At 45.8% G+C, this 144,179-nt stretch overlaps 1 protein-coding gene across 3 annotated transcripts; it reads right to left on the bottom strand.

Moving 5' to 3' along the window:
- Positions 1 to 39,090: 39,090 nt before the first annotated feature.
- Positions 39,091 to 103,467, bottom strand: LOC114808649 (mothers against decapentaplegic homolog 5-like). Of its 3 annotated transcripts, none has more exons than XM_029056429.2 (7): positions 103,207 to 103,467; positions 64,949 to 65,547; positions 62,934 to 63,185; positions 54,248 to 54,367; positions 49,219 to 49,440; positions 44,508 to 44,764; positions 39,091 to 42,625 (listed from the first exon to the last, which is right to left on the bottom strand). In XM_029056429.2, the coding sequence occupies exons 2-7, from the start codon at positions 65,349 to 65,351 to the stop codon at positions 42,482 to 42,484; spliced, it is 1,398 nt and encodes a 465-aa protein (XP_028912262.1). In that variant the 5' UTR covers positions 65,352 to 65,547; positions 103,207 to 103,467; the 3' UTR covers positions 39,091 to 42,481. The 3 variants fall into 3 exon arrangements, with proteins under 3 accessions (XP_028912262.1, XP_028912263.1, XP_028912261.1); XM_029056430.2 differs by lacking the exon at positions 103,207 to 103,467 and adding an exon at positions 102,288 to 102,575 and having other exon boundaries at positions 49,225 to 49,440; XM_029056428.2 differs by lacking the exon at positions 103,207 to 103,467 and adding an exon at positions 102,288 to 102,572.
- Positions 103,468 to 144,179: the final 40,712 nt, after the last annotated feature.

Raw genomic sequence — 144,179 nt, 5'->3', positions numbered from 1 at the left:
AAGTTAAGGAAGGGAGGAGGGCAGGGGCGATGGTTTTAAGAAGGTGAGAGGAAATGGGGTCCGAGGAGCAGGTGGAGGGGGTGGCACTTGCGAGGAGGGAGGAGATCTCCTCTGAGGATACTGCAGGGAAGGATGGGAAAGTAGGGGAGGGGGTCGGTGGGGGGGAGGGGAGAGGCGGAGGGGTGACTTTGGGGAGCTCAGACCTGATCGTGTTGATTTTCATGAGGAAATAGGTGGCCAGATCATTGGTGGTGAGAGATGGGGTAGGGGGAGGAACAGGGGGCCTAAGGAGAGAGTTAAAGGTCCGGAACAATCGGCGGGGGTGACGGGCATGGGTGTCGATGAGGGAGGAGAAGACGCTTTGCCTGGCGGAGGAGAGGGCAGAGTTTTGCCTGGCAGCGGAGAGGGCAAAATTAAGGCAGGAAAGGATAAATGTAAAGTGAACAAGTTTGGTTTGGTGCTTAGACTTTCGCCAGCAGTGTTCAGCAGCTTGAACATGAAAGCGAAGGAGGCAGACAGAGGCAGACATCCAGGGCTGCAGGTTAGTGGAGCGAGAGTGATGGAGGGAAAAGGGAGCGAGCAAGTTGAGAAGAGAGGGTGGAGATGAGAGCAGTAATCTGGTCATCAGGAGTGGGTAGAGAGGGTAGGGAGCAAGGTGGGGAGATATCCTCTGAAGATACTGTTGGGAAGGATGGGAAAGTGACGTAGGGGGTCGAAAGTTGGGATGTGAAAGGGAAGGGGTGACCTTAGGGAGCTCAGACCTGATGGTTTTAATTTTCCTAATGAAGTAGATGGCCAGATCACTGGGGGTGAGGGAGGGAGGAGGCAGAGGAACAGGGCCTGAGGAAGTTAGATATCCAGAACTACTAACAGGGGTGATGGGCATGAGAGTCAATAAAGGAAGAAAAATAGTTTTGCCTGGAGAGGAGAAGGCAGAGTTAGGGAAGAAAAGGATAAACTGAAAGTGAACAAGGTTGACCTAAATGACTTTTGTCAGCAGGGTTCAGCAGCTTGAGCATAAGAGTGAAGGAGGGGGACAGTGGCCAGTTATCCTGGCCTGTGGGTTAATGGTGCGAGAGTGAATGAGTGAGTTGAGTTGAGTAGATAGGGTGGAGTTGAGAGCATCAATGTGATCATCAAGAATGGGTAAAGTGGAAAGGGAGGCAAAGTGGGTGTGATGCAGTAAGATAGATGGATGGGGTCAAGAAAGTGGAAGTCTCTGTGGAGGAGTAATACAAATTTACACATACCTACAACTGCTTCTTGGAGACTTCAATATCCACAAAAGTGCTCCTGATGACCATTCCACTGCCAACCTTCTATAAGCTCTCATCCTCATTGATCTGCTCCACCCCATCTCACCTACTCATCAACTTGGACAGATACTTGATCTAGCCACTTCACAATCTCTACCCTCACCAACTCTAAAATTTGTCCACAACTTCCTCACTTATCTTCTCTTACATACCTCCTCCTCATAAATCTGTAATGTTCCCCCAGAGTCCTCCTATTTTTTGCCCCCATTCGATTTTCTAAACTCATCCTCCATACCCAAATTACCTTCCTTTGACAACCAAAATGATGCTTTCAAGACCATCCTCTTTACTGAACTCAACTCACTCCCCATCCCTCTGTCAATCTTGTATCACAAACCCACAGCTATAATAATAAATATTTTTAAATTTATATTAATACATTAATAGACTCACTGTGGGCAGAAAATATACTCTCCTGAGAGTTTGGCTCTACAGAGTAGTCTCTCAGTAGTCTTGTCTGTACACGGTAGTCGCTCAGTGAAACAGTTAAATGAATGAATGCATCAGCCAGTCAAGGAATCACATTTGCTGAGAGTTGCAGAGTATGCAGAGCGCTGTACTGAGTACTTGGGAGAATTAAATAAAAACAGAATTATTGCTCGCGCCATTTGCCATTCAGCTCAAAGGGAGTAGAGGTTGGGTTAGTGTTGAGGGTTTCACTAAACCTGGAAATTGCTGTTCTACCCTGAGGTTTGATGCTGACACAAACCATGCCATATGACGCAGAAAGGGAGTCGGAAGGACCTGGGTTCTATTCCCAGTTCCACCACTTGCTTGCTGTGTGACCTTCAGCAATCATTTCACTTCTGTGTGACTCAGTTACCTCATCTGTAAAATGGGAGTTAAGATCATGAGCCCCATGTGGGACATGGACTGTGTCCAACTTGATGATCTTGTATCTACCCCAGTGCTTAGAACAGTGTCTGGCATATAGTAAGTGCTTAACAAAAGCCATTTAAAAAGGAAAAAGTTATACAGAGCTCTTTACTGAGCTCTTCCATTGTGGCAGAGCATTGTCTTATACTGAACACTTGGAAAAACAATCAAAAAATGAGAATTAGAAATTGTATATGGCTCTCAGAGAGTTCACAGTCCAAGATAAATAATTTAAAAGGGGGAAAAGTATTAAAATGATAGAAATGTAAGGATGAAATTGCAAAGAGAACAGGTGAAATTGCATGGGAGAACAGGGGGCGAAATGCTGTTAGAGAGATTAAGGAGCAAACTTCTTATTACTCTTCCAGGCAGGGTCAGAGTCCAGTAGCCACAATCATTCCCAGATCCAGCATGGTGGGGCTGATGTTTGGGGCAGGGAGGCATCTCTCTTAGGCAACAATGCTCAGCACACATACACCCAAATACCTGTTCTCCTTACGTCTGAAATTATTTGGGTTGGGGAGTAAGGCTAATGTATTATTTTGTACCTACTCCAATGCTTAACAGAGTGCTTAGTTCTTAATAAATGCCATTATAGCTATTGTTATATGTTAAAAATGGCTGAAATACCTTTTTTTAAAAAAATTGTTTATGCTTATTATGGCACTATACTAAGTACTAGGGTAAATACAAGCAAAGTCCCAATATGGAGCTCATAGTCTTAATTCCCACTGTACAGATGATGGAACTGAGACATAGAAAAGTTAAATGACTTGCCTAAGATCACACAGCAGACAGTTGGATGAGGCAGGATTAGCACCCACATCTCTGATGCCCAGGTCCATATTCTTTCCATTAGGTCATGAGTAGCTATCTTTCCAAAGTATAGCTTTAAGTTTATATTGTGTTTTAACACAAAAAGTTGATCTCTGTTTACATAGTTTTTTTCTTGATAACCTTGTTTCTTGTAAGGGCGTATGGCCACAGCCAATCACCTTTCTCCACATTCACCTTCCAGCCTAGGGTCAGTTTCTATTTACTATTTTATATTCTATATTATAGTTTCTATTTACTATTACCCTGTCAGCCCTTGTAATTCCAGGTGGAAGAGCAAGTGAATTCTTTGCCTTTTTCATGACTGACTGAAGACATCAGACCAAACTGGAAAAACATGGAACAAAAAACTTAAAATGTGGTTTCAAAACAAAAAACTTAAAAAAGCATAAACTGGTCATAAATATGGTGCCAAATATAACAGTTCTTTACAATATGTTTTGTGTCATTTGCAAAAATAGTTGGGTTTTGCCCAACCCTGAAGTGTTTCTCCAGGGAAGCCCCTAACCTCCCCTTTGCTGTAGATTCTTTGTGAGCCCATCTTATGAATGTATGAACAGACATATGAAACTCAGCGTCACCACTGAGTAGTGGAACTTGGGGTGGAGCTGCAGGGGAGGGAGGTTCAGCATTGAAGGCCGAAAAACAACTGGAAATGTGGCAAGTGATGATTTGGAGAAGACCCCAGACTCTTGGCGAGAGAGATGTATGAATGGCTCCCTTCACTGGGAGAAACGGTAAGCCCTTATGTCTGGTTCTGCAGAGAAGAGGGAACAGGTAGGACTGGAGGTTGGTATAGGGGTTTGCATTGTGGGAAAGTTTTGAATGTGAACACTGGTATCAGTCAAGCAGCAGAGTGTAGTGGACAGAACACAGGCGTGGGAGTCAGAAGGTAATGGCTTCTATTTCTGACTCCTCCACGTGTCTGCTTGACCTCGAGCAAGTCACCACTTTTCTGTGTCTCAGTTACCTCATCTGTAAAATGGGGGTTGAGACTGTATGCTCCAAATTAGGCAGGACCTTTCCAACTTGATTTTCTTGAATCCATCCCAGCACTCAGTACAGTGCTTAGCACAAAGTAAAAGCTTAACAAATACTATTATTATTATTTTCAGAAAAGATGGCTGGATAATGTGGATGGCAAAAACCACAGTGTCTACCAAGACACCTTACTCCAAGATCATGGCACAGTGTCAACCCTCAGCTGTGTCACTTCAGCCACAGAGGGGTCTTAGGCATAAGAATGGACACTGCGCTGCACCCTTGCCCACCTACATATTTGACACTTTTCAGGCCCCAACAGGAACACCACTGAAAGTTCAGTCTTTGTTTTCCCACTTCTCAAGAACCTCCAGTGGGTCCTCCTCCACATCCAACAGAAACTACTTACCATCAGCTTTAAACCATTCAGTCATCATGCCCCTTCTTACCTTACCTTACGTACTACAACCCAGCCCACACACTTAGCTCCCCTAATGCCAACCTACTCACTGATCCTTGTTTGCTTTTATCTCATCACCAACTTTTGTGCAAATCCTGCCTCTGGCATGGAATGGCCTCCCCAACCTTCAAAGCCTTTGAAGGTACATCTCCTCCAAGAGAGGTTCCCTAATTTCCTCTTTTCCCACTCCCTTTGCATTGCCCTGACTTGGTGTATTTATTCATTAGCTCCACCAACTTCCCAAACCACTTATGTTTGTTAATTTGTTTAATTATTTATATTTATAATATATAAACATAAAATGTAAATAATATATTTATAATAATTTATTTATATTAATGTCTACCTCCCCATCTAAATTGTAAACTCACTTTGGGCTGGGAATATGTATGTTACATTTTTGTATTGTAAACTCCCAATCGCTCTTTAGTCGTTAAGTGCTCAATAAGTACAATTGAGTCATTAATTGATTGATTACTACCCCACCCACAATGCCCTGCACTCTATCCTGACTGTGGAGTCAGGACTGTGGATTAACTTGCATTTAATGTCCCAATTTGCCCTCACTTCCTGAACCTCTATCACTCCGGTACTCATACTGGGAATGGAGTAATGGGGAGAGGAAGGAATTATCTAGTATGTTCCTTCAACTCTAGCCAAATCATCAGAAATATTTTACTGAGATTGTGGACTCTTGTTTTGATATGGTCTCAAAGTTAGATGGACAGCAAACATATCAGAGTCATATCAGAGTCATTCTATTTGACAACTAATTATTTGACAACTAATTTGACAACTGGTTTTATAATATTAGTTCCATTCTGGGTTGGTTAGTTTTCAGGAGGATATCTTCCTTTCCTTAAATTGCATATTACTCAGGTGATGTCCTCTGGAACTGTAGATATGTCTCTGTTTCTCTCTGACTTAGTCCTCTCTGTCCTCTTCCGAACTTTGCCAACACTGTGGATGGCAAACATTTAGAACAGTTCTATGCACACAGTAAGCACTCAATAATTACAAATGAATGAATGAATTAAGCACATCAATCCTTCCCATCTCTTTAGCCTGTAACCATCAGCCTGTTACAGGTGTCAGCCTGACTCCTCTCTCCCATTCACCCCACATATCCAATCTGTCACCAAACCCTGCTGGTCTAACCTTCATAACATCACCATGGTCTTACTCTTTCCTCTCCATCCAAACCGCTATCACATTAGTACACTCACTCATCCTATCTTAACTTGATTACTCCCAACCTCCTGTCTCTCTCCACTTCAGTCCATACTTCATTCTGCTGCCTGGATTATCTTTCTACAGAAACATTCTAGGTATGTCATCCCCCTCCTCAAAAATCTACAGTTGTTGCCTATCAACCTCCATATCAAACAAAAACTCCTCACTCTTGGCTTCAAAGTTCTTCATCCCCTTGTCCCGTCTTACCTCACTTCCCTTTCTCCTTCTCCTTCCCAGCCTCCACATTTTTCTCCTCTGGGGCTAACTGTCTCACAGTGCCTTGATCTCGCCTGTTTTGCTGTCTACACCTGGCCCACAACCTATCTCTGGCCTGAAATGCCCTACCTCCTCAAATCCATGAAATAATCCTCCTTCCCCCTTCTTAGACTTAAGTCTCACGTCCTATAAAAGGCCTTCCAAACTAAACCTCCCTTTTCCTCGCTTTCCCCACCCTTCTGCATTGCCCTTTGCAGAATAGCCCTTTGCAGAATTGCCCTTTGCCTTTACCTCTTCCTGCCCTACAGCACTTGTGTATATATATACATATCTACAATTTTATTTATATATGTTGATGCCTGTTTACTTGTTTTGTTGTCTGTCTCCCCGCTTCTTGTGGACGGGAATTGTCTCTACTGCTGAATTGTACTTTCCAAATGCTTAGTACAGTGTTCTTCACACAGTGAGCCCTCAATAAATATGGATAAATGAATGAATGAATAAGAAAGAAAGAAAGAAAGAAAGAAAGGAAGAAAGAAAGAAAGGAAGAAAGGAAGAAAGGAAGGAAGAAAGGAAGAAAGGAAGAAAGGAAGAAAGGAAGAAAGGAAGAAGGAAGAAAGGAAGAAAGGAAGAAAGGAAGAAAGGAAGAAGGAAGAAAGAAAGAAAGAAAGAAAGAAAGAAAGAAAGAAAGAAAGAAAGAAGAAAGAAAGAGAAAGAAGGAAGGAAGGAAGGAAGGAAGGAAGGAAGGAAGGAAGGAAGGAAGGAAGGAAGGAAGGAAGGAAGGAAGGAAGAAAGGAAGGAAGGAAGAAAGAAAGAAAGAAAGAAAGAAAGAAAGAAAGAAAGAAAGAAAGAAAGAAAGAAAGAAAGAAAGAAAGAAGAAGAAAGAAAGAAAGGAAGAAAGAAAGAAAGAAAGAAAGAAAGAGAAAGGCAGAAGTTATGAAGCTACAATTGCAAGACAGAGATTGGAAGAGAAAGACACCACCTTAGCCCACTTGAACCAAGAGGCATTTTCATCACCGTGGGAATTTTGTTGGTTTTAAGGTTTGTTGCTCTTATTTTTCAAAATGGGAGTTTCTCCTGAAAAAGGGTATCTGAGTCATAGAGATGTTTGGCCTCAATTATGTTTGACTCAGACTCTCCCTTTATCAAGTAGTTGAGGACTGGATATGGAAACTTATACAGGAGGTATTACTAGAAATCATTCCTGTATAATAAATGGAATGTTAAATTTGGGAAAGTACAAAATAGTTGTAATAATAATAATAATTTAGTTTTTATTAAATGCTTACTATCTGCCATGAATTGTTCTTAGCACTGGGATAGATACAAGGTAGTCAGATTGTCCCACATGGGGCTCGCATTCACTCCCTTGGTTTCAACTACCATCTCTATGCAGATGACACACAAATCTACATCTCCGCCCCTGTTCTCTCCCCTTCCCTTCAGTCTTGTATCTCTTCCTGCCCCCAGGTCGTCTCCACCTGGATGTCTGCCCACCACCTAAAATTCAACATGTCCAAAACTAAGCTCTTTATCTTCCCTCCCAAGCTCTGTCCTCTTCCTGTCTTCCCTATCACGGTGGATGGTACGACCATACTTCCCGTCTCTCAAGCCCGCAACCTTGGTGTCATTCTTGACTCAGCTCTCTCATTCGTCTCACACATCCAATCCGTCACCAAGGCCTGCTGGTATCGCCTTTATAATATCGCCAAGATCCGCCCTTTTCTCTCCATCTATACGGCTATCTTACTGGTACAGGTTTTCATAATATCCTGCCTGCATTGTTGTGTCAGCCTTCTCTCTGATCTTCATTCCTCCTGTCTCTCCCCACTCCAGTCTATTTTTCATTCCGCTGCCCGGATCATCTTCCTGCAAAAACGCTCTAGGCATGCCATTCCTCTCCTTAAACCTCCAGTGGTTGCCTATCAACTTCCACACGAAACAAAAACTTCTCACTCTAGGCTTCAAGGCTCTACATCACCTTGCCCCCTCCTACTTCTCCTCCCTTCTCTCTTTCTACTGCTCAACCCACATGGTCTGCTTTTCTGCCCCTCACCTCCTCACCGTCCCTCGTTCTCACCTATCCCGCTGTCGACCTGTGTCCCACGTCCTCCTGCTGTCCTGAAATGCCCTCCCTCCTCACCTCCACCAAACTAACTCTTTTCCCCTCTTCAAAGCCCTAATGAGAGCTCACCTCCTCCATGAGGCCTTCCCAGACTGAGCTTCCCCTTTACTCTCTGCTCCCTCTGCTGCCTTTGTTCCTCCCTTTCACCTCCCCGCAGCTAAACCGCCTTTCCCCCCTTTACCTCTGTTCTTCCCCCTCTCCCTTCCCCTCCCCTCAGCACTGTGCTCATGTGCTCATTTGTCATCTTTATTACCCTATTTATTTTGTTAATGAGGTGTACATCCCCTTGTTTCTAATTATTGCTATTGTTTTTGTCTGTCTCCCCTGATTAGACTGTAAGCCTGTCAGTGGGCAGGGATTGTCTCTGTTACCGCATTGTACATTCCAAGCGCTTAGTACAGTGCTCTGCACATAGTAAACACTCAATAAATACTATTGAATGAATGAATGAATAATCCCCATTTTACAGATGAGGGAACTGAGGCACAGAGAAATTAAGTGACTTGCCCAAAGTCATACAACTGGCAAGTGGCAGAGCCAGGATTAGAGAATACATGACTTCTGACTTCCAAGCCTGTGCTGTTTCCACTAAGCCACACTGCTTCTCTGTTAGGTGATTCCTAGTTATCAGTTAAGAAGGAACTTTGTAAATTGATGCAGTGACTATCCATCTAGTCTGAAAGGAAGGTTTTCAAGCCCATTTGGGAACTTTGAACATATGTATTAACTGTATTATGTGTTCTAAAGCCCAGAATTCTGCAGTTAGCACTCTGTAAATACCTTTGTTTAATTTATGGATTAACTGCCTTAAACTATGTTTTTGGAAAACTGGTTACTGATGTAGGAGAGAGTCTTTTCTGTATCTTCCAGACTTTGAATGGATGATTGAGATTCAGACAGTAGATTCAATGAGTCTTTTCAGAATGTTTAGGTAAAACAGAAAGAATTTTAAGAGAGCAGCAGTTACTCATTGTATGGGCAATCAATCAGTCGTATTATTGAGCACTTACTAAGTGCAGGGCACTGTTTTTAGTGCTTGGGAGAACACAGTGCAACAGAATATTTGGATTAACTGCAGTTATCCTAATGAATTTCTCTTGCATCCTTGTAGTAGTAATATTATAGAGTAAAATTCTTAACCACATTGTGTTTGTGTCTCCATCTCACACATATAGGGGGCTCCACACACAGTTTGCATAACACTTTGATTTGTGACCTAAGGCACAAAGGCCTTAAGCAGCTCAGCAGACAGTTAAATAGACCCAGGACAGGAAACTATTGAAAAGATGTGCAGGAAGGTAACAGGCTGGTAAACTTGGGGAAGCCCAGTAGGCTTGACAACCAAATGGTATATAAGACCTTAGAAAAATCTTGAGCTGTGGCTCTGGCTTGAGTCCAGCAGCTGATGCCAGGCTACCTGAAACACTGTGAGCAGGAGGTCCACTTGACAACTAGGAGTTCCCTCAAGCCAGAAGAAGTCTGCTATGGTATTCCTGTTTTATGTCTACGTATTTTCTCCTAATTATGTGTATTTGGTTTAACTGCAGTTATCCTAATGAATCCCTCTTGTAACCTTGTAGTAGTAATATTATAGAGACAAATACTTAACCATACTCTCTTTGTGTCTCCATCTCATACATATAGTACTTCAGAATCCAAGTAACCTAGGTCTTGTGACCCTTATTTAAAGACAGATGTCTACTGAGAATCTTCTGTGTGCAGAGCTCTGTAAATAAGCATTTGGGAGGGCCCAGTAGAGGTAAAAGGAACCATCCCTGTCATCAAGGAACTTACACTCTAAAGGGAAATACTGACAGATATAAATCATTCACAAAGATTTGGAGGAGAAAATAGCAGCTCCAAAACTACTGATAGGAGAATATGTCAGGATTACTACATAAATTATTAAAAGTAAGCTCTTGGAAGAGTATAAATGCTTTCAACATCCCCATCACCAAGTGATGAGTGTTTCACTGTACTGTCAAGATGATACCTAAGCTGATGAAAATGTCCTCTGTTTTTATCATGTTCAGGGAAGGTGAATCTCCATTCCAGAGGCTTTCTATAGGGTTTATTGGATGCTGATTGTATGCCACACAGTGTAGTAAACACCAAAATGTTATCAGTTTATCAGTACCATGTGGGACTCACAGTCTTCGGAGTGAATCCACTCTCTCTCAGCTTATATTCATGAGCCCTTGAAGATTTTCAGAAAGGATTGCTAGCAAAAGCAAATAAAAATGATCCTAACATCCTCTAATCCACATAATAATTTTCACGTTCTGAAGGGGAGCTGGTCTTCAAGACAGACCTGCTACACCTCCCTGGTCTTGTGAACCTAGCCCAGGGGAACAGCAAAACCTATCTTCTGAATCCCAGTGGCTCCTAACCCGGGATCCATTGCCTCCATTTGTGGAGCCTCCTCCAGCTTCCTCCATGTATCAACCCTGTGTTCAACTATGAGTGTCCTAAATAATTACTCCAATCTCAAAAGTGGGAGAAGCAAGAAAAGGAGCATGACTTCATGGCAAGAGCATAGGCTTAGGAGTCAGAGGCTGTGGGCTCTAATCCTGGCTCTGCCACTTATCTGCTGCGTGATTTGGTGTGAGTCACTTAACTTTTCTGTGCCAAAATTACCTCATCTGTAAAATGAGTATTAAGTTTGTGAGCTCCATGTGGGACAACTTGACTACCTTGTATCTTCCACAGCACTTATAACAGTGCTTGGCACATAGCATTTAACAAATACCATCATTATTATTACTATTATTATTAAAACATGTGTGGAATCAGGATGCAGCCTGCAGGACAGAAAATCTACATTTCCCTCCAATCCAACCAAACAGTCTTCCATTTTAAATGTCTCAAGAGTGCACTGAGTAAAAGTTTTCTTCCTCGTCATCACTGACCTCACAGAAAAGTGTTTTCATCCACTTTAACTGCTTCTGCACAACACACTTCCCTTTTTTATCCAGTCTCCTGCAGGCTTTCTCAGCTGCATAGTGCCGTACCAGCCTGACTACAATGGCAGCAAAGCTCTTTTGGCTGCAGAACCAAATTGTCATGCTAATAATAATTATACTATTATTACTAGTAAGAATAATTGTGGTATTTGTAAAGCACTTACTATGTGCCCAAAATAGTACTAAGCATTGTTTAGAATCAAGATAATCAGGCCCCAATTACATAGGAGAGAGAATAGAATCTCTAACTTCAGCTGAGGTAACTGAGTCACTGAAAAATTAAGTGATTTGCCCAGAGTCATACAGTGTACCCACTGTAATTGGGAACCTGCTCCTGCACACCCTCCAATCTGGCTGCCATCCCCTTCACTCAAGTGAAACTGCTCTCTCAAAGGTCACTAAAAATCTCCTTCTTGCCAAATCCAACGGCTCTTATCCCACCCTAAAACTTCTTGACCACTCAGCTGCCTTTGACACTGTGGACCATCCCCTTCTCCCCGTCTCCTCGCTACATTATCCAACCTTGGCTTGTCTAACACTGTCCTCTCCTGGTTCTCTTATCTCTCTGGCTGTTCATTCGCAGTCTCCTTCATGGGCTTCTCTTCTCCCTCTCATCCCCTAAATGTAGGGGGGGAACCCTAAAGGTTCAATTCTCAGTCCACTTCTATTTTCCAATGACACTCATTCCCTTGGAGAACTCACTCATTCCCACAGCCTCAACTACCACGTCTATGAAGATGAAACCCAATTCTATATCTCCTCCCCAATCTCTCCGTTTCTCCAGGCTCACTTCTTCCCTGCCTTCAAGATGATTCTACATGAATGTCCTCTCATCACCTCTTATTATTCTATTTATTTTATTAATGATGTGTATGTATCTATAATTCTATTTGTCAGTTTTGTTGCCATTGATGCCTGCCTACTTGTTTTGTTGTCTTTCTCTCTCTTCTAGATTATGAGCCCATTGTTGGCTCTATCTTTTGGCTCTATCTCTATCTGTTGCTGAACTGCATTTTCAAGTACTTAGCACAGTGTTCTGTACACAGTAAATGCTCAATAAATGCAACTGAACTCTGACCTGGATGCTTAGAGAAACCCTGAGTTGAATCAGGTGGTTCCCAAGTGTTCTCCACTCTTACCAAGGTCCCTTATGCCCACCCACCACATACTTCCCTGCAGTGACCCCTACAGTCCTTTTACAGGGAATGCCTAGCTTGACTCTGGCAACCTCTGGACAAGTGTCGTTAATTGGAAAAGTCTGAAGAATCCAACGAGTCTGTGCTTTGCAGTGGATTATGATACAAACCACCAAAAGATGCCAAGATTTATCCAAATCGACTAGTATTCCAGGAGAAGACATAGTTTTAAATAAAACAGTAGTGAAAATTACTAATTATGGTATTTGCTAAGTGCTTACTGTGGTTGAAGCACTGTCCTAAACCCTGAAGTATTATTATTATTATTATTAAATGCCTTCAAGTCATTTCCAATTCATAGCGACTCCATGAATCTACTTTCTCCAAACGTTTCTAACGGTTCTTCCATTATCTTTGTTATGGTTTCTATCCATCTCTGCTGGTCTGTCTCCTTCATTTTCCCCATACTTTTCTTAGCATTAGTGTCTTCTCCAGAGAATTAGTTCTCCTGAATATGTGTTCAAAATATGCTAATGATGATAATAATCATATTTGTTAAACGCTTATTATGTGCCAAGCACCACTGTAAATGATACAAGGTATTCAGGTTGTCCCACATGGTGTTCACAATCTTAATTTCTATTTTGCAGATGAAATAACTGAGGCACTTAACTTCTCTGTGCCTCAGTTATTTCATCTGCAAAATAGAGATTAAGATTGTGAACACCATGTCACACAGCTGATAAGTGGTGGAGGTGGGATTAGAACCCATGACCTCTGACTCCCAAACCCATGCTCTTTCCACAGAGCCAACCTTGTTTCTTAATCTAAGTCGAGTCATATGGCCTTCCAAATACCACTTTGGTTTATTTTGATCCCAAATCCATTTGTCTCTTTTTCAGACAGTCACTGATACTCACGAAAGCCCACTCCAACACAACATTTCAAAAGGATCAATGTTCTATCCTTTGTTTTACTGTCCAGCTTTTGGATCCATACTTTGTCACTGGGAACACCATAGGATTGACAATTTGTATTTTTATGGCAATAGTAATATCAGCTTTTTTCATAACTGTTTCCTGGCTCAATTTTTCCTAACATGAATCTTTGGCGTATTTCACGACTACTAGTTCTTTTATTACTGATTAGCAATCCCAGGAGAGAAAATTTGTAAACTACTTCAATCTTCTGTCCATCCATTACAAATATGTTAAAACTTCAGCCTGAAATAGATGCAAGTTAATCATGAAGGACTCAATCCCTCTCCCACATGAGGCTCCCAGTCTAAGTAGGAGGGAGAACAGGTATAACATCCCCATTTTACGGTGGAGGAAAATTGGCACAGAAATTAAGCAACTTGTCCAGGGATTCACAGCAGTCACATGAGGGAGTAGAATCCATCTCATCTCTTTCTGGGATGTTTTATTTAGATGGATCATTTTAATTAGAGAAATCTTGTTACTTAGTGGATAGAGCACAGGCCTGTGAGTCAGAAGGACCTGGATTCTAATTCTGGCTCTGCCATTTGCCATGTGATCTTGGCCAAATCATTTCATTTCTCTGGATCTCAGTTACCTCACCTGTAAAACTGGGATTAAAACTGTGGGTCATAAGTGGGTCAGGGACTGTGTTCAACACAATTTACTTATATCTAGTACCTCAGTGCTTAGAACAGTGCCTGGCACATTGTACACACTTAAAAAGTACCACAATATTAATAATAATAACTCCTATTAATTTTAAAAATAATGATCTTGGGGGATATAGTGCAGGAGAAGAAGGGTTAAAAGGAGGAGGAAGTGGAAAGGACCCTATTCTGTAGAGATCAGGTTGAAGAGGACTAGTCCCTGCTGTGACATGGGGGAGACTCAAAATGGAGGTCAAAACCCAACCCCATTGGCCTTACTGACTGTACTACAGCTGGTATGCTCTCCATCACCCTTTTCTTCTCCTACTCTCCTCCTACTTTGCAAGAGTAGCCTCCCTCAGCATTTCAGAGCTGGCCAGTCCCCTCTCTCTCATTTGGTCTAACTTGGGTCTAGCTGAGGCTGCTCAGAGGAGAGATCTCAATGTCCTTGGTCAGGTCTTTGTCCTGAGCTATGATCCACCTTGGTTTGAAGCCTCTTGGCGGAGAACTCTCAGTATCCTTGGGCAAATCTCTGTCCCAGGAGATCGTAAGTGGTTGGTGATCAGTGGGTGATTGTTGACACATTGTTATCTCCTTAGTGAGTGGCTTTCGTGGCTCATAGCCTGGGCTTCGGAGTCAGAGGTCATGAGTTTGACTCCCGGCTCTGCCACTTGTCAGCTGTGTGACTGTGGGCAAATCACTCCACTTCTCTGTGCCTCAGTTACCTCATCTGTAAAATGGAGATTCACTGTAAGCTTCACGTGGGACAACCCGATTACCCTGTTTCTACCCCAGCGCTTAGAACAGTGCTCTGCACTGGGACTCTCTCGGCCGCTGGCCGCTTGACTCTGAGTCTGATCGGGTAGGGTCAGCTCATCCCCCGACCCTGGTCATCGCCTGCTTATTAACACTATTGTATTGTGACTTACTGTATCATGTTGCGATATTAGCGATTTTGCTTGTTATTGTTTATTGTCGTCAGACTTTGAGTTTGATCAGGACGCCCCTTAATCGAGCCTACCCCCGACCCTGGTCATCGCCCGCTTATTAACATTACTATATTGCATCATACTGTATCATGTTGCTATATTAGCACTACTGTATTGTATCATACTGTGTCATGTTGCTATATTACCGATTTCGTTTGTTACTGTTTATTGTTGTCAGTGCTGCCACCCACCTCTCTGGCCTCGCCATATCCCTCCCCCCCCTTCCTATCCTCCCCTTCCCCTTCCCCTCTCTCGCTCAGCTCTTTCCCACTCTCTCCTCTGTCTCCTCCCCCCCCGCCCTAGAACCTCACTTTACCAGCGCTACCCCTCTTCCCCCTCCCCCTACTCTTCCCCCCACCAAACCCCCTCCTCACCCCCTCCCCCTTCTCTCTTCCCCACCCACGCCCCATCCCAGTCCTCTTGTCCTACCGCTACCCCTCATCCCCCCTCCCTGTCCAGGGCCCCGTCACCTCCTTCCCATCCAAACCCTCCCCTCCCCCCGCCCTCCCCCCCGTCCCTCCCCTGCACCCACAGCTACTTTCAAGTGTGGCCTCTGGAACCCCCGCTCTATTACAGGTAAGCTACCTTTCGTCCATGACTTTTTCCTCTCCCGCTCTCTCCTCCTCCTCGCCCTTTCGGAAACGTGGCTCTCTCCTGAAGACACGGTCTCCGTCACCGCTCTCTCCAGCGGAGGCCTCTCCTTCTCCCACTCCCCCAGACTCACCGGTAAGGGAGGAGGCGTCGGCTTCCTCCTCTCGCTCCGTTGCCGCTTCCGCATTATCCCTCCTCCCCCCTCCCTCTTCTTCCCCTCCTTCGAAGCCCATATCATTCGCCTCTACCATCCCCTCCAGATACTTGTCGCTGTCATCTACAGCCCTCCCGGTCCCACCTCTGACTTCTTCAACCACCTTGACCCCTTTCACACCTTCCTTCTCTCCTTCTCTCTGCCCACTCTGATCCTCGGAGACTTCAACGTCCATATGGATGTACCTGACAACTCCTCTGCCGCCCGCCCGCTATCCCTCCTCGACTCTGCCAAACCTCCTCCTCCACCATACCGCGCCCACTCACCGACTCGGTCACACCCTCGATCTCATCATCTTCTACCCCTGCACTATCTCCTCCCTCACCAACTCTGGAATCCCTCTCTCTGACCATAACCTTCTCACCTGCCTCATCTCTCACACTCCCTCCCCCTGCAAATCTTCACTACTGCCCCACAGAGACCTCCGCTCTCTCGATCCCATCCATCTTTCCAAAAGCATCTCTCCTCACCTTGCCACCCTGTCCTCACTTCCCATTCTCGAAGATCAGGTCTCCGCTCTCAACTCCACCCTGTCTACTCATCTCGACTCTCTGGCCCCTCTTTACCTCCGCCGCTCTCGCTCCACTAACCCACAGCCCTGGATCACTTCCTCTGTGCACCTCCTACGCTCCTATGCTCGAGCTGCTGAGCACTGCTGGCGAAAGTCCAAGCACCAAGCCGACCTCACACACTTCAAATTTATCCTTTCCTGCCTTAACTCTGCCCTCTTCTCCGCCAGGCAAAGCTTCTTCTCCTCCCTCATCGACACCCATGCCCGTCACCCCCGCCGATTGTTCCGGACCTTTAACTCTCTCCTTAGGCCCCCTGTTCCTTCCCCTCCCCCATCTCTCACCCCCAATGATCTGGCCACCTATTTCCTCATGAAAATCAACACAATCAGGTCTGAGCTCTCCAAAGTCACCCCTCCGCCTCTCCCCTCTCCCCCACCAACTCTCTCCCCTACTTTCCCATCCTTTCCTGCAGAGGAGATTTCCTCCCTCCTCGCAAGTGCCACCCTCCTCGCAAGTGCCACTCCCCCCACCTGCGCCTCAGACCCCATTCCCTCTCACCTTATTAAAACCATTGCCTCTGCCCTCCTCCCTTCCTTAACTTCTATTTTTAACCACTCAATCTCCAATGCCTCCTTCCCCGCTGCCTTCAAACATGCCCACGTCTCCCCCATCCTAAAAAAAACCGCTCTTGACCCCACTTCCCCCTCCAGTTATCGCCCTATCTCCCTACTACCATTCCTTTCCAAAATCCTAGAACGAGTCGTCTACAATCGCTGCTTAGAATTCCTTAACTCCCATTCTCTCCTGGACCCCCTCCAATCTGGCTTCCGTCCCCTCCTCTCTACCAAGACATCCTGGTTCCCCTGTGTCTACCCCAGCGCTTAGAATAGTGCTCGGCACATAGTAAGTGCTTCATAAATACCAACATTATTATTATTATTATTTTTACGAGATGTTCTTCCCCTTGACTTTATTTATTGCCATTGTTCTTGTCTGTCCGTCTCCCCCGATTAGACTGTAAGCCCATCAAATGGCAGGGACTGTCTCTATCTGTTGGCGACTTGTTCATTCCAAGCGCTTAGTTCAGTGCTCTGCACATAGTAAGCTCTCAATAAATACTATTGAATACTACCCTTCCTTTCCAAAATCCTAGAACAAGTCGTCTACAATCGATGCTTAGAATTCCTTAACTCCCATTCTCTCCCAGACCCCCTCCAATCTGGCTTCCGTCCCCTCCACTCTAATCTAAGGTCACCCATGACCTCCTTCTTGCCAAATCCAATGGCTCCTACTCCATTCTAATCCTCCTTGACCTCTCTGCTGCCTTTGACACTGTCGACCATCCCCTCCTCCTCCATACCTTATCTCACCTTGGCTTCACGGACTCTGTCCTCTCCTGGTTCTCCTCTTACCTCTCTGGACGGTCATTCTCGGTCGCCTTCGCTGGCACCTCCTCTCCCTCCCATCCTTTAACTGTTGGAATTCCTCAAGGGTCATTTCTTGGCCCTCTTCTGTTCTCCATTTACACTCATCCCTCGATGAACTCATTTGCTCTCATGGCTTTGACTACCATCTCTACGCAGATGACACGCAGATCTACATTTCCGCCCCTGTCCTCTCCCCCTCCCTTCAGGGTCGCATCTCCTCCTGCCTCCAGGACGTCTCCTCCTGGATGTCGGCCCGCCACCTAAAACTCAACATGAGCAAGACTGAGCTCCTCATCTTCCCTCCCAAGCCCGGTCCTCTCCCAGACTTCTCTATCATCGTGGATGGCACGACCATCCTTCCCGTCTCTCAGGCCCACAATCCCGGTGTCATCCTTGACTCGTCTCTCTCGTTCACCCCACACATCCTATCCGTTACCAAGACCTGCCGGTTTCACCTCTACAATATCTCCAAGATCCGCCCTTTCCTCTCCACCCAAACGGCTACCTTACTGCTACAGGCTCTCGTCATACTGTGTCAGCCTTCTCTCTGACCTCCCTTCCTCCTCTCTCGCCCCGCTCCAGTCTATTCTTCACTCCGCTGCCCGGCTCATCTTCCTGCAGAAACGATCTGGGCATGTCACTCCCCTTCTTAAACAACTCCAGTGGTTGCCTATCAACCTCCGTTCCAAACAAAAACTCCTCACTCTAGGCTTCAAGGCTCTCCATCACCTTGCCCCTTCCTACCTCTCCTCCCTTCTCTCTTTCTACCACCCACCCCGCACGCTCCGCTCCTCTGCCGCCCACCTCCTCACCGTCCCTCGGTCTCGCCTATCCTGCCGTCGGCCCCTGGGTCACGTCCTCCCGCGGTCCTGGAACGCCCTCCCTCCTCACCTCCGCCAAACTGATTCTCTTCCTCTCTTCAAAACCCTACTTAGAACACCTCCTCCAAGAGGCCTTCCCAGACTGAGCTCCTCTTCTCCTTCTACTCCCTCTGCCACCCCCCTTTACCTCTCCGCAGCTAAACCCTCTTTTTTCCCTTTTCCCTCTGCTCCTCCACCTCTCCCTTCCCATCCCCACAGCACTGAACTCGTCCGCTCAACTGTATATATTTCCATTACCCTATTTATTTTGTTAATGAATCTAACATCGCCTTGATTCTATTTAGTTGCCATTGTTTTTACGAGATGTTCTTCCCCTTGACTCTATTTATTGCCATTGTTCTTGTCTGTCCGTCTCTCCCGATTAGACTGTATACCCGTCACATGGCAGGGACTGTCTCTGTCTGTTGCCGGCTTGTTCATTCCAAGCGCTTAGTACAGTGCTTTGCACATAGTAAGTGCTCAATAAATACTACTGAATGAATGAATGAGCAAATACCAAAATTATTATTATTATTATTCTTTGATGAGGGTATGTGGTCCCAGGGTGCAGGGGGGTGGATGTAGTGTAGTGGGGAATTAGTGATTCCTTCCTTGTGCCATCCCAAACCTCGGTGCAAGGATGGAGGAAGGAGGGGATAAGGAGGCCTGTGTCTACTCCCTCAGTGCAATTCTAGGCTTCTGGTGCTCAGAGTGGGTTGATCCAGGGAACGATGACCCTCCCTTTTAATGTCAGGCACCTGTAGTGGGTGACTCTTCTCTCTGGCTTGATTTTAGGCCTCCAGTGTGAGGGGAGGGACCAGAGAATTGGCATTCCTTCCCTCCAGGGTGATTCTGAGCTTACCACAGAAGAGGGGTAATGGAGACTATCCCCTTGGCTCAGCCTTTGACCACGACTCGTTGAGAGGGCATTGGTGATGACTTGCACTTCTCTCTGGCAAGATTTTAGTCTGTCATATCCAACAAACCTCATTTTCCCCACCTCCAGAGCCTTATTAAAAATCACATCTTCTTCAAAAGACCTTCCTTGACTGAACCCTCATTTCCCCACTCCCTCTTCCTTCTAGGTATTTGGATTTCTACCTTTTATTCACTCCACTCTCAGCTCCCCAGCACTTTTATATAAGTTCATTATAATGTTTGTCTCTATTTTTAAAAGGCTTTTGGGCAGGAAACACATCTACCAATTAGTTAATTGTACTCTCCCAAGTGCTTACGTCAAGTGTTCTGCCGTAGTAAATGTTCAAAAAGTACAACTGATGTATGGTTGATGTTGCTATTCCAATGGATCAAGATCCTGGAACCTTCACAGGTTTGCTAATGGCAACCACCTAAGGAAGTGGTTCGCTATGGTACCTGCTAGGTTTGTGCCAGTGTGATTTGAGGTTTTTAGTTTTAGGCTCAAGACATGATATCTAGAAGCTGCACTGGGTGTTTTGGGGCCTTGATAAGCAAGTGACTCATCATGCAGTTTTTGGCTCTTCATTCTTATCTGCCATCCAGCTAAGGCCACATCTTCATGGGGAAAGCAGAGCAAATAATTGGAAACAATTAACTGGATCTTTCTAACTTCAGGACTTCTGTCTTTGCTTTTCAGGCAAACTGTTAGGAAGAGTCTTGGCCTGTGTCATCTAAGTGATTACATCAATTCTCTGAGTTGTTATGACCAAGGAGACCTGACCCTTTCCTAGAATGGCTGCCACACTGAACATTTATCAGGAACCCTGGGCAGAAACCCAGCCAATCAATTCAGATTGAGTTGAATCAATTCAGAGGTGCATTGAGGATTTCGACTCAACAGAATAAAAACCTTGAAAGGGAATGCTGCCCTAAGAATTATTCTTTTTACTGCAGAAAGCATCAATTAATGATAGTTAATTAGCAAACAGCATTCAACAAGTGTTTATTCTATGCTGTACACTGTGCTAAGTACATAGAAGAGCAAACAGCTACATTCAGGCCAATACCACCTCTTCTGCCCCTTTTACCTTCTACACTTTGCCTTTTAGTGATTCAGAAATAGGTTTGTTATAAATTTAAAAAGAGCATAGTAAGCAATTTAGGATAAAAATATGATATTTCACTTTTTGCATCGTTGCTTTTGTTTTACTGTATTCAACATCTATGGAAGCTTCAAAAGTGCCTCTTTTTCTTGGATATCCAGACGTTTATTTTCTCAAACAATAAAACAATATAAGCAATGTCTTCTTTACTTGGAAAAAGCTATTTATTCATTCTCAGTCTTCTGTTTGACCAGCATCACCAGGGAGTTTACCATGGCATGGTTTCAAAGTGTCTTTACCTGACCCAGAGAAACCCTGAAGAAAAGACATGTTTTCTTCCCAAGGCAATACAGGAACAGCATGAACCTGGCAAATGACACTGGAAGTGCAGATCTCCTTGACTGGCTGAGAAGTAACCTCAATTCTGCCCTTCATTTTCACCATCTGACAAGAGGGAGAATGTGCTTATCTTCATGAGCTGATTCCCGGGATTGGGGTTTGGGAAACAATTGTGTCTCCTCAGGTTTAGGGACGTGGTCTTGCATAATTTCCCGCTGCCTCTGACTTCCCAACTCATCTGAACAGGTACTTAGCTACAGTTTGTGAGTAGGTATGTACTCCTGCCCCATCAAATCCCGACTTGGCAGTGTCTCCAAGCCTCAGACTCATGTGAATACTCCTCAGAATCTCCCAAAGTGATTTGGGCAGCATCACTGCAGGATACTTGCTTGGAAGAGGTTCGATGTTTGAAATTATTTCTCCTTCCTAAGCCATCTAGGTCCCCATTTGAATGTGTCTGCTATATTGTTATGTTGTATTGCCCCAGGTGCTTAGTACAGAGCTCTGCCCACAGTAAGTATTAAATATATATGATTGATTGATTCAGAAGAAATAAAAGCAACTACTGCTACATCTCAAGATTAAAGACCCCTTAGTTTTAAACCTTGTGTCTTCCTTAAACTCAAGCCCTTTGTGCTAGGGCTTGTTGTTGAAAAGCTTGTTGTTTATTCAAGCTGAAACATGAAGAGTTTCTTCTCTTACGTTGAGAGAGATTTTTTTTAGCTCAGACCAAGGCCAATCTGGGGTGTTGGCAAGTCAAGAGGGTAGAGGAAAGTCCAGAGATAGGACTAGTTTTGCCTTGAATTTGGCTCAATCTGTATATCCCTGTCTAACCATAGTGGTAGCAGAATACAGGTTGTCAAGAGACAGGGGAGGAAAGTCGTAAAATGGCATGACTCCCCATTCCCCAAGAATCTCCAATGGTTGTCTATCCCCCTCCACATCAAACAGAAACTCCTTACCATAAGCATGTTACTGTAATGTATTCTCTCAAGCAGTTAGTATAGTAATAATCATAATAACATTTGTAAAGCACTTTCTATATGCCAAACACTATTCTAAGCACTAGGGTAATTACAGGATAATCAGGTTGTCCCACGAGGAGCTCACAGTTAAACCCTATTTTAAGATGGGGTAACTGAGGCACATAACAGTGCCCAAAGTCACACAGTTGGTAAGTGGAGGAGCTGGGATTAGAACCCACAACCTCTGACTCAAGCCTGGGCTCTTTCCAACGAAGCCACGCTTCTTCATACAGTAAAAAGTTAATAAATGTTACCCATTCATTCAATAGTATTTATTGAGTGCTTACTATGTGCAGAGCACTGTACTAAGCGCTTGAAATGTACAATTTGGCAACAGATAGAGACAGTCCCTGCCCACTGATGGGCTTACAATCTAATTGTCAATTAATTAATTGTTATAAAGCACTCAATCAACTTTCCCCCTCCTACCTCACCTCTATCATGGTCTACCCAGCACATTTCATTTCATTCATAGCACCAGTTTGCTCACTGTTCCCCAGTCTCATCTAGCTTACTGTCAAACCCTTTGCCAAATCCTCCCCCAGCCTAAAACTTCTGCTCCCTCCATTTACACTAGACCAGTGCTCTCCTCACCTACAAAAGCTTATTAAAATCTCATCTCTTCCAAGAGGCCTTCCTCAATTAAGCACTCTTTCTCCTTCTCCCTCTCCCTTCTATACCATTGGATCTGTGACCTCTAGGAATTTAATATTTTCCCCACCCTCAAATAGTTGTATATCTATTTTTAATATTATCTAACATAAACTATCTTATATATCATTTTGTGTCTCGCCCTCTATTTGTAGCCTGATTGGGGGTAGGGAATATGTTTGCCAACTCCCCCAAGTACTTAGTTCGATGGTCTGTACTTAGTAAAACTCAATAAATAGCACTGATTGATTGACTAATTGACTGATCTAGTTCAACCATGATGGCTTCTGACTGCTTCCTTCCTCAACACAGTGAGGCCTTTGTAGGGTGGGAAGGCCAGGTACTAGGGAATGGGTGTTTGTAATAAAACAGATCTAAACAGTGACTTTTCCTAGTTCAATACTCTGAGTAAAAGACTTCCCAGATCCCAGAGATGAAGGAGAAAGCAATCCTCTGTTAAGGACTGGCATGAGAAGCAGCGTGGCTCAGTGGAAAGAGCATGGGCTTTGGAGTCAGAGGTCATGAGTTCAAATCCCGGCTCGGCCATTTGTCAGCTGTGTGACTTTGGGCAAGTCACTTAACTTCTCGGTGCCTCCCTCATCTGTAAAATGGGGATTAAGACTGTGAGCCCCACGTGGGACAATCTGATTCCCTTGTGTCCACCCTAGCGCTTAGAACAGTGCTCGGCATATAGTAAGCGCTTAACAAATACCAACATTATTATCTATCTACACTGTAAACCCTTTGTATGCAGGAAACGTGTCTGATGTTATATTGTACTCTCCAAAATGCTTAGTACAGTGCTTTGTACACAGTAAGCACTCAATAAGTACAATTGAATGAATGAAAGAATCTCACTCCTTGTGAATGTGAGCAGAGGTATCCTGCTTCCCTGCCTCTTTCAGGGAAGAGAAGGTCTCTTGGAAGAGATGTGCTTCCAATAAGGCTTGAAGGTGATGAAATTGGTGTTCTGTCAGATATGAAAAGAGAGGATGTTCCAGAACAGCAGCAGCATAAGGATAAGGGGTCAGAGGTGAGATAGACAACATCAAAACAACCAGTAATCCTACATCTTTTCTTGCCTCTAGGCTCTCTCTCCACACTCCCAATTTCATATGTCCCAAACCAAACCTCTTTCCTCTGAAATATCTTCCCTCTAATTCTACTCCCATTATACCTACATCACAACCCTCTCTGGCCCAGAATCTTTCACATTCAATCTACTGTTCGTATGGTAATGTACTGCTTGAAAATCTTGACAGCTTTCCTTGTATAGCATTTCCTGGATCCATCCCTTACTCTGGACCCAAACCACTTGGTTGTATCACAGCTAGAGTATTTTTTCAGTGTCCTTATAGGTCTTCCTGCCTAGAGGCGTCTGATCCCTCCAAACCTGATTACCCAGGCCTGCCCAGACAAGCTTCCTGAAGTGCTGCTGGGCAGCCCACATCTCTTCATTCCTCCGTCCCTTCCCCTAGTTCCCCGTGTCCTGCATTAAGCAAAAACTTGCAATTGGCTTCATGGCTCTCCACTAACTTATTCCACCTATGCTACACCATTTCTCTTCACCCATTTCTCATCATTCCTCCCCAACTAGCTTCTAACTTCACCTTGCTTTTCACTCCCCTCTCTGTCCCCTCTCTCTTGCTATTCTCCCAGAATGGAACCTCTTTCCTCCCCAGGTCTGACAGATTGCAGTTCTCTTTTTATTCAGAGCTTTCCTGAATAAGTCTTCCATGAATAATTACTAGTTTTCCAATCCATACAAACCCATCAATTGTGTCTAATACTAACATAGTTTCTAAAATCCATCTTCAGTTTTCAGTACTGTTTATGCCACTGTACATTCAATTATTGAAGTAAATACTTTTAGCTTTGCCTCCCCAATTAATGTGTAAACTCCTTCTGGGCAGGGAAGGTGTCACATGCTTGTTTTTTGATACCCAATATTTGATACTCAATATTATTCAACCATGGCTTCACTCACACTGTTTTCTGGGGATCTCCTCCCTCTTATCTGAAGTCAGTCCTCACATCTACTATACTAAATATCTTCCCCTCTTCAAAGTCTTCCTGAGAGCTCACCTTCTCCAAGAGGCCTTCCCAGACTGAGCTCTCCCTTTTCCTTCTGTTCCCTATCCACCCTCTCCTCCACCCTTTTCCCTCTACTCCCCACCCCCCATCCTCCCCTTCCTCTCTCTCCTCTTCTAAGCACTGTGCTCATTTGTATATATTACTTAGTACTCTATTTATTTTGTTAATGAGGTGTACATTCCCTTGATTCTATTTATTCTGATAATGATATCTTGTTTTTGTTTCGTTTTGTTTTGCTCTTGTCATCTGTCTCCCCCAGTCAGACTGTGAGCCCATCATTGGTCAGGGATTGTCTCTATTGCCAAAGTACATTCCAAGGACTTAGTACAGTGCTCTGCACATAGTAAGCACTCATTAAATACAGTTGAATGAATGAATGAAAAAATAGGAAAGAGAACAGAACATTTTGCAGTTAAGGAAATTGAGGCACAGAAAATTTAAGTGATTTGTCCAAGATTACCCAGCAGGCAAGTAGCAAAGCTGCATTGAAAACCCAAGGTCTCCGGCTATGAGGCACATTCTTTATATCCACTAGGCCATGATGATTCCTTGTGGGCATGGGACATGTCCACCAAAATTGTTATATTATACTTCCCCAAGAGCTTAGTGAAGTACTGTTCGCCCAGTAAATATGATCAATTAATTCCTTGAGTGTGCTGTCCCCAGTAGAGCTGTTACTCTCACTGGACTGATTCTCTTTCCCTCTTCAAAACCTTACTTAAAAATCACCTCCTCCAAGAGGCATTCCCAGACTGAGCTCCTCTTCCCCCTCTACTCCCTCTGCCATCCCCCCTTTACCTCTCCGCAGCTAAACCCTCATTTTCCCCTTTTCCCTCTGCTCCTCCAGCTCTCCCTTCCCATCCCCACAGCACTGTACTCGTCCGCTCAACTGTATATATTTTCGTTACCCTATTTATTTTGTTAATGAATTGTACATCGCCTTGATTCTATTTAGTTGCCATTGTTTTTACGAGATGTTCTTCCTCTTGACGCTGTTTAGTGCCATTGTTCTCGTCTGTCCGTCTCTCCCGATTAGACTGTAAGCCCGTCAAACGGCAGGGACTGTCTCTATCTGTTGCCAACTTGTTCATCCCAAGCGCTTAGTACAGTGCTCTGCACATAGTAAGCGCTCAATAAATACTATTGAATGAATGAATGAATGGACCAAGGTTCATCCATTGTTCTGGATGAGAAACCCCAACACTGCCCAAGCTTTGCCTCCTGCTCAATCCAAATCCTGGTTTGATAATCTCCAAGCAGATGAGACTCAGTGAGTGAGGTTTATGGTGAATTACAATAATAGTAGCAACAACGATAACAGACAACAACAATAGTAATGATAGTAATAACTGTGGTAATGGTTAAGCACTTACTTCATGCCAAACACTCTTTTAAAAACTGGGGTTTCACAAACCTTTCATTCAACCCACCCATTCAATCTCTCACCAGGTCTTATTGATTCTTCCTTCATAACCTTCCTCTCTGTCTAAAATGCTAATCCAAGCACTTGTCATTATCCCCTATGTCTACCCCAGCGCTTAGAACAGTGCTCGGCACATAGTAAGCGCTTAACAAATACCAACATTATTATTATTATTATTACATTCACGGGGAGATAGACATCAATATAAATAAATAAAATTACAGATATGTGCAAAAGGGCTTTGGGGCTGGGAGAGGGGAAGAGTAAAGGAATAAATAAAATTACAACTATGTATATAAATGCTTTGGGGCTGGGAAGGGGGAAGATCGAAGGTAGCATTCAGGGCAATGCAGTTGGAGTGGGAGATGAGGAAATGTAAGGCTTAGTCTAGGAAGGATATGGGTCAAGGGCTGGTGGTGAGACAGGCAAGATTGCATTCCAGTGCAAAGGTGAGCACAAGAGGAGCGAAGTGTGCAGGCTGAATTGTAAATGGAAAGAAGTAAAGTGAGTTAGGGTTAGGGACAAGGGTGACGGAGCGCTTCAAAGTTAGTGGAGAGAGGTTTTGTTTGAAATGGAGTTGGATGGACAACCACTGGAGTTTTTTGAGGAGAGGTGACACATCCAAAACAGTTTTATAGAAAAATGATCTAGACATCAAAGTGCAATGTGGGTTGGAGTGGGGAGAGATCAAGGGGACTGATGCAGTAATCCATGAATATGAACATGGTAGCAATTTGGATGGGGAAGAAAATGCAGATTTTGGCAATCTTATGAAGGTGGGAAAGAAAGGATTAAATGATGGATTTGACATGGGAAGGATGGAGGTACAGTCTACAGTGATGGAAAAGTCAGCTGGAGGACAGGGTTTGGGTTGGAAGATAAGGAACTCTGTTTTGGAGCCTGACCGTATTAAATTGGTTTAAAATAATAGGTAACCAGGTCACTGGGTGGCAAGGGAAGGGGGAGGCAGGGGGCCTGAGGAGGGAGTTAAATGTCTTGAAACAATGGAGAGGGCAATAGACATGGGTATTAATAAAGGTAGAGAAATAGTGTTGCTGGGCAGAGGTGAGGGCAAAGTTAAAGCACGCAAGCATAAACTTAAAGTAGAGAAAGTTGCCCTGATATTTAGATTTCCCCCAGCAGTGCTCTGTTGCTCTGTCTCTCACCTATATCGGTCTTCAGATGCCCTTCTTGCTCATGGAAATAGGGCTATGTTGATGAATATGAAGCAGATCTCTTTTAGGAATGTAAATCAAGTCATTGCATATCAGTTGGGAAGTGTATTTCAAACTACCTCCTCCTTTGGACCACCTCAATACAGAATTGTAGAATAATTTGTGAAATTAATACTCTATTTTCTTAATGATTCTATATTTCTTTTTATCTTGATGATATTTATGCCAGACAACTTGTTTTGTTTTGTTCTGTTCTCTTTTGCTGTCTGTATCCCCCATTTAGTCTGTCAGCCCATTTTTGGACCGGAATTGTCTCTATCTGTTGTCAAATTATACTTTCCAGTGCTATATACATAGTAAGCACTCAGTCTGGCGTGGCAGGATATTTCTACCTATTTCTACCATCTACCACCTTACACAGACAAGACAACCAAGCATGTTTACCTCCTTTCTTCCTCTCTCTGCAGCTTTTTTCCCTGTTGACCACCATTACCACTATTAGAAAGAGCTATGAGGTCAAGTAGATAGGGCATGGGCCTGGAAGTCAGAAGACCTAGGTTCTAATCCTGGCTCTGCCACCTTGTTGTGTGACTGTGGGCAAGTTACTTCACTTTCTGGGTCTCAGTTCCCTCATCTTTAAAATGGGGACTGTGAGGCCTGTTTGGGACAAGGCCTGTGCTCAACCTAATTATCTTGAATCAAACCCAGTGTTTAAGAACTGTGCCTGGAACTCAGTAGGTGTTTAACTAATACCATAGTTACTATTACCACTATACTAGGACCTATCCAAGGGCCAATCCAAGACTAACCTGATCACCCAGTCTTGGGGGATTCACAAATTTTACTTGGGAGTAAAATACCTAAAGAGGAGATTTTCTAAAGCAAAGCCAAGAGGTCAAATAGTGACCGCAACTTGTGAAGAATGCCTGAGTTTCTGAGGGAGAATAAGAGATTGTGTCTCTTACCTGAATGCAGGTGATGCTGGCCATGGTCAACATCCGCTTAATGAGTAAGTAACATGCTTAGAGAAGCTTGACGATGAGTCACTTCTCTAGTCACATGTAACAAGGGATCAGAAGGGCAAGGGATCAGAAGGTCAGCCTGTTGACAGTGCTTATTTTAAGCTGAAAATGTTCCATGGGTTTTGAATACCAAGATAATCTTTTCCCAGGACTTTAGGGAAGTTTTATTAGTAATAATTTTCTGGCTTTCCTTTCACTGCTGCATTATTGCCAGAATTCCAATAGGAGGGGTGGAGAGGGATTGCTCATACCAAGGCTTGGCACTTCTGGATTTCAGTCACTGGAAAGACTATGGCTTTCCCACCTGGGGACTCTTGCTTTCAATCCTGCAGTATCGAGCTCCTGCAATTGCAACTGGGTGGCCCTGGAATATATGGCCTAGTGTGGCTTAACCATTTGGGACCTGGAAGTGTGAACCCAGAGGTTTAAATAACAATCCTACATGGTGGCCAACAAGGAATATATTTAGTTGACTGGGTGAAACAGTCATTTAGCTAAAATGCCTGAATATCCTTTTTTAACTGACAGGTGAGCTGCTTGTTTCTGTTCAAAATTGGAACTTTGCAATCTCAGCAGGTCTTAGCCAATTTTCTGGAAATTCTTCGACATCTACATCTGGATTACAGCTCAAGCCATAGTAGCTGGAGAGTAGAGTCACTCCAGTCTTGCTACAGCAGAACACACCAGCTCACCTCAAAAAAGATAAAAAGTCGGCTGTACAGAGAGGCAGACATTAATAATAACAATAATAATGTTGGTATTTGTTAAGCGCTTACTATGTGCAGAGCACTGTTCTAAGAGCTGGGGTAGGCAGAGAATCAGGTTGTCCCATGTGGGGCTCACAGTCTTCATCCCCATTTTACAGATGAGGTAACTGAGGCCCAGAGAATCAAGTGACTTGCCCACAGTCACACAGCTGACAAGAGGCTGAACTGGGATTCGAACTCATTACCAGTCTCACATTATGTTACATTACCAGTCTCACATGTTTACTTTCATAATAAAGGAGGTTTTTCTGGAGAGAGGTTGTCTCTTTGGCCGTTTGGTCTTCGGTCACTTTTTAGAAGAAAAGAATAACTTACCTTTGCACCAGTTGGGAGCCTGACGCCAAGGTATCTGCTAACCAGACCTACTGCACCAGGTGGAAGGGCTCTCCAGAGACTTTTACTGCTCTCAGCAACCCAGCTCCCAAGTTGGCACAGTTGGGCTCTGGATCTAGGAGGACATGCAGGCTTTTGGGGAGGGACGCCAGAGACTGCTCAATTTCATTCATTTCATTCATATTTACTGAGTGCTTACTATGCACAGAGCACTGTCCGGAGGGCTTGGAATATACAAGTAAGCAACAGAGACAATCCTTGCCCAACAACAGGCTCACAGTCTTTTCTTTCCTTGATCCAGTCTCAAACTCACGGTTTGCTTTCTGCTAAATCACTCTCGCACCATTTTATTGAATCGCAAGAAAACCTGGCATGATAGCTGTCTCTGCTGATCTTTTCCAAGATCTACAAAGTGGCAAATATTGCTTTCTCATCTAGGACGTGTCTGGGCATCTAAAGCAAATACCAAAACTCGTTTTCACTGGATGACTGCTACCAACAGACTCCGCTACCTTCCCATCAACTTCAGAAAGGGAAACCAAACAATAGTCTGAAGGAGAGTTTCTCTCAAATACAAGTGAAAACTGTGACAAATCTGAAAGACAGCAAGCTCTGTGAAGGTCAACATGTCCCTAATGATAATAATGTTGGTAATTGTTAAGCGCTTACTATGTGCCGAGCACTGTTCTAAGCGCTGGGGTAGACACAGGGGAATCAGGTTGTCCCACGTGGGTATCACAGTCTTAATTCCCATTTTACAGATGAGGGAACTGAGGCACCGATAAGTTAAGTGACTTTCCTTAAGTTAAGTGACATGTCCTCTGACTCCAAAGCCCCGGCCCTTTCCAGCGAGCCACGCTGCTTCTCCCTACTCCTCCCCAAGCACTCTCCCATCTAACATCTAACAGCACTTATATTTTAGATCATAATAATAATAATAATGTTGGTATTTGTTAAGCGCTTACTATGTGCCGAGCACTGTTCTAAGCGCTGGGGTAGACATAGGGGAATCAGGTTGTCCCACGTGGGGCTCACAGTCTTAATCCCCATTTTACAGATGAGGGAACTGAGGCCCAGAGAAGTTAAGTGACTTGCCCACAGTCACACAGCCGACAAGTGGCAGAGCTGGGATTCGAACTCATGAGCCCTGACTCATCTAGAGAGCACGACAGTGGCTCTAGGGTGGCTTCTTGGAGGCTTTTCTCAACAGGCCTTTCCTTCTGCCTCTACAGTATTAGTTACAGAGTTGCTCTTTTAGAAGGCCTCTCTGTCTCACAGTCTTAAGTAGGAGGGAGAACAGCTATTGAAAGCCCAAATTGCAGATGAGGAAGTTGAGGCACTGAGACGTTAAAGGGAGTTGCAAATGTCACAGAGCAGGCCGGTGATGGAGTTAGGATTTCTAATCCAGGTCTTCCAGTTCCCAGGTTGGGGCTCTTTCCATTAGGCCGTGCTGCTTCTCAAATGTTTGGGCATTTGAAAAAGGAAAACTCACTTTCTAAAACTCCACTGTCAATGTGACATCTAAAGCTTGGCCTGGTAGGGCTTTCGCCTTGTCTTTCTGGCTGGGTTTTCAGCAGTTCTGAGTCCTTTGTTTTAAAAGATTTCATTTGATGTGGTAGGGAGAGAAGTCAGCATGTTTTCTCCCTTGGTAATCACCAAGGGAAAGGAAGAAGAACGATAGACTTGTGGTTTAATTTCAGCTAACCATAAAGGAAACCACCTGAAACTAGTCTTAGATTGGTCTCCCCACTCCAGCCAACCTACAAAGTGAGAAGCAGCATGGTCTAGTGAATAAAGCACTAGGCCTTCAAGTCAGAAGACCTGGGTTCTAATCCTAGCCCTATCTCAGTCATTTTTTGAGCACTTATTCTGTGCCGAGCACCATACTAAGCACCTGGAGAATACAATACAATAAACCATAACTTCCTTGCCCAAAATCAGCTTTCAGTCTATAGAGGGGGACACAGAAAATAAGTGAATTAATTAAATGAATTACATGTTTAAATCATATATTATAAATTATTTAGAGGCAGGGAGACAGACATTAATATAAACAGCAAGCTCATTATGGGCAGGGGTTTGTATTTGCTGATTTGGTTGTACTGTACTCTCCCAAGCACTCAGTACAATGTTCTGCATAAAGTGTGCTCACTGTTAATAGCTTACTCACTTTCCAGGACCTTCCAATGAGTCTCTATCCTTCTGCCTGCTTCCCTGTCTCCAGGTCAGGCTAGGCTACACGAAAATAAATCAAGCCAGTCAGAGGGGTTTCTCTTTGCAAAGATCTACAGGGAAGATGATCCTTAACCTTCAGCTCCCTCTTAGCAATTTGTTCACACTTGGGGTTATTTGCGACATCTCACTGGAGATGGGAGAGGTGGGAATCGAGGGGTGGGCCCGGATGCCAAAGGGGCAAAAAAAAAGCTCTTTGAGAGACAGACCCTGCCAGATCCAGGTGATAGAGAGTAGTGAAGAAGCTGTGTGGATGAGTTGGAAAAATCACTAGCCTGGGTCTTAGAAGATTGGTTTTGGGAGTCCCAGCTTTGTTCCTAGCTTGCTGTGGTAACTTGAAAAAGTCGCTTAGCCTGTCTGGGCCTCAGTTTCTTCATCTGTAAAATGGGGATGATACCTATTACCCCCTTATGTGATGAATCCTATGTAGTCAGGTGCTGGGCTAGATTTGATTATTTTCTGTTTATATGCCTGACACATAGTGCTTAATATTATTCCAACCTGTCACAACCCATGTTTTCATTATGCATTTTGGGTGATGACTTTAAAAATGATTTTGGTATTAAACCAGCCCCTTGCTCTTTCCACTAGGCCAAGATAATTATAGAAATAGCAGATATCCTTCTGACAATCTGAATCTGTTTGGATGCAGCAGGACAGGGTCCTGGGAGAAATGGTTTCATGCCTGCATGTCCTGTTGCACAATGTGAATGCAACACCAATTTTCCTTGTGACGGATTGATTTTGTCTGAACACAACCCCCATGGAGGACTAGATATGCCATAATAGTGGTGCCTATTCATGCCTAAAATCTATGTGGGTCTGATTTATCCAAACTCTCCAATTAACCAGAATACAGATCGGCCTGAAACATGTGGGCTTTAAACTTGAATTACCTCAGTAGGCAGTCTCCCGAGGGCTTGCTTTGCTTCTCCACCTTTGGCATTTGCAGATTTTTGCAACCCACCTTGCAATAGCATGCAACATCGCAGATAGAATTGCATTCTCACAGGAGTTTATGTCATTCAGAGCACAAAGCTTTGGTGAGCTAATACAGAGGATCATGCGGCCAGGTCGAAGAGGAACGTAGGAAGAACGATACAGCACCTTCGGACAGCCTCTTCAGACTGGATGATAAGCGAGGAGACTCCGCTGTGCATTGTGACTGTCAGTTCCCAGTTCTTTTTCTGATTTCAGCACTCCCAAGTGTGGCTAATGTTGGCTTTTGTGATTTCTATGGCTGTGGGTGACCTGAGGCAGGATCAGAGTTTTGTAATAGCAGCGGCATCTGAAATGCAGGTGATTAGGGCCACCAACTGGAGGCCTGTGAGTTTGGAAGGGCCTATGTGATGGATTTCAAATGCTGGTAAACACTCTAAGCTGGTGAACCAAAATTGCATTTAGAGGCAAATCCAAACAGAGCAGGTCTCTAGAATGATAAAGAAGCGGACTCAGAAACCATTGGTTAAAGGCAGACCTTATCTAGGGAAGATGAAAATCTGTGGTGTTTTCTTTCTAGTCCCATGTTGGTCTAGTCCTGAGTATACCAGATGACTCCAAAACAGGGAAGGTGGTTTAGACTCTACTTGGGTCGGTAGAGATCTGTTGAACTCCCGACCTTTCGTCCTTTAAAATTCCGTATGAGTAGTCCACCAGCTGAAGATAAATGCGAATGAGTCTATTAACAGCTGAATGATCCTTCTGTGGAGAACTGGCTCTAGAAGTACGAAATGTGCGAATGGCCAAGATAAGAAGTAAAGTAACATGGGGAGTTGAAAATGGACCCTTGTCTCTGGCAGATACACAAGCACACACTCATATGCATTCTTTTTGTGATCGTGCGTCATATATGTCTGAATATAGCCACCCGTCTGTATACCCAGCTCGTCAGAAAAATCATGACTGTATATCTCTAGCATTGGTTAAAGAGGTGTATTTGCAGTGGAGATTTCTTTCAAGCCCTTGAATCTATCCTTTTTGGATCAAATATTTTCATTTTTATACCCCAGCCATTTTATAACAACTTAGCAATGGCTAATGACTGTAGAAGAGGAATTTTATTCCACCCAAACAACTTTTATAATTTCTAAGAGCAGCCAAGTAGCCTCTGTTATCTTATTAATGTCTGTCCCCCCTCTAGAATGTGAGCTCTTCTTTTACTGTGATATTATCCTCCTCCAAGAGTACAGTGCTTTGCACACAGTAAGAACTCAATAACTATAATAAATAAGTGAAGGAATGCGCAAATCAATGTTAACCCTGCTTCTTGAGTAAGATCAGTAACTGTTAATAGGAACAACACCATAGCACACATAGGAGAAATCATTCCTCATTGCATTGGGAGAGTAGTGGAGGAAGCCAGCAAGGGGAAGGGGAAGGCACCTCACTGAGCTACTAGAGATGGCAATGTAATCATATGCAGCATTGCATAATGACATCACTCATTACACTGGAGGTCCTCTGCACATCCATTATTCCTGGGTCAAAAGAAGGCCTCGATTGATGCTGTTTCATTCATTCATCAATTCAATTGTGTGAATGTTTACTATATGCAAAACATTGTACGAAGTGTTTGGGAAAGTAGAATATAACAATTAGACAACAATAAACACACAGTCTAGAATCTAGAGGGTGTAGATAGAGAGTAAAAGGGGACTCCAAACTCCGATTTCAGGGACTCTGATGGGGTTTGGGAGACAAAGGAGGAGCCCACAAAAGAGACAGAGAATGAGTGACAGAGAATAAGAGGAGAGATATCCAGGGGAGGAAAATGCAGGGAAGCTAAGCTTGGATTGTGTTTCCAGGAGAAGGAAGAGGAAGTATGGACGTGTAAAAGACAGATCAAGGAAGAGTTGGATGAAGTAGAGGTCATTAAGATTTGCAAGAAAGAGATCACTGGTGACCTTAGAGAGGGCAGTTTTTATGTAGTGAAGGGGAACAGAAACCAGACTGGAGAAACACAAGGATATATTTGGAGAAAAGGGAGTGAAGGCACACAATTCACTCTAGAATTTGAAGAGGAATGGTAGCAGGAAGATGGGGAGAAAACTAGAGAAAGTCAGGGGATCAAGGAAGGGGTTTCTTAGTATAGAGGATATGTGATCATGTTTGAAAGAAGTGGGAAAGTAGCCACTGAAGAGTGAGCAATTGAAGAGGGATATCAGCAAGGGAAGAAGGGAGATGGCAAGTATTCTGTTGAGTGTAATGTGCTGATACAACCTCTCAAAATATGCTGACTGGATTATTGTGTTAGTCTCCACTCTGATCTCCTTTCCTCCTGTCTCTCCCCACTACAGTCTATTCTTCATTCCGCTGCCCGGATCATCGTCCTCCAGAAACGCTCTGGGCATGTCATTCCCCTTCTTAAAAACTTCCAGTGATTGCTTATCAACAAAACAAAATCTCCTCACTCGGCTTCAAAGCCTTTCATCACTTTGCAACCTCTTACTTCACCTTCCTTCTATCTTTCCTGTGCCGCTCACCTCTTCACTGTTCCCTGTTCATGACTATCTGATGTCAACCCGCCCGCCAAGGCATTGCTGTTCTGGAATGCCCTCCCTTTTCATGTCAGCCAAACTAACTCTCTTCCCCTCTTCAAAGCACTACTGAGAGTTCACTTCCTCCAATAAATATGAATGAATGAATGAATGGATGGATGAATGGATGATGTTGGATTATGTTGGCGAGGCAAGTGGAAGGGGTAGATTTGGAGAGGAAATAGAGATCTCATCTTGAAATAGTACTGAGGAAGATGGGAAAATCAGAGACAAGAGGAGGGATGGATTGAAGATTTAAGTGAGAACACTAGTTATGATTTCAATTTTCTCAATAAAGTTTGTGTCTACGACATTGGTTATTGTATATATCTGTAATTTATTTGTTTATTAATATTCATGCATTCATTCAATAGTATTTATTGAGCACTTACTATGTGCAGAGCACTATACTCTGCAATGTATAGTATATATGTACTGAATGTACACCTCAGCAACTGATAGAAACAATTCCTGCCCAACGACGGGCTCAGAGGCTAAACAAGAGAGACAGACAGCAAAGCAAAACAGAACAGAAAACAACACCATCAAGATAAATAGAATCATGGAGATATGTAACTCATTAACAACATAAATAGGGTAATAATATATAGAGATAAGCACACTGCTGAGGGGAAGGGAAGAGGAGGCAGCTGGGGGGAAGAGGAGGGGAGGAGGAGCAGAGAGAAAAGGGAAACTCAGTCTGGGAAGGCCTCCTGGAGGAGATGAGCTCTCAGTAGAGTTTTAAAGAGGGGAAAAGAGTTAGTTTGGCAGACGTCAGGAGGGAGCGCATCCACGATAGTGGTAGGACGTGGGTCGGGATCGACGGTGGGATAGGCGCAAATGGGGGATGTTGAGGAGGTAAGAGGCCAAAGAGAGGAGTGTATGGAGTGGGCACTAGAAAGAGAGAAGGGAGGTGAGGTAGAAGGGGGCAAGGTGATGAAGAGCTTTGGAGCCAAGAGTGAGGAGTTTTTGTTTCATGCAAAGGTTGATAGGCAACCACTGGAGGTTTTTGAGGAGGGGAGTGACATGCCCAGAGTCTTTCTTTAGGAAGATGATCTGGGCAGTGGAATGAAAAACAGACTTGGGTGGGAAGAAGAGACTAAAACAACAATCTAGTGAGGATATTATGAAAGGTTGAACCACCAAGAGGAAAGGGAGGATCTTGTGATACTGTAAAGTGAGACCGGCAAGTGTTGGTGACTGATTAGATGTGTGGGGTGAATGAGAGAGCACTGTACCAAATTGCTCAGCTCATAGTTGAAGCCATGGCAACTGAAAAGTAGTTGCTTCTCTTGGTGTCTGCTTGGTGATTTTGATGTCTCCCTTGGCCAAGGACATTTAACTCAGAAGTTGTAATCTAGGTTGGACTTTTCATTCCTAGTATTTACACTTATTTGGAAGACCCGAAAGAGCAAGAAATAATAAGCAGGATAATGGCTGGGCTTATAGAGTACTATTATGAATTCTCTGAGAATTTGAGTTCAATCACTTAATGGTGGGGGTAACCTAAGAATTTTGTGATTGCCCAACATATTGCTTTCCCTTGGCTCTGGGGGATTCTAGTGGGACCCTAATAAATACCTTTCTCTGGGGTGGGACTTCTGACAACATAACTGCACATTGGGGGTGTAATTCTGAAACATGGTTGGTACTGAGTAAAAATAAATCACCACCGATTCTTCTGTGCTAATGTTGCTTTCTTTGCTTTCAGAAGTGAATTTGCAAGCTGGAGGGCAACTATTTTTTCTTCTTCCCACTTCCTACCAGACTTTCTGAAGCTGCGACTACATATAATGGCTGACAACTAACAATTTGTTCCAGAAATTGTCACCAACTCCAGATTCTCCCCACAAAGTTTCCTCACATACACCCCCTAACTTTCATGCACACAGCATTTATACCCCACAAGACGTGTTTATACATCCCTTAATGTGCTATCTTCAAAAAAGTCACAGAGCTTGGACAAAATGCACAATGGACAGGTTTGCAGAGGAAGTTGTCTAAAAAGCACAGAGCTCCTTTAAGTTGATTAAAGAGAGGAAATCTGGACAGGCCCAATAGAGAAATCTCCTGAAGGCAACGTTGAGACCTCACCAGGTGTGAATAGATCAAAAAACTCTCAAATAGAGTTTTCAGGCCACATGAGCATTATATGATGCTGTGCTGTGATCTGCTATGCTGTGCAAAGGGTCTTCTTGGTAGCGAGGGCACTAGTTGGGGTTTTGGGGATCCATTTTCAAGGGAATCAAAATGTGATTGATTCCAGAAACTAATCTCCTTATGGCCAAAGAAGATACACAGGCTTCTTAGAAGCATTAGAGAAGCAGCATGGCTCAGTGGAAGAAGCACGGGCTTGGGAGTCAGAGGTCATGGGTTCTAATCTCGGCTCTGACACCTGTCAGCTGTGTGTCTTTGGGCAAGTCACAACTTCTCAGTGCCTCAGTTACCTCATCTGTAAAACACTGTGAACCTCACATGAGATAACCTAATTACTCGGTATCTACCTCAGCACTTAGAACAGTGTTCAGCACATAGTAATCGCTTAACAAATACCAACATTATAATTATTATTTTATTTCAACTTGGGCACTTGATATGGTGCTGTTTCTCTGTTAGGAATTGCTTTTTAAAATTCTTCCATCAGTTTCCAAGATGAATTCCTGGAGCCCATCAGTGATTTGCTCTGTTACCTCAAAGAATATGTCATCACCTGAACCAACCTGGGTTCGTTACTTGCTTTTCCTTACAGCCCTTGCTTGAACAGTCTCCATTTGATCCACTTGGAGATGTCATGGATTACTAATTGCTCCTGTCTGGTTTCACTATGGGGCTTTGAAAACATATTTTCTTCCAGTGTGAGAGTGAGCTAAATCTCACCATTTTCCACAGAGATTTTAAGGTGAAACAACAGGTACAGTTTGTTGTCTTTAAAATCCAAGAAAAGTTGCTAAATTAAGTTTAGCAATTATTCAACATAAAAATTTAGGGGGTGGAGGTGGGGGGGGGAGAAGGGGTCGGGGAGAGGATTTGCCCAAAAACTAGAAAGAAGCTTTGCAGTTTCTAACCTCAGGGAGTTTTCCTCACTTATTCTGGAACCGTTACTGATATAAAAGCGTATCTGCATTGATTGGGGAGCAACGCTTTGAGCATCATATTTACACATTCAAATTGATAACTAAAACTCTGATATTTAGACAGGAAAGAACTGAGCATCAACTTCTGTCAAATAGTGGTATCATCTATCCTGAGAAGCAACTTGACAGCTTTGCTAATAACGGCCTCCTGCTGCATGATGACAGAACAAAAGGAGGGAGGGGCATGTGAGACCAGGCACATACACTCTCTCTCTCTCTTCCTCAGACCTTCCCTCTGGACAATAGCAACAGCAGCAGCAGCAGGACAAAAGAACTGCAGGGAGTGCCCTTTCTTTGCTGGCCCCACTGAACAGCTTAGTTCCTTCTGCTGCACTAAAGAAAGTGGGTGGCTGAGGGATCTGAGGTCAGATTGTCCCCCAGAGCCCTAGAAGTCCCTGAGGGCAGCATCAACTCCTGGGGCCCAGAGCAGGAGTCAGTCAGTCAGAAGTGCACATTAGCTCCTCTGTTTCCCAGGTGTGTCCAGTTGCCTGTCATGCCCTTCTGCCAGCTGTACACTACTGTACAGTGTAAAGGGGCCCACTTTCCTTAGTGGGCACATGTTTAATGCCAGCTGTCATTTCTTCATGCAGATTAAAGAAATAAATCCTTGTAGCTCCAACATCTCCCAGAATAATGAATGCTTATTAAGTCAATGCCACTCTTTAAAAATTAACACACTCCTGTAATGTATTGGCCTAAGACAGGCTGCAAATGGAAGACTCGGGGAGTGAATTACACTGAGGGTAAACAGCTTTAGGAACAGTGACACACCTATTTAAATAGAATAAATTTGTACTGAATGATTTAGAAATGAGGTCGGTCCCAGTTACTCTATTTTCTGTGTTCACATATGGATAAAATATCAAGGAACCAACTACTCATTTAAATCAATTTGATGCTTTTTAAAAAACAAAAAAAAACCAAAAGAAAGAATCGAAAAGAATGCCATTTATGTACAAAATCGACTGCCACACATTCTGCAAGGGAGACCAAAGGTTTATTGAAATATGGGTAGTAAAATGCAAAAATATTATAAGGTTACTGCTCTCATAAAACACAATACAGCAAAACCAAATACCTTTTACAAGGAACAAAAAGATAAACAAATGAAACTTGTTACTAGAACCATATTTCCTATAACGCAAACAAAAGCACAATGATCCTGATGCGATAGAAACATAAAGCAGGTTTATGGTGCAGCACAGAAGAGCATTTTTATTTTATGTTGATTGGTTGGTCTTTGTTGGTATCTGCATTTAAATAGTCTCCTTTGACGAAAAAGAAAAAAGCACAAACATGTACCAACACATACTCCCTGACTGCAACTGCATCAATTTAAATAAGAAATTTTAAATTTTTAAACATTTATTGGAGTTGAAAAAAATTAATCTGTCAAATCCTGGCTGTGGGACTGAAAATGATGTTAGTTTGTTTAAAGGCCTTTCAAATGGGAAGTTTTAATCACAATCAATATTTCACCCTTTCATGTCCTTCTTCAGCAAGTTTTCTTGTTTCTTAAATCAAAAGGCACTCACAGACAAATCCCTAAAAGAATGCTGACCATGGAAGAGAAGGTGCAAGCTCCCTGCACTTGTGAAAATCGGAAGGACTGTTTGATCAAAGAAAAAATTATATGGATTTGGAGAGGTTAAGCCCCCTTGTGAAATGTTTGGGACAGTACAAAGTGTTTGGCCCTAACGCAGCTTATTCAACTGATGGAATATCACCATCTTTATAAGAGGTTAAAACAAAATGAATGCCTGGGGATCATGTTGCTTTCCCAACATGTGTGGAGGAAGGCTTGTTACCTGTTGAAAGTTTCCTTATCCACTGATGAGACTCAATTAATGAAATAGAATGCCACCAAACAGGTAGAAAGTGGATAGCCAGGGCCAGCAGTGAAGAACTTTCCTCTCTGGTTTCACTACTGTGCAGGAGCCACCACTGGAGTTGGTCAGAATAGGAGTTAACCCCCCCTGCACAAATCGGGACTTAGCTGACAGCGTCGTTCCTGAACCGGTCACTAGCTTCTTCGGGACAGGAAGAAGCTCTGAACTGGCTGCACCACAGCCAGTTTTCCCAGAACCTGCATGCCTGCATACAGTTTCCAATGTCAGGAAAGGCCATGTTAGAAAATACTCAGCCCTGGACCTGACCCCATAAATATGAGCACAGCTGCTCCTTCCAACCCTGTAATGTCCGGAAGCCAGTATGCCTTATGTAGGTCAGAGAGATCTTCTCTCATAGGATCCTAGCTAAAAGGAAAGATGAATAAACAGACCCAATCTGGAAATGACATGGTTCAGACCTCTTAGCCTTGCAAACTAGATATCTATTCCTTGACTGTGAGGGGTAACCCAGTGTATAGGGCAAAAGCTATCATATACAGAATTATGGCCAATTCCTAATAATTTCTGAATCTGCCTTGACAAACTAGCAGTAAATTCAAAATAGCCATAAACCACTAAGGCCATCAACTACCTGCTGGTCACATAATTAAAACCATGCCTCTCCCTTGCTGAACTGAGTCTGATCTGCTTTTAACTCTGGGTTTTTTACCAACCATTTTTCTTGGGAGCTTGCTCCCTAGGAAGACACAGCTTTAGGTAATGCCTAAAGGCTGAAGAGAAACTGCTTTGTTGGAAGATTTAGTCCCACAGGGGAGAAAGAATGAGCTCCACAAATATCTAAGTTGGGAAATTCTCCAACTGTGTAGGGAAAGCTGCAGTTTCAGGCTCCGGCTAGAATTTGTGTGGCCTCCCTCTTCGATGGTATGATACCAAACCATCCATGGGCAGCAATTCACAAAAGCAAAAAGTAATGGCATAGAGAAAGACAAAAAAAAAGGAACCACCTCCCCTTTCTTCAAAAGTGGACTTTTCTCTCAAAAGACGGGAAAAAAAATAACCTGTATATAGCATGTCAAAGTAGTTATTTCTGTACAAAAGAGTTTACAGTTCCCAAAAGATTTAAGACATTTGCTAATCGAGAATCTCTTGACACGTAAACAAGTTTCAATGGTTGTTTTAAAAAAACTGCTCTTCGAAGTACCATGTGATGCAGGGATGACAACATTAAGCACATATTTTCCCCAAGTTCTCTAAAGAAACTTCCCAAGAGTTCTTTACCCTAGGATTTCCAGTAACTAATTACATGATGTTTCAATAAGTACTACTGTTTTTGCGTTTTAATCTCATTCTCCTTGATAGTCTACTGACGGAAACAGATATTTGTGTCCAGGTAGTGTTAGATTTGGGGGGAAGGAGTCAGAGCAGTTTCAGCCACACTGCTGATTCCAGTGAGCATTAGGTAGAAATCCTCAACCATGGGATCTTGCTCCACTACTAAACCATTCAACTGCCACACAACTGGTGCTTCTGCACCAGAGGCAGACTAACCTAGCCAGTGCTAGGGGCAAGATAAATGCCAAGTGCCTCGACAACAAACTTGGGTAATGAACCGGATTGAGCTGGAGGGCACATGGACCCAGTTTGAAAGCAGGGTGACCTCATAATTTTGCTTGAAAAGAACAATTGGCTCCTGAAAACCAAGCCTCTGGCAAATTTAAGTATGTACTGTTCTTGACAAATTGTACTGTTTACACCAATACAAAAAAGGGGGTACCAACAGGGAAAGTACTTGGGCTGGTTATCAAGATGGAACACAATTTTTCACCCACAAAAGTGCAAAATAAGGTCATCTCAAGTCAAAATTACAGTCCAGAAGATGGTGGCCAAAAGGCAACGTTGCACAGCGAACTACGATCCAGGAACTGGGATCCTGGGCTACGGTATTGTGTTCGTGACTGCATTTTTCCAAAGGTAATGTCAAATACTTGATGCCAATTCCTGTGTGTAATAACATAAAAAATATACAGGAAAAGTTAGCTACATGTCACATTATTATGAAGTGAACGCTGAACTGTAAAATGCCAAGTGGATTTTGACATCAATCGAAAATGTGTCAATCAGCTTGAGCTGCACCCAAGGTTGTGAAAAAATAGTGTTTATGATTTCTAAAAATATCCACGTTAGTTCCCGAGGCGTCAATAGTTTTTTATTCTTTCTTCTAGATGAAAATGAATGCCAGATTAAATAGTTTAAACTGAAGGGAAAAATTACTTGCTCTGCATTTTTCTGAGTGTTGCTAGCACTCAACTCCCGCCATATAATACCATGAGAATGGACAAAGAAATGCAGATTTATCACAAAATACAAATGAATTGGTCGCAGCAAGATGGAAAAAACAACACTGAAAACTGTTTCACTCTGTTCTCTGTGGAGCAGCTGACAGCAACCATGCTGAAAGTTTTTCTAAAATTAAAATGAGTTCACTAATGCAAGAGTCAGAGAAGATACTTTCGATGGCACTAAGAAACAGAAGAGATGGGGTTAAGAGGAGAGCCCATCTGTGTCAGTACTTTATCCAGCCATTGGAGGGGGCCATGAAGATGGATTTCAATCCAACACGGAGTACTCGTTACATCTTGCCGATGATATTCAGCGCCCCAACCCTAGGAGAGCAAACACACTGGATATTAGAACTCCCTCCAGACCACAGTGTAGCAAATATATAATTTCCAAAGTAACCCACTTGAGGCAAGACAATATGGAGGGGTCCGTTGTGGGCAAGGATTGTCTGTATTTGTTGCTGAACTGTACTTTCCAAGGCCTTAGAACAGTACTTTGCACAAAGTAAGAACTCAATAAATATTACTGAATGAATATACTAGGTAAACAGTAATAATAGACTCCATTCCAATAAATGCAAGGCAGTAGGATGAGGTTTTATGTATATTTTACAATTCTGGAAAAATCACGTTCAGGATTCAAAAATTTCAGGTCATATTTTAGTCTTGATTTTTACCATGTCCACACAACATGATCTGCAAGATAATCATTTCTGCATTTAATGTCATGCCTTTCTGGTACTGCAAATGACTAAACGAACACTCGATTTCACTCTCTCTATGGGCCACACAGACCTATTAAAATAATAGCGCTCAACTTATGCTGTTTTCTTTCCCTGGAGTTTCGTCTGGCTCCTGCACATCAATAAATACTTAACAAGTGGCAGAAATGAAAGTATTATTAATAACAATCATTCAATATATTTCAGAACTTTAAGCACAGGAACAATGAAGTTCAATAATTTTGATTAGACTCTAAGCCCGTTAATGGGCAGGGACTGTCTCTATCTGTTGCCGATTTGTACATTCCAAGCGCTTAGTACATAGCTCAATAGTAAGTGCTCAATAAATATTGAATAAATAATAAATAATGGGGGTCATGAAACTCATAAGGTGTGTTATTCAAGTAAAATGTTGGTATTTGTATTTAAGCGCTTACTATGTGCAAAGCATTGTTCTAAGCGCTGGGGTAGATACAGGGGAATCAGGTTGTCCCAGTGGGGCTCACAGTCTTAATCCCCATTTTACAGATGAGGGAACTGAGGCACAGAGAAGTGAAGTGACTTGCCCAAAGTCACACAGCTGACAAGTGGCAGAGCCGGGAATCGAACCCACGACCTCTGACTCCAAAGCCCGTGCTCTTTCCACTGCACCACGCTGCTTCTCTAGGAGTAAAATCTCCTAAGAGGAATAGAAGCAAATGAAAAGATCACGTATCCATCTCTAGTTTTCTTCTCAACAAAGGCTCTGAAGAGGGTTACTAAGATCAAAGGTATTTGCAAACAACTGTGTGGTAATTATGAAAAGACAACAAATTCAAGACCACAGCTAATTTCTAGCTGATCATAAAGGACAGGCTTCCTAAGTTTTGTTCACTGGAGAACTCATTTTAGAAAGGAATGAAGCAGTATGGTGTGATGTTTCCTATAAATTATGAAATGGCAGGAAAAAAAATTATATTACCCTAAAGAATTGCCTCAGGCCACGTTTGCTGGTCTGCCCTCCTCTGAAGATGTTATCAGAAATGGGCAGAAGTTGAAACATGGATAAATATCTTCTAGTTTTGATTTTGATATTTTTACTACTTATTATTAGCAAATCAAAATATGGTGGGGTTGCCGATATCAAAGAGGTGACGTAGTATTTGAATTGCTCTTTGGCCAACGTATATCTGTCTGGCCACCACCCGGTGCGGGATGGTAAGACCTGGCCTCGCCCTGGCGAGTAGAGTCTTAAAAGGCTGATGTGAGGACTATTCAAGAACATAATCACCAAACTGCAGGAGATCTGATAGCACTAGAATTCTGTACTTGACATTCTGGGCTAAGAAGCATGGGAACAAATAACTTCTTAGCTCATGATTTGATCTGAATTTTCCAGGCAGGCTCATTCTTCCTCAGCAATCTTTCCAGAAATCTTTCTAGAAATTGCAAGTCCTCTGGAATGCAGGATATTGCACACTAATATGACAAGAGAATCCACTTACCTTCACAAAACTCATGCGAATGGTGCACATTTTGGTGAGTTCATACACTGCCTCAAATCCGTGATTGACAGACTGTGCCAGAAGCTGAGCAAACTCCTGATTGTTAAAAATCTTTAGGCTGCAGCCACTAGGAATCTTGCACACAGTGGTACGGTGGAAACCATGATGGTAGTTGCAGTTTCTACTCTGAACAAATATGCTGCTGTCACTCAAGCACTCAGCATAAACTTCCCCACCAACATAATAAAGGTGAACCCCTTAAAATAAAGAAAAAGTACAAAAAAACCCATGAGTAAGAACTTGGTTGCTGCATTATTTATCTTACACATCAGACTTAATATTTGAAAGATTCTTCCTATGTTGGAATTCAAATACTTTTCCACCATGATCTACACCCAATAAAGAACGCATTGGCTTTGTTAAAACTAAGCCAGGACTTGAGTGTAATGTCCACTAGATGTCCTTCTCTAGCTATTTTTGAGATAGATTTGGAGGGAGAAGAAAATGGGGAAAGTACTTGCTTGAAACTCTGTTTTCGGTTGGTCAGGTGTAGAAATTAGCTTCATTTTGGTATTAAGCTAAAAGAAGCATCTTGCATCTGTACCCAGATCAAAGGGTACAAGGATGCTGCCTAGGAGTACAATAGCTCTCTTTAAAGTTTATTTTCTTTTTCAAAGTGTGGATCTTTCTTCTACTGTAAAGAATCCAGGTTTTACTTCTTTCAAAACAGCCAAGTTAAGAAAAATGCTGGACAATATAAATATGCACAATAGGTGCCCATTTGAGGAATCATATTTAAATGTGGGACGTGCATATTTAATTCCTGCAGAGGAAAGGAAAATTTTAATAATAATCTGTTTCTTCTTCTGTTACCATCAACCTCATTGTGGTCAGGGAACACGTCTACCAACTCTATTGCACTGTAATCTCCCAAGTGCTCAGTCAAGTAAGCACTTGGAGAAGCAGCAGGGCGTAGTGGATAGGGCACTGGCCTGGGAGTCAGGGTTCTAATCGTGGCTCTGCTGTGTGACCTTTCATTCATTCATTCAATAGTATTTATTGAGCGCTTACTTTGTGCAGAGCACTGTACTAAGCGCTTGGGATGAACAAGTCGGCAACAGATAGAGACAGTCCCTGCCGTTTGACGGGCTTACAGTCTAATCGGGGGAGACGGACAGACGAGAACAATGGCAATAAACAGAGTCAAGGGGAAGAACATCTCGTAAAAACAATGGCAACTAAATAGAATCAAGGCGATGTACAATTCATTAACAAAATAAATAGGGTAACGAAAATATATACAGTTGAGCGGACGAGTACAGTGCTGTGGGGATGGGAAGGGAGAGGTGGAGCAGAGGGAAAAGGGGAAAATGAGGGTTTAGCTGCGGAGAGGTAAAGGGGGGATGGCAGAGGGAGTAGAGGGAGAAGAGGAGCTCAGTCTGGGAAGGCCTCTTGGAGGAGGTGAGTTTTAAGTAGGGTTTTGAAGAGGGAAAGAGAATCAGTTTGGCGGAGGTGAGGAGGGAGGGCGTTCCAGGACCGCGGGAGGACGTGGCCCAGGGGTCGACGGCGGGATAGGCGAGACCGAGGGATGGTGAGGAGGTGGGCGGCAGAGGAGCAGAGCGTGCGGGGTGGGCGGTAGAAAGAGAGAAGGGAGGAGAGGTAGGAAGGGGCAAGGTGATGGAGAGCCTTGAAGCCTAGAGTGAGGAGTTTTTGTTTGGAGCGGAGGTTGATAGGCAACCACTGGAGTTGTTTAAGAAGGGGAGTGACTTGGGCAAGTCACTTCACTTTTGCATGCCTCAGTTACCTCATCTGTAAAATAGGGATTGAAACTGTGAACCTCTTGTGGGACAGGGTCTGTGTCCACCTCAACTTGATTGATTGATTGATTGATTCATTCATTCATTCAATAGTATTTATTGAGCACTTACTATGTGCAGAGCACTGTACTAAGCACTTGGAATGAACAAGTCGGCAATAGATAGAGACAGTCCCTGCCGTTTGACGGGCTTACAGTCTAATCGGGGGAGACGGACAGACAAGAACAATGGCAATAAATAGAGTCAAGGGGAAGAACATCTTGTAAAAATAATAATAATAATAATAATGTTGGTATTTATTAAGTGCTTACTATGTGCCGAGTACTGTTCTAAGCGCTGGGGTAGACACAGGGGAATCAGGATGTCCCACGTGGGGCTCACAGTCTTAATCCCCATTTTACAGATGAGGTAACTGAGGCACAGAGAAGTTAAGTGACTTGCCCACAGTCACACAGCTGACAAGTGGCAGAGCTGGGATTCAAACTCATGACCTCTGACTCCAAAGCCCATGCTCTTTCCACTGAGCCACGCTGCTTCTCTAGGGATTGAGAAGCGACAATGGTAACGATGTACAAGGCGATGTACATTTCATTAACAAAATAAATAGGGTAATGGAAATATATACAGTTGAGTGGACAAGTACAGTGCTGAGGGAATGGGAAGGGAGGGGGGAGGAGCAGAGGGAAAGGGGGAAAAGAGGGTTTAGCTGCAGAGAGGTGAAGGGAGGGTGGTAGAGGGAGTAGAGGGAGAAGAGGAGCTCAGTCTGGGAAGGCCTCTTGGAGGAGCTGAGTTTTAAGTAGGGTTTTGAAGAAGGGAAGAGAATCAGTTTGGCGGAGGTGAGGAGGGAGGGCGTTCCAGGACCGCGGGAAGACGTGGCCCAGGGGTCGACGGCGGGGTAGGTGAGACCGAGGGACGGTGAGGAGGTGGGCAGCAGAGGAGCGGAGCGTGCAGGGTGGGTGGTAGAAAGAGAGAAGGGAGGAGAGGCAGGAAGGGGCAAGGTGATGGAGAGCCTTGAAGCCTAGAGTGAGGAGTTTCTGTTTGGAGCGGAGGTTGATAGGCAACCACTGGAGTTGTTTAAGAAGGGGAGTGACATGCCCAGAGCGTTTCTGCAGGAAGATGAGCCAGGCAGCAGAGTGAAGAATAGACTGGAGCGGGGCGAGAGAGGAGGAAGGGAGGTCAGAGAGAAGGCTGACACAGTAGTCTAACCAGGATATAACAAGAGCCTGTAGCAGTAAGGTAGCCGTTTGGGTGGAGAGGAAAGGGCGGATCTTGGCAATATTGTAAAGGTGAAACCGGCAGGTCTTGGTAACGGACAGGATGTGTGGGGTGAACGAGAGAGACGAGTCAAGGATGACACAGAGATTGCGGGCCTGAGAGACGGGAAGGATGGTCGTGCCATCCACGGTGATAGAGAAGTCTGGGAGAGGACTGGGTTTGGGAGGGAAGATGAGGAGCTCAGTCTTGCTCATGTTGAGTTTTAGGTGGTGGGCCGACATCCAGGTGGAGACGTCCTGGAGGCAGGAGGAGATGCGAGCCTGAAGGGAGGGGGAGAGGACAGGGGCGGAGATGTAGATCTGCGTGTCATCTGCGTAGAGATGGTAGTCAAAGCCGTGAGAGCGAATTAGTTCACCGAGGGAGAGTGTAAATGGAGAACAGAAGAGGGCCTGACGCTTGAGGGCCTGACCCTTGAGGAACTCCAGGAACAGAACTGACCCTTGAGGTACTCCAACAGTTAAAGGACGGGAGGGGGAGGAGGCGCCAGCGAAGGAGACCGAGAATGACCGGCCAGAGAGGTAAGAGGAGAACCAGGAGAGGACGGAGTCCGTGAAGCCAAGGTGAGATAAGGTATGGAGGAGGAGGGGATAGTCGACAGTGTCAAAGGCAGCAGAGAGGTCAAGGAGGATCAGAATGGAGTAGGAGCCATTGGATTTGGCAAGAAGGAGGTCATGGGTTACCTTAGAGTGCAGTCTCGGAAGAGTGGAGGGGACGGAAGCCAGATTGGAGGGAGTCTAGGAGAGAATGGGAGTTAAGGAATTCTAAGCATTGATTGTAGACGACTCGTTCTAGGATTTTGGAAAGGAAGGGTAGTAGGGAGATAGAGCAATAACTGGAGGGGGAAGTGGGGTCAAGAGCGGGTTTTTTTAGGATGGGGGAGACGTGAGCATGTTTGAAGGCAGTGGGGAAAGAACTTGTATCTTACCCGAGTGCTTAGTACAGTGACTGGCACACAGTAAGCAAATACCATCATCATTATTATTACAGTACTCTGGCCACAGTAAGTGCTTAATAAATAAGACTGACATGCAGACCTCAACAGTCTTGGTTTCTTGATGTGCATTAATATGGCTACCATGACAAACTATTTTCGTGGGAGTGTTGTCCCAATTGAGAATATTTTCCTTTTTCTTCCATTCCATAAATCTTAAAAGCTGCTCAAGATCTATTTCCTTGGATTTATCAATACATTTCTAGGCGAGACTCTTTGTTTCTCCCAAGTCAGAGGTCATGGAACAAGGGCCAGAAAAACAAGTCCAGGCATATGCCTCTAAGCAAGGGACAGAAATAGGAAAAGGAGAGGTGGAAAATCAAGTCGTTATTGTACTTCCCCAACAGCTTAGTACAGTGCTCTGCACACAATAAGCACTCAGTGAAAACTATTGATTGATTAAAATTATGGTGGGCGAGTGGGAAAGCTTTAGCTGTGTCTATTTTGATCTGAACTCTATAGCTAGGAGTGCAAAGTGCCAAAATATCTCCAGAAGGCAATTTATCCAGCAAGTTACTCTTAACATTGTAATTCAAATTTCCCAGGTAACAGCAATGAATCATCTTAATCCCCGAATGCCATTAAACACTGTGCTTTTACGAGTTTTTATTCTATTTCATTGAATTACCTTTACCGATATGTCGCCTGGTATTCTCAATTGTAGAATTGCGATTGACATTGGACAATAATCCTAAGCAAAATCTACTTTTGTTGTTCGAAGGGTCCGTGAACCCATCCACTAGGACGCTGGTTGAAGATGCTTGAAAGGCCTCGCCCACACGATTATTTAATTCATAGTAGACAATCGAACACCAGTGCTTGGGCTCTTCATAAGCCACAGGCTGGACGTCTGCAAGCATGTTGGGAGAAAGCAGGCATTTTCAGAGGATTACTCAAATACTTGTGAAATATATGGATACTAATCTTTTAATGTGAAAAACACATTGCTTCTGAAATTTAAATAGGGAGCACATTTTGAAAAATGGGGTAAAACTATGAAAAGTCAAATTGTTCCAGATCTCGGTCAGCTCCACTTCTACTCTGCGAGCTCCTGTGATCTTCTTGGACTTCATGACCTGTGATCAGGCCAAGCGAGAAGAGTCACAGCCGGGCAAGATGGGCTGGTCCCCCGGCAGGATTCCGCCCTGATTGGACAACTTTGAAGGCAAAGCTTCCCTCTCAGAATGCCAGTCTATCAGTATCTTGTTCTGTTGAGATGAAAGCATGAACTAGGACTATTTTCAGTACGTGGATTGCTCATTTGGTACAGTATCGGGGTCTGTAGGTGCGGCATTCTAAATTAAATAGCTGTGATTTTCAGGAACAAAATTTAATTCGGACCGTGTTCTTTGCTGCTGTTAATCTCCCTTAAAGGTAGCCAGCCCCGCACTAAGTTTTTAAAAGTGGATAAAACTTCCTGTTTGCCCACATGCCTAGAAATGTCATTTAAAACTTCCATTAAGTACAAGCTATGTAAACATGTGGAGTAATGGGGAGTGTATAGGGCCTGGAAGCCAGATGGTCATGGGTTCTAATTCCAGCTCTACCACTCGTCTGCTCTGTGACCTCGGGCAAGTCACTTCACTTCTTGGTGCCCCAGTTTCCTCATCTGTAAAATGGATATTGAGACTGTGAGCCCTGTATGGGACAGGGACTGAATCCAGCTCAATTTGCTTATATCCACCCCAATGCTCCAAAATCCTAGAACGAGTTGTCTACAATCGCTGCTTAGAATTCCTTAACTCCCATTCTCTCCTAGACCCCCTCCAATCTGGCTTCCATCCCCTCCACTCTACCGAGACTGCTCTAAGGTCACTCATGACCTCCTTCTTGCCAAATCCAATGGCTCCTACTCCATTCTGATCCTCCTTGAGCTCTCTGTTGCCTTTGACACTGTCGACCATCCCCTCCTCCTCCACACTTTATCTCCCCTTGGCTTCACGGACTCCGTCCTCTCCTGGTTCTCCTCTTATCTCTCTGGCCGGTCATTCTCGGTCTCCTTCGCAGGTGCTTTCTCCCCCTCCCATCCTTTAACTGTTGGAGTTCCTCAAGGGTCAGTTCTTGGTCCTCTTCTGTTCTCCATTTACACTCATTCCCTTGGTGAACTTATTCACTCTCACGGCTTTGACTACCATCTCTACGCAGATGACACACAGATCTACATCTCTGCCCCTGTCCTCTCCCCCTCCCTTCAGGCTCGCATCTCCTCCTATCTCCAGGATGTCTCCACCTGGATGTCGGCCCGCCACCTAAAACTCAACATGAGCAAGACTGAGCTCCTCATCTTCCCTCCCAAGCCCGGTCCTCTCCCAGACTTCCCTATCACCGTGGATGGCATGACCATCCTTCCCGTCTCTCAGACCCACAATCTCGGTGTCATCCTTGACTCGTCTCTCTCGTTCACTCCACACATCCTATCTGTTACCAAGACCTGCCAGTTTCACCTTTACAATATCGCCAAGATCTGCCCTTTCCTCTCCACCCAAACGGCTACCTTACTGCTACAGGCTCTTGTTATATCCCGGCTAGACTACTGTGTCAGCCTTCTCTCTGACCTCCCTTCCTCCTCTCTCGCCCTGCTCCGTCTATTCTTCACTCCACTGCCCGGCTCATCTTCCTGCAGAAATGCTCTGGGCATGTCACTCCCCTTCTTAAACACCTCCAGTGGTTGCCTATCAACCTCTGTTCCACACAAAAACTCCTCACTCTAGGCCTCAAGGCTCTACATCACCTTGCCCCTTCCTGCCTCTCCTCCCTTCTCTCTTTCTACTGCCAACCCTGCACGCTCCACTCCTCTGCCGCCCACCTCCTCACCGTCCCTGGGTCTCGCCTATCCCGCCGTCGACCCCTGGGCCACGTCCTCCCGCGGTCCTGGAACGCCCTCCCTCCTCACCTCCGCCAAACTGATTCTCTTCCCTTCTTCAAAACCCTACTTAAAACTCAGCTCCTCCAAGAGGCCTTCCCAGACTGAGCTCCCCTTCTCCCTTAACCCTCTTTTCCCATCTCCCTCTGCTCCTCTCCCTCTCCCTTCCCATCACCTCAGCACTGTACTCGTCTGCTTAACTGTATATATTTACATTACCCTATTTATTTTGTTAATGAAATGTACATCACCTTGATTCTATTTAGGGTCATTGTTTTTACGAGATGTTCTTCCCCTTGACTCTGTTTATTGCCATTGTTCTTGTCTGTCTGTCTCCCCCGATTAGACTGTAAGTCCATCAAATGGCAGGGACTGTCTCCCTCTGTTGCCGACTTAATTCCAAGCGCTTAGTACAGTGCTCTGCACACAGTAAGTGCTCAATAAATACTACTGAATGAATGAATGGCACACAGTAAACATTTAACAAATACCAAAATTATTAATATAAGTCAAGTTAAGTCTATCTAATTATTGCAAGCTCCATAGGGACACAAGTTAAAAAGATTTGAGTAAGGGTTTCACAATCTCTTCTCAGGAAAGACTCACTTAAAACAAATTCTGAAACTCCTAAGCATGAAAACGAAATCGTATGTGAGGCCCTCTAACTTGGGAGAGGTTGATTTTGTGCTCATCTAACACAAGACAAAGGCAGAAAAAGCAAGTTAAATCATCCTGGTCGGATCCGAACAAACAGAAGAAACCAGCAGCCAGCCACCTTCGCACCCTAGGTGTTAGGCAGAGCAAAGAAATGGGGCCTCAGACACATTACATGATCTAATGAAGCACTAATAAGGTCATGGTGAAAAGGGAATGATGTTTCCAAGTTTACCTATCCTTTAACTTGCTGCAATGAATGGATTTAAATCAGGATTTGTAAAGGACAAATTTGGTTGCTGCCCAAACTTGGATCGAAAAAAGGGCACAATTTGGTTAAATGATATGAACAAAGAGCTAAGAGTAGGTTTAGTCTACTCTAGTCTCTAGTACTCAATAAATAGTAGCCCTGACTGATTGGCTGATTCCAGGACAGTCACTGCTGAGAAAGATTCTGATCAATAGTATGGAAAAAAACACCTGGTTTTCACATTTTTTTCTTGCCGGCATTGGGCACTGGTCATGGCATCTATTTGCCCCATAGCTAGGTGATGTCCAGTGCCCAGCACAGAGAGGTCACTTTTTGCAAGGTGTATAAACCCAACTGGGGGAGGAGGGATGTTGGGGGCACTGAAAAACAGCCTCAAAAACACAGCCACTGCTTCCCCTTCCTCCCTCCTCCTTGCATAGAGCTGTCAGTGGCAGTGCCTGGCCTCTGTTTCTCTTGGCTTTAAAGCTTGGCTTCAAAGCTCTCCATCACCTTGCCCCTTCCTACCTCACCTCCCTTCTCTCTTTCTACTGCCCTCCCCGTACACTCCATTCCTCTGCCTCTCAACTCCTATCCGCTGTTCATGCCTATCTCACCGTCGACCCCTGGCCCTCATCCTACCGCTGTCCTGGAATGAATGCCCTTCCTCCTCACATCTGCCAAACTAACTCTCATCCCCTCTTCAAAACCCTACTGAGAGCTCACCTCCTCAAAGAGACCTTCCGAGACTGAGCCCCGCTTTCCCTCTGCTCCCCTTTCTCTCCCCACAGCCCTCTGCTGCTCCCCCTTTGCCCCTAGCACTGTGCTCATTTGTATATATTATTTATTACCCTATTTATTTTGTTAATGAGGTGTACAAGCCCTTGATTCTATTTATCTAGAAAATGTTGTCTTGTTTTTGTTTTGTTCTGTTTTGCTTTGCTATATTCCCCGTTTAGACTATGAGCCCATCATTGGGTAGGGATTGTCTCTATCTGTTGTCGAACTGCACATTCCAAGCGCTTGGTTCAGTGCTCTACACATATTGACTTGGGGACAGGAAGAAAAGCTACCAAGGAGGCAGCTGGGAAGAGGAAGGGCAAAAAAAAGGCAGGAGTCGGGGGGCTCCCTATCCCTACTTCCCTTTCTGCCCTCACCCTGCCGCAGGGAAGGAGCACAGCAGCATCTGAAAAACTGGTGGGGGAGCACCAAGACGTCTAAGGTTATGGAGAAGAGGGTGCAGCCAACTTGTGAAGGGGAATGTGATGTCCCATGTGAGTTTGTCACTTTGGCCTTATTTCCCAGGAGAAGACTCATCTCTCCCGCACGTAACGGATGAGTTGTCCACTCCCTGGGCAGGCAGGCATGGGAGTTGCCCCGTCTTCCCTGTCTTAGGGCCACAGTACAGAGACAATGGGATTCTTCCTGCCACTACCCCAGATGTACAGACACTGAATATATTTATGGGCTTTAGGGACACACCCAATCTTTCCTGATGATGGCAACCCTGCTGCTGCTGCGTTCCAGGTTTTGCCACAGTGTTGCTGTGATGCTGTCAGCTTATCCTGTCCCCAGTCAGCTTGGGAGTATAAAATGAAAAGAGCAATGGAGTGGAAGCCATTAAGTCTGTTGTACTGTGGATTGGTTATCATCAGCCAATCCACTACTCAATTCTGAGTGCTTGCAATAGGTAGGCAAATTACTACACCCTTTGAGAAAATAGAAACTCAAAACTACAATACTTCCCCAAGTCCTTACCAAATGAATGGGTATTTTTTTCCATTCTTCAATGTTGAATGAAAATGACTAGAAGTACCTAGAAGTCTTAAAGAACACGAATTCACCCAATTGCACCAGGAAACATAATTTAATATCACAAAACATAAATCTTACCTCTATTATCTACATTTCGCATAATTTGAGGAATCATACTATTGCTTGTATCCATTGACTGAGAATTATCTTGCCCCACCTGGTCATCAGGAGGCATATACGCTGGGGGAGGCGTATCAGCTATAAACCAAAAGACAAGAAAAAGAGAGACAGAATCACACCTGATTTTTGAAACCAAAGGAAGACAGATACCATCACATGACAGTGCCTCAGCTCAGGCTCAAACCCCAGGTTCCCCACACAACCCCTGGTGGGGTTTGCCCACTTGGCTCATGGCTCTTTTACCACACAATTGCTCCTGGGATTTTGGGTGTGTCCTGTATGCCAGCAATAAGAGAAGGGCCCTGGGCCTAAGGTTTAAATTAGCTCCTCCTCATTCATTCATTGAATAGTTGAGCACTAACTATGTGCGTAGCACCGTACTAAGTGCTTGGAATGTACAATTCGGTAACAGATAGAGACAATCCCTGCCCACTGACGGGCTTCCAGTCTAATCGGGGAAGGGAGACAGACAAAAACAATAGCAATAAATACAATCAAGGGGATGTACATCTCATTAACAAAATAAATGGGTAATAAAAATATATACAACTGAGTGGTTGAACACAGTGCTGAAGGGATGAGAGAGGGGGAGGAGCATAGGGTAAGGGGAGAAATGGGGGCTTAGCTGAGGGGAGGTGAAGGGAGGGCAGAGAGAGCAAAGGGAAAAGGGGAAGCCAAGTCTGGGAAGACCTTTTGGCGGAGGTGAGCTCTCAGTAGGGCTTTGAAGAGGGGAAGAAAATTAGTTTGGCAGAGGTGAGAAGGGAAGGGAAGGCGTTCCAGGACAGCAGGAGAACGTGAGTCAGGGGTCAGCGGCGGGAGAGGCGAGAATGAGGAACGGTGAGGAGGTGGGCGGCAGAGGAGTGGAGCCTATGGGGTGGGCAGTAGAAAGAGAGAAGGGAGGAGAGGTAGGAGGGGGGAAGGTGACGGAGAGCGTTGAAGCCTAGAGTGAGAAGTTTTTGTTCTGTGCGGAGGTAGACAGGCAACCACTGGAGGTTTTTAAGAAGGGGAGTGACATGCCCAGAGTGCTTCTGCAGGAAGATGAGCCAGGCAGCAGAATGAAGAATAGACTGGAGCAGGGAGAGACGGGGGAAGGGAGATCAGAAAGAAAGCTGACACAATAATCCAGCCAGGATATTATGAGAGCCTGTACCAGTAAGATAGCCATTTGGGTGGAGAGGAAAGGGTGGTTCTTGGCGATACTGTAAAGGTGAGACCGGCAGGCGCTGGAGACTGATTGGATGTCATTGGATTAAATGACAGAGCTGAGTCAAGGATGACACCAGCGTTGCAGGTTTGAGAGTTGGGAAGGATAGTCGTACCATCCACAGTGATAGGGAAGTCAGGAAGAGGACAGGGCTTGGGAGGGAAGATAAGGAGCTCAGTTTTGGACATGCTGAGTTTTAGGTGGCGGGCAGACAACCAGGTAGAGATGTCTGGAGGCAGGAGGAGATACGAGTCTGAAGGGACGGGGAGAGAACAGGGGTGGAGATGTAGATTTGTGCGTCACCTGCATAGAGATGATAGTTGAAGCCATGGGAGTAAATGAATTCACCAAGGGAGTGAGTGTAGATGGAGAACAGAAGAGGACCAAGAACTGACCCTTGAGGAACCCCAACAGTTACAGGATGGGAGGCGGAGGAGGAGCCTGCGAAGGAGACTGAGAATGACCGGCCAGAGAGATAAGAGGAGAACCAGGAGAGGACGGAGTCCGTGAAGCCAAGGTGAGATAAGGTGTGGAGGAAAAGGGGATGGTTCACAGTGTCAAAGGCAGCTGAGAGGTCAAGGAGGATTAGGATAGAGTAGGAACCATTGGATTTGGGAGAAGGAGGTCATGGGTGACCTTAGAGAGAGAATAGAGTGGTGGGGATGGAAACCAGATTGGAGGGGGTCCAGGAGAGAATGGGAACAAGTGTAGACGACTCGTTCTAGGAGCTTGGAAAGGAAGGGTAGTAGGGATATAGGGTGATAACTGGAAAGGGAAGTGGGGTCAAGAGAGGGTTTTTTTAGGATGGAGGAGACATGAGCATATTTGAAGGCAGAGGGAAAGAAGTCATTGGAGAGTCATCAGTTAAAAATAGAAGGAGGGGAGGAGGGAAGGGGCGATGTTTTTTATAAGGTGAGCGGAAATGGGGTCCAAGGCACAGGTGAAGAGGGTGGCACTTGCGAGGTGGGAGGAGATCTCCTCTGAGGATACTGCAGGGAAAGATGGGAAATTGGGGGGGAGGCAATGGGGGAGGGGTGACTTTGGGGAGCTCAGACCTGATTGTGTTAATTTTTGTTATGAAGTAGGTGGCCAGATTGTTGGGGGAGGGGGAGGAACGGGGGGCCTGAGGAGAGAATGAAAGGTCTGAACAATTGGCGGTGGTGATGGGCATGGGTGTCAATGAGGGAAGAAAAGAAGTTTTGCCTGGCCGAGAGGGCAGAGTTAAGGTAGGATAGGATAAATTTACAATGGATTAGATTGGCTTGGTGCTTGGACCTTCACCAGCAGGCTCAGCAGCTTGAGCATAAGAGTGTAGGAGGTGGACAGAGGCAGTGACCCAGGGCTGTGGGTTAGTGGAGTGAGAGCGATGGAGGGAAAGGGGGGAGAGTTGAGATGAGTAGAGAGGGTAGAGTTGAGAGTGGTAACTTGATCGAGAGTGGGATGAGAGGACGGGGGGCAAGGTGGGGAGAGATGCTTTTGGAGAGATGGCTGGAATCAAGAGAGCGGAGGTCTCTGTGGGGGAGTAATACAGATTTGCAGGGGGAGAGAGTGTGAGAGAGGAGGCAGGTGAGAAGGTTATGGTCTGAGAGAGGGATTTCAGAGTTGGTGAGGGAGGAGATAGTGCAGTGGTAGGAGATGAAGAGATTGAGGGTGTGACCAAGTTGGTGAGTGGGCGAGGTGCGATGGAGCAGGAGGCTGGCAGAGTCCAAGAGCGATAGCAGGTGGGCGGCAGTCGCCTAATCGGTGGTTGTCTTTTATCTTCTGGTTGGGACTGCTGGAAGTCGAATTCAGGACGCTGGGGAGAAAATCCAAAGGGTACCTCTGCCGATCCATCTGGAACATCCAGCTTGCCATAAGCCACAGAAAAATGATCCCTACAGATGCATCAACAATGTCTGAAAGCTGCAAAGATTTGTTGATAAGTCTGACGGCTCTTGTACTTCGACAAATTTGAGTGTTGCTCATCCAAATTTTGCCCAGCAGCTTCAATAGAACACAAAGTTCATTAAAGCGAAACCCTTATGTGTCCACATGCTGAATCAGCAGCAGGGAAGAAAGGTTGAGATTTCCCATGTATCACTTCTAATTGGTAACTACAGATGCAGATGAGAAGCAGCATGGCTTATCGGAAAGAGCACGGGCTTGAGAGCCAGAGGTTGTGGGTTCTAAACCTGGCTCTACCACTTGTCAGCTGTGTGATGTTGGGCAAGTCAATTAACTTCTCTATGCCTCAGTCACCTCATCTGTAAAATGGGGATTAAGACTGTGAGTCCCTCGTGGGACAACCTGATTATCTTATATCTACCCTAGGGCTTAGAAACAGTGAGCAGTTAACAAATACCACCATTATCTTAACTCTGCCCTCAGCCAAGCCACAACCCTTACCATCTGTAGTTAAAATGTTGACATGGGAAAGTATTGAATGATTAAAACTACAGAAGACACAAGCAATTTTACAAGGCAGCAAAGAAAAGTTAATAAAATGCCTGTCAATACTCCAAGTGCCTGCAGAGGGCGGCTGAATGTGAGAGGAATGTTTTGGCTTTGCTCCCATAGGAGGAGCCAGAGAGGGAGTCCATAGAGGGAGTCCATACTTTATTCTGCTACGTCATTTTTCTACGAAGCCATTCTGCCCAAGAATCCCCACTCCTCAGGAACCTCCAGTGGGTGCCCATCCATCTGCAGGAAGCTAGTTCTGTCTGATTTGCCTAGTACTGAGAAGACCCAGGGCCCTTAATTCTTTAGATGGGTCAAGCCTCTCTGGGACTAGAGTCTGACTGTAGGGTCACGGTACAGCCAGCCTCACTCTCCAGAGAAGGGACCCTTTGGGGCTCATTGTGGAAGTTTGTGGTTTCTAATATCAGGAGGAGATCAGGGTGCCTCCCCTATTTCTCTCTGAGAAGCAGAGTTGTGCAAATTCCTGCCTGAAATGGAGTTCTAGCGGTGTGGGCTGGGAGGACAGAAGGCAGATATTGTACCAGAAGCTGTGTTCAATCCAGTGTGCCTACAGTTCTGCACCTTCAGTCAATCAATGGGATTGATGGAGTCTCTCCTGTCTGCAGAGCACTGTACTCAGTGCTTGGGAGAGTACCCATAGGACAGACAATTGCCTGAGAAGCAGCGTGGCTCAGTGTGGAGAGAGCTTGGGCTTGGGAGCCAGAGGTCGTGGGTTCGAATCCCAGCTCCGCCGCTGTCGGCTGTGTGGCTGTGGGCGAGTCACTTCACTTCTCTGGGCCTCAGTTGCCTCATCTGTAGAATGGGGATGATGATTGTGAGCCTCATGTGGGACAACCTGGTTACCTTGTATACCCCAGCGCTTAGAACAGTGCTCTGCACATGGTAAGCGCTTAACAAATACCAACATTATTACTATTGAGAAGCAGCGTGGCTCAGTGGAAAGAGCACGGGCTTTGGAGTCAGGGCTCATGAGTTCGAATCCCAGCTCTGCCGCTTGTCGGCTGTGTGACTGTGGGCAAGTCGCTTAACTTCTCTGTGCCTCAGTTCCCTCATCTGTAAAATGGGGATTGGGATTGTGAGCCCCACGTGGGACAACCTGATTCCCCTATGTCTACCCCAGCGCTTAGAACAGTGCTCGGCACATGGTAAGCGCTTAACAAATACCAACCATAACCATAACATCTCCACATCACATGGAAACTCTTTACCATAAGCTTTAAAGGACACAATTGCCTTTTCTCCTCCTACCACACTTCCCTGATTTCCTACAACCCAGCCTGTACATTTCGCTCCTCAAAAGCCAATTTACTGTACCTCGATACCGTCTATCTCATCATCGACCCCTTGCCCATGTCTTGCCTCTGGCCTGAAATGCATTTTATCTTCATATCCAACACATGATCACTCTCCCCGCCTTCAAAGTGTTATTAAAAGCACACTGCTCCAAGAGGCCTTCCCTAATATCTCATTTCCTCTTTCACTCCTTTCTGTGTTACCCTTGCACTTTTGCTTTTGTTCACCACTCCCAAAGCCCCACAGCACTTATGGAAATATCTGTAAAATTAATTATTATTTAATGTCTGTCTCCTCCTCTAGACTGTAAGCTCGGTGTAGCAGGGAAAATGTCTATCAACTCTGTTATACTGTACTCTCTATTCTTCACTCCGCTGCCCGGCTCATCTTCCTGCAGAAACGATTTGGGCATGTCACTCCCCTTCTTCAACACCTCCAGTGGTTGCCTATCAACCTCCGCTCCAAACAAAAACTCCTCACTCTAGGCTGCAAGGCTCTCCATCACCTTGCCCCTTCCTACCTCTCCTCCCTTCTCTCTTTCTACCACCCACCCCGCACGCTCCGCTCCTCTGCCGCCCACCTTCTCACCGTCCCTCGGTCTCACCTATCCCGCCGTCGATCCCTGGGTCACGTCCTCCCGCGGTCCTGGAACGTCCTCCCTCCTCACCTCTGCCAAACTGATTCTCTTTCCCTCTTCAAAACCCTATTTAAAACTCACCTCCTCCAAGAGGTCTTCCCAGACTGAGCTCCTCTTCTCCCTCTACTCCCTCTGCCATCCCCCCTTTACCTCTCCGCAGCTAAACCCTCATTTTCCCCTTTTCCCTCTGCTCCTCCACCTCTCCCTTCCCATCCCCACAGCACTGTACTCGTCCGCTCAACTGTCTATATTCTCATTACCCTATTTATTTTATTAATGAATTGTACATCGCCTTGATTCTATTTAGTTGCCATTGTTTTTACGAGATGTTCTTCCCCTTGACTCTATTTATTGCCATTGTTCTTGTCTGTCCATCTCCCCCGATTAGACTGTAAGCCCGTCAAACGGCAGGGACTGTCTCTATCTGTTGCCGACTTGTTCATCCCAAGCGCTTAGTACAGTGCTCTGCACATAGTAAGCGCTCATTAAATACTATTGAATGAATGAATGAATACTCTCCCAAATGATTAATCCAGTGCTCTGCACATAAGTGCTCAAAAAATACGATTGAAATGTCCAGCTTCTATACTTTTCCATCTCAGTTTCAACTGCCACATGGTTTCCTTATCCTCCCCCTTCTGACTAGACTTTAGATAATCTTAAAAGCAAACTTTTAGATTATCCTATCTAGCCTTTCCATCAACACATCTCAAACCTCTTCCTCTTCCTATCCAGCAGAGGGGGACCTTTCATTCCCCTCAAACCTTCTGGCCTCCACACATCCTTCGATTCTGCCCCTAACTTCCGGGAACCCTCCCAATGATGCACCTCCAAGCCCGCACTCTTCCTTTAAGTGATCCCCTGCAAGACTCACTTCCCTGGAAATCTGGTCCTGAGCCACAATGACTCACTGAGTCATCACAAAAGCTTCTGTGCCACTCAGATGTTCTATCTCTCCTTCAAAGACCCGCTACCTTCACACACCTGGGATTTTTCTCACTTAGCTGATCCTGGCCAGGATTTTTAAGCCCCTCCACTGATTCCCCCGACTTCCCTGCTCTCTAAAGTCTCATCTCATGGGAAGCAGCTTGGCCTAATGGGAGAAGTATGGGCCAGTAAGTCAGAGGACCTGGGTTCTAATCCCAGCTACACCACTTAACTGCTGTCTGGGCTTGGGCAAGTCACTTAACTTCTTTGGGCCTCAATTCCCTCATCTGCATGCTGGGGATTTGTTACTTATTCTTCCCCCTACTAATACTGTAAGCCTTATGTGGAACCTAGGTATCTTGTATTTTCCCCAGTGCTTAGGACAGTGCTTGGCAAAGAGCCCTTAACCAACCCCACAATTATGATTATCATTATCTACACTCTAGTCTTGGCTCAGGATAATTTTCTCCAGACACCAAAACCTACTGGTCATCCAGCATACCCCTATTGTCCTTCTTCCACTAATCCACTCCTGCATGTCACACTCCCTAGCCCAGAATGCACTCCCCAACCCTCTCTATAAGAACGTAGATCCCCAACTGAGGCCTAGTATAGCAAGCACTGCAACTAGGAGTCAGAAGACCCCAAGTTCTAGTCTCATCTCTACCACTAACCCTCTCTATGAATTGGGGCAAGTCACTTAGCATCTCTATGACTTAGTTTCTTTATCTGTATAAGGGGGACAATGTATCCTCTCTCCCTACCTCTTAGGCTGTGAGCTCCGAATGTGATGGATCTGATTATCTTGGATCTATCCCAACACTTAATAAAAAATACTACTCAAGCGTACTCTTCCCATAAAGATTAATTCTAAATTACATTAGTCACCTTTTTACTCTAGCAAAATTCCTCTTATTTCTACCCTTCTATTGTTTGGCAATAATAACAATGAATTTATTAAGTGTTTACTATCTGTCAAAGCACTATGCTAAACACTTGGGTACAAGAAGATCATCAGATGGAACACAGTTCCTGTCCCTAATAGTCCTCACAACCGAAGAGGTAGGAAGAGCGGGTAATTGATTCCCCAGACCAAGTGGAGGCCTAGAGAGGTTAAGTCACTTGCTCAAGGTTACATACACAGCACTCACAAGTTTAACTTCTTTTGGCAAAGATTGGTTTTGTTCAAACTGGCATGCTTGTCACCTCTATATATCCACAAAATTTTAATGTCTTTAGGGGCAGGAACAATTTCTTCTCCTTCTAGTCCAGAACTCAGGAGCTTCTGAACGTGGGGACCTACTACCTCATCGCCTTAACTGGAGCAAAGTCAAGGAGAAGCGGTGATTGAGGAAGAGCTTGAGTGGACTCCAGATGAGACTGACCAATGGTCAGGTGCCATTATACTTATGGTCACCCCTACAATAATGGGGTCTAGAAAATGGTGAGCATTCACTGAATTTTTCAACACCCACCAAAGCCACTGGCAAGAGGAGGAGTTCTAGGTCCTCCAAGTAGGGTCAACAGGCCCGCCTGAATTTCCTCCCACGTTAAAAACGGGATGCACATGACCTTCCCAGTTCCTCCCCTCAGCCACACACAACCTAAATCCATTTGCCTTCTCAATTATCTCTAACAATCAGTCATCAACATTTGAGACCTGGGACATCTGAATTTTAACACATTCAACTGGGGAAGAAAAAATATTGAATACTTTCTGCAAAGCCCGAAGATACTTTGTTTAAAAATGAGTTGAACCTAAAAATGAGGGGTCTTACAAATAATTGAAAATTGTACTTAAAGCCTCACTCTTCAATGTTACTAACTTATTTATCATTTAAGCTCGTGACAGGAGCATTTAAGAATCTGATAAGAAAAGCTCCCAAAGAAAATCTTTCTATTACTCCAAGAGATAATTCAGGTCAAAAATCAAAACTAAAATAGCCAAAAGGATTGCAACAATATTTGGAAAAATGCAGCATAAAAGGGGTCTGCAGACCAAAATCCAGCAATAGTAAAGCATTCAGAGATAACACATGATCAGCCAGAGAAAAAGGGATTTCATCCTTGTTTTGGTTTGGCTTGTGCTAATAGTTTCAGTGTACATTCTGACTTTCTGTTTTTACCTGGAAGCTCAAATGGGCTTGCTGGCCCCGAGCTGGCTGGAGAGCTGGGGTACGTGCTGCTGGTTGGTGAGGGAGAATAAGGGCTATTGGGAGACAGGAGAAAGGAAATGTTGTTGGGCTGCTGGAAGGAGTCTGGAAATGTGGCATTCTGCGGCATGTGAGGTTCGTTGTGGCTTAGATTCCTGAACTGGACCAGAAGGCTGTGTTGCGGATTGAACTCGCTATGCCTGGGCACCAATACCGGAGGCAAGACTAGAAGACAAAAACCAAGAGATAAGCACTTAGTACAGTCCTCTGCATCTGGTAAGCACTCAGCAAATACCACTAATTGACTGACCAAAACACTGAAAGCCTGTAAACAGTTAACTACAAATAAAGCTCTTTCCACTCTCCTGTGATTCCTTAGGATTCACCTCTTCTAGCCCTCAACTGACCTCAGCTCGCTTGCCTGGTGAGGGAGCAATAGGGCTATTAAACCCCAGATTGGTCAAAATTCCAGGGCCAAGTCCAACCCAAGCTAAGTTCAAAAATTGTTTGGGCAGAGACCAAAGGGGAAAGGTTTCATATTGGCTGGTTGCTCCTCTGAGCTGCTGGGTTTTGTAGTCCCTGAGGGAACATCAAAGAAACAAGATGTCTTCCATGCTGCTGGTGTAGGACTGGCTGCTTGATTCCCACCAATGGAAGGTCTGAAATTGGGCTACAAATCCATGCCTGGGGCATGCTGTGCTGGCTTTTTATTCTGTATCCTGGATGAAACACCTGGATACAGCTGAGAGAAGACCCAAGAGAGGTGAGTGACCAATACCAAACCTTTGCCACCACCTCTGAGGATGACGTGGAGCTACCTTCCCCAGGAAATTCAGTTGCTACTCCAAACTGCCGGGAGCCAGACCAGATCTGGAGAGGCAAGCGGAGATCCATGGCACGAACCGACTTTAGCTTTTGAGGCTTAACTCTAAGAAGTTCCAGAGCAGATAGAAATGGCATTTTGGTGGGCGGTCAGGTGAAAGAGAATGGGTTTGTGGTCTAATCCCAGATCTGCCAGTTGCCTGCTTTGTGACCTTGGGCAAGCCACTTAACTATTTTGCCCCTAAATTTTCTCATCTGGAAAATGGGGATGCAATACTCCTTAGACTGTGAGGCAGAGGTAGAACCAGGAACATTTCCAGCCTGATTCACCCCAGCTCTTAAACAATTTTATCTACCCCAGTTCTTAAACAATACTTGACACATAGTATGTGTTTAATAAATACCCTAAGAATAATAATCACTAGAGGTAGTAAAAATGAGTAGTTCAGAATGCTGAACGGCACCCCCAGAATTCTTCATGTACACATTACTTAAGGGCCAGATGTCCCTATATTCTATTAGCTTCCCCGCACTGTGCTACTGATTTGGAAATCCACATTCCGGGGCAGGAGTTTATGGCAGAAAATATTGCTTCAACAGGAAGAATGTTGGAGCTCTCACAGAGCATTTTAAAATTCTACCATCAAAATATTGATTCTAATACTCAAAATCTAAGTCTCTTTATCATAGTATTCTCCAAAATGGTTGACTGACAGTCCTCAGCTCTCCTGAAAGCTCATCTCCTCCAAAAGGCCTTCCCTGATTCATTTCTACCTTCCTTAATCTATGCCCACACCAACTCCCACTTTAGCACTGCCTGAGCGCACGGGAACTCAGAAGTTCCCAAATTGGCAAAGCCTACCTTCCTGGTTACATAATAAAATGCATCCCCTTTTCCTCATATCTAAAAATTTTTCTAGTCTCCCCTCCAGCCTCCCCACAAGAAGGAAAGCTTCTTGAGAACAAGTTCCAACCACTAATACTTCTGTACATTCCCAAGCGTTTAGCCCCCGGGCAGGAGAGTGATGAATCAAATCCCCAATTCTTGCTGAAAATACCCCCTAGCATCCACTTTACTTTACCTTGTCCTGCTGCCCTTCGAGCACTGACCTCCCACCCCTCCCCAGTAAGAGCTCATTCAAATGGCACTGAAGGCCTGATCACACCTGGACTTTCCACTCTCTTGTAGTGGTATGGATTAATACACACTTCCTTCTGCTTAGACCCGAAGGGAAATTCACACATATCTAATGGTTTCAGCTCATGGTGGCTCTGCAAATCTGGCCAGCGCCACACCCGGCAGTAGATAACGTGGGGCAGGCCCTTTCGGTGGGAAACCTGAAGGCGCCCATCGAGGGAGCGAGGAATGGTCACGCATTTGCTGGGCTGCCCAGGATTGCTCAGGGCTTTTTCCAGCTCCTCCATGGCACCCTTCTTCTTTTTTAACTTTTTCACCAGGGCATCAACGGCTTTCTCTGCCCATTTCTCCTCTTCGTCACCTTGTTTCCAGCCCAGTAAGCGCTTCACGGCTGGGCTAGTAAAAGAGAACAGGCTGGCCATGGACGTCATTTGATATCAATCTTCAGGGAAACTTCTTGCCACCAAAAAGCCAAAGGCAAGTGGAAGTGGGGATTGCAGACAATTCAAAAAAAATTGTTTCTCCACGAATAGCACTGAGGACTGACTGAAGGGAAGAGGAGGGCAGGGCTTCACTTTTCAATCTTCAACAAAGCTGGGGAAGGGTATTTTCCCAGCTTTTCAAGTCCTGTAATTAAAAAAATAGAAATAAAAATAAAGAAAACCTCAACCAGAGTGAGAAAGATGAACAACAGAAATCCCATGGAAAAAAAACCATCAATATCAAGAAGTTATTCTTTGCAGACACCACAAACCCAATGCAAGGTGATAAAAAAAAACTGTTCTTCTGATTAAAGTTTCAAGATTCAAGCTATATTAATCTTACACTCAGAGGTCTTCATTTCTCACTTCTTTTTCATTCACCACTCAAATCTCTGGCAAAAAGCAGTGGAGACAGAAGGGTTCACCCATCATCAGAAGCAGCATTTCCTTTACCTGCTAACAAGGCCCCAGGCCCAGCCCCAGTTACCAAGATAAATGCCTCAATTCTACAGAGTGATTTACCAGGGAACCTGCAGCCCATAGATGTCTTTCTGGATTCGATCCACATGCAGCTTTCATCTATCCAAAATGGACGCTTTAACTGACTGTGCACAGGGCAATGGGTGTTATTTATGACTTTTGTGACCCTCCCTTTTCTGTCAGAAGGCAAAACCTAAGTCTTCCAAAAGGTAGTACCATAAACTAGCATGCTCATGCACCCTGAGCCAGAAATTGAGGACCAAGATTTCAAATGCGGGGCATTGAGAAAATACAACCATTTGCTGAAATATATTAAACTAGAATGTAAAAATTCCAAGTTAACTAGGTTATATTAAATGCATTTTAAAGATGATCAGAAACTTTTGACTTTAGAAAAACTCTTTCTGAATGCATATTTGTTGAATCCACGGGGTTTAGAAAACTCCAAAACATCCCAAGATGAAATCAAGAGTAGTGAATCAATAGCTGTTAATTTTATCATTTGTTTTGGGATAACAATGAAATATTTTAATATCTTCTTGTGTGCTTGGAGTTTTTAAGTGTCAAAATGCCCATACTTTACAAACTGTAAAGCACACCAGCTTCCCATAAGGCTAGTCTACTCAAATTCCTCCAATTACAATAATTTGGAATCTGTAATTTCTTGCATTACAGAATGCAGTTGTGTCTAATAGAAAATCATTAGCTAGAACCAACATTCTGTGAATAGACATATATTAACCCATCCAAGCAGGCTAATGTCAAATGTCAAAATGTCAAAGATCATTTATTTTCACACTAGAATAAATGTCCTAAATACGTCTGTGGAAGCAATCACAGTGCCCAAAAGGCTAACTTACGGAAGGCTAGAGAAGCAGTGTGGCTCTGTGGAAATAGCCCGGGGTTAGGAGTCAGAGGTCATGGGTTCTAATCCCGGCTCGGCCACCTGTCAGCTGTATAACTTTGGGCAAGTCTTCTTGGTGCCTCGGTTCCCTCATCTGTAAAATGGGGATTAAGACTGTGAGCCTCACTTGGGACAACCTGATTACCCTGAATCTATCCCAGCGCTTATAACTGTGCTCTGCACATAGTAATCGCTTAATACCAACATTATTAAGAGCTGGTAGGGGCAGGGTTTATGGATAAGGGTCAATCAAATACAGAGAAAACTCAAAAGACATAACCCTGTACTTTTAAAGAAATGCAGATTTAGGAAGCAGGCCCAAATTAAATGATCATCAACCACAGGTGACGCTGATTATGCTGGGTAGTCCCTGAAACTTTTATTCAAAAATTTGATCCTTTTAAATGTAGAGTCCTCAGAAGAGATTTGAGAGCTACATTTCCAAAAGCATCAATGAGCATCAATACAAGCAACACAAGAAATGCTAGCTTCATGAGCTCCCCGAGATCCCTCCTTTAGCAAGTAAGAAAAAACTAGTAGGGCTGAATGTTAGCTTCTTGTGGGCAGGGACCAGGCTGACCACCTCTATTGGATCATATTCTCCCACACGCTTAGTATGGTGCTCTGCACACAGTAAGCTCTCACTGATTTCAATTTAAAACAATGATGATAACATAGCCTTTATTAAACTCCTCCTATGTGTCAAAACCCTGCTAACGTAGACGCGAATAATCAGAGGCAGTATGGCCTACAGGGAAAGAGCCCAGGACTGGGAGTCACATGACTCAGGATCTAGCTCCAATTCCACCACTTAACTGCTGCAAGACTTCAAACAAGACATTTAAGCCTCTCTACTCTTCCAATTATCTCACTTTTACTCCAGCGTTCAACACAGAGTAAATGTTTAATACCAATAACATCAGATGGAACACAGTCCTTGTTCCACAGTCACAACCTAGGAAGAAGGGAGGGCAGACATTTTATCCCCATTTTACAAATCAGAAAAACTGAGGTCCAAAGAAGTGATTTGACCAAGGTCATACAAATCTCCTGTATTCATCTTCATGCTCTTTCCGCTAGTCCTCACAGCTTAAGAGGAAAGGAATATACCAGCTCCAAAGCTATTCTACCCATCACTCAATTGATAGCTTAAAAGAAAAGGCACATAAGTGATGTAAAAAGGTGACTGAAAAGCTCATAGGTGAAATAAAAATATAATCCTAATGGTTCAATGTTCATCACTAAAAATATAAGTATCTTTACAATTTTGTAATAAGAGTCTAAGTTGTCCCTTTTTGACTCAGTAGATAGATGATGAAGTATTCCATGGATGATGAAGTATTCCAATGCCAGCTAGCCCTCCAGGTTTCAGGCAATTTAGAAAAACACACTAATGTGTTGGCTCAAATAAAATAGTTTTTTTGTTGTTTCCAAATTCTTCAGTTTTTTATAGACAGAAAGGCATTTAATTTACCAACACAAAATTCTCCCTTTTCTGTTTCCAAATCATTAAATGCCGGATCATCTTAAATTTAGAAAGAGATCCACATGTTACATAAAGCAAATAAGAAAGTGTCTGTATAAAAACAAGTTGACTAGAAAGTCAGAATGAAAGAGGAATCGGTTATTATTCTTTATACTTTAGTTTAAAACATGGCCTGGGCTTGAATGATCTCAGTTGACTACTTAGGACGTCTAATTCCCTGAAGACTATCCATTCATTCATTCATTCATTCAATAGTATTTATTGAGCGCTTACTATGTGCAGAGCACTGTACTAAGCGCTTGGAATGAACAAGTCGGCAACAGATGGAGACAGTCCCTGCCGTTTGGCGGGCTTACAGTCTAATCGGGGGAGACAGACAGACAAGAACAACAGCAATAAATAGAGTCAAGGAAAAGAACATCTCGTAAAAACAATGACAACTAAATAGAATCACGGCGATGTTCACTTCATTAACAAAATAAATAGGGTAATGAAAATATATACAATTGAGCAGACGAGTATAGTGCTGAGGGGATGGGAAGGGAGAGGGGGAGGAGCAGAGGCAAATGGGGGGAAAAGAGGGTTAAGCTGCGGAGAGGTGAAGGGGGGCGGTAGAGGGACTAGAGGGTGGGGAGCTCAGTCTGGGAAGTCCTCTTGGAGGAGGTGAGTTTTAAGTAGGGTTTTGAAGAGGGAAAGAGAATCAGTTTGGCGGAGGTGAGGAGGGAGGGCATTCCGGGACTGCGGAGGACATAGCGCAGGGGTCGACGGCGGGATAGGCGAGACCGAGGGACGGTGAGGAGGTGGGTGGCAGAGGAGTGGAGCGTGCGGGGGTGGGCAGGAGAAAGAGAGAAGGGAGGAGAGGTAGGAAGGGGCAAGGTGATGTAGAGCCTTGAAGCCTAGAGTGAGGAGTTTTTGTTTGGGGCAGAGGTCGACAGGCAACCACTGGAGGTGTATAAGGAGGGGAGTTACATGTCCAGAGCATTTCTGCAGGAAGATGAGCCGGGCAGTGAAGTGAAGAATAGATTGGAGCGGGGCGAGAGAGGAGGAAGGGAGATCAGAGAGAAGGCTGACACAGTAGTCTAGCCGGGATATAACAAGAGCCCATAGCAGTAAGGTAGCCATTTGGGTGGAGAGGAAAGGGCGGATCTGTAAAGGTGAAACCGGCAGGTCTTGGTAACGGATAGGATGTGTGGGGTGAACGAGAGAGACAAGTCAAGGATGACACCAAGATTGTGGGTCTGAGAGACGGGAAGGATGGTCGTGCCATCCATGGTGATAGGGAAGTCTGGGAGAGGACCGGGCTTGGGAGGGAAGATGAGGAGCTCAGTCTTGCTCATGTTGAGTTTTAGGTAGTGGGCCGACTTCCAGGTGGAGACATCCTGGAGGCAGGAGGAGATGCGAGCCTGAAGGGAGGGGGAGAGGACAGGGGCAGAGATGTAGATCTGTGTGTCATCTGCGTAGAGATGGTAGTCAAAGCCGTGACAGTGAATGAGTTCACCGAGTGAGTATACATGCAGAACAGAAGAGGGCCAAGAACTGACCCTTGAGGAACTCCAATAGTTAAAGGATGGGAGGGGGAGGAGGCACCTGTGAAGGAGACCGAGAATGACCGGCCAGAAAGATAAGAATACCCTATGCTCTGGTGGGAATAGGCGTCCTTTCCAACTGACAATCATTAGACAGTTTTCAGTCACACTTCACATCTGTAAAGGGATATAATGTGACAACTTTCTTGGATTAATTTTCAGGCTTGGAGATAAAGGTGGATTTATGTAGTGCATTTCCTTCTAAAAGTCTAGGTCACTGTACAAATAGCTCCTAGATAGTAAACAGTTTAAAATGTCAACACAATGAAAAAGAGTAGGGATACTAGGGCTTGTAGAAAGACGATAGGAGGGGAAACTGGGAAGGGACATTGTTGAGGAGGAGAAGGAGCAATATAGGAAATTCAGCAGGCGTCTGTCTCAGGACATATGTTTTCAATATGTGTTTTGGACAGTGTTATTAAAGAATTAGGGGCTGTTCTTCTGACATGTATCTGTCTACATGGAATTTGAAGCAGTTTCAGGAGAAACAGTCTTCTTTCCTACTTAGAAAAGAGAAAGAGACTATATCCGTTCTGCTTAACCTGTATTTTCTCCAGTGCTTAGAACAGTACTCAACACAGAGTAAGCACTTAAATACCATAAAAAACCAAACAAAAAAACCAGTTGCATGCATAGATGGGACACAGTTGTTACCTGAGTTTCCCTTATCACAGGACTTGTCCTGAATATAATCCCTATGCAATAGAACCGATACTAAAGGCAATGACAGACAACAGGCAATTCATCAGAAAAGTCTTCTGCTGTGCCAAGACATTCAGGCCCCTATGGGGGTGCCCAAAGTGCTGAGGAAGATGGAGGTGGTGGTGGCTGCTGTCTGAGATGCCTCTCTGTAAGCTTCTTCCTGGACCAATGGTCCCTAGCTTTCTTACCCACCTTTCCTTCCCTGCTTTTCCCTCAATTGCCCTTCAGTGACACACCAGCAAGATCGTGTAGAAAGGTTCCCCAGCGTCGGCACCAAGGAGAAACTCCTTCACTCTCTAGAAGCTGCGGGAGCCGGGAGGGATGACAAGGAGCAAATCCCATTCTCACCCCCTCCACCCCTTACTCTATGGGTGCTGCTGGGAGACTGCAGTAGGTCAAACATGCAGTATCTGTCATTTACATTCCAAGCGCTTAATACAGTGCCCTGCACATAGTAAGCTCTCAATAAATACTATTGAATGAATGAATTTTCAGGGCACTTTATATCTGCAGTTTCACAAATCCATCATCTAAATTGCCATTTAATATCCTCTATATGATTATGCTGTGTACAATTTCATGACTTTTAATGGGAACAAGTTACTCCATGGCAATCAATTTTTGTGACCTGGAAAACATTCAGACACTGCAATTATCTTTTAAGGAAATGCATTTTCAGTTGCTTTTTGAGAACTGTAAAATCAATATAAGACTTAGGTCAGGTTAAGTGGTCAGGTTATTTTCCCTCTGTTGTAAATCCCTGTAAGTGTCATTTACAGAAAGTTAGTATTCCTGAAGGATAAAACTTTATTTCTTTGTCATAAGATGGGTAAGGCAGAATTTGCACCTTTCTTACAGAACACATTTTCGTGATTCCATTTTATCCTTCAGACTTAAGACAGAAAGTAATCCCTTAAATCTGCCTTTCAGAACCCTGTTTAAATTTGTGTACTGGATGTGAAAATGTGTAAGGGCAGGCAGATGGCAGAGGAGAGTCATGGATGATTCATGAACTGCTTACCCAGCCCCTACGGAACTGAGAATCGACTGCATTAAAATAGTGGAAAGGAACTTAACAGTTCAGCTGGCTTCAAAATGATAGAGTACCAGCAAGGGAAAATGTGAAGATATTGAGTTAGTGTAATGAGAATTATTATCAAAGCTTCTCTTCTTTCTAGGAAACTTACTGGAGAACTCTAAAAAGAGCATTCAATCTTAAAAAATTACTATACAGAACAGGAGGATACAACTTTGACCTTTTCCTTTCCCACTCTCTCCTCCTCCTCGCCCTTACGGAAACCTGGCTCACTCCTGAAGACACGGGTCTCCACCACTGCTCTCTCCAGTGGAGGCCTATCCTTCTCCCACTCCCCCAGACTCATTGGAAAGGGATGCGGTGTCGGCTTCCTTCTCCCACCTCATTGCCGCTTCCGCACTATCCCTACTCCCCATTCCCCTCCTTTGAAGCCCATATCATTCGCTTCTACCACCCCCTCCAGATACCTGTAGCCTTCATCTACCGCCCTCCCTGGACCCACCACTGACTTCTTCAACCACTTTGACCCCTTTCTCACCTTCCTTCTCTCCTTCTCTCTGCCCACTCTGATCCTCGGAGACTTCAACATCACCATGGATGTACCTGGTGACTACTCTGCCACCTGCCTGCTATCGCTCTCGACCCTGCCAACCTCCTGCTCCACCATACCTTGCCCACTCACCAACTCGGTCACACCTTCGATCTCGTCATCTACCACTGCACTATCTCCTCCCTCACCAACTCTGAAATCCCTTTCTCAGACCATTACCTTCTCACCTGCCTCCTCTCTCACACTCTCTCTCCCTGCATATCTGTACTACTCCCCCACAGAGACCTCCGCTCTCTTGATCCCATCCATCTCTCCAAAAGCATCTCTCCCCACCTTGCCCCCCGTCTTCTCTTTCCACTCTCGATGATCAGGTTACCACTCTCAACTCCACCCTCTCTACTCAAGTCTCTCGCCCCCCTTTCCCTCCGCCACTCTCACTCCACTAACCCCGGAGCCCTGGCTCACTGTCTCTGTCCTCCTCCTACACTCCTATGCTTGAGCTGCTGAGCGCTGCTGGTGAAGGTCCAAGCACCAAGCCAACCTTATGTATTGCAAATTTATCCTTTCCTGCCTTAATTATGCCCTCTCTTCAGCCAGGCAAAACTTGTTTTCTTCCCTCATTGACACCCATGCTCGTCACCACCGCCAACTGTTTGGACCTTTCATTCTCTCCTCAGGCCCCCATTCCTCCCCCTCCCCCATCCCTCACCCACAACGATCTGGCCACCTACTTCATCACGAAAATTAACACAATCAGGTCTGAGCTCCCCAAAGTCATCCCTCCCCCTCCTGCCTTCCCCCCCAACCCTCTCCCCTATTTTCCCATCTTTCCCTGCAGTATCCTCAGAGGAGATCTCCTCTCTCCTCGCAAGTGCCACCCCCTCCACCTGTGCCTCGGACCCCATTCCCGCTCACCTATAAAAACCATTGCCCCCTTCCCTCCTCCCCTTCTTAACTTCTATTTTGAACCGCTCACTCTCCAATGGCTTCTTCCCCTCTGTCTTCAAACATGCCCACGTCTCCCCCATCCTAAAAAAAAACCTCTCTCGACCCCACTTCCCCTTCCAGTTATCGCCCTATCTCCCTACTACCCTTCCTTTCCAAGCTCCTAGAATCCATCATTCAATTGTGCCTTAAATTATTATGATTATTCTATTTGTAAATATGTTCATGTCTCCTTCCCCCATTAGAATGTAAGCTCTTTGCAGATAAAGGAATGCTTGGCTTCACGGACTTCGACCTCTCCTGGTTCTCTTATCTTTCTGGCCGTTCATTCTCCGTCTCCTTCGCAGACTCCTCCTCCCCCTCCCATCCTCTAACTGAAGGAGTTCCTCAAGGGTCAGTTCTTGGCTCTCTTGTGTTCTCCATCTACACTCCCTCCCTTGGTGAACTCATTTACTCTCATGGCTTCAACTATCATCTCTATGCAGATGACACACAAATCTACATCTCCACCCCTGTTCTCTCCCCTTCCCTTCAGACTCGTATCTCCTCCTGCCTCCAGACGTCTCTACCTGGATGTCTGCCCGCCACCTAAAACTCAACATGTCCAAAACTGAGCTCCTTATCTTCCCTCCCAAGCCCTGTCCTCTTCCTGACTTCGCTATCACTGAGGATGGTACGACCATCCTTCCTGTCTCTCAAGACCGCAACCTCTGTGTCATCTTTGACTCGGCTCTCTCATTCACCCCACACATCCAATCTGTCACCAAAACCTGCCGGTCTCACCTTTATAATATCGCCAAGATCCACCCTTTCCTCTCCACCCAAATGGCTATCTTACTGGTAAAGAATCTCATGATATCCCAGCTGGATTACTCTGTCAACCTTCTCTCTGATCTCCTTTTCTCCTGTCTCTCCCCGCTCCAGTCTATTCTTCATTCTGCTGCCCGGCTCATCTTCCTGCAGAAACGCTCTGGGCATGATACTCCCCTTCTTAAAAACCTCCAGTGGTTTCCTATATACCTCCGCATGAAACAAAAACTTCTCACTCTAGGCTTCAAGGCTCTCCATCACCTTGCTCCCTCCTACCTCTCCTCCCTTCTTTCTACTCCCTAACCTGCATACTCTGCTCCTCTGCTGCCCACCTCCTCACCGTCCCCTGTTCTCGCCTATCCCGTCGACCCCTGGGCCACATCCTCCCACTGTCCTGGAATGCCCTCCCTCCTCACCTTTGCCAAACTAATTCTCTTCTTCTCTTTAAAGCCCTACTTAGAGCTCACGTCCTCTAAGAGGCCTTCCCAGACTGAGCTTCCCCTTTTCCCTCTGCTCCCTGTGCTGACCCTCTACCCACCCTTCACCTCCCCTCAGCTAAGCCCTCTTTTCCCGCCTTTCCCTCTGCTCCTCCCCCTCTCCCTTCCCCTCAACACTGTGCTCGACCGCTCAGTTGTATATATTTTCATTACCCTATTTATTTTGTTAATGAAATGTACATCACCTTGATTCTATTTATTGCTATTGTTTTAATGAGATGTTCATCCCTTGATTCTATTTATTGCTATTGTTTTTGTCTGTCTGTCTCTCACGATTAGACTGTAAGCCCATCAACGGGCAGGGACTGTCTCTATCTGTTGCTGATTTGTACATTCCAAGCGCTTAGTACAGTGCTCTGATCTCTCTGATCTCCCTTCCTCCTCTCTCGCCCCGCTCCAGTCTATTCTTCACTCCACTGCCCGGCTCATCTTCCTGCAGAAACGATCTGGGCATGTCACTCACCTTCTTCAACACCTCCAGTGTTTGCCTATCAACCTCCGCTCCAAACAAAAACTCCTCACTCTAGGCTTCAAGGCTCTCCATCACCTTGCCCCTTCCTACCTCTCCTCCCTGCTCTCTTTCTACTGCCCATCCCGCACGCTCCGCTCCTCTGCCGCCCACCTCCTCACCTCGGTCTCGCCTATCCCGCCGTCGACCCCTGGGCCACGTCCTCCCGCGGTCCTGGAATGCCCTCCCTCCTCCCCTCCACCAAACTAATTCTCTTCCCTTCTTCAAAACCCTACTTAAAACTCACCTCCTCCAAGAGGCCTTCCCAGACTGAGCTCCCCTTCTTCCTCTATCCCCCTTCACCTCTCCGCAGCTTAACCCTCTTTTCCCCCCATTTGCCTCTGCTCCTCCCCCTCTCCCTTCCCATCCCCTCAGCACTGTACTCGTCTGCTCAATTGTATATATTTTCATTACCCTATTTATTTTGTTAATGAAATGTACATCGCCTTGATTCTATTTAGTTGCCATTATTTTTACAAGATGCTCTTCCCCTTGACTCTATTTATTGCCATCGTTCTTGTCTGTCTGCCTCCCCCGATTAGACTGTAAGCCCGCCAAACGGCAGGGACTGTCTCCATCTGTTGCCGACTTGTTCATTCCAAGCGCTTAGTACAGTGCTCTCACATAGTCAGCGCTCAATAAATACTATTGAATGAATGAATGAAAGTGCTCTGCACATAGTAAGCGCTCAATAAATACTACTGAATGAATGAACTTTGCAGATGAAGTGTGTGCTTTTGAAGCCTATTTTGATCATTCAAGACTGTGTACTTGAAGCCCTGGCCACTATTTAACTGGAATGTACAGCAGGAAGAGGAACTGGGTCCTAATCCCAGCTCCACCACTTTTCTGCTGTGTGACCTTGCACATGCCACCACTTCTCTGTGGCTCAGTTACCTCATCTGTAAAATGGGAATTAAAACCGCGAGCCCCATATGGAATAAGGACTGGGTCCGACCTGATTATCTTCTTTCTACCCTAGTGCTTGTGTATGGTGCCTGGCACATAGGAAGCACTTAATGATTACCATTAATTTTTTTTTAAGAAGAAAGGAAGTAAGAAAGGTTACTTCTAACTGCTGGGAGGGCAGGCTCTGGGAAAGGGGATCCAGGCAAAGGGGAAGGACCTCCTGGGAAAAAAGTGATTTTAGCCAATGGGACCACTAGAGTTTGGACAGTTTAGACTGTAGGCTTTTTTCCTCACCTTATTCTCCTTCGCCCCCACTGAATCTTCTTCTCCTCCCTCTCCACAATTAAAGAGGCTTGTGCTCACTTGGTCTGGAAACTCAACACTGGATAAAATCAGGCTGGGGGTCTACTTACAGCTAATTGCAGTCCCATCTCCTTGCACATCCTTGGCCCCTCACCACTAAAGCCAAGTGAAGGAAAAGTACTTCACTGCCTCCCCTGTCACTTGGGGTCCTCGTCCCCTCAGGCCCCGGGTGTGGGCTGCAGGTGATCAAAGTTGCTGCTGCATGTTTTGGCCATATCCCTATGAAATCCCCCCATGGCAAAGCAAGCCACGTTACTTCCTCAGGAACCGGAGCTCTGAGCCACTGAGGAAATTCCATCCCGTCCTGCCCTCGACCACCCTGGTGGCAAAAGGAAATACCTTATTATTATTATTATTATTATTATTAATAGTAATAACAGTATTTATAGAGCACTTACTGTATGCAAAACACTGCACTTAGCCTTGGGAGAGTACAATGTAACATCAAAACATTCCCCGCCCACAAAGAGTTCACAGTCTAGCTGGGGGGACAGACATTAATATCAACAGATAAATAAATTACAGATATGTACATATATGTCCTGGGGAAGGGAGAGAGGATGAATGAAGGAGCAAGTATGAGCAGCGCAGATGGGAGTGGAAGAAGAGGAGAGGAGGGCTCAGTCATGGAAAGTTTCCTGGAGGAGATGTGCCTTCAGTGAGGCTTTGAAGTGGGGGGACAGCAGTTATCTCTGAAGGATGGAGGGCATTCCAGGCCAGAGGTAAGATGTGGGCGGGAAGTCGGCAGTGAGATAGAGGAGATCGAAGTACAGTGAGGTTTGCACCAGAGGAGTGTAGTATGCGGGCTGGGCTGTAGTTACGAGAGCACCTGCCATCAATCAATGGTATTTACTCAGTACCCAGAACTGTACCTTCTGTCCATGCAGCAGGAAACTTCCAAAAAATCTGGGGAACGTTGGTTGCTAGGGATTACAGGCATTGATCAGTTGTATTCACTGAGCACTTCCTTATGTGCAGAGCACTGTACTAAACCCTTTTTCATGGTATTTGTTAAGCGCTTACACTCTGTCAAACTCTCTTGAGTTTGAGTTTGAGTCTGTACTGAGGCAGGTACAAGTTAAGTCTTTGAAGTTTTTGGAAGGGCACAGCACAGGAGAGTTTGTAGACACATTCCCTTCCCATGAACTCACTGTCTAGAAGGGGAGACAGATATTAATATACTTAAATTATGGACATGTACACAAGTGCTGTAGGGCTGAGGGAGGGGTGAATAAAGAGTGCAAATCCTAGTGTAAAGACAGTGCAGAAGGAAGTAGGAGAAAAGGAAATAAAGGCTTAGCCAGAAAAGGCCTCTTGGAGATGTGTTTTTAATAAGGTTTTGAAGGTGGGAAGCATGACTGTCTGATGGAAATGAAAAGGGATAGTGTTCCAGGACAGAGGCAGGAGGGGGGCAACAAGTTGGAGAGACAGACGAGATTGAAATACATTGACTAAGGTTGGCAGCAAAGGAATAAAGTATGCAGGTTAAGTTGGAGTAGTAAAAACAGCAAGGTAAGGTAAGAGTACAATATAACATCAAAACATTCCCTGCCTACAAAGAGTTCACAGTCTAGCGGGGGGGACGGACAGACAGGAAGCAGCATGACCTAGTAGCTGGAGCACAGGCCTGAGAGTCAGAAAGACCTGGGTTCTAAACTGAGCTCTCCCACCTGTCTGCAGCTTTGGGCACTTAACTTCTCTGTTCCTCAGTTCCCTCATCTGTAAAATGGGGATTAACGACCGCGAGAGCCCCACGTGGTTCAGGGATTGTGTCCAACCTGATTAGCTGGCATCTACCCAGAGCTCAGAACAGTGCCTGGCACATAGTAAGCGCTTAACAAATATCATTATTAGCATTATCATTAAAGCCAATGGTAAGAGCTAAGAAAATGTCTTTAGACTCTGAGCCATGGAGAGCCTGAAATTCCACCTACTAGCCACATCATCCTACTAAATTTTATTTTCATTTTGTGTATTCGTCCATGTGTTTTACCCAGTTTTAGGACTTTATTGTTTCAACATTTCTAATGTGTCTGTCTCCAGTCCCTTGTCCCAACTGAGACTGTGAGCTCACCTGAATAGTTATTCCAAATGGCTCACTGCAGTGCTCTGCACAGTCTGCTTAATATTATTAGTACAATTACTATTGGTAGCTTCAATTAGCCCTGGGATCCCTCCCCATAAAGAAAAGATTAATTACTCGCTTCCTCTCACTAAATCTATCAGACTGTCCTTATCTGTCCTAATCTTGCTTGACCTTATAGCTGCCTTCAACCATGTTTTTCAGTTCTCTTATTACCTCTCTGGTCTATCCCTTCCGGCTTTTCCCTTGCCCTTAATAAGCTCCCTGACGGGTGTCTTCTCATTCAATAGTATTTATTGAGTGCTTACTATGTGCAGAGCACTGTACTAAGCGCTTGGAAGGTACAATTCGGCAACAGATAGAGATAATCCCTGCCCAATAGCGGGCTCAGTTTTCTCATAGTCCTGATCCCATCCTTTTTCACCTGAACTCTACCTTTCTGGTACCTACCAACTCTGGAGATGGCTCCCAAATTTCCCTCCCTCTCTGCAATGTCACATTTTCTCCTGCCTGCACTAGATCTCCACATGGAAGCGCTGCTGTCACCTCAAGCTCAATATACCTCAAACTGAACTCATTTTCCCTCCCACTGCAGTTGACATCTCTGCTCTCCTGGGATCTGAGGCCTGAATCTTTGGTATTATTTTTGATGCCTCCCTCTTTTAATCCCCTATTCGATCATCAATGAAATCTCATCAGTTTTTCCTCCACATTTTCAGGATCTGTGTCTTACCCTGAATCAGGCCTCCTCCCTGATGTACTCATCTCTTTTACTCTATTAAGATCACTTTCTAAAATGTCATTCTGTACACCACTTCCTTAATACTTTATATGGTTGCATATTTCTTTTTGCATTGGGCAGAAACTCTTGGCCACTGGCTTTAAAACACTCAATCAGCTCTCTTCCATACTTATCCACTGTCCTCTCACCGCAGCCCAGTTAGCAACCTTCACTCCTCTCAAATAAACATGCTCACTGGGCCTTCTGTGTTTCTCTTTTGCTGAATCTCTCCTACCAGGGTAAAACTGCGGCACTCTTCATAGATGACCTTGTGAAGCATCATAGCTCAGTGAAAAGAGCATGGGCTTGGGAGTCAGAGGACATGGGTTCTAAATCCGGCTCTGCCACTTGTCTGTGTGCCTTGCGCATGATATTTAACTGCTCTGTGCCTCAGTTTTCTCATCTGGAAAATGGGGATTAAGACGGTGAGCCCCATGTGGGACAACCAGATTACCTTGTATATAACCCAGTGCTTAGAACAGTGCGAGGCACATAGTAAGTGCTTAACAAATATCATTATTACTATTATTATTATTGTTGTGGAAAGAACGTGGGGGTGGGAGACAGAAGAACTTGGCAGCCCCTCTTGGCTGCAGTGATCTTGGGCGAGTATAGCAACTCTTCTGTGACTCGGTTTCCTCATCTGTAAGAATGGGGAGTAAAATACCTGTTCTTCCTCCCCATTAGACTGAGCACCTTGCATGATAAAGGGACTGTGATCACCAAGTAAGTAACCCAGAGCTTAGCACAGCACTAGGTAAATAAAATCCGAACAAATATCATGCATTCATTAACTGTATTTCTTGAGTGTTTACTGTGTGCAGCGCACTATACTATTTGGGAAAGTACCATAAAACAATAAACAGACATTCCCTGCCCACAACAAGCTTACAGTCTAGAGTAATTTTTCTTATTATTATTATTACATTACATTATTATTGCAGTATGAAACTCTTCCCTTCTTCTCCTGAAATCAAATCTCCTCCCGGAGGCTTTCCCTGATTAATTTCTAATCTTCCACCCTCCCTCGTAACTGCCACTTCATCCCTTCCAAGTCAACCAATCATTCAGGTACTCTCAACCCTTCCCACAGCATTTCCATATACTGCTCACATAACCTGGTATTTTCAACATTACTTCCAGTACATTTTATTCTGCTCCTCCTTCCTCCTATCAATATTTTATTTTAGTTTCTGCTTCCTTTACTAGCTTGTAAGGTCCCTGAGGTCAGGAACAAGGTTTAGCTATTCTAGTATACTCTCCCAAACACTTTATAGTATCCTGCACACAGCAGGCACTCAGTAATCTGACTGATCATCACCCATCATGGTTATTTATTGAGCACTTACTGTTTGCACAACACTTTACTAAGTGCTTCCAAGGAGCTTGCAGTCTAGAAGGATTGATAGGATGGCTGTGGTCAGAAACTTGATTAAATCTACCTTGGTAGATTTTAAGGGCTAAGAATCAGATAAGCGCCAATCTTGCAAATAGTTTCCAGGTTTTATTCTATTTTTCTCCCATTCTGTGCCTCCCAAATCTGCAAAAATACACAAAGGCGGGTATCCAGATGCTTATGGATGGATGGTGGGTGGGGTTCTTTTCTACCTTGGCTCCCTTTTCTGAAAAGCTATGCTAGAGTTATCTTGCCCCTTTAGCTAGTTCACCCTCACCCCTCCTGCTCAGAGTGATCATTCAGGGGATTTCCTGCCCTCTGTTCATTATGTGACACTGCCTCAGTTGGGCAATCTCTCCCCTCTCCAGATAGCAACTCCACCTGGGAATTTTGTTTTCCAGAGAATCTTTGCTGCCCCTCTCCAGGCTGCAGTGCCCCCGTGCTAGGAGGGAGGAGACATCAAAGCTTGGCCACCTTAGGATGGGGAACAGGGCCAGGGGAACCCATAAAAGCAAGCACTCATGTGTGTTTGGCCTGTGCAAGCATGTTTTCCAGCATGGCCCTGAGAGTCAGAGTTTTCCAGCAGGGCCTGACTTTTTAATCCTAGCTTTGTCACCTGCCTGAAGTATCTTTTCAATGCCTCAGTTTCTCCAGCTATAAAATGGAGATTACATATCTGTTCTCCTTCCTTCTTAGGCTGAGCCTGGTGAGGGACAGGGACTATGTCCAACCTGATTTATCTTTTAATCTATTCCAGTAATTAGTACCATTTAGATTAGGATCCCCCTGAGGGCCAGGCACCATTTCTAATTCCCACTTGTGCATTCTCTCTCAGCTCTTAGTACAGTGCTCTGCACACAGTGAGTGCTTAATAAATACTATAATTATTACTAAAATGCTTAGCACACACAACAAATACCATCATTATTATTGTCATTATTATTATTTCGGACTGCTCCAATTTGGACCAGGAGGAATGCATTAGTAGCAGTCCTGGGTTTTTGTCCTTTTGGTTTTATCCCTTTCAGGGCTGTAGATGGGCAATTTAGCTATGGTATACTGTTGGCCTTAACTGTGTGCCAGCTATTTAAAACACGTGCAATTCTTCCCCATTAAATTATATATAAAATATTTTTGCAAGTCTCCATTAAATCCATTCCTCTGCATCTGGATGAACCTGTGCTTATGTGGGAGGGAAGAATACATTATTTATTAGCGGTGTGCTCTGAGCTTCCAGGATCAGCTATTTCTCTGTGAAACTATTGGGCTTGGGGACCGTAGGCCCACCGCATTTAACATGTTCACCCTTTTCCCTAAGTGCCCTTCTCCACGGTGGTGAGGCGCTGGGTATGGAGCAGAGAGCCTGGTGACGCATACACTGGCTACATCAGCACACATCATTTTACCTTCCTCCCTCAGCAAGTGCTACTGAGCCTCCTGAAACAGCTGCCAGAAGAGGAAAGAGAGGGGCGAGTCTCTATTGGACTCAAGAGGGCCACTGGCACCACAGAAGTGGGAGGGGAGAATGCAGACAATGGTCAGAAACTCTTTTCTCCCTAAGCCGCACTAAGTCACCCTTTGGGGTTTCCGTTCTCAACTGGTTATCTTGCTATTTTGGGAAACTTTAATGTCATTCATTTGTATTTATCGAGCTCTTACCGTGTGCAAAGCACTGTACTAAGTGCTTGGCAGAATACACTACACAACAATAAACAGACACATTCTCTGCCCACAACGAATTTACATGAGTTTATGCTCTGCACCACCCCTTTCCTCTTCGCTTGCTTGAAAGCAGAAGTGAGTGGTGGGGGCCCATTCCATTATATATTTACAAAATACTCCGGACTGGTTTCGATGACAGATAGGTCAAGCTGAATCGACAGTGATCAAAACTACAGCTCTTCCTCCAAGGGAGTCACTGCAGTGCAGCTGTCCCGGAAACCGAATTGGGAGGAGTCCAGCAGGCTTAGATACCCATTTGCTTTCCATTTCACTTTTGAGGGGTTGCTAATTAATGCTGATTTTTAAATTTATAAAACTTGACTTCAATCCAAATGAAAAAACAAACCCAACTAAAATCAAATTTGAAAATTTGACCTATCCATAGGGGCAGATGGTAAGGAATTGTGACAGAGGAATCAGCTCAGCCGAGCAGCTGGCGAGGGCAGCAGGAATTTCCCTCTTTGAGCACTATTGGAGTTTGGTTGAAAAATGCCAGAGGCCAAACTCAGAGGTCAAAGTTGAGGCACAGCAAGAACTGGAAAAGGAAACCTGCACTGCCTCCCTCAATTTTAAATTAGGAGAATTCAACCTCCAGGATTACTGTTCCAGCTCTACTGAATTTCCACAACACTTAGTTAGCATCGGAACATTTATTTCTTAAACGCAAGCTTTAAAGACTCCGATTCACAGAAATGTCCTGTCCTTTGACAGTTTGCAAACAAAACCCCAACAAGACCAATGAGTACAGCATTAAGAAACAGCACATGCGTCGGCCTCACTTTTCTCCATTTCCTATTCCCCTGCCACCAAGCTATGAGTCTATCTTGCCTTTGACGTTGGCAGAAATTCATATTTAGAGATTAATTATTTAAACCAGACTCTCCTGCCATTAATGATCATAGAAGGGATTGTGGATGCCTGCCCCAAGCATTTAATAATTGCTTCCTACTGCTGCACACTACCTTAGCCCCAGATTTGGAAGTGCACCTAGGTCAGAGGTGAGCAAAACCCAATTTGCTGGCTGTATTTCACCAGTCAAGTCATTTAATATGGCCTCCGGGCAGAAACGGGGGACAGTCTTCTGGTGGGCGGCTGCCCCCAGTATCAGGTAGGTGCAGGAGTTTGGGGACAGTAAGTCCATGGAGGGACTGGAATCGGGAACAAGATGCTCTGCAAAGAGTGGGCTACAATCCCACAGCTGTAATTTTAGCTGGGTCTTCGGTGCCTGCAGCTGCCCAGCCACATACACAATGTAGAGAGTGGCCCCTGAACCTGATCTATTTAGGATGGTAGCTTCAAAGCAGTAGAAAAGAAATGTTCCCTGCCAAAGCTCACAACTTCAGATTCCCTTTTAATGATTCCGCTGCATACACTCTGCCACGTTCCCTAGCTAGCAGCTTTCTCCAAAAATAGCAGCAACTCACCAACCAATGTCTTCTACTCCCTACCCCCAAACAGTCCTTTTGTCCCTATTTCTTTCTATTTTTCACTGAGGCTAACAGAATCCTGTATGAACTTTATCCACCCCAGCACTATGTACAGTGCATGACACAGATTAATCACTTAATGAATAACATCATCATTATTATTATGAGCTGGGCCTGGCTTGTGATTTGGACAGCGTAAAGTTGAACTTGATCAGGCATTCTTTTGAGGCCAGAGAGAAGGCAGCAAGGGCCAAAGGAGTACCACTGACTTGGACTTTCCACTTTTCCTGAAAACTAGTCCAGTGAGATTGAAATTTTCCCATCTTTACTAAACAGAAGTAACACAGACCTCACTGCCAAGCAGCCAACTGTGCACAGTGGTTTCACATGTGGGCAATAATCTGAGACGGTTGGGATTACACTTCCCAGGAACCATGAGGCTAGCTATGCCTTATCTCTCCCATGGGGAGTTCATCCACTCTCATAGTTACTACTTCCAACTCTATGTGGAAAAAACATGGGCTTGGGAGTCAGAGGACGTGGGCTCTAAACCTGGCTCCCCCCACTTGTCTGCTATGTGACCTTGGGCAAGTCACTTAACTCCTCTGTGCCTCAGTTACCTCATCATAAAAATAGGATTAAAAAATTGTGAGCCCCAAGTGGGTCAATCTAATTACCCTGTATCTACCCCAGGACATAGAACAGTGCTCAGCACTCAGTAAGCACTTAACAAGTACCATAATAGTAATTATTATTATTATGTGATGACTTCCAAATCTACCCCCCAGTCCCAATCTCTTTTAGGCAGCAAACCCTCATCTCCTTCTGCCTCTCAAGGCAACTTATTCATTTTGCCTTCTTCTCATCTCTCTCACTACTGACCTCTTTCTCATGCTCTTACCCCTGTCTGGAAAACCCCTACACCTCATATCTGACAGTCCACCCTCCTTCTCAAGTTAAACCAGAAGGAGTGTGGAAAGAGCACAGTACTAAAAGCTTGGGAGAATGCAACAAACAACATATTCCCTGCTTCCTCTAATTGACCGCCCCCCCATCTCTCACTCGCCCCTGGAAATCTCATCTCCTCCAGGAAGCATTAAGCTGATAAACTTCTCCTCTCCCCACCTTATTCTTCCCGGCTGCCACTTCATCACTTCTCTCAACCTGTCAAAGGACATACCTTACATAACACATTATTTAAGCATTAACTCGCTATGATTAAACCATAAGAATTGTTTCTTGCCAACAGGTTCAAAAACTTGGAAAATATTTCTAGATTCGAGGGGAGTTTGGCCTGCAGGTGAGTCTAGTGTGGTCACTTCCCATGTTTAATTTCAATAGGACTTAGTACTCCACCAGCTTTCGAGGATTTTCTTTCTACTGCTCTTTCCCAGCTGTTGCCTCAGGGTAAGCACTACTTCCCCAGCCCTGACACGTCAAAGGAAGTTAAGTGGGAAGAAGCAAAAACAACAATCCAGCCACCTACCAGTTCCCTAGAGCCCAAGTCTTGTCTTTGAAATCTGGGCTCTCTTTGGTGTTCCGTGGTCTCACTGCTCAAACGCGGCACAATTTATGGGGAACAGAAATAAGTCCCTTGACCCATCTTCCCCATAATTGTGCTCTCCCCCAACTCCACAGAACACTGGCAGGGCTCCTAATTTCTCCCACATGGGGACCCAGCTCCCAAAAGTGATCAAGGAAATCAACAGCTAAGGAAATCTTTTCTAGCACAGCATCTAGGGTCTATTGAAACACACCTTCCTCTGCTCCCCATTAAATCCGGTGTCCAAATTATTTTGTTACCAAAATTTGAAAACTGGTTTAAAGAAAAAGATGACTAGTATTTAGAAGAGAAAATATGATGTTCATATTGATCATAGTCACCTTTAAATTGCAATTCCCCCAATTCCACCAGTTTACTAAAGTCTCAAGACTTTAGTAGTAGTAAAGGGCATTGGTAGTAGTAGTAGTAGTAGTAGTAGTAAAGAGTAGTAGTAGTGTTATGTTCACTTTCCAATTACTGTCATTACCTACCCCTTTTTACTTCACAGCTCAGGCATCACCCCTTATCCCCCATTAGCTACCTCATCCTTCCCAAAAGAGCTCCAATAGCTCCAGTAGGGGGGTTTAGCAGGAACAGATCCATGTCTGTGCATTTCTTTCTGTCTACCTTCTGACACAGGAAACTTTCAGTCTGAACTTCCAGAGATGCCAAAGAGAATACCAAGGTGGGCAGGTAAGCCCCATAAAAATGTATTTCCTACTCCAGCCTTGCCAACTTCCAAACCCCTCCCTAGTTTTATCAAATATAGGCAATCCAAAATCAAGGCTATTCTTCACTGTCCCCAAGAGTTCTTAGTAAACAAAAAAAACAACAAACCCCAATCTCTCAAAAGAGCAAATTGAAGCATTTAACCCAAGGTAAGCCAGTGCCAAGCTTCAGAACTCTATTGATACAACACCTCTACTACTTGTTTTGTTCTGTTCTGCTTCACTGTCTCCCTCGTTTAGATTGTGAGCTCGTTATTGGGCAGGAACTGTCTCTGTTGCCAAACTGTACATTCCAAGAGCTTGTACAGTGCTCTGCACATAGTAAGCACTCAATAAATACTACTGAATGAGTAAATAGAAATAATTTCCATGAGGATTATCTAAGAGCCTTAAACATACATGAAATGCAGGGTTTGTCCATTCATAGATTATGAGCCCCATGCAGGAGCCTGTCCCTGTCTGACTATCCCCTCCTCCTCCATACCTTATCTCACCTTGGCTTCACGGACTCCGTCCTCTCCTGGTTCTCCTCTTACCTCTCTGGCTGGTCATTCTCGGTCTCCTTCGCTGGCGCCTCCTCCCCCTCCCATCCTTTAACTGTTGGAGTGCCTCAAGGGTCAGTTCTTGGCCCTCTTCTGTTCTCCATTTACACTCACTCCCTCGGTGAACTCATTCGCTCTCACGGCTTTAACTATCATCTCTATGCAGATGACATGCAGATCTACATCTCCGCCCCTGTCCTCTCCCCCTTCCTTCGGGCTCGCATCTCCTCCTGCCTCCGGGACGTCTCCACCTGGATGTCGGCCCGCCACCTAAAACTCAACATGTGCAAGACTGAGCTCCTCATCTTCCCTCCCAAAACCAGTCCTCTCCCAGACTTCTCTATCACCGTGGATGGCACGACCATCCTTCCCATCTCTCAGGCCCGCGATCTCGGTGTCATCCTTGACTCGTCTCTCTCGTTCACCCCACACATCCTATCGGTTACCAAGACCTGCCGGTTTCACCTTTACAATATCGCCAAGATCTGCCCTTTCCTCTCCACCCGAACGGCTACCTTACTGCTACGGGCTCTCGTTATATCTCGGCTAGACTACTGTGTCAGCCTTCTCTCTGACCTCCCTTCCTCCTCTCTCGCCCTGCTCCAGTCTATTCTTCACTCCGCTGCCTGGCTCATCTTCCTGCAGAAACGATCTGGGCATGTCACTCCCCTTCTTAAACAACTCCAGTGGTTGGCCTATCGACCTCCGCTCCAAACAAAAACTCCTCACTCTAGGCTTCAAGGCTCTCCATCACCTTGCCCCTTCCTACCTCTCCTCCCTTCTCTCTTTCTACCACCTACCCCGCACGCTCCGCTACTCTGCCTCCCACCTCCTCACCGTCCCTCGGTCTCGCCTACCCCGCCGTCGACCCCTGGGCCACGTCCTCCCGCGGTCCTGGAACGCCCTCCCTCCTCGCCTCCGCCAAACTGATTCTCTTTCCCTCTTCAAAACCCTACTTAAAACTCACCTCCTCCAAGAGGCCTTCCCAGACTGAGCTCCTCTTCTCCCTCTACTCCCTCTACCACCCCCCCTTCACCTCTCCGCAGCTAAACCCTCTTTTTCCCCTTTCCCTCTGCTCCTCCCCCTCCCCATCCCCTCAGCACTGTACTCGTCCACTCAACTGTATATATTTCCATTACCCTATTTATTTTGTTAATGAAATGTACATCGCCTTGATTCTATTTAGTTGCCATTGTTTTTACGAGATGTTCTTCCCCTTGACTCTATTTATTGCCATTGTTCTTGTCTGTCCGTCTCCCCCGATTAGACTGTAAGCCCGTCAAACGGCAGGGACTGTCTCTGTTGCCGATTTGTTCATCCCAAGCGCTTAGTACAGTGCTCTGCACATAGTAAGCGCTCAATAAATACTAATGAATGAGTGAATAAATACCACCTGTGCACTCTTTCTCTGTGTACTGAATGCAGTAAGTTGTTAATATATGCTACTAAGACTACCACTATCTGGCACACCTCCCCACAGCTGGGTTGAGAACTGGCTGCAGCACAGCAACAACAGCATGGCTGACCCAGAAGTAGTTGGGAACAAACAGGAAGTGCAACAATCCTCACTTCCCAGGGGCTTCCCTCACAGGCAGTTCTGGTCCTTCAGCATCCCAAAGAAGACAGCTTCAACCTACTTTCTCATTGGCCCAACTCACTTCTGACTCCATGGCACCGGGGACATCTTCCAACAAGGTACTCTGAGTGTTATCCCAACCCAGATTGGTCCTGGCCAGATTGCTTTGGGCCGCTCGACCTGGAAACAGCTCTAATTTTCGCACTAAACCCTAACTTTTCCCATTGCTCCCAGATTCAACGTCCCTGGAGGGTGGAAAGGAGGTAGATAGAATCCTACTGGAGAATTTTGGCCTGATTTGCCACCTCAAGGAAATGGTGGAACTGCAGCGTAAGTTTGTCGTAGGCAGGGAATGTGTCCATTTGGTATGCTGTACTCTTCGAAACTTTCAGTACAGTGTTCTTCAAAGAGTGAGGACTCAATAAATACTTCTGGTTGACTGCAGAAGCAAGATAAGGGACGAGGATTGGGGTCGAAGGATTTTGGGTACCTGTGGAGGGAGTCATGGCTTACTATGGGTGATTCAGCTAGTAATATACAAGCCAACATGGCCCAACCCTGGAATGAGTAATAACTGGTAAACTTGAAAGTAGTGGGTTTGAATTACCCTGTCCCTCTAGACTGTAAGCTCATTGTGGGCAGGGAATGTGACTACCAACTCTGTTGTACTGTAGTCTCCTAAGCGCTTAGTACAGTGCTCTGCGCATAGTAAGTGCTCAGTAAATACGATTGATTATGACTATTTCAGCTGAACCAGGGAACCAAGGAGTGGGAAGAGGGACCAACTGGCTATAATCTAGCCTAAGGTTGCAGAATGTGACTTTTACAAGCAGTGTGTTTCTGGCTCACTTATGGCTCCCACAGTTCTTCACTCCTTTTGACTAATGACTTTGACATATCTCTCATTCAACCTGTCACCAACTACCGTGGGTTCCACCTTTACATCATCTCTAGAAACTACTCCATTTCTCCAACCAGACCCCTACCACATTGATCCAAGCACTTACTATATCCCATCCTGTCAACTGCATCAGCCTCCTTGCTGACCTCTCTGCCTCCTGTCTCTCCCCACTCCAGTATACACTTCAATCTGTTGCCTGAAAATCTTTGAAAGAAATATTTGGACCACTTCTCCTCACTCCTCAAAAACTTCCAGAGGCAGCTGGTTACCCGTCTATCTCCGCGTCAAACAGAAATTCCCTTTCATCAGCTTTAAGACACTCAATCTGCTCTCCCCCTACCTATCTGACCTCACTAATTTCCTACTATAACTCAGCCCACACCCTCTGTTCCTCTAACACCAATCTACTCACTGTGCCTCGATCTCATCTAGCTCTCTGCCAATCCCTTGTCCATGTCCTTCCCTCTGGCCTGGACGTCCCCCCCACCATCACAACTGACACACCATTACTCTCTCTCACTGCAAAGGCCTACTAAAATCAGATCTCTGCCAAGAGGACTTTCCTGAGTAATCCCTCCTTTCCCCATACCATTCGCCCTCCTTTCCCTTCCACATTGGGCACATATGCATCTGGGCACTTAAGCACTTTGATACTCACCTCATCTCCAGCCCCATAACACTACTGCCATTTCTCCTATCTGTAATTTATTTTAATGGCTGCCTCCTCCTTTAGAAGACAAACACCTGGTGGCCTGATAGAATATCTACCAATTCTACTGCATTGTAGCCTCCCAAGTGCTTAGAACAGTGCTCTTCACTCAGTAAGCAATCAGTAAATACCAAATACTCACTACTGTCTTCAAAACTCTCCATCACCTTGACATCTCCTACCTCACCACCCTTCTCTCCTTCTACAGCCCAGCCCATACACTGCGCTCCTCTGGGTGCTAACCTTCTCACTGTGACTCTTTCTTGCCTGTCCCGCCTTCAACCACTGGTCCACTTCCTACCTCTGGCCTGGAATGTCCTCCCTCCTCAAAACCGCCAAACTAGGACACTTCTCCCTTCAAGGCTCTACTGAAAGGTCACCTATTCCAAGAGGCCTTCCCAGGCTAAGCCCCTCTTCTTCTCTGCTCCTCCTCCCCTCCCCATTGCCCTGACTTGCTCCCTCTTCTCTATCCCCTCCCCGCTCCAAAGCACCTTTATATATATTTTCCCATTTATAATTCTATTTATTTAAGGATGTATATATATCTGTAATTCCATTTATTGATATTGATGCTACTAATGCCTGTTTACTTGTTTTGGTGTCTGCCTAGAAGGTGTACCCTCTAGACTGTGAGTCTGTTGCTGGGCAGGAATTGTCTCTGTTGCTGAATTTTACTTTCCAGGTGCTTAGTACAGTGCATAAATGTAGTACATAAATGCGATTGAATGAATGAATAATAAGTTTGTAGGGAAACCTTTCTTTTCCCCTTTTACACAACAGAATCTCCCTTACTCAGTCAATCGTATTTATTTAGAGCTTACTGTGTGCACAGCACTGCAGTGAGCACTTGGGAGAGTACAATATAAAGACAGCCCACAAGCTTAGAGTCTAGAGAGGGAGACAGATATTCATATAAATGAATACATTTCAAATACATTCATAAGTACCATAGGGCTGAAAGGGGGGATGAATAAAGGGAGCAAGTCAATGCAGAGAGATGGAAGAAAACGAAAGTCAGGAAGAAAAGCTTAGTCAGGGAAGGTCTCTTGGAGGAGACGTGCCTTCAATAAGGCTTTGAATGGGAGGAAAGTAATTGTCTGTTGGTTATGAAGAGGGAGGGTGTTGGAGGCCAGAGGCAGGATGTGGGCGAGAGGACAGTGGCAAAATAGACGAGATTGAGGTACGGTGAGAAGGCTAGCATTAGAGAAGCAAAGCATGTGAGCTGAGCTGTAGTAGGAGAGTAGGAGGAGAGGTGAAGTAGAAGGGGCCAAGGTGACTGAGTGCTTTAAACCTGATGGTAGGGAGCTTCTGTTTAATGCGGAGGACGATGGGCAATGACTGAAGGTTCCTTAGGAGAGGGAAACATAGCCTGAATGTTTTTCTAAGAAAATGACCTGAGCAGCAGAGTGAAGTATGGAGTGGAGTGGGGAGAGACAGGAGGCAGTGTGGTCAGCAAGGAGGCTGACAGAGTAAACATGGCATTATAAGTGCTTGGATTAACATGGTACCATTGGCTGGAGAGAGGAGAGGGGATTTTAGAAACATTATGAAGGTTGAACTGACAGTATTTAGTGATGGATCCAATATGTGGGTTGAATGACAAAGAGGAATCAGGATAACACCAAGGTTACGTGCTTGTGAGAAGGAAGGCTGGTGCTACCACCCACAATGTTGGGAAAGTCAGGGAAAGGACAGGATTCAGGTGAGAAAATAAGGAGTTCTGTTTTAGACAAGTTAAGTTAGTGGTGACCATGGCAGGACATCCAAGTAGAGGTGGCATGAAGGCAAGGGGAAATGCAAGACCGCAGAGAGGGAGAGAGATAACATACCAATGTGCTTTCTGTTGACTTCAGCTGAGCAGTTTCTCAAGGGTTTGGAAGCCTTCGGACCAAAGGGTATTTGCCAAAGTAAAGGTGGGAGGAAAAGTTCAAAGAACTCCAAGATAGGAAGCACAGAGGGAGGAAGAGAAGACATAGGGGCTTTTAAGAAGGTGGAGGATGGGGGCCGACAACATGCATGACTGGGATATAAGGTAATAGTGATGACTGGCACTTCTTGATCGGTGCAAAAATCAAATATGAAACCCTCCAAAGGGTACCTGGGTTATCAACTCTGGCAACCTGATTCGTCTACTGCCATAAGGGATTACCAGACTGAGCCCTCACCTTCCCTCTGCTCCATGCTCTGCTCTTCCCCCTTCCCCTCCCCTCAGTACTGTGCTTATTTGTATACATTATTTATTACCCTATTTATTTTGTTAATGAGGTATATATCTCCATGATTCTATTTATCCTGGTGATGTTGTCTTGTTCTGTTTGTTTTGTTTTGCTTTGCTGTCTCTTTCCCCCATTTAGACTGCGAGCCCATTACGAGCATGAGTTGTCTCTATCTTTTGCCATATTGTACATTCCAGGCGCTTAGTACAGTGCTCTTCACATAGTAAGCACTCAGTGAATACTACTGAATGAATGTATGACTAAACGGTCACTCTCTGCCAGTGTTAGCAAAGGTAAAATAGGGAGTGTGATCTTTAGGTATATATATTTTGTTCTGTAGATGATTTAAATTTTTCCTTCAATCAGTCCAAAATTGATGGAATGGGCTTCATTAATCAAAGTATTAATGAAGCAAAGTCCGTCAAGCCAACGTATAGCTCTTTCTTCAACCCATGAAGAGACCACAGAGTCAATTATATTAAAAGTTACAGATTGAATCTCAACTCCCGTAAAAAAAAAAAAGGCAGAAGGCAGCTCGCAACTCTATCTAATGTATCGAATCGGGCAGTCTTCACTGCAAATCATCTGGCTTGAGTTCCTAAAGACAACAGGAAACAGATAGGTTTCCCCAGGTGTAATTATGGCCGTAGTCATAATGCCCCTTCAAGGTCAGCCAAGGATTAAAAACCGAACTGTAGGGGAAAGCGGGATTTACTTGCCTCTGAATTTACCTGCCAATTCTTCGGAATGCAACTCAAAATCACACTCCCAGAAAAAGGTAACACAACAATGAACAGCAAGCTGACTCAAGCTCCATTAGGAGCAGAATTCTACTCCTGTCTCCTGCCCAAATTAACAGCTACCTTTGCCTGAGGGAAAAAAAACGTTCCTAGCCATCCATTTCCATGTCACCCAGCACAACTATGCAGACTCCAGGCAGTGAGATATTGCAGGAGACTGGAAGCACTCATGCCAGCTAAAATCTTTCCATTTTTAAAGACTTTTGCGTGCTCTCTCTTCCTCTGTAATCTCAATTAAAGACTACTCCATTTAGAGGTGGGTGCATATTACACCAGAGGAGGGCTGACTCTCTGTGACCACTTCAGTTTGGCTCATCTGTCTAGATGTATGCCCTGTTCACAGCAGGCTCATTTTGGAAGACGACACTGCTGGTGGAAAGGCCTTATCCATGTGGGCAAATGTGGCTGGAATGACTGCTGTACCACAGACACTCCCTACTGCATCACGTGCCTGTAGATAGGGTTTTGCTTACCTAATGTATCTGTTCCACACTAAGCCGCTCTGTTCTCCAGCCCGCCTCTTTGCAGCCTAATCTTCCCGCAAGCCTTTGCTGGAGGAAAGCCACCCAACTCCTGAATGTAGTGCACTGAACTGGTCTGACTGCTGTTTCGATTCCAGTGCACTCGCTGCTCCAAATAAGCACACAATAAATACCACTGATTGATCAATTGACCAAGAGTCCATAGCTCTCTCACTTTGGTTAGAAAAATACAAAAGAGAAAAAAATACAAAAAATACAAAAAAAAATACAATCAACCAACGTATGGTATTTATTGAGAACTTACTGTGGGCAGAGCACTGTACTAAGAGCTTGGGAGAGTCCACTACAACAGAGCTGGTCAGGCACAGTCTCTGCTCTCAGGGGGCTTTCAGTCTAGCAGGGCTCAATAGTGTCTCTATATGTCCTCTGTAGTTTTTCTTCAGAGGACTGCTGCAAGACGGTGCTACAGATCCACCTGTTTATCAAGGTACGGTGGAAAAGCTGTTAGAACCTAGAAACTTCCGGCACACCGACTCTCTAACTTGCAGAAGAGGACGGCATAATAACTGGCTCCTAATGAACCAGAAAGGAGGTACTGGGTAGAGGATTTGGAAGAGAAGTGTAGGTGTTTGACAAGGAGAAGGATCAAGTTGAGTACAGGTGTTTGGGCTGGAAGCAGAGGGGGTGGAAGAACTGAAAGAGTAAAAGGGAATCGTAATCTGGTGAGGACTACATGGGGGTTGGTTGCCAGGTGGTATAGGTGGGTTTAAGATAGAGTTGAACAAAATCTGCCTAAGCAACTCACTGATTATTTGGGAAGGTACACTATGGTTATTTTCTTTCGGTCTTCCTTGATTTTTACAAGTTCTACCTGTTTCCCCTTAGGAAAAAAATGTATTTTCTTCATGTTCTCTGGAGGCAAAAGGAAAAAAAAGACTGCGTCCCAGAAATTCAAAACGCTTTTTGAAAAATCCCATGTACTCTACACTTTGCACTTTCGGTTATTTCCACCTGCTTTGGGGGGTTTTTGGATGAATTTGTACATTTGGCAATACATACGACATGAAACCTATTAGAAGTGCCAGAAAACCTACTAAGAATGAAGCATTATATTGGGTAGGAGGGCAATTTTACTCATCTAATGTGACTATGACCCTACCAAATTTGGCAGGTTATAAAAGATAAAAATGGGATCTTCCATTTCATTCATTCCATCATATTTATTGAATGCTTACTGAGTGCAGAGCCCTGTACTAAGCACTTGGGAGAGTACAATACAATAATAAACAGACACATTCCCTGCCCAGTTGGAGCGGGGTGTGGAGGGGCGACCTGGGGGGGAGACAGACATCAATACAAATAAATAAATTAGAGGTATGTACCTAAGTGCTGAGGGGCTGAGAGTCAAGCAAACCCAGCCCAGGGGCAGAGGGTGGGCTGGGGTGGGAGGCCAGACGATTTCCATCTATACTCCTTCCCTTGGTGAACTCATTAGTTCCCACAGCTTCCAACGACCATCTCTATAAAGATGACAGACAAATCTACATTTCCTCCCGATCTCTCCCCTTCCCTTCAGGCTCTTATCTCCTCCTGCCTCCAGGACGTCTCCACCTGGATGTCTGCCAGCTACCTAAAACTCAACATGTCCAAAACTGAGCTCCTTATCTTCCCTCCCAAGTCCTGTCCTCTTTCTGACTTCCCTGTCACTGCGGATGGTATGACCACCCTTTCCATCTCTCAAGCCCGCAAACTTGGTGTCATCCTTGACTCGGCTCTCTCATTCGCCCCACACATCCAATCCGTCACCAATGCCTGCTGGTCTCACCTTTACAATATCACCAAGATTCGCCCTTTCCTTTCCATCCAACAGATTTTTTATTGGTACAAGCTCTCATAATATCCCAGCTGGATTACTGTGTCAGCCTTCTCTCTTATCTCCCTTCCTCCTGTCTCTCCCCTCTCCAGTTTATTCTTCATTCCGCTACCCAGATCATCTTCCTGCAGAAGCATTCTGGGCATGTCACTCCTCCAGTGGTTGCCTATCAACCTCCGCATGAAACACAAATTTCTCACTCTGGGCTTCAAGACTCTCCATCACCTTGCCTCCTCCTCCTACCTCACCTCCCTTCTCTCTTTCTACCGCCCAACCCGCATGCTCTGCTCCTCTGCCACTCACCTCCTCACCGTCCCCCATTCACGCCTATCCCACCGCCAACCTCTGGCCCACGTCGTACCGCTGTCTTGGAATGCCCTCCCTCCTCACTTCCACCAAACTAACTCTCTTCCCCTCTTCAAAGCCCTACTGAGAGCTCACCTCCTCCAAGAGGCCTTCCCAGACTGAGCTTCCCCTTTTCCCTCTGCTCCCTCTCTGCTCCCCCTTCGCCCTCTGCTCTCTCCCCCTCTCCCTTCCCCTAAGCACTGTGCTAATTCGTCAGCACTGTGCTCAATATATTTTTATTACCTTATTTATTCTGTTAATGAGGTGTACATCTCCTTGATTCAATTTATCGTGATTAAGTTGTCTTGTTTTTGTCTATCTCCCTGATTAGATTGTAAACCCGTAAATAAGCAGGGATTGCCTCTATGTGTTGCCGAACTGTACAATCCAAGTGCTTAGTACAGTGCTCTGCACATAGTAAATGCTCAATAAACACTACTGAATGAATGAATGACTGGATCGAGGCCCAGACAGAAGGTTAGCATTAGAGGAATGAACCGTGAGGAGCCAGGCTGTAGAAGGTGACTGGCCAAGTGAGGTAGGAGGGGGTAAGGTGGTGGAGTAGCCAGTGGCTAGGAGTTTTTGTTTGATGTGGAGGTGGATGGGTGACCGCTAGAGTGTTTTGAGGGGCGGACTGACATGTCACATTCTGTTCTGAAATAATGGAAACCTTTCTCAAATTTTCAGTGGACAATATGCTCATCTATACCCCTCCTTACTGCTAGTTTCGCAAAACAGGCCCATTTGCAAAGCCTCTCCCCCAGCCCCAGATACGCTCCCGCCCCCACCCCCCACCCCCGGCCAGCAAATGACAAGACAGAACACAAGACTTCAAAACTTTTCCAAAGGAAAGATAAGGTAAACAAACCGCCTGGCCCGCACCCTCCTCCCCCACCTCCAACACCACAGCCCTTGGCCAGAACCACTGGCCAGAAATGAATGCCTTTTTCAAATCTACAGGCAATCAGAAAACAATGTCTCTACAATCGAGATATGGATCCGGCCCGGGGTAATCTGGGCATCCTCCACTCCAGGCAGGCCTATCGCAAGGCGTCCTCCCTCGGTGTGGCATCGAAAACCATCAAGAGGGGAATCAGAACATGGGTTTAACTCCAGGAATATGTTCAAAATACATACTCTCCCTCTCCAACCCTGCGACCGAATGATGGTTTAAGAACCAGGTCTGCTCGCTAGGACCAACTCGAGTGGGATCTGCTGGGGACTAAACAAAAAAGGTTGAGTACTCTGAGCCTGGACAAACTTTCAGAAGAAAGTTGGGCGGGGGGGGGGGTAGAAAATGTCATCATAAGGCCAACTGGGCATTTGGGGCTGAGAAAATGAGGCCCACCACCCGGCTCTCCTTTTTAACAATTCCACCGATCCATTGGGGAGGACCCTGATTCTCACTCTCTGAAAGAGCCTGCTTTGGGTAAATCGTGAGGATAATAGCAACCGTCCTTTCTCCTTGGAAGCGTGAGTCGGACAGCAAGCGCAGTCATATCTGCCTGACTGCTCCTTTGGCAGGGTCTGATCTCCCATATCATTCACCTCTACCACCCCCTCCAGATACTTGTAGCCGTCATCTACCACCCTCCTGGTCCCACCACTGACTTCTTCAACCATCTTGACCCCTTTCTCACCTTCCTTCTACTTCTGTCTGCCCACTCTGACCCTCGGAGACTTCAACATCCACATGGATGTACCCAGTGACTCCTCTGCCACCCACCTGCTACCCCTCCTCGGCTTTGCCGACCTCCTGCTCCACCATACCTTGCGCACTCACCGACTCAGTCACACCCTCGATCTCGTCATCTCCTACCACTGCACTACCTCATCCCTGAAAATCCCTCTCTCTGACTATAACCTTCTAAACTGCCTCATCTCTCACACTCCCTCTCCCTGCAAATCTTTGCTACCGCCCCACAGAGACCTCCGCTCTCTTGATCCCATCCAACTCTCCAAAAGCATCTCTCCCCACCTTGCCCCCCGACCTCCCTTCCCACTCTCGATGATCAAGTTACCGCTCTCAACTCCACTCTCTCTACTCATCTCAACTCTCTCGCCCCCACTTTGCCTCCACTGCTCTTGCTCCACTAACCCGCAGCACTGGGTCACTGCCTCTCTCCGCCTCCTACGCTCCAATGCTCCAGCTGCTGAGCACTGCTGGCGAAGGTCCAAGCATGAAGCTGACCTTATCTATTGTAAATTTATGCTTTCCTGCCTTAACTCTGCCCTCTTCTCAGCCAGGCAAAACTTCTTTTCTTCCCTCATTGACACCCATGCCTGTCACCCCCGCCAATTGTTCCGGACCTTTAATTCTCTCCTCAGGCCCCCTGTTCCTCCCCCTCCCCCATCCTTCACCCTCAACGATCTGGCCACCTACTTCATCACGAAAATTAACACAATCAGGTCTGAGCACCCCAAAGTCACCCCTCCCCCTTCTGCCTCCCCCCCACCAAACCCTCTCCCCTACAGAGGCTCCTTCCCCTCTGCCTTCAAAAATGCCCACGTCTCCCCCATCCTAAAAAAACCCGCTCTTGACCCCACTTCCCCCTCCAGTTATCGCCCTATCTCCCTACTACCCTTCTTTTCCAAAATCCTAGAACGAGTTGTCTACAATCGATGCTTAGAATTCCTTAACTCCCATTCTCTGCTAGACCCCCTCCAATCTGGCTTCTGTCCCTTCCACTCTACTGAGACTGCTCTCTCTACGGTCACCCATGACCTCCTTCTTGCCAAATCCAATGGCTCCTACTCCATTCTAATCCTCCTTGACCTCTCTGCTGCCTTTGACACTGTCGACCATCCCCTCCTCCTCCATACCTTATCTCACCTTGGCTTCACGGACTCCGTCCTCTCCTGATTCTCCTCTTACCTCTCTGGCCGGTCATTTTCGGTCTCCTTCGCTGGAGCCTCCTCCCCCTCCCATCCTTTAACTGTTGGAGTTCCTCAAGGGTCAGTTCTTGGCCCTCTTCTGTTCTCCATTTACACTCACTCCTTCAGTGAACTCATTCGCTCTCACGGCTTTGACTACCATCTCTATGCAGATGACACGCAGATCTACATCTCCGCCCCGTCCTCTCCCCCTCCCTTCAGGCTCGCATCTCCTCCTGCCTCCAGGACGTCTCCACCTGGATGTCGGCCCACCACCTAAAGCTCAACATGAGCAAGACTGAGCTCCTCATCTTCCCTCCCAAACCCGGTCCTCTCCCAGACTTCTCTATCACCGTGGATGGCACGACCATCCTCCCCGTCTCTCAGGCCCGGAATCTCAGTGTCATCCTTGACTCGTCTCTCTCGTTCACCCTACACATTCTATCCGTTACCAAGACCTGCCGGTTTCACCTCTACAATATCGCCAAGATACGCCCTTTCCTCTCCACCCAAACGGCTACCTTACCGTTACAGGCTCTCGTTATATCCCGGCTAGACTACTGTGTCAGCCTTCTCTCTGACCTCCCTTCCTCCTCTCTCGCCCCGCTCCAGTCTATTCTTCACTCCGCTGCCCGGCTCATCTTCCTGCAGAAACGATCTGGGCATGTCACTCCCCTTCTTAAACAACTCCAGTGGTTGCCTATCAACCTCCACTCCAAACAAAAACTCCTCACTCTAGGCTTCAAGGCTCTCCATCACCTTGCCCCTTCCTACCTCTCCTCCCTTCTCTCTTTCTACCACCTACCCTGCACGCTCCGCTACTCTGCCGCCCACCTCCTCACCGTCCCTCGGTCTCGCCTATCCTGCCATCGACCCCTGGGTCACGTCCTCCCGCGGTCCTGGAACGCCCTCCCTCCTCACCTCTGCCAAACTGATTCTCTTTCCCTCTTCAAAACCCTACTTAAAACTCACCTCCTCCAAGAGGCCTTCCCAGACTGAGCTCCTCTTCTCCCTCTACTCCCTCTGCCATCCCCCCTTTACCTCTCCGCAGCTAAACCCTCTTTTTCCCCTTTTCCCTCTGCTCCTCCACCTCTCCCTTCCCATCCCCACAGCACTGTACTCGTCCACTCAACTGTATATATTTTCGTTACCCTATTTATTTTGTTAATGAAATGTACATCGCCTTGATTCTATTTAGTTGCCATTGTTTTTACGAGATGTTCTTCCCCTTGACTCTATTTATTGCCATTGTTCTTGTCTGTCCGTCTCCCCCGATTAGACTGTAAGCCCGTCAAACGGCAGGGACTGTCTCTATCTGTTGCTGACTTGTTCATCCCAAGTGCTTAGTACAGTGCTCTGCACTTAGTAAGCGCTCAATAAATACTATTGAATACTTTCCCATCTTTCCCTGCAGTATCCTCAGAGGAGATCTCCTCCCTCCTCACAAGTGCCACCCTCTCCACCTTTGCGTCGGACCCCATTCCCGCTCATCTTATAAAAACCATCACGCCTTCCCTCCTCCCCTCTTTAACCTCTATTTTGAACCACTCACTCTCCAGTGGTTTCTTCTCCTCTGCCTTCAAACATGCCCACGTCTCCCCCATCCTAAAAAAACCCTCTCTTGATCCCACTTCCCCTTCCAGTTATCGCCCTATCTCCCTAGTACCCTTCCTTTCCAAGCTCCTAGAACGAGTCATCTATACTCGCTGCCTAGAATTCTTTAACTCCCATTCTCTCCTGGACCCCCTCCTATCTGGCTTCCGTCCCTTCCACTCTAATGAGACTGCTCTCTCTAAGGTCACCCATGGCCTCCTTCTTGCCAAATCCAATGGCTCCTACTCTATCCTAATCCTCCTTGACCTTTCAGCTACCTTTGACACTGCAGACCATCCCCTTCTCCACACCTTATCTCACCTTGGCTTCACGGACTCCATCCTCTCCTGGTTCTCCTCTTATCTCTGTGGCCGTTCATTCTCAGTCTCCTTCTAGGCTCCTCCTCCCCCTCCCATCCTCTAACTGTTGGGGTCCCTCAAAGGTCATTTGCTCTCCCAGCTTCAACTATCATCTCTATGTAGATGACACACAAATCTACATCTCCACCCCGTTCTCTCCCCATCCCTTCAGACTCGTATCTCCTCCTGCCTCCAGACGTCTCTTCCTGGATGTCTGCCCGCTACCTAAAACTCAACATGTCCAAAACTGAGCTCCTTACCTTCCCTCCCAAGCCCTGTCCTCTTCCTGACTTCCCTATCACTGTGGATGGTACGATCATCCTTCCTGTCTCTCAAGCCCGCAACCTCGGTGTCATCTTTGACTCGGCTCTCTTGTTCACCCCACATATCCAATCTGTCACCAAAACCTGCCGGTCTCACCTTTATAATATCGCCAAGATCCACCCTTTCCTCTCCACCCAAATGGCTACCTTACTGCAACAGGCTCTCATAATATCCCGGCTGGATTATTGTTGTCAGCCTTCACTCTGATCTCCCTTCCTTCTGTCTCTCCCCGCTCCAGTCTATTCTTCATTCTGCTGCCCGGTTCATCTCCCTGCAGAAGCACACTGGGAATGTCACTCCCCTTCTTAAAAGTCTCCAGTGGTTGCCTATCAACCTCTGCATTAAACAAAAACTTCTCATTCTAGGCTTCAAGGTTCTCCGTTATCTTGCCGCATCCTACATCTCCTCCTTTCTTTCTATTCCCCAACCTACATGCTCCGCTCCTCTGCTGCCCACCTCCTCATTGTCCTCCATTCTCGCCTATCCCACTGTCGACCCCTAGGCCATGTCCTCCTGCTGTCCTGGAATGCCCTCGCTCCTCACTTCCACCAAACTAATTCTCTTCCCCTCTTCAAAGCCCTACTTAGAGCTCACCTCCTCTATGAGGCCTTCCTGGACGGAGCTTCCCATTTTCCCTCTGCTCCCCCTGTACCCCCTTCACCTCCCCTCAGCTAAACCCTCTTTTCCCCCCTTTCCCTCTGCTCCTCCCCGTCTCCCTTCCCCTCCCCTCAGCACTGTGCTCGTCCGCTCATTTGTATATATTTTTATTTCCCTATTCATTTTGTTAATGAGATGTCGATCTCCTTGATTCTATATATTGCTATTGTTTTAATGAAATACACATCCCCTTGATTCTATTTATTGCTACTGTTTTTGTCTGTCTCCTCCGATTAGACTGTAAGCCCGTCAATAGGTAGGGACTGTATCTGTTGCCGATTTGTACATTCCAAGCGCTTAGTACCGTGGTCTGCATAGTAAGCACTCAATAAATACTACTGAATGAATGAATGAATTTCAAACCGGTCGCACACGACGGGGACGGCCTCCTTCAGAAAGCAACACCAACGGGAGGGAGGAGGGGAGTGAAACAAAATATGAAAATGCCCAAAACCAAAGGAAAAAAAACCCCACCCGCCCCATCCTTCCGCCTGGTCTAGAAGGGAGCACCTCCCGTCAACCTGGGATTTTCCCCAAACGCTCCGGGGGAACCGTCCGGATCTACCGGTTGGACGAGGCGAGGCGGCCCTCGCGCCACCCGGGCGGCGTCCGTGGCGGCCTCTCGCGCCCTCCGGCGAGGTCGCGCCGGGTTGGGGAAGCCCATCCCCGGCCTCGACCCGTGGCTCTACTTCCAAGAGTCACCGGGCCCTCGACGCCGGCCTCGCACCGTGAACGCGCGGCCCAAGCCCCCGCCCCCCAACGGAGCCCCTCGGCCGGGGCTCTTTTCGGGAACCGAGGTCGATTCAGGTCGCGCACCTCTCCGGGGCATCCTGCCGTGCTCTACCCTCCGTTCCCCCCCGGCCGACGTGGAGCCGACGGCTACCGGGGCTCAGCCCGGCCTGCCCACGCGCCGTTAGCGAGCGGCCTCCCGGAGGCCCGGCGCTCCCGGAGGGGGGGCTTCGGGTTCCTTCTGGCGGCCCGCTCGGGGGCCCTCGGAGGTGGTGGCCGGCTCCCGGCCCCGGCCGAGGCCCCGGCTCGGCGGCGCTTCCCGGACCCACGACCCGGCGGGGGCGGCCGCCTCGGGGGCTCCTCGGCCCTACCGCCGTCCCCTCCGCCCGCCGGCTCCCTCCTTCGGTCCCCCCGGCCCCGCGCGTTAGAGCCGGGGGCCCTGCACTCACCAGGCCTCGGCGGAGTCCCGCGGCGACGTGGGGAGGACGGGGGAAGGGGAGCGAGGAGGAGGCGGCGGACAGCGCCGCTAGGCTTCTCAATCAACTTTATTAGTAGCCCCGCCACGGACACGGGCCGCCGGCGCTCGCTCACTCGCTCCCCTGACCGACCGGCCGGCCGACCGGCGAGGAGGACCCGGATGGTGGTGGTTGGAAGGGGCGGGAAAACCAAGCCGGGGGAAGCGGTCCCAGACGCCCGCAGAGCCGTAGGGCTTCGGCGCATGCGCCCCCACCCTCCGCGCTCGGGCGCGCCGAAAAGAGCTCGCCGAGGCGGCGGAAGGCGGAGGCCGCTAGCGGACCGCCCGGTTTCCGCACATTTCTGGGAGGCCGGCCGGGCCGCCACCGGGCCGCCACCGGGCCGGGGAGTCGGAGGTCATCCGTTCGAATCCCGGCTCTGCCGCTGGTCAGCTGGAGGAGGACTTTGGGCAAGTCGCTTCACTTCTCTGGGCCTCAGTTACCTCATGATGATGATGGCATTTGTTAAGCGCGTACTAAGTGCCAAGCAGTGTTCTAAGCGCCGGGGAGGATATAAGGTGATCAGGTTATCCCACGTGGGGCTCCCAGTCTTCATCCCCATTTTCCAAATGAGGGCACTGCGGCCCAGATAAGTGAAGTGACTTGCCCAACGTCACCCAGCTGACAGATGGCGGAGTGGGGATTCGAACCCATGACCTACGACTCCCAAGCCCGGGCTCTTTCCGCTGAGCCACGCTGCTTCTCTGTAAGCCCATTATCGGGTAGGGATGGGCTCTCTCTGTTGCCGAATTGTCCATTCCGAGCGCTCGGTCCATTGTTCTGCACTCAATAAATACTATTGAATGAATGAATGATGAGGAGGAAGACCTATTGATTATTAATAAGCATTACTGACCTGCACAGGTGGATCTTCCAGGAGAAGGCGGCCCCCTGCTCTAGGCCGCTTCCCACTTTCCCTGGGGAAAAACTGGGAGAAGCGGGAAGCCCCAGGGCGTCACTGGTTTTCCTGCCCTGACTAGGGGGGTCTTCTTGTATTAGGGGGAGGGGGTTCCCCTTCCCTGCCACCCTGTCCCTCGTCGGTGGGTTGGCAAGGCCCAGGCAGGACTGGCAATGGGGTCGAGGTCAAACCAGGCCCCCAACCCGAGGCTCCCTGAGGGCTCACCGTCCTTGGGCCGAGCTAAGGGGGCGAGGGGCGGGCCGTCATAAGGGCCAACAGTTGGACACCGACCGTTGCAACGGTGGGAACGATCGGGGCGTCAGGGTTGAGGCATGTGGCCGCAGCGCCCTCGGTCGGCGGGAAAGAAGTGAAGGAGGGAGGGCGCAGTGCCGTCATCTGGAAAGTGGGCATGAAGACCGTGAGCCCCACGAGGGGCAAAATGATCACCTCGTATCCTCTCCAGCGCTTAGAATAGTGCTTGGCACATAGTAAGCGCTAAACAAATGCCATCATTATTATTATTATTATTCCCGTGAGGACGCCAACAACAACAGCAGATGCAGACACCCCGAATTCAAACTCTCGGGGTCTAACCTGCTCACCTCCCTCCTCACACACTAGTGATAACCAACTTCCTCCTCAGGGCCCACACCCCCGAACTGGACACCTCCTGGGTACATTCACAGTGGGTGGACAACATATCTATCGAGTATTTTAAAATGGGCTCTCTCCAGCCCTCTGTACGGTGCCCCGCACATAGTGGGGCGCTCAATAAAATGGATCGATGGCACGGCGCTGTTCCCAGAGTGCCCAGAATAACGTCGAGCATCTATTGGGTGCACGGTGCTTCCTTGCATGCCCGCCTACGGAACGACACCGAGCTCCCACTGTGTGCACAGTGTGCACTCGCTACAGTCCTCGAGACTCTCAGCTCGCCTTGGGCAGGTACCACAGATGGCCGTGTCGTACCCGCCCAGGTGCTTAGTACAGTTTGTACACACGGTCAGTGCTCAATAAATATGAGTGGCAGACTATTCTAAACGTCTGTGATGTACACGACGCCACCGAGAACCTTCTCCGTTCAAGAGAAATCCCTGGCAGAGTGGTATCATCGTGGTGCCTGGCTTAAAGGCATTTGCAATCAGCTGGGGGGAAGTAGGTAGACCCGATATGTTTGCTTCCTGGAGGAAAAGCAAAGATACATCTGGGATGGCAAGAGTATGCAAAAATAGAGAAAGAAATGGACTAAGCATATTCATCGATGGTATTTATTGGACACCTGCTTGTGCAAAGCACAGTCCTGAACGCTTGGTATTGCAGACTAGAAGTAAGGCACGCATTCCTTGCCCTCAAGGAGTTTACAATACAATGACTGAGTCAAAAAATATATTTAAATAGTAAGAGGAGGAAAAATAGGGAAACAACAGGTAGCACAGATGTCAGGATTAATGACCTGAACAAATAATTATACAAATACGATATATAGGTACATTTCCTCTCCAGCCAAACTGCTACCTTGTTGGTAACAATCGCTTATTATATCCCAAATGGGTGACTGCATTAGCATCCTTTCTGATATCCTAACCTCCTGTCTCTCCTCACTTCAGTATATACTTCATTCTGATTATCGACCTGCAGAAATGCTCTGGGCATTTCCTCCTCCGAAATATCCAGTGGTTGCCTATGTATCAGGTAAAAACTTCTCACTATTGGCTTCAAAGCTCTCCTTCATCTTGTCCCCTCCTTTGTCTAATGTATGTCACACATGGGGCTCAAAATCTTAATCCTTATTGGACAAATGAGGTAGCTGAAGCACAGAGAAGTTAAGTGGCTTGCCCTAGGTCACATAACAGACAAGTGGCAGAGCCGGGATTAGAACCCAGATGATTCTGACTTCCAGGCTTGGACTCTATTCACTAGGCCATGCTGCAAGTCCACTGAATTGATTCACCATGTTATGAATTAATTGGGGAAGGTCTAGGGGAGGTGTAATTTTAGGAGGACTTTGGAAATCTGGGAAGAGATGATGACCTATGATACTAATAGAAATATTAATGATAGTGTTTGTTATGCACTTTCTATGTTTCAAGGATTATGCTAAACACTAGGGTAGATATAATACTCCTAAGGATGACTGCTGAGATGGAATAGAGTAGTAGAAATTCAAATTAGTTAGGGAATGCTTTCTATAGAGTTTTGTAGGACTTTGAAGGTGGAAAGGACCGTGGTTTAGCAAGGAGGAGGACAACTCAAGCAGCAGATGCTCAGGCACAGGATAGGAGAATCCAAAGGCTACTGTGGCCATAGCCTCCCATCAGGATGAGACTCAAGTTCTGAGACTTCAGAACCAAGATCACATGTGGAGGAAATGATTACAGACTGGCCGACTTGCCCCACCCCCTGGCCGGCTCTTTCTTGTCTATCATGCCCCTGCAAGGGCTAGGAGACAGGCAGAGGTGCAGGACACTGCCAAAGACATGTGTGGTCTTTGCTGTCATTAACCACATTCAGACAGACCCGAGGCCAGAACCCAGGGCTTCTGCTATAGTAGGTTGCTTCCCTTGGGACAAGTCAAAGGTGTGGAATTGGGTGTTGGGGATAAAAAGAGGGGAAGAAGTGAAGACTTCCTGGAGAACCTCGAAACCAATAATCAGGGCTAGTCCAGGGTCCTCATAAAGAATGGAAATGAAAGGTGACCAGATTTTTACGCCTGCACCTTGTTCATCAAAGTGAAAATGAACAGGACTAAACTGGGATGGATATTGGAAGGCACGAATGAAAATCCAAGTGTCTTTGATAAAACAGAGAAATGCTCTACCCCAGTACAGCACAAAATAAAGGAGGAACAAGGAGAAATGGGGCTATAAAGGGACAAAATTCCAACCCCCAAAATACAGGATTACAGGGCTTGGGAAAAACTGGTTAAGCTCACTACAACCTTCAAAGCTCCTCTGAAACCAGAGTTCTCCCAAAAGCCTTTCCCTGACTTCCCTTATTTACACCTTTCCCTTTCCTTTCTGTTTCACCTGTGCACTTGGATCTGTACTTTTTAACACTTCATATTCACCCCACCCTCGGCACCAAAGGACTTATATTCATTTCTTTTTACCCTGCCATTTCTCCTATTTCTAATTTATTTCTATGTCTGCCTGCTCTAGCCTCCCAGTGGGAAAAGATTGTGTTGACCAAGTCCACTCAGTAGAGTGCTCTGCATACAGTATGTGCTCAATAAATATCATTGATTGAAAGAAGATCCGGGAAAGAAAATCAGGGGTTAAAGTGCACCACAAGCTGCAGACACAATCAGCCGTGTAATGTGGCTGTATTGTCCTAATAGGAGGATGACAAGGGGGGATCCCTTCTGCCCTCTGCAGTGAGCAGGCAATTGTCATGGAGTTTGACTGTTGGCCTGGGGACATTGCACTCCCCTGCTCGACCCTGGGGACATTGTGACCCCCCAGCTCAGCCCTGGGGACAATGTGTCCCCCTGCTTGGGCCCGGGGACATTGTGCTCCCTAACCGCCCTCCCCCCCGCCCCACTCCGCTTGAAGCGGCCATTTTGGGAAGCCCTCACCCCCTCTTACCCCGTGAGGTGATTTATTTCCCCCGGCCCGGGCAACGATGTCCTTGTTCTCACCGTGTTACCTTACCTTAGCAGCCACCTACGCCCGCAACCCACCCCGGACAACCTTAGGGCCCCTGCTGCAGCCTCAGAGACATTTGGTCATGAGCTCTGGGACTCTCCTGGCCGCTGGCTTTTGACTTTGAGTTTGATCAGGTCGACCCCCGACCCTGGTCATCGCCCGCTTTTTAACACTATTTTATTGTATCATACTGTATCATGTTACTATATTACCCATTTCCCTTGTTATTGTTTAATTTTGTCAGTGCTGCCACGTACCTCTCTGGCTTCACCATGTCCCTCCACCCCCCCTTCTACCCCTTCCAATCCTCCCCTTCCCCTCTCTCGCCCAGCTCTTTCCTGCTCTCTCCTCTGCTTCCTCCCCCCCTCCCCTGCCCTATAACCCCACTTTACCAGCGCCATCCCTCTTTCCCCCTCCCCGTACTCTCCTGCCCCACCAACCCCCCTCCTCACACCCTCCTCCCTTCCCTCTTCCCCACCCATGCCCCATCCCAGTCCTCTTGTCCCACCACCACCCCTCCTCACCCTTTCCCCATCCAGGGCCCTGCCACCTCGTTCCCATCCAAACTCTCCCCTCCCCCCGCTCTCCCCTCTCTCCCCCTCTTGCACCCACTTTCAAGTTTGGCCTCTGGAACCCCCGCTCAACAGTAAAACAGCATTCATACATGACCTTTTCCTTTCCTGCTCTCTCCTCCTCCTCACCCTTTCGGAAACTTGGCTCACTCCCAAAGACACGTTATCCGCCGCTGCTCTCTCCAACGGTGGCCTCTCCTTCTCCCACTCCCCCAGACTCACCAGAAAGGGAGGAGGCGTCGGCTTCCTACTCTCACCCTGTTGCCGCTTCCACACTATCCCTTCGAAGCCCATATCATTCGCTTATACCTCCAGATAGATCACTGTCATCTACCACCCTCCTGGTCCCACCTCCGACTTCTTCAACCACCTAGACTCCTTTCTCACCTTCCTTCTCTCCTTCTCTCTGCCCACTCTGATCCTCAGAGACTTCAACATCCACATGGATGTACCTGATGACTCTTCTGCTGCCCACCTGCTTTCCTTCCTTGACTCTGCCAACCTCCTGCTCCACCATACCTTGCCCACTTACTGACTCAATCACACCCTCGATCTTATCATCCCCTACCTCTGTACTACCTCCTCCCTCACCAACCCTGAAATCCCTCTCTCTGACCTGCCTTCTCACCTGTCTCATCTCTCACACTCCCTCTCCCTGTAAATCTTCTCACCTGCCTCATCTCTCACACTCCCTCCCCCTGTAAATCTTTGCTACGCCCTAAAGGGACCTCCGCTCTCTTGATCCCATTTGTCTTTCCAAAAGCATCTCTCCCCACCTTGCCCCCCGTCCTCTCTTCCCACTCTTGATGATCAGGTCACCGATCTCAAGTCCACGCTCTCTACTCATCTCAATAATCCTGCTCTGCTTTTCCTCCACCGCTCTCGCTCCACTAATCCAGAGCCCTGGATCACCACCTCTCTCCGCCTCCTATGCTCCTATGCTCAATCTGCTGAGTGCTGCTGGCAAAAGTCCAAGCACCAAGCCGACCGCATACATTTCAAATTTACTCTTTCCTGCCTTAACTCTGCCTTCTCCTCTGCAAGACAAAACCTATTCTCCTCCCTCACCGACACCCATGCCCATCGCTCCCGCCAATTGTTCCGGATCTTTAACTCTCTCTTTAGGCCCCCCGTTCCTCCCCGTCCCCCATCTCTCACTGCCACTTACTTCATCACAAAAATGAACACAATCAGATCTGAGCTCCCCAAAGTCACCTCTTCCCCTCTTGCCCCCCCGGCCACTTTCCCATCCTTCCCTGCAGTATCCTCAGAAGAGATCTCCTCCCTTCTCACAAGTGTCACCCCCTCCACCTTGGACCCCATTCTTACTTGCCTTATAAAACCCATCGCCCCTGCCCTCCTCCCCTCCTTAACTTCTGTCTTTAACCACTCACTCTCCAATGACTCCTTTCCCTCTGCCTTCAAACATGCCCATGTCTCCCCATCCTAAAAAAACCCTCTCTCGACCCTACTTCCCCTTCCAATTATTACCCTATCTCCCTACTACCCTTTCTTGCCAAAATCCTAGAATGAGTCGTCTACACTCACTGCCTAGAATTCCTTAACTCCCATTCCCTCCTGGATCCCCTCCAATCTGTCTTCCGTCCCCTCCACTCTACCGAGACTGCTCTCTCTAAGGTCACCCATGACCTCCTTTTTGCCAAATCCAATGGCTCCTACTCCATTCTAATCCTCCTTAATCTCTCTGCTGCCTTTGACACTGTGGACCATCCTCTTCTCCTCCACACCTTATCTCACCTTGGCTTCACGGAACAGGGTTCTATTCTTATCTCTCAGGCTGTTCATTCTCAGTCTCCTTTGCAAGCTCATTCATTCATTCAATAGTATTTCTTGAGCGCTTACTATGTGCAGAGCACTGTACTAAGCGCTTGGGATGAACAAGTCGGAAACAGAAGGGGAGGGGGAGGGGGAGGGGAAGCTCCTCCTCCCCCTCCCATCCTCTAACTGTTGGATTTCCTTTAGGGTCAATTCTTGACCCTCCTCTTCTGTTCTCCATTTACACTCACTCCCTTGATGAACTCATTCGCTCTCACGGCTTCAACTACCATCCCTACGCAGATGACAAGCAGATCTACATCTCTGCCCCGTCAGGTCCCCTCCCTTCAGGCCTGTATCTCCTCCTGCCTCCAGGACGTCTCCACCTGGATGTCTGCCGACCACCTAAAACTCAACATGACTAAAACTGAGCTCCTCATTTCCTCTCCCAAGCCCAGTTCTCTCCCAGACTTCCCTATCACCGTGGATGGTATGACCATCCTTCCGATCTCTCAGGCCCACAACCTCGGCGTCATCTTTGACTTGTCTCTCTCTTTCACCTCACACATCCGATCCGTTACCAATACCTGTCGGTCTCACCATTACAATATCACCAAGATCTGCCTACTGTTACAGGCTCTAGTTATATCCCAGCTAGAATACTGTGTCAGCCTTCACTCTGATCTCCCTTCCTCCTCTCTCTCCCCACTCCAGTCTATTCTTCACTCCGCTGCCCGGTTCATCTTCCTGCAGAAATACTCTGGACATGTCACTCCCCTTCAACACCTCCAGTGGTTGCCTTATCAACCTCTGCTCCAAACAAAAACTCCTCACTCTAGGCTTCAAGGCTCTACATCACCTTGCCCCTTCCTACCTCTCCTCCCTTCTCTCTTTCTACTGCCCATCCCGCACGCTCCGCTCCTCTGCCGCCCACCTCCTCACCGTCCCTCGGTCTCGCCTATCCCGCCGTCGACCCCTGGTCACGTCCTCCCGCGGTCCCGGAATGCCCTCCCTCCTCCCCCCGCCAAATTAATTCTCTTCCCCTCTTCAAATCCCTACTTAAAGTTCACCTCCTCCAAAAGGTGTTCCCAGACTCAGCTCTCCCTTTTTCCCTCTGCTCCCTCTAAACCCCTTTACCACAGCTAAACCCTCTTCTCCCCCACCCCGCTCCTCCCCCTCTCCTTTCCCATCCTCTCAGCACTGTATTGTCCACTCTTCATCACCCTATTTATTTTGTTTAATGAGATGTACATCACCTTGATTCTATTTATTTACTATTGTTTTAATGAGATGTTCTTCCCCTTGACTCTATTTATTACCATTGTTCTTGTCTGTCTCCCCTGATTAGGCTTGTAAACCCGTCAAAGGGCAGAGACTGTCTCTATCTGTTGCCGATTTGTATATGCCAAATGCTTAGTAACAGTGCTCTGCACATAGTAAGCGCTCATTAAATGCTATTGAATGAATGAATGAGAAATTACCTCTGGACTATAAACTAACATCTGTTACAAGTAAACAGACCAATAGATGGAAAAACATAAAAGGAACCTTAGCAGATAGCTCTTGCCTCTTGAGCAGTTGCTAGAGTCTGGCCTGATTGTCAAATCACTGAAAAAGTGATTGGTAATGTTTCTTTCCTTATTTCAGCAGGGTTTGCCCTTGCCACCTTGACTCAGGGAGGCACAGCAGCCACAGCAGCTCTGAGGTAATTTCCTCCTGAGTGCTTCCTGATTGCTAACTGGCTCCGAAACTCCAAGAGCTTCCACTCACTCACCCACTGCCTCATTCTCCTGCCTTCAACCCCTTGCTCTGCCCTTTCTCTTCCCTGAATCCTGTTTCCCTTTCAAGTCTGCCAGACCTCAGCTATTCCTCCTTCAAAACGTTTCCGAAATCACCGTTAGCCCAGGAGGCCTTCTCTAGTTAATTGATCAATCAGTCAATCAATCGATCATATTTATTGAGTGCTTACTGAGTGCAAGACACTGAACTAAATATTAGGAGAGTACAACACAACATTAAAACAGACATAGTCCCTGTCCACAGTAGGTTTACAGTCTCTAAAAGGAAAGATAGACATCAATATAAATTTATTATGGATGACCAATTGTCTGGCGGATATGAAAAAGGAAGGCGTTCCAGGCCAAAAGCAGGATGTGGATGAGAAGTTGGGGCGAGGTAGACAAGACAGGTTGAGCTCGTAGGTTGGCATTAGAGGAGCGAAATATGCATGCTGGCTTTTTAGCATACTTAGCATACTCGCTAAGAGAGTAGAGAGGTGAGGTAGGAAGTGTCAAAGTGGTTGAGAGCTTACTTTCAATGGTAAGGAGTTTCTGTTTGATGGGGAGGTAGATGGCCAACTACTGGAGGTTCTTGAGGAGTAGAGAAGCACTCCCAGAGGTCTTCACCTTCTCCATCTTCTCACCTTGTCACAATTTATTTTAATGTCTAGCTCCCTCTCTTGTCTGTAAGCTTCTTGAGGACAGGAAATGTGTCTACACTCAGTACAGTGCTCTTGCAAAGAGTAAGTACTCAATAAATTCCACTGATTGACTGATTACTCTGACTCTCAGGGACTTCTTTGAAACCACTCATAACAGCAGGAAGAAGAAAGGACAATGATGGGTGACTGGAGGAGACCGAGATTCTTTCTTTTCTCTAAGATCAAGGAAGCTGTGTTTGGGTCCTGAGTCCTCCTGAAAGCAGACTGAAGGGAATTTTTTTTTGTTTCTGTTTTGGTTTTTTTTAAATTTTCCGTGTTCATTCATTCAGTCAATCATATTTATCGAGCGCTTACCTTGTGCAGAGCACTGTACTAATCACTTGGAATGTACAATTTGGCAACAGATAGAGATAATCCTTGCCCAATGATGGGCTCATGGTCTAAATGGGGGAGACAGAAAACAAAGCAAAATAAAACAGAACCAAATAAGTAGCCTGGGGTAAATATTATCAAGATAAATAGAATCATATATGCACATCATTAGCAAAATAGAGTAGTAACACATACAATTATACACAGTGCTGTGGGGAGGGGAAAGGGAAGAGCAGAGGGTGGGAGAAGGGGGAATGGGGAAGGGAGGAAAAATAGATGGAAAGGAAAGGCTCAGTCGGGGAAGACTTCCTGGAGGAGTTGAGATTTCAGTAGCGCTTTGAAGAGGGGAAGAGAATTAGTTTGGCAGATGTGAGGAGGGAAGACACTCGAGATCAGCCTTAGGACGTGGGCCAGGGGTCGACAGCAGGACAGGCGCAAACAAGGGATCGTGAAGATGTGGAGTGTACGGATGGGCTGTAAAAGTAAAGAAGGTTAAGTAAAGTAAAGTAAAGTAAAGGGTAAAGTAAAGTAAGAGGAGGTAAGGTGATAGAGAGCTTTGAAGCCAAGAGTGAGGAGTTTTCGTTTCTTGCGAAGGTTGACAGGCAACCACAGGAGGTTTTTGAAGAGGGGAGTGACATGCCCAGAACGTTTCTGTAACAGAATTGAGAATAGATTGGAGTGGGGAGAGACAAAAGGAGGGGAGATCAGAGAAGAGTCTCAACATAATAATCCAGCTGGGATATTATGAGAGTCTGTACTAATAAGGGTGGAGAGGACAGGGCGGATTTTGACGCTCTTATAAAGGTGAAACCGGTAGGCCTTAGTGATGGATTGGATGTGTGAGGTAAATGAAAGAGCTGAGTCAAGGATGACACCAAGGATGCTGGCTTGAGAGACAGGAAGGATGGTTGTAGCATCCATAATGATAGGGAAGTCAGGAAGAGGGTTTGGGAGGGAAGATAAGGAGGCAGTTGGATTTGGCAAAAGGAAGTCTTTCCTGCCCTTAGAGAGAGCTATTTCCAAGGGATGAAGGGAGCAGAATAATAATAAAATAATGAAGTTGGTATTTGTTAAGTGGTTACTATGTGCAGAGTACTGTTCTAAGTGCTGGGGGAGGTACAGGGTCGTCAGGTTGTCCCATGTGAGGCTCACAAGTCTTCATCTCCATTTTACAGATGAGAAAACTGAGGCAAAAAGAAGTTAAATGACTTCCCCAAGGTCACCCAAAAATCCCAGAGCTGGGATTCGAATCAGTGACCTCTGACTCTCAAGCCCGGGCTCTTTCCAGTGAGCCATGCTTCTAAGTCCGATTGGAGCACATCAAAGGAGAGAATTGGAGGAGAGGAAATGGAGACAGGGTTTAGACAACTCCCTCAAGGAGTTTGGAATGGATTGATAAGAGGGAAATGGGGCAATAATAATTATGGTATTTTTTAAGCGCTTACAGCCTGCCAAGCACTATTCTAAGTGATAAATGGAGGGGGCCATGGAATCCTGGGAATTTTTTTAGGATAGGGGAGAACTGAGCATGTTTGAAAGCGGTGGGGAAGTAAAGCGTTCAATAAATTTGATTGAATGAATGTCACTTAATTTCTTTGGGACTCAGTTCCCTCATCTATAAAATGAGGATTAAGATTGTGAACCCTATGTGGGTCATGGACTACTTGCCATCATAGCTTAGGGGAAAGACCACGAGCTTGGGAATCAGAGGTCATGGGTTATAATTTGCTCTGCCATTTATCAGCTGTGTGACTTCAGGCAAGTTCTCTGTGTCAGAGTTACCTCATCTGTAAAATAGGGATAAAGACTATGAGCCCTAAGTGAAACAATCTGATTACCTTGACTTTAATCCAGCTCTTCGAACAGTGCTTGGCATATAGGAAGCGCTTAACAAATACTATCATTAATATTATTATTAAGCACTTCGGAAAAGTCCTGAAGAAAAGGCACATTCTCTAGCCAAAAGGAGCTACACTGTAATGGAACTTTACTTCTAGATACAGTAATCTTCAATAAAGAGCAACTGATTGAATGAGAGGTCAAACAGGTACATCTATGTTGTTGTTTGGACACTGCTCCAGGATATTCTGGATGGAGTGACTTGAGGAATCTAGGGGCAATCAAGCTTCCTGTAAGTAAGTTTGAGTTATTATCGAAGAGGGGAGCTGGACTAAAAGGAAGGGCAGAAGTACTTGAAGAAATCACTTGGTGTGACCCAACTATCTGTAAATGCTTCTGAAGAAAGATATTTCAAAGTGTACAGAGCCAGCTGGTGGCATAGGTGAGCATTATATGTGTGTGAGCATGGATTCTAAAATATTTTCATTTAATCTTTAGATGTTTCCTCACCTCCAGGAAGACTTCCCCAACTTATTTATCACCTCTCTAAGTCATTCCATCCCAACAGCCATCTATACAACTATTCAGACATCTTCAGTTCTTATATATACATTGACAAATACTTTATAGTTACTCAGCTATTCATCTTTCTACACATTTGCTGATTTTAATTATAGCCATATCTTTCCTCTTGCTCCCACCATTTTTACTAGTGTACATCTTTCCTATCTCCTCCCAGTTCCTTTGAGGGCCAGGACTGTGTCTTTTACTACTAAAGTTTCAACACTTAATATCAAGGTGTACCCACAGTAAGAACTCAATAAATAAAATTGATTGATAGAGCCGCTTCAACTTCATCCGTTATCAAGAGGTCCTAGAAGGATTTGGAAAAGTTCATGGACAAAAGTTTGACAGAGACAATTTAGAGTCATCAGGTGATCAATCCCGAACCACGCTAAAGAGAACAACAATTATTCGGTTACCCCAAGCATCTATCAGTGATGTTGACAATGTTGCCAATGTTCAGATGGGCCGTGGATACTGTAGTAACATTTCATATGTTCCTATATTTCAGTTTCTGTAGCATTATTCATCAAATGCCACGTTCGGTAAATGCAGAATTTCAGTGATTCTAGGGAAAAGCGAAGTCCCCAGTCTCTAATTCAGCCAACGGGTGTCCTAGAGTGACCAGGACACCATAAAGAACGGTGATTTTCTTGACATCCAGCTTGACCTCTCCCCGTAGAAAAGTGAAAGAAGTTTTCAGTTTAGAAATGAGGGACTGCACCCACTACTCTTTCAGCCGTCTTACAACGTCTGTTATTTACTCCTTGGGTGCTGATCAAGAGAGTCTGGATGACTCAGTGCACTTCATCACCGCTCTGCAAAAGTCCATCAAGAAGGAATTCTGTTAATCGTGGCCTATTCCTCCTTTCTTCTTCCAACCTCAAGACCTCTGTGCTTATGCTGTTGACTCATTTCCAACTCACAGAAACTCCATGGATGCATATTTCCCAGAACAACCTACCTCCATCTGCAATCGTTCTGGTAGATATATCCATAGCGTTTCCTCGGTAAAAGTATGGAAATGGTTTACCATTGTCTTCTTCTTTGAGTCTTCTCCCTCTCTTTCACGCTGCTGCTGCCTAGCATAGGTGAGTTTGACTTGTAACAGATTCCCTTCCATTTGCTAGCCAATGACCAAGCTATGAATGGAATGGGTGCGCCTCTGCTTGACTGTCTCTCTTATAGCTGAGACTGGAAAAGTACTGAAAACTCCCCAGCTGCAATCCTGCGAAGAGTAGACCTATGTGAGTAACTCCATAAATAATAATACTGATAGAGTCTTACCCTGGGCAAAACAAAATAAAATTGCTGACAAATAAGTGATTAAGTCAAGTGGAGCGTCTGGGTAATGCAAGAAAATATTTATTTGTCATCAATTTGTCCCTAGTCATTAGCTAAAGACTATGGAGATGATAAATACTTCTGTCCCACAGCATTTATATACACATTTTAAATTTATTTAATTATATTTATATCTATCTCCTCCTCTAGACTGAAAGCTCCATGTGAGCAGGGGATTGGTAGATCACTGTTGCACTGCCCCCTTCCAAGTCTTAATACAGAATTCTGTTCAATAAATACCATTGATTGATTGCTTAACTGATTGACTGAGGAACACAGTTTACTATTTTTTATGATCAACACAGAGAATCAGCATTAAATGATGTTCACAGACCAAATATCCAGGATACAACACAGTCAGGACTCAATAACTTACTTTGTCTAGCTGTCAGTAAAAAAACCCAAGGCGGACAAGTGAATAATCCTATCTAAAATTAACAGCTATGATAAGCAATCATTGTGACAAATGTGGTAAATCTGACAAATTTCTCAGACAACTGTGACAGAGAAATACTAAGGAGAGACAACAAACTAAAACACAGAGCTAGGCCAAAGTTGTTGCATTTGTACCGACCCACAAGGCATCTGACCAAAACGATTTCTGTTTGATGGGGTGAATAAACGCATTTGTTAAGCTAACTCTGTTGTATTCTACTCTCTTAAATTCTTAGTACTCTGCATAGAGTATGTGTTCGATAAATACCACTAATTGATTAGTTGATTCAGCCCCAGTCGTTTCTAGAGATCGCACTGAATCCAACTCACTGTCCCCACTACAGATGAGCATAAACATGCAATCTGAGGTAGATGACCAGAGCTGCATCAGCCTCATTGTGGAATTCCTTAACTGGACTTAACTGGCCTTCCTTAACTTCCTTAACTGGAGTCTCCTCCCACTCCAGTCTATATTTCACTCTGCTGCCCTTTTTCTAAAAGCGCTCAGTCCTCGATTCCCCGCTCCTCAAGAGACTCTAGAGATTGCCCATCCACATGTATATCAAACAGAAACTTCTTACTCTCAACTATAAAGCAGTCAACCAACTTGCCCCTTCCTATTTTACCTAGCTGATTTTCTTCTTCAACTCAGTACACTCATTTTGTTCCTTTAATGTCAAACTACTCAATCAATGTACCTTGATATCATATATCTCGACGCTTTGCCTACATTCTGACTTTGGCCTGGAACTCCCTACGCGTCTCTACAAATCAGTCAATCAAGCTAGTGTTTGGGAGAAAATATAATATAATAGAGTTGGTAGACATGTTCCCTGCACATATTAAGCTTATAGTCAAAAAGGGAAGACAGATATTAATGTAAATAAATAAATTAGAAATATGTGTATAAGTGCAAGGGTGAAAGAGAGAGAGAGGGAGAAGGAGTAGGGGAAAAGAGGGCTTATTCGGGGAAGTCCTTTTTGAGGAACTTTGATTTTAATAAAACCGGGATGGCTGGGATAGTGATGGCCCTGTTTTTAAAAGCACAGCTCCATCATTGCCCTCCCCGATTAAGCCCTCATTTCCTCTTTTCCCACTCTCTTTTATGTTTCCCTCACACTTGGATTTGTATACTTCATACCCCCCACCTTTAGGCCCATAGCACTTATCTACATTTCCATCGTTGACTTTAATTTGTCTCTCCCTCTAGACTATAAACTTCTTGTGGGAAGGGAAGGTATCTACCAAGTCTGATACATTACACTCTCCCAAGTGCATAGTACAGAGCAGAGCACACAATAATAATTTAATAAATACAATTGATTGAAGAGCCAAAGAGATGGTGTGAGAGAGAGAAAGAGACAACGGATTAAGGGAGAAGGTGAGAGAAAGGCTGAGCAATAGGGAGAATACATATTAGAAAAGCAGTGAGGCTCAATGGAAATACCGCGGGCTTGGTCACGTGTCCTAATCCCGGCTATACAGCTTGCCAGCTGTGAGACTATGGGCAAGTAATTTAACTTCTCTGTGTCCTCAGTTACCTCATCTGTAAAATGGGGAGCCCCACATGGGTCAACCTGATCACCTATCTCCCCAGTGTTAGAACAGTTCTTTGCACATAGCAAGAAACTTAACAAATACCACCATTTAAAAAAATTATTATGATTATTACTTCATTTTCTTCTGCAGGAGAATTGTTCTCCGGGTTGCAAAATGTACCATACCTCTGGGCCAACCTCCATTTCGTATGCAGTTATTTAGTTTGTTAATCAAAATGGCTTAGTAGGAACTTTGGGTTTCTTTATCCAATCTATTGCGTAAAGAAAGGAAAGTTCCAAATGTCTTTATTCCAAAATCAGAGCGGTAATTGTAATAGCGTAATAAGGGTGACAGGCTGCATGAATGAGAGAACTGCAAACCAAAGACAATACGTCCAAGAATCGCAAAAGAAAAATAAAGTTCATTTAAACCAGAATGGGGAGCGTGGATGGGTCTGGGAGACAGCGACAAGGGATGAGAGGGTGATGGTCATGAGCAGTGGCACAGAGCAAGCCCACTGATCCCAAGGAAAGGGTGGGACAACTCCCTATCTGCCTCTCCCACCCTGGGGCAACTTGAGTGTTCTCCGGAGGGGACACTACAAGCCAGTATTTGCGGCAACACAACTGATGTTAAAGAGAGCTGCGTAGCATGTACAGAAGAGACACTTGTCACTCACAATTAATTAATTAATGTTGGTATTTGTTAAGCGCTTACTATGTGCCGAGCACTGTTCTAAGCGCTGAGGTAGACATAGGGGAATCAGGTTGTCCCACGTGGGGCTCACAGTCTTAATCCCCATTTTACAGATGAGGGAACTGAGGCGCAGAGAAGTCAAGTGACGTGCCTACAGTCACACAGCCGACAAGTGGCAGAGCAGGGATTTGAACTCATAAGCCCTAACTCCAAAGCCCGTGCTCTTTCCACTGAGCCAGGCTGCTTCTCCAGCCGTAGTTGAGTTACCCAGGCTCCAATAAAAAGTTCGTAATATTTGCATCCGAATCCCTGTGACTCACCATCTAACTTGAGGCATTTTGGCAGGAGGTCAGAGGTCTTGTCTCAGTGGCAATATCCGATATGAGTCATGTGTACAGATTCCTTGGTGCAGTTTGATATGGCACCAGTTTTATTGAGACTTGCCTGCCCGATCAGGTGAAAAGGTTTACCAACGTTGCGCATCTTGGGCAGGAAACGTGTTCTCTCCATTATCCTCCATTATCCTCTCCATGACTGTGTAGAAGCAACTTTAAGACATTCATTTCATCCTCTACATCATCATCATTTTCATCCTCACTTTCATCCAAGGGTATTTACCCTTGATGAGTATTGCTCATATTGTTGAGTATTGTCGAGTATTGCTCAGTATTGTTGAGTATTGAGTATTGCTCATACTGAGTGCTCGCTGAGCACAGAGGACTGTACTAAGCGTTCGGCAGAGTACAATACAACAGTGTTGGTAGACACGTTCCCCGCCCAAGATGCGCAACGTTGGTAAACCTTTTCACCTGATCGGGCAGGCAGTCCCTGCTCCTAGTAAGTCTCAATAAAACAGGTGTCATATCAAACTGCACCATGGACTCTGTACATATGACCCAGTATTCATATTAGCAACCAAGATCTTAATGCCACCATGGAATTTTGTTACCTCGATTGAGGATCGAGTAGCAAGTTATCAAAAAAGGATTTTTTTCCTGAGCTAAAGCTTCCAAGAGAACTAGAAACAAGGAAATAAAAAGGAAAACCGCTTCAAAAAGTAAAGATAATGACATTTGTTAAGCAATTACTATGTGTCATATCTTGTTCTAAGCACTGGGGAGGATACAAGGTGATCAGGTTGTCCCACATAAGCTAAATGCTTACTGTGTTTGAAACACTGTATTAAGGTATTTCAGAGTGCATAATGGAAACAAGGTGCATATTTCCTTCCTTCTTTCCTTCTAAGACTTTACAATCTACTGGGAAAATATATGGACAGAAATGATTTACAGATAGCAAGAAATCTACCGTGTCTAACCTGATTCTTTGTTGGACAGGGATTGTCTCTATCTGCTGCCGAACTATACATTTCAAGCGTATAGTGCTGTACTCTGGACACACTAAGTGATCAATAAATACGTTTGAATGAGTTTGCTTGTATCCACCCCAGTGCTTGATAAAATGACTTAATATCAATTATTACTATTATTACTCCTCTACTCAGCATACCTCATTCTTGTCTCTTCCACTGCCCCACTGCCTAGAATTCCTTCCTGCTTTAAATTCAACAGAGCACAGCTTTCTTCATTTTCAAAATCCTTCCGAACTCCTTATAGTTCTCCAGCTGTCTTTCAGCACTTCATTGCTACCTACGGACTTAAGTTACAAGCAAGCCTCCTACAGACATTTATACCTATCTTACATGCCCTGTTACTTAAGCAATAACTCACGTATTTATTCACGTATCCACTTTCATATCCTGTAATATATTTTATTGTCCATTTCCCCAGCTAGAGGGTAATTTTGTTTACCAGCTCTAGTCTAACTCAACTAAGTGCTTAGAGAAGTCCTTTCAACAAACTGGGCACCCAAAAAATACTACTGGTTCATTGATGGAGACTCCTCTCTAGTAGCACTGTTACCATTATCAAATTCTGACTCACAGCAACCCTGTGGATATATTTTCTCCAGAGGGTTCTAGGTTCTGCCATAATCTATAACCTTGCTAACTTTTCTTCCGTTATGGAACAGTCTATATATCACTCTGCTGCCCTTTTTCTAAAAGCGCATTCAGTCTTCGATTCCTCGCTCCTCAAGAGCTCCTAGTGATTACCCATCCATTTAGCTGTTGGTTTAACCTCCTTCCTCCTTCCTCCTTCCCTGGCTTTCCCCAAGCATTAGTGTCTTCTCCAGAGAATCAGTTCTCCTGATGATGTGTCCGGAATGTCGAGTCATTTGGTTTTTCATTGACAACTTTGGTTTCATTTGCTGCAGAACCCATCTGTTTGCTATTCGGGCAGTTGATGGTATTCATAAAAGCTTTCTACAACAGCACATTTCCAAAGAATTGATGCCCTATCCTGTTTTTTCACCATCCAGCTTTCGGATCCAAACATTATCAACTGGAAACACAATAGAATTGACAATTTGTATTCTTCTGGCTTTGTTACTTCAGCATATTCTGTGATTATTTTTTCCATGCTCTTCTCAGCAAATCTTCCTAATGTTAATCTTGAGTACTGGTTTCTTTATTGATATCAGAAAAATTCTTTATTGATCGTTACTGATTATTGACCTCAGATGAGAAAAATTTGTCAACTATTTCAATCTTCTCTTCATCTATAAATGGATATGTTAAAATTTCCGTTGTCATGACCTTTCCTTTCTTGACATTCAAAGGCAGGCCCATTTTTTGCTCTCCTCTTTAAAATCCCCTTCACTTTCTGATAGTAAGGTGGTATCATCAGTATAGTTTTGGTTTATGTCCTTCTTCCAATCTCTACTCCTCTGTCAACTTCATTGAATCTGACCTCTCATGAATTCTCATAAAGACTGAATTGGAAACCAATCTGTTTCTCTATATTCTGTTCTTACTGTAGCCTCCTGTCCCATATATAAGTTCTGAATTAATACAAACAAATGATCCAGCATGCCCATTTTCTAGTGGTAGTATTTACTGAGCCTTCACACTTAACTCTTCTTGGTGCTAACCTTCTCACTCTTTCTCATTCTCTCCTGTCTCAACACAGTTCATTGGTCTATAACCTACCTCCACCCTGAAATGCCACCCCTCCTCATATCCTCCAGACAATTACTCTCCCCCCACTTTACAGCCTTAAAAAGGCACATCTCCAAGAGGCCCTCCCAGGTTTTGCCCTTTTCCACTCGTCCCACTCTCTACTATGTCACTCTGACTTTTGCTCTGCTCTCCTTTCCTGCCCCACAGCACTTACTCATTTACCTGTGACTTTATTTATTTATATTGATGTCTGTTTATCCTGTATAGATGTCTGTCTCCCTTGTCTAGATTGTAAATTCATTGTAAGTCGATTCTTTCTTTTTATTGCTATATTGTACATTACCCAGATTTTAGAACACTGCTCTGCACAGAGGAAGCACTGCACAGTGCACAAAAGAAGTCCAGGAAGCATACGATTGAATGAATAATAATGAAAAAAACCCCACAAACACAAGATTCATTCAATAGTTCAATAGTATTTATTGAGCGCTTACTATGTGCAGAGCACTGTACTAAGCGCTTGGAATTTACAAGTCAGCAACAGATAGTCTCTGCCTTTTGAGGGGATTACAGTTTAATCGGGGGAGGCAGACAGACAAGAACAATGGCAATACACAGAATCAAGGGGAAGAAAATCTTATAAAAGTAAAGGCAACTAAATAGAATCATGGTGATGTACAAAGCAAAATTTAAGTGGCTGAATCCATTGCTGAGAGGGTGCGACGGGAGACGGGGAGGAAAGGAGGGAAGGTGGGAGAAGAGGGTTTAGCTGGGGAGAGGTGAAGGGGGTAGAGGGAGCAGAGGGAAAAAGGGGAGCTCAGTCTGAGAAGGCCCCTTGGAGGAAGTGATTTAAGTAGGGATTTAAAGAGAGGAAGAGACCTAGTTTGGCGAAGATGAAGAGCGAGGGCATTCTAGGAAAGCGGGAGCACGTGGCCCAGGGGTCGACGGCGGGATAGGTGAGACCGAGAGACGGTAAGCAGGTGGGCGGCAGAGAAGCGGAGCGTGCGGGGTGGACAGTAGAAAGAGAGAAGGGAGGAGGGGTAGGAGGAGGCAAGGTGATGGAGAGCCTTGAAGCCTAGAGTGAGGAGGTTTTGTTTGGAGCCGACGTTTATAGGCAACCACTGGAGTTGTTTAAGAAAGGGAGTGACATGCCCAGATCGTTTCTGCAGGAAGATGAGCCGGGCAGCGGAGTGAAGAATAGGCTGGAGCGGGGTGAGAGAGGAGGAAGGGAGGTCAGAGAGAAGGCTGACACAGTAGTCTAGCCAGGATATAACAAAAGTCTGTAGCAGTAAGGTAGCCGTTTGGGTGGAGAGGAAAGGGCGGATCTTGGCTATATAGTAAAGGTAAAGCCGGCAGGTCTTGGTTACGGATAGGATGTGTGGGGTGAACGAGAGAGACGAGTCAAGGATGTCACCGAGATTGCGGGCCTGAGAGACGGGAAGGATGGTCGTGCCATCCGCAGAGATAGAGAAGTCTGGGAGAGGACCGGGTTTGAGAGGGAAGATGAGGAGCTCAGTCTTGCTCATGTGGAGTTTTAGGTGGCGGGCCGACATCCAGGTGGAGGCATCCTGGAGGCAGGAGGAGATGCGTGCCTGAAGGGAGGGGGAGAGAACAGGGGCAGAGATGTAGATCTGCGTGTCATCTGCATAGAGATGGTAGTCAAAGCCGTGAGAGCGAATGAGTTCACCAAGAGAGTGAGTGTAAATGGAGAACAGAAGAGGGCCAAGAACTGACCCTTGAGGAACTCCAACAGTTAAAGGATGGGAGGGGAAGGAGGTGCCAGCCAAGGAGACCGAGAATGACCGGCCAGAGAGATAATAGGAGAACCAGGAGAGGACAGAGTCAGTGAAGCCAAGGTGAGATAAGGTATGGAGGAGGAGGGGATGGTTGACAGTGTCGAAAGCAGCAGAGAGGTCAAGGAGGATTAGAATGGAGTAGGAGCCAATGGATTTGGCAAGAAGGCGGTCATGGGTGTCCTTAGAGAGAGCAGTCTCGGTAGAGTGGAGGGGATGGAAGCCAGATTGGAGGGGGTCTGGGAGAGAATGGGAGTTAACGAATTCTAAGCAGCGATTGTAAAAGACTCGTTCTAGGATTTTGGAAAGGAAGAGTAGTAGGGAGATAGGACCATAACAGGAGGGGGAAGTGGGGTCAAGAGCGGGTTTTTTTAGGATGGGGGAGACGTGGGCATGTTTGAAGGCAGCAGGGAAGGAGCCATTGTAGATTAAGTGGTTAAAAATAGAAATTAAGGAAGGGAGGAGGGCAGGGGTGATGGTTTTAATAAGGTGAGACGGAATGGAGTCCGACGCGCAGGTGGAAGGGGGACATCTCCTCTGAGGATACTGCAGGTTAGAATGGAAAAGTAGAGGAGAGGGTTAGTGGGGGGGAGGGGAGAGGCGGAGGGGTGACTTTGGGGACCTCAGACCTGATTGTGTTGATATTTGTGATGAAATAGGTGGCCAGATCATTAGGGGTGAGAGATGGAGACGGAGAGGAACAGGGGGCCTAAGGAGAAAGTTAAAGGTCCGGAACAGTCGGCGGGGTTGACGGGCATGGGTGTCGATGAAGGAGGAGAAGTGTTGCCTGGCGGAGGAGAGGGCAAAGTTAATGCAGGAAAGGATAAATTTGATGTGTGTGAGGTCGGCCTGGTGCTTGGACTTTCGCCAGGAGCGCTCAGCAGCTCGAGCATAGGAGCGTAGGATGTGGACAGAGGAGGTGATCCAGGGCTGTGGGTTAGTGGAGCGAGAGTGGTGGAGAGAAAGGTGGGCGAGAGAGTTGAGATGAATAGAGATGGTGGAGTTGAGAGCGGAGACCTGATCATCGAGAGTGGAAGTGAGGAGAGGGCGGCAAGGTGGGGAGAGATAATTTTGGAAAGACGGACGGGAACAAGAGAGCGGAGGTCTCTGTGGGGCAGTAGAGAAGATTTGCAGGGGGAGGGGGTGTGGGAGATGAGGCAGCTGAGAAGGTTATGGTCAGAGAGAGATTTCAGAGTTGGTGAGGACGGAGATAGTGCAGCTGTATGAGATGACGAGATAGAGGGTGTGAACAAATGGGTGAGTGGGCGTGGTATGGTGGAGGAGGAGGTCGGCAGAGTCGAGGAGGGATAGCAGGCAGGAGGCAGAGGAGTCATCGGGTACATTCATATGTATGTTGAAGTAGTAATAATAGTAGTTGTACTAGTAGTATCATTATTATTATCTGGCTACAGCTCCAATGTGCTCTGAGAGTGCACAGTGCCCATGGGCACCCATTGCTGCTGACCAGCCCACCCTAGCCCTGCAGCCCCAGAAAGGAACTGGTGGCTGAGGAGACTAGCGTTTTTGAGCTCAAAGCAGCCCACTTCTCTAGGGTGAGTGTGGGGCAAGGGCAGAGATCGAGGGGTGAGAAGAGAAGCACCCATGATTCAGCCACTTTAGGCTATTGGAAAAGATATAGTTGTGGCTGGAGATGGGGAAGGTTCTAAAGGGTGGGGAACTATCTGCACTGTTGAGAAAAGGGGAGGCTTGCGTGTTGCCCTTCCCTGTGGTCGACTTGTGTCTCCCACCGCTTATGGATGTGGGATGAAAAGTGTGTGTGGCTCTTCACAAATCAGCACAACCATCGAGTCCATCAGGCAGAATTTCCATTTCAGGTCAGGGGCTTATCAGCCACTTGTGGAGGAGGATTTCTATTATTGCTCAGGGGGCTGAGCTTTTCTGGGTTCACCTAGATAGCGCAGCGGATTTCACTCCACCCAACTCTCTACTCCTTGACAGCTATTTGTCCATTCTAGGCTGATGGGATCCACCATCATTTATTCAAGTCGTATTTGTTGAGTGATTACTGTGTCAGAGCATTTGGGAGAGTACAATACTACAATTAACAGACACATACATTCCCTGCCCACCAAGATCTTTATTAGCTGAATATTCTTTTTATATCCATCTCTAGATATAACCTGATTTACTACGTCAGGTAAGAATCTTTTTTAGGTCACCCTACAATAGGCCCACACATGGAACATGAATCACATAAAGCCTTCTTTTTATGTATGAAGTCATGCCTATAGTTAATATCCCACTATCGCCAAAGAAATGAAAAACCAGAAAAAATCGAATTGCTCTTGTTGAGAATTACCCAGAGCCTTAAGCCTTAAATTTTCTAATTTCACTTTCCTAATATAATCCTGGCCATTCTGAAAATCCACTTAATATTATTTCTAATGCAGTGTCACAATTAAATGGGAAGGATACACCACTCAGTGCCAAGTACTGAACTAGAGCAGTCCAAACAGCCACAGCTTAGGCTTAATGTCTGTCTTCCCCTCTAGACTGTAAGGTCCTCTTGGGCAGGGAACATGTTCGCCTATTCTGTTATATTGTACTCTCCCAAACACTTAGCACAGTGCTCTGCATACATTAAATTCTTAAATTTTTAATGGTATTTGTTAATCTTGTGTCAAGGACTGTTCTAACTGCTGGGATAGATAACTTTTATCAGGCTTAATACAGTCCCTGTCCCACATGGGGCACACAGTCTAAGTGAAGGAGAACAGGTACTGAATCCCATTTTGAGGTTGAGGAAATTGAGACAAAGAAAAGTTAAATGAGTTGTCTAAGGTCACCCAGTAGGCAAGTGGCAGAACCAGAATTGGAATTTAGGTCCACTTCCATGCCATGCTCATGCCAGGCTGTTTCACAATCAATTGATTGACTGATTCCTATTACTGGGGCCAGATCCTCACTGCTGGGAAATGCTCCTTCTCAAACCCTGGAGATCCAGAAAGTAGAGACCCCGGCTGCTTTATGGGATGTCCATTCATAGGAGCAAGTGAGGCTTGGTTGGTGGGAGCCGTTGGATGTCAAATCCTCCTTTTCTGTGTTTTCTCACCTGGGGATAATCAGATATACTCGGTTTGGTGATAAGGGTTTTCTTAAGCTCATGATTCTCCTGCAAATCAGAGTTTCTCCGCTGACACCTGATGTTGTTGGTGACCTGCACAAGAACTTTCCTTTCACTTCCCCAGATTTGTTGCAGAAGAGTTTCGCCATCCAAACTCTTCCCCCCTCTTAATGATGAAGGCTGAGGTGGGGGATTATTTGGACCATCGCCTCTGGGTCGCTTGAGAGAGAGAGGTTGAGGTCAGGAACCCCACACCCACAAAATCCTTTGTGAGACCGGTTCAGGCTCAGGTAGGGAACCTGCTGCCAGTTCCAGGGATTCCCATGGGCTGGAGGCATAGACGATGTTGTCAGGTCTGAAGCTAACCATAGTGAGAAAAAACTTGCATGAGTCTGTTAACTTGAGGAGCCAGGAATCACCCGTGCAATGGCTGCCCAGACTTTTCCTTCTGTGGGAGGCATCTCCGGCTTTGATCTCTCCTGAGATTCACAAGGAAAAGTGAAGAGAGCAAAATAAAAGGGAAATCCACTCCCATTACACTGTTAAGGAAGTCCCTGTGCTGTTTGGCCTTACTCCCAGTAACAACCCTAGAGGAAAACTCTCTGGCAACATTCTGTTTCCAACATAATATTATTGCTAAGCACTTGAGAGAGTACAATAACAGACACATTTCCAGCCCACAGTGATTTTACGGCCTTGAGGGAGAGATAGCCATTAATATAAATTCCACATATGCCTTTGCTAGAAACCTTAAAGAGGATTATGAGAATTTGTTGTGACCACTGATAATTGGGGCCAACTTCAGATGGTAAGCAAGTGAAGCAGTGATCTCAGGTGCTTGCTGTTCAATGAGATATGGGCTGTGTTGTAGGAGAGAGGTTAGGTGTGTGAGAGCTTTAAAGCCAATGGTGAGGAGTTTTTGTTTGATATCGAGGTGGATGGGGAACCATTGGAGATTTTTGAGGAGAGGGGTGATAAATCCTGAATGTTTCTTTAGAAAGACGAATCTGGCATCAGAGTGAAGAATAGATTGGAGTGGGGAGAGGCGGGAGGTTGGGAGGTCAGCAAGGACTAAAAGAACGTCTTTTATTAATAAAGTAGTAGTTTGGATGGAAAGGAAAGGGCTGATTTTAACAATGTTGTGAAAGTTGAAATGATAGAATTTAGTGACAGATTGAACATGTGGAGATGAGTCAAGGACAAAGCCAAGGTTATGGACTCATGAGACAGGAAGGATGGTGGTACATTTAAGTCAGGAGAAGGTCAGAGTTTGGGTGGGAAATAAGTTCTGTTTTAACATGTTTAGTTTTAGGGGAAAGCTTTAAGGGAATGTTTACTGTTCTATTGTACCCTCTCAAGTACTTAGTACAGTGAGTGTTCTGCAGTGATCAGGGAGATGGAACAATTGTTAGAGGTATGGGGGATCTAGAGAGTTTTTTTCAGGAAATGGGAGGACCATTTTTGAAAGTAGAACAAAAGAAGCCAACAGAAAGTCACTAGATGAAGGGAAGAATAGGGACAAATATTTTTAGATTGATGGATTGATGTTGGAGGCTTAGAGAAAGGAGGGAGATTTATTTTGAAAGGAGGTAGAAGATCCCCTCTTAAGAAAATAATCGAGAAATCTATTGGGGGTTTTGACATGTGTTTTTAATTGTAGAAGAATAAAGCAAATGTTCACTTTGAAGTGTGCTTTTTGTGCTCATTTATTAATGATAGCTTTCATTTTTAGGTTGAAAGAGCCAGTCAGGGATCATGTCCCGTGATTAAATAAATAGCATTTGGTGATTTGGGGTTCACTTGAGTTGCCTTCTGTAAGTAGCTTCTGATTTCTTTTTCATGTTTAGTGACTATTCACATATCTAACTTTTTCTCTACTGAGGCATCACCTCTCTAATGTTAGACTGGGGACCCTCAAATTGGCTTCTGGGGAGAAGGAGATAAGGGATGCAAGGAAACAGTTGATTCTTAATGAGTCAATAAATGATGCCAGGAAAATTCCATGACATTGGATGATTAATGCTGAAGTAGACTCGATGCTAGCTTCATTCCAAATATGTTCCTCGAGTATTTGTACTATTTCTCATTGTCAAAACAGCAGGTTAAGTGGAACATCGTTATTTTAAGCACAGTTCAGCTTCAACATAAATTCCCTTCTACATGTGCAAAATGTTGTTAGTGTCTTTTCTGGAAGCAGGAAGTTGTGTCCTTTTGCATGACTCAGAGATGTTTCAGTCAGGTCAGCCATGGGACACCAATCCTTTCTGGTTCAATGTGCAAGGAGTTAGCCAATGGGGAGGAAGATGCACGAATAACAAAGATCACCAATGTTTTTAAGGGAGAAAGGCTTCCTCCTGGTCATTAATCTCTTCCTACAATTTTTAGAGTGAACAAGGAGATGGAGCAGATAGGCAACATGGTCCCTTGAGCACATCCAATCCCTTCCCTGAGAGCAACATTGCCGATGATCCTGCCCAGTCCCTCCAGGCTGAAGCCAGCTTTATGTAAACAACTCAGGAACCTCTTACACTACAAATGACATTGAGAATTAGCCCAAGCACAATGCGAGACAAAGTGGCTTAGTGGAAAAGACACAGGACTGGACGTCAGGGTCTAATCCAGAGTCGATCTCATGCCTGATGTGTGACTCTGGGTAAGTCCCTTCACTTCTCTGTACCTCATTCACAAATGGGGATCTAAATAACTTTTTCCTCCTCCTTAGACTATGAATACAGTGTGAGTTACAGACAGCGTTAGATTGTTCCTACCCCAGAGTTTAGTACTATGAACATATAATAGACACTTTATCACAGTAACTATTATTGTTATTATTTCTATTACGCATGAGTCATTTATGTGGGCGAAAGCTGGCATCTTGCTTGTTTCACTGATCAGGAGTTTCCATTCAGTTTTTTTCATTCACTTGCTAAGTGCTGAGCTATGGAAGGGCTCCAGGCGAGTAAACCAGTGAGAGGGAGGAAAGGAATGATGATAAGGATAGAAAGAAGGAGGGGAGGGAGGACAAGGAGGAGGAGCAAAAGAAAGAGGATAAGAAAAAGGAGGAAAGAGGAGGAAAAGGAAGGAAAGGAGAGTCATTGCGCTTCCCAAATTTCTTCCCTAACAATCCCATTGAAGAGTGGAAAGTTTCTCCCAGTACTTGCTCGGAATCAATCCATCAGTCTATCAGTAGTATTTACTGAGTGCTTAGTGTGTGCACTTGGGAGAATACAGTATATCAGAACTGATAGAACTGCGAGTTCATGTTCCCTCCTCACAACAAGTTTACAAGTCTAGCGGGGAACTAGAATAAAACCAGAGAGAATAAATCATTCTCAGAAGTGTTGGGGGAAACGGAGAAAAAGGCAGGTGAATAAGATGGACCCTTCCACTCTGCCTGAAGACTTTCTTCTCACCCCTTACTCCCTTTGGCATCGAGCAGTCTTCTCCAGGAAAATCATCTGTTCCCATGACGCTCTAGGGCTTTCCCACAATGCTATTCCACCACCACTGTTCTTTATTTCTCAGAAATATTAGGTGTGGTTTTCCACTGCTCTGGGCTGTGCAGCGGATGCCTGACACAACCGGCTCTGAGAAGTCTGATTTAAATGTGATTCGGTAGTGGTCAAGGGCCAACAAGAGATGAGTTTCTTCCAGCTATCCAAGCATTTCCCTGGGCAGATGAAGTGAAATAGTTACATAGTGGGCCCATAGTTAGTTTGGCGTATCCTTGTTAGGTAGGAAATACTGTAAGAACTTCATTTCCCATTATAGAGGAGAGAGGTATGTGGGGTCCACAGGGAGGGATCAGAGAAGCAAGGGAGTCGTACAGATGCAGAGAATAAATGATGGCCTAGAGCCAGGCATCATAGAAACACAGCTGGAGACAAAGACTGAGCTTGCTGTTTAGGCAGCAGAAATCACAATGATAAGGGGAAACCTAACTCTTACCAGCAGATGGGAAGCTCTTCGGCTTCCACTTTCCTTGGGATCCCAGAAAACACTCTACATTCAATCGCATTTCATTCATATTTATTGTTTGCTTACTGTATGCAAAGCACTGTCCTAAGCTCCTATCTGCATGTCTACTACGTTGCTACAGCCCTGGGAAAAATGTCACCCTTACATGTTATCTTCTGATCATGGAGCTGAGATGGTTTGGTCTGAGCTTTGTTGTTGGTTAGGTTGCTTATTCTTATTGACATTGGGAAGCTCAGCACAAAGATTTTTTAATGGACTCATCATTCAGAACTAAGACCCAATACTTCAGCTTTTATTACACCTCATTTCATGTGATTAAAATATTTTCCTACCTTAAAGTGTGTGTCCCTCTCAAGGACATTTGATGTTGGAAGATGTTCTGCTCTCTGCTGAGTTAGCCTTGGATTCAAAGAGGAATTGCAAGAGGGAGGTTGAAATTATATTCCTGAGTGTGAGCATTGTTGAGAGAATCTCTTTGTTATCTGTGTGCATTGCCTGTAGAAGTAGAGTTGGGCAACTTTTCAGGACTTTGCCGTTCGGGGACTGAGAATCACTGGGGCACCTCGGAGCTGTCAAGTAGCTCTGCCTCTTCCTCAGCAGGAGAGTCATTCATTCAATAGTATTTACTGAGTGAGTGCTTATTGTGCACAGAGCACTGTACTAGGCACTGGAAGATGCCCTGTGTTTCATATGGTTCATAAGACTGTGAGTCTCCCAGCGCTTAGAACAGTGCTATGCACATAGTAAGCGCCTAACAAATACCTACATTATAATATGGTTCTGGTTTAAGGATGGGAAGAGAAGGGAAATGGATGTCTTACCATAAGAAAGAAAGGCATGTGTGTAGGTCTGCTCTTATGGAGAAAGGGTGTGTGAATGCTTGTTTGTATGTGTTTCTGGAGGAGAATGACCAGTTGCATGAATGCCAAAGGGTGTCACAATGCAATCAGTCCATCTACTGCTAACATCTGGGAAACTGAGAGAGCTTGAATTCATGATGGGAGAAGAGTGGATGGAGCCATGAGAAGCGGGATGCAGTAGGTGTGGGGAAACATCAGAGAGCTGTTGGTCTAGCCACTTCTTGAGAGGACTGAGACGACCTCTCAATCAGTCATATTTATTGAGCACTTACTATGTTCAGAATACTGTTCTAACCACTTAGGAGAATATATTATAATAGAGTTGAAATATACTTTCCCTGCCCACAGTGAACCTACAATCTATATGGGGAGACAGACATTAATATAAATGAATAAACCACAGATATGTACATAAATGCTATAGGGAATTGAGGGAGAGGTGAACAAAGGGTGCAAATCCAAGTATAAGGAAAATGCAAAAGAGAGAAGAGGAAAGGCGGGCTTAATTAGGGAAGGATTCTTGGAGAGGAAGTGCCTTCAATAAGGCTTTGATGGTAGGGAGAATGACACTTGTGGGATATGAAGCGGGAGGGCAATCCAGACCAAAGGCAGGATGAGAGAAAGAGATCAGGGGCTTGATAGATGAGATTGAGGTTCAGTGAGTAGTTTGACACTAGAGACGTGAAGTGTATGGGCTGTGCTGTAGTAGAAAATCAGAGAGGAAAAGTAGGAGGGGCAAGGTGATTCCGTGCTTTAAGGCCGATAAGGACTTTTGTTTGATGTGGAGGTGGATGGGTAACTGTCGGAGATTCTTAAGGAGTGAGGAAACATGGACTTGAACGTTTTTGTAGAAAAATCACCTGCGCAGCAGAATGAAGTATGGACTGGTGTTGGGAGAAACAGGAGCCAGGAAGCTCAGCAATGAGGCTGATGTAGTAGTCAGTGTGAGATAGGAGAAGTACTTGGATTAATACTGTAACAGTTTGGATGGGGAAGAAAGCGCTGATTTTAGAGATACTGTGAAGTTTGAACCAAAAGGATTTGGTGAGAGATTGAATATGTGGGTTGAATGGGACAGATGAGTTGCGAGCAAACTCATGGTTATGGGCTTGTGAGATAGGGAGGATGGTGGTGCCATCTACAGTGACAGGAAAGTCAAAAGGAGGATGGGGCTTGGGTGGAAAAATTAGGATTCGGTTTTATACATGTTAAGTTTGAGGTGTCAGCAGGACATCCTAGTAGAGATGAACGCAGGAGGAAATTTGAGACTGCAGAGGAGAGAGAGATCAGTGCTGGAGATGTAGATTTGGGAATCATTCACATAGATATGGTAGCCATGGTAGAGAGTGTGTTCTCTAAGGAATGGGAATAAAACTTAGTCTCAGAACTAAGCCTTGAAGAACTCTCACAGTTAAGGGTTGGGAGGCAGAGGAGGCGCCTGCAAAACAGACTGAGAATGGGTGGCAAAAGAGGAGGGAGACCACAATGGTGTCAGAGAAGTCAAGGAGCACAGGACTGGAATATTTGGGGGTGGGGAAACACAGGAGCTGACTGAGATACTAAAAGAGTTTTAACCTAGCACAGACCCTTCCTGGATCAAAGGTGGGGCATCTTGGGCCACTGAGCATGACAAAAGGTAGTCTGGGAATATGGGGTTGGTGGAGGACGGAAGAACTGAGAGGAAGGGGTTTCACCTCCTGGGGCTCTTGGCCTCCTTGCTCTGCTTTCTGCTGATAGCTATTTTCCTAAACCACAAGGCTCACTAACAGTGACACCCATCGGAGACAACTGTCTCCTGAAGCCAAGAGTTGGGGATCACTGATGGGAGGGGAATCCTTAAGTGCCTCAAATAGTTTTTGTCTTGATGGTGATGAATTACATTGCCATCCACATCTTCCTGCTTGGTCCCCCAAGACTCAAAGGTATGCACTGTGAAATAGCTAGCAAGAAAAATAATTTCAGGCAAGGGTGCTGGAGCAGAGGTTGAAACAAGCAGGAGTTCTGAAAACCTAGAAAATAAAAATTATTATTAGTTTAATAGAGAAGCTAAGTGGACGGAGCCCGGGTTTGGGAGTCAGAAGACGTGTTCAAATCCTAGCTCCGCAACTTGTCTGCCGTGTTACCTTGAGCAAGCCACTTAACCCCTCAGTTCCCTCATCTGTAAAATGGGGATGAAGACTGTGACCCTCACGTGGGACAACGCAATTACCTTGTTGTACTTGGTACCTATGCTGTACCTATGTACTTGTTGTACATAGGACAGTGCTCAGTACATAGGACACACATCTTTGTACCATCCTTCTCTTCTTACAAGTCTGCAACTTTGATGTCGTCCTTGACTCCATTCTCTCATTGACCCCACATATCCGATCTGACATCAAAACCTCTGCCGATCTCACCTTCATCACGTTGTCAGGATCCCCCCATCCTTTCTATCCAAACTGCTACCTTGTTACTATAATCACTCAGCATATCCCCGCTGGATTACTGCATCAACATCCTTTCTCATCTCCCATCCTCCTTTCTTTCCTCACTTCAGTCTATACTTCATTCTACGAAATGCTCTGAGCATGTCAACCCCCCTCCTCAAAAATCTTCAGTGGTTGCCTATCAACCTTCATATCAAGTAAAAACTCATCACTATTGGCTTCAAAGCTCTCCATTCCCTTCCTGCCTCCTACCTCTCCTCCCACCTCTCCTCCCTTCTCATCTTCTACAGCCCAGCCTGCACACTGAGCTCCTATGGTGCTAAACTTCTCACTGTGCCTTGTTCTTTTCTCTCCCACCATTGACCCCTGGCCCACGTCCTACCTCTGGCCTGGAATGTCCTCCCTCCTCACACCGGCCAAATTAGCCCACTTCCCCCTTCAAACCCCTGCTGAAAGCTCACCTTATGTAGGAGGCCTTTCCAGAATGATCCACCCTTTTTCTCTGCTTCTTCTTCGCCTCCTCATCACTCCGACTTGCTCTACCCCCCTCCCTGCCCCACAGCACTTGAGTATATATATATATACATATTTTTTATATTAATGATGTATATATCTAGAATTTTATTTATTTATATTGGTGTCTGTTTACTTATTTTGATGTTTGTCTCCCCCCTTCTAGACTGTGAGCTCGTTGATGGGCAGGAATTGTCTCTATTTATTACTGAACTGCATTTTCCAAGTTCTTAGTACAGTGCTCTGCAACAGAGTAAGCTCTCAATAAATTCGAATGAATGAATGAATAATAAATATGACATTTGTTAAGCGCTAAGTATGTGCCAGGCACTGTTTAAGCACCTGGTTGACTACAGGCAACTCAGATAGGACACAGTCCCTGCCCTACCTGAGGCTCACAGTCTTAATCCTCATTTTACAGATGAGAAAACCGAGGCACAGTGAAATGAAGTGACTTTCCCAAGATAACACAGCAGACAAGTGGTGGAGCTGGGATTAGAACCCATGACTTCTGACTCCCAAGACAATATGACCTACTATGCCACGCTACTTCTCATAAGATAAGGTTGCTGTCCAAACCCCACCAGGATAGAATCTGAGGAGAGCCCCCACATGTTCCCATGAGGCTAGTAAGTACACCCAGGGTTCCTCAGACAGCTCACCTTTCCAAGATCTTAATCATCCCACTGAAGCCCAGGCCTCTGAATTCCAAGAATGACCTGAGGGGGGGGGCTCCAGACCCTTGAATTGTTGCAATAAAGTGAACTGTAAGCTCGTTATAGGCAGATAATGTCTGTTAATTACGTTGTAGTGTACTTTCCAAAGCGCTTAGTTCAGTGCTCCAAACATAGTAAAATCGCTCAATGAATATCACTGATTGATTGACTGAATGCTGACCCTATTGTGTTTCCTTCTGATTTGACACATGGACACCTTGGAAAGTCTGTTGGCCTTCCCCAGTTTCTAGAGAGGATATTTGCTAACAGCCCTGCTGTTCTGAAGAGTTAATGAGCTTCTCCAAGAGCCCAGATTGTCATCTGGAAGGAACTTGGCTCCAAGACCATTTGGACCTAGACCCTTCCTTCTGGTTTATTCCTCTAGCGACTAAGAAACACAGAAATAGAATTGAAATGGTGTTCAACTAGTATTTGGTTCTGAAAGGGCAGCAATACTACTTTCCACGACTTTCCGATATTTGAAAAGAAGACTGAGTTTTTCTCTAGCTTTGAAAATTGGCACAACAACGAGTCCAGGGTTGAGATCATTAGCCACTTGAGAAAAATCTTTGGACACCGTGGCGTATTTCAGAGTCAAAGGCTACTTCATTTCTCTTAGTGAAAAAACCTTGAAATCGCACCATCCAATTCACCTGTGGGTGGGTTATATTCCAGCCTTGTGGGTAAATTGTTCTTCCAGACTTGGTTTTATTTCGGCTTTTTCCTAAGAACAGAAACTCTCAGAGAACTTGAATTCATTGCACACTCAGTGGAGGAGCCCAACCTTCTCATAAACAGTTCATAGAAACAGTCCTTGATCAGACAGATGGGGTTCCATTCTCCTCTGAACTCATTCCATCCTTTCCACTCCTTGGCAACTGTTGTGGAAATACTAAATTCATTACGATCTAAATGCTCTTTTCATCCAGTCTGGAGCCACTATACTGTGCTCTGACCTCAAGGAGTTTACTATTTAATGGAGGAGACAGTCCGACAAATAGAGGGAGCAGTAGGAAGGTTAGAGGATCTAGCAAGATGAGCTTGCTGAATTTTCTATTGTATGTGCCTGTAAGCAGCCTACCTGTTTGTAAAATGGTTTGCAGATTATTTGGAAGGAGCATCCATGCTTGGTCTTCACCACCAGGCTGTACTTCCACCTTAGGAAGTACTTCCAAATTTCAGTTGGTAAAAGTACGTCTTAAAGTAGCAGAACTCCTGCACCAGTATTCAGTTCTGAGCTCCTGATGAAGATCTTCTGTTTTGTGTAGGGTCTTCTGGGTGAGAGCCGATATCAAACTGATTTTTTCAAATTTATTGTCAACACCTAATTTTGTGCCAGTTCTGTAGAGTGATTCATAATCGTTCTCATGCTGCCTGAACTAAGCGCTTTGGAGGCGCCTCCTCCTCCTCCCATCCTTTAATTGTTGGAGTTCCTCAAGAGTCAGTTCTTGGCCCTCTTCTATTCTCCATTTACACTCATTCCCTTGGTTAACTTATTCACTCTCACGGCTTTGACTACACAGATGACACGCAGATCTACATCTCTGCCCCTGTCCTCTCCCCCTCCCTTCAGGCTCACATCTCCTCCTTCCTCCAGGATGTCTCCACCTGGATGTCTGCCTACCACCTAAAACTCAACATGAGCAAGACTGAGCTCCTCATCTTCCCTCCCAAGCCTGGTCCTCTCCCAGACTTCCCTATCACCATGGATGGTACGACCATCCTTCCTGTCTCTCAGGCCGACAACCTTGGTGTCATCTTTGACTCGTCTCTCTCTTTCACCCCACAAATCCGATCCGTCTACACCTGCCGGTCTCACAATTACAATATCGCCAAGATCCGCCCTTTCCTCTCCATCCAAACGACTATCTTACTGCTACAGGCTCTAGTTTATATCCAGACTAGACTAAAGGGGAGCTCAGTCTGGGAAGGCCTCTTGGAGAAAGTGAGCTTTAAGTAGAGTTTTGAAGAGGGAAAGAGAACTAGTGAGGAGGTAAGGAGGGAAGGGCGTTCCAGGACCGCAGGAGGATGTGGTCCAGGGGTTGACGGGAGGATAGGTGAGAACGGGGGATGGTGAGGAGGTGGGTGGCAGAGGAGCAGAGCGTGTGGGGTGGGCAGTAAAAAGAGAGATGGGAGGAGAGGTAGGAAGGGGCAGGACGATGGAGAGCCTTGAAGCCTAGAGTGAGAAGTTTTTGTTTTATGCAGAGGTTGATAGAAAACGACTGGAGGTTTTAGGAAGGGAAGTGACATGCCCAGAGCGTTTTTGCAGGAAGATAAGCCGGCCAGAGGAATGAAGAATAGACTGGAGCAGGGCAAGAGAGGAGGAAGGGAGATCAGAGAGCAGGCTGACACAGTAATCTAGCCGGGATATTGCAAGAGCCTGTAGCAGTAAGATAGCCGTTTGGGTGGAGAGGAAAAGGCAGATCTTGGTGATATTATAAAGGTAGGACCGGCAGGTCTTGGTGACGGAATGGATGTGTGGTCTGAAAGAGAGAGCTGAGTCAAGGATAACACCTAGGTTACTGGCTAGAGAGACAGGAAGGGTGGTCGTACCATCCACAGTGTCAGGGAAGTCAAAGAAAGGAGAGTGCTTGGGAGGGAAGATGAAGAGCTTAATTTTGGTTATATTGAGTTTTAGGTGGGGGGCAGACATCCAGGTAGAGACGTTTTGGAGGCAGAAGGAGATACGAGACTGAAGGGGGGGAGAGGACGGGGCAGAGATGTAGATCTGTGTGTCATCTGCAAAGAGATGATAGTTGAGGCCTTGAGAGCGAATGAGTTCACCGAGGGAGTGAGTGTATATGGAGAACAGAAGAGGGCCAAGAACTGACCCTTGAGGAACCCCAACAGTTAGAGGATGGGAGGGGTTAGGTGGCGCCTGCGAAAGGGACCGAAAATGACCAGGCAGAGAGACAAGAGGAGAACCAGGAGAGGATGAAGCCAAGGTGAGATAAGGTGTGGAGGAGGAGGAGATGGTTGACAGTGTCAAAGGCAAGCTGAGAGGTCAAGGAGGATTAGAATAGAGTAGGAGCCATTAGGTTTGGCAAGAAGGATGACCTTAGAGAGAGCAGTCTCGGTAGAGTGGAGGGGACGGAAGCCAGATTGGAGGGGGTCCAGGACAGAATTCTAAGGAATTCTAAGTAGCGAGGGTAGATGACTCATTCTAGGATTTTGGAAAGGAAGGGTAGTAGGGAGATAGGGCGATAACTGCAAGGGGAAGTGGGGTCGAGAAAGGGTTTTTTAGGATGGGGAAAATATTTGCATGTTTGAAGACAGAGGGGAAGGAGCCATTGGAGATTGAGTGGTTAAAGATAGAAGTTAAGGAAGGGAGGAGGGCAGGGGCGATGGATTTTATAAGGTGAGCGGGAGTGGGGTCCAAGGCACAGGTGGAGGGGGTGGCACTTGCGAGGAAGGAGGAGATCTCCTCTGACGATACTGGAGGGAAGGATGGGAAAGTAGGGGAGAGGGTTGGTGGGGGGAGGGGGAGGGGGAGGGGGGAGGGGGAGGGGGAGGGGGAGGGGTGACTTTGGGGAGCTCAGACCTGATTGTGTTGATTTTTGTGATGAAGTAGGTGGCCAGATCACTGGGGGTGAGAGATGGAGGCGGGAGGAACAGGTGCCCTAAGGTAAAGAATGGGAGAGAATGGGAGGGGAAAAAGGGAAGAGTGAAGAAGAAAATAAAGAAATGAGAAAAGTCACTTAAATTGTGAGCCCCATGTGGGACAGGTACTGTGTCCAGCCTAATTCAAATATATCTGAATGGGGAATGGGAAAGCAGCGTGACTCAGTGGAAAGAGCCTGGACTTCGGAGTCAGAGGTCATGGGTTCGATTCCTAGCTCTGCCACTTGTCAGTTGCCCTCAGTTGTGACTGAGGGCAAGTCACAACTTCTCTGTGCCTCAGTTACTTCATCTGTAAAATGGGGATTAACTGCGAGCCTCACGTGGGAAAATCTGATTACCCTTTATCTACCCCAGCACTTAGAACAGTGCTCTGCCCATAGTAAGCGCTTAACAAATACCAACATTATTATTATTATCATTATATGTCCTAGTGCTTAGAACAGTACTTGACGCATAGTAAGTGTTTAAATACCATTTAAAATAAAAAGGATAACAGAGGGTTAGAGGAGAGAAATGAGGACAATATATAAATAGAAGACTCAGGACTGGGACTGTTAGTCATTGTGAATGCCATTTATTTAATCAAGAAGTGCATAAAGAAGCATAAAACCTTGTCATTCTGAGAAACCATAACATGCCCCTTTAGACAGAAGATAAATTTTCTGTCCATTTGCTTACAATAGTTCAATTTATCAATTTAATTCAGCTAAATTAATAAGCAATTCATTAAGCTTAAGCCTTGCTCTCCAGTGCTAATGAGGCTACAGCTCATGCACATGGTGCAGGTGCTAGCTTTGGGTACCAACTCCGTCCCAGGTGGGACAGTTCAAACCCTCAGACAGGCCGTTAAGAGAAAGGGGCAAAGCAGGTGGAAAAAGGGACCACACAAACTCACCCCCCATCCTGGGGTCATGGGCCATGACCTCAGTCCCCAAAATACAGTGCTTACAGCAGTAGGGTAGATTGGTTGGACCGGAATGGGGGTGCCTCTCTTGGAAATCAATGTCTTGATTTCCTGTTCCTCCATGCTAAGGAATCAAGTACATACCCAAAGCTAGATGGCAGGTATTTTTTTTCTCCAAGTCCCTGAATCTGTAAACCAAACTCTCACCCCTTACTCCTCCTTGCAGCCGAGTGGTTTGCTTTTAAGTTTTATGGTGGCCCTATGGTATGTAGTGGGAGTTTTCAGCACAAGGAAGTTCAATTCAACATTTGTCAGCATTCTGATCCTGAAGCCAGAGAGAGACAAGTCCTGATGCCAGGAGGATAGGGATGGGGGCAAATGGTTCTTCCCACTTCACTGTTGGTAAAGGAGTCTTGTAGTCTGTCCAGTCCAACCACTTCAAAAAGGTTTAGGTCCTGAGTTGGTCATCTTCTTTCATCTGGAAAAGGAAGAAAGCGTGACATACTGGGAATCAGAATCCTGGGTTTCAGTCCAAGTTCTGCTGGTCAACCTTGAGTAATTCACTTGATTTCTCTGGGCATCAGTCTCCTCATCCATAAAATGGGGTTAAGATACCTGTTTATCTCTCCCATTTCGATGGTCAACCCCATTTGGGACAGAGGCTGTGTTGGACCTGATTACTTTGTACTTTTCCCAGCATTGAGCACAGTGCTTGGTACACAGTGAGCACCTAGTAAATATCATAATCGAGACAGGAGTGAGCCAATTGCTAGTTCTGCTACCAATTAAGCTCCTCAAATGTGCTTAGAAGGAAAAAAGTCAAGAAGTTTCACCCAAAGTGGAACCCACAGATAGCTCCTTTGGGAGGCAGAGGCAGCAGAGGGTGTTCTTTCATTCATTCATTCATTCAATAGTATTTATTGAGCGCTTACTATGTGCAGAGCACTGTACTAAGCGCTTGGGATGAACAAGTCGTCAACAGATACAGTCCCTGCCGTTTGACGGGCTTACAGTCTAATCGGGGGAGTCGGACAGACAAGAACAATAGCAATAAACAGCGTCAAGGGGAAGAACATCTCGTAAAAACAACGGCAACTAAATAGAATCAAGGCGATGTACAATTCATTAACAAAATAAATAGGGTAACGAAAATATATACAGTTGAGCGGACGAGTACAGTGCTGTGGGGATGGGAAGGGAGAGGTGGAGGAGCAGAGGGAAAAGGGGGAGAGGTAAAGGGGGGATGGCAGAGGGAGTAGAGGGGGAAGAGGAGCTCAGTCTGGGAACGCCTCTTGGAGGAGGTGATTTTTAAGTAGGGTTTTGAAGAGGAAAAGAGAATCAGTTTGGCGGAGGTGAGGAGGGAGGGCGTTCCAGGACCGCGGGAGGACGTGACCCAGGGGCCGACGGCAGGATAGGCGAGACCGAGGGACGGTGAGGAGGTGGGCGGCAGAGGAGCGGAGCGTGCGGGGTGGGTGGTAGAAAGAGAGAAGGGAGGAGAGGTAGGAAGGGGCAAGGTGATGGAGAGCCTTGAAGCCTAGAGTGAGGAGTTTTTGTTTGGAACGGAGGTTGATAGGCAACCACTGGAGTTGTTTAAGAAGGGGAGTGACATGCCCAGATCGTTTCTGCAGGAAGATGAGCCGGGCAGCGGAGTGAAGAATAGACTGGAGCGGGGCGAGAGAGGAGGAAGGGAGGTCAGAGAGAAGGCTGACACAGTATGACGAGAGCCTGTAGCAGTAAGGTAGCCGTTTGGGTGGAGAGGAAAGGCGGATCTTGGAGATATTGTAGAGGTGAAACCGGCAGGTCTTGGTAACGGTTAGGATGTGTGGGGTGAACGAGAGAGACGAGTCAAGGATGACACCGAGATTGTGGGCCTGAGAGACGGGAAAGATGGTCGTGCCATCCACGGTGATAGAGAAGTCTGGGAGAGGACCAGGTTTGGGAGGGAAGATGAGGAGCTCAGTCTTGCTCATGTTGAGTTTTAGGTGGCGGGCCGACATCCAGGTGGATACGTCCCGGAGGCAGGAGGAGATGTGAGCCTGAAGGGAGGGGGAGAGGACAGGGGCGGAGATGTAGATCTGCATGTCATCTGCGTAGAGATGGTATTCAAAGCTGTGAGAGCGGATGAGTTCACCGAGGGAATGAGTGTAAATGGAGAACAGAAGAGGGTCAAGAACTGACCCTTGAGGAACTCTAACAGTTAAAGGATGGGAGGGGGAGGAGGCTCCAGCGAAGGACACCGAGAATAATCGGCCAGAGAGGTAAGAGGAGAACCAGGAGAGGACAGAGTTCTTGTGGTCTCAAGCTCCAGAGAAAGACCTCCCAAGTGGCAGACTCAGCCATTGGATAGTACAGCTGTAAGCTCTAGACCCACCCTCACTGCCTTCAGCAGGGAGACATTGCCCCATCCACTCTAGACCATAAGACATGTGACAAAATGTCTTCGCTCTGACTTGCCTCCAGGAGACCTTCCCAGACAAATTTTCCCCATCTCATACTAAATCATCCTTACAGTCACTGTAGCATTTTGTGTGACTTACAAAGAATCTGGGCTTTATTTAGTCATTTTTCCATTCTCTTTCTACTAATAATAACTACGAGTGCACCGCTCAAGCTGCCTAGCGCTGCTGGACAAAAGTCCAAGCACCAAGCCGACCTTATCCATTTCAAATATATCCTTTCCTGCCCTCTCTGCCCTCTCCTCCGCCAGGACTTATTTTCCTCCCTCATTGACACCCATGCCCGTCATCCCCACCAATTGTTCCAGACCTTTAACTCTCTTCTTAGGTCCTCTCCTCCTCCCCCTCCCCCATTACTGACCCCGAATGATCTGGTCAACTACTTCATCAAAAAAATTAACAAAATCAGGTCTGAGCTCCCCAAAATCATCCCTCCCCTTTCTACCTCCCCTCCAACCCTCCACCTACTTTCCCATCCTGCCTTGCAGTGTCCTCAGAGGAGATCTCCCTCCTCGCAAGTGCCACCCGCTCCATCTGTGCCTCGGACCCCATTCCCGCACACCTTATAAAAACCATCGCGCCACACTCCTCCCCTCCTTAACTTCTATCTTTAACCACTCATTCTCCAATGGCTTCTTACCCTCTGCCTTCAAACATGCCCGTGTCTCCTCCATCCTAAAAAAAACCCTCTCTCGACTCCCCTTCCCCTTCCAGTTATCTCCCTATTTCCCTACTACCATTCCTTTCCAAGATCCTAGAATGAGTCGTCTACACTCGCTGCTTAGAATTCCTTAACTCCTATTCTCTCCTGGACCCCCTCCAATCTGGCTTCCGTCCCCTCCACTCTACCGAGACTGCTCTCTCTTAGGCCACCCATGACCTCCCTCTTGCCAAATCCAATGGCTCCTACTCCATTCTAATCCTCCTTGACCTCTCAGCTGCCTTTGATACCATCCCTTTCTCCTCCATACCTTATCTCACCTTGGCTTCACAGACTCCGTCCTCTCCAGGTTCTCCTCTTTGGCCGGTCATTCTCGGTCTCTTTCGCAGGCGCCTCCTCCCCCTCCCATCCTCTAACTGTTGGGGTTCCTCAAGGGTCAGTCCTTGGCCCTCTTAATGTTCTCCTTATACACTCACTCCCTTGGTGAACTCATTCGCTCTCACAGCTTCAACTATCATCTCTATGCAGATGACACACAGATCTACATCTCTGCCCCTGTCCTCTCCCCCTCCCTTCAGGCTCGTATCTCCTTCTGCCTCCAAGACGTCTCTACCTGTATGTCTGCCCCCGACCTAAACTCAACATAACCAAAACTGAGCTCCTCATTTTCCCTCCCAAGCGCTGTCCTCTTCCTGACTTCCCTATCACTGTGGACGGTATGACCATCCTTCCCGTTTCTCAGGCCCACAACCTCGGTATCATCTTTGACTCGGCTCTCTCGTTCACCCCAAACATCCTATCCATCACCAAAACCTGCCGGTATCATCTTTATAATATCGCCAAGATCCGCCCTTTCCTCTCCACCCGAACATCTATCTTACTGTTACAGGCTCTCATAATATCCTGGTTAGATTACTGTCAGCCTGCTCTCTTATCTCCCTTCCTCCTCTCTCTCCCCGCTCCAGTCTATTCTTCCCTCTCCTATCCGGCTCCTCTTCCTGCAGAAATGCTCTGGGCATGTTACTCCCCTTCTTAAAAACCTCCAGTGACCTATCAACCTCCACACCAAATAAAAACTTCTCACTCTAGATTTCAAGGCTCTCCATCACCTTGCTCCCTCCTACCTCTCCTCCCTTATCTCTTTCCACTGCCCACCCCACACGCTCCACTCCTCTGCCACCCATCCCCTCACCATCCCCGTTCTCGCCTATTCCACCGTCAACCCCTGAGCCCGTCCCCCCGCGGTCCTGGAATGCCCTCCTTCCTCACCTCCGCGAAACTAATTCTCTTCCCCTCTTCAAAACCCTACTTAAAGCTCACTTTCTCCAAGAGGCCTTCACAGAATGAGCTCCCTTTTTCCCTCTGCTCCCTCTGCTCCCACCTACTCCCCCCTCTCCTCTCCTCTCCTCAGCTAAGCTCTCTTTTCCCCCCTTTCCCTCTGCTCCCCCCCTTCTCCCTTCCCATCCCCTCAGCTCTGTACTTGTCCGCTTAACTGTATATATTTTCATTACCCTATTTATTTTGTTAATGAGATGTTAACAAAATTAACTTGATTCTATTTATTTGCTATTGTTTATTGCTATTATACTTGCCTGTCTGTCTCCCCTGATTAGACTGTAAGCCCATCAAAGGGCAGAGATTGTCTCTGTTTCCAATTTGTACATAAGCACTCAGT

Source organism: Ornithorhynchus anatinus, chromosome Y1 (assembly GCF_004115215.2).
Source record: "Ornithorhynchus anatinus isolate Pmale09 chromosome Y1, mOrnAna1.pri.v4, whole genome shotgun sequence".
Taxonomy (NCBI): domain Eukaryota; kingdom Metazoa; phylum Chordata; class Mammalia; order Monotremata; family Ornithorhynchidae; genus Ornithorhynchus; species Ornithorhynchus anatinus.
The sequence above is the reverse complement of the archived record's forward strand: the minus strand, read 5'-3'. Positions and strand labels throughout refer to the sequence as shown.

Excerpts from the sequence above, each read along its gene's own strand:
- LOC114808649 (XM_029056429.2), bottom strand. The coding sequence starts at position 65,351 with ATGACGTCCATGGCCAGCCTGTTCTCTTTTACTAGCCCAGCCGTGAAG. Across the intron at positions 63,186-64,948 it reads CAAGAGAGTGGAAAGTCCAG|TCTTGCCTCCGGTATTGGTG; the intron begins GTGTGATCAGGC and ends TTTGTCTTCTAG. Across the intron at positions 49,441-54,247 it reads GCGAAATGTAGATAATAGAG|ACGTCCAGCCTGTGGCTTAT; the intron begins GTAAGATTTATG and ends ACATGCTTGCAG.